General features: G+C 41.4%; 8 protein-coding genes across 10 annotated transcripts; 3 read left to right on the top strand and 5 right to left on the bottom strand.

Moving 5' to 3' along the window:
• Nucleotides 1-3586: 3586 nt before the first annotated feature.
• evla (Enah/Vasp-like a) lies at nt 3587-19521 on the top strand. Its single transcript, XM_069152273.1, is given in 15 exon segments — nt 3587-3778; nt 4523-4703; nt 10284-10341; nt 11251-11312; nt 12253-12827; nt 12829-13189; nt 15339-15438; nt 15440-15593; nt 15762-15877; nt 16057-16084; nt 16519-16561; nt 16703-16763; nt 16995-17052; nt 17174-17231; nt 17423-19521. Coding segments are annotated over 15 exon segments (2085 nt in total). The 3' UTR covers nt 17461-19521.
• Nucleotides 19522-19574: 53 nt separating this feature from the next.
• On the bottom strand, nt 19575-23860 carry degs2 (delta(4)-desaturase, sphingolipid 2). The gene is made up of 3 exons (XM_069152274.1): nt 23765-23860; nt 20454-21196; nt 19575-19818 (listed from the first exon to the last, which is right to left on the bottom strand). Exons 1-3 carry the CDS (start codon nt 23844-23846, stop codon nt 19675-19677), a joined length of 969 nt encoding a protein of 322 aa, XP_069008375.1. The 5' UTR covers nt 23847-23860; the 3' UTR covers nt 19575-19674.
• A 689-nt stretch (nt 23861-24549) lies between these two features.
• yy1a (YY1 transcription factor a) lies at nt 24550-28603 on the top strand. The gene is made up of 5 exons (XM_069152267.1): nt 24550-25170; nt 26560-26710; nt 27015-27075; nt 27218-27376; nt 27592-28603. Exons 1-5 carry the CDS (start codon nt 24675-24677, stop codon nt 27772-27774), a joined length of 1050 nt encoding a protein of 349 aa, XP_069008368.1. The 5' UTR covers nt 24550-24674; the 3' UTR covers nt 27775-28603.
• Nucleotides 28604-50384: 21781 nt separating this feature from the next.
• tpp1 (tripeptidyl peptidase I) lies at nt 50385-57704 on the bottom strand. The gene is made up of 13 exons (XM_069152264.1): nt 57618-57704; nt 57115-57189; nt 56224-56363; nt 55813-55963; nt 55244-55365; nt 54960-55129; nt 54624-54822; nt 54234-54422; nt 53568-53640; nt 52910-53030; nt 52577-52738; nt 51986-52111; nt 50385-51645 (listed from the first exon to the last, which is right to left on the bottom strand). The coding sequence occupies exons 1-13, from the start codon at nt 57626-57628 to the stop codon at nt 51505-51507; spliced, it is 1680 nt and encodes a 559-aa protein (XP_069008365.1). The 5' UTR covers nt 57629-57704; the 3' UTR covers nt 50385-51504.
• Nucleotides 57705-58551: 847 nt separating this feature from the next.
• On the bottom strand, nt 58552-66455 carry mis18bp1 (MIS18 binding protein 1). Its single transcript, XM_069152262.1, has 16 exons — nt 65661-66455; nt 65402-65539; nt 65023-65312; nt 64752-64825; nt 64467-64588; nt 64190-64280; nt 63932-64050; nt 63646-63806; nt 63490-63559; nt 62699-63407; nt 60776-60954; nt 60184-60323; nt 59949-60091; nt 59760-59847; nt 59244-59298; nt 58552-59029 (listed from the first exon to the last, which is right to left on the bottom strand). The coding sequence occupies exons 1-16, from the start codon at nt 66367-66369 to the stop codon at nt 58929-58931; spliced, it is 3189 nt and encodes a 1062-aa protein (XP_069008363.1). The 5' UTR covers nt 66370-66455; the 3' UTR covers nt 58552-58928.
• Nucleotides 66456-67002: 547 nt separating this feature from the next.
• On the top strand, nt 67003-75048 carry LOC138199946 (serine protease HTRA2, mitochondrial-like). 2 transcript variants are annotated; one of them, XM_069152266.1, is made up of 8 exons: nt 67003-67074; nt 70019-70223; nt 70350-70544; nt 72373-72405; nt 73309-73417; nt 73532-73601; nt 73712-73807; nt 74405-75048. In XM_069152266.1, exons 2-8 carry the CDS (start codon nt 70155-70157, stop codon nt 74568-74570), a joined length of 738 nt encoding a protein of 245 aa, XP_069008367.1. In that variant the 5' UTR covers nt 67003-67074; nt 70019-70154; the 3' UTR covers nt 74571-75048. The 2 variants fall into 2 exon arrangements, with proteins under 2 accessions (XP_069008367.1, XP_069008366.1); XM_069152265.1 differs by lacking the exon at nt 67003-67074 and adding an exon at nt 67081-67717.
• On the bottom strand, nt 75042-88318 carry hif1aa (hypoxia inducible factor 1 subunit alpha a). The gene is made up of 15 exons (XM_069152263.1): nt 87851-88318; nt 81359-81549; nt 80730-80881; nt 80448-80532; nt 79737-79846; nt 78731-78933; nt 78437-78543; nt 78114-78261; nt 77594-77952; nt 77310-77512; nt 77114-77224; nt 76739-76995; nt 76540-76639; nt 76401-76461; nt 75042-76309 (listed from the first exon to the last, which is right to left on the bottom strand). The coding sequence occupies exons 1-15, from the start codon at nt 87880-87882 to the stop codon at nt 76146-76148; spliced, it is 2283 nt and encodes a 760-aa protein (XP_069008364.1). The 5' UTR covers nt 87883-88318; the 3' UTR covers nt 75042-76145.
• Nucleotides 88319-91455: 3137 nt separating this feature from the next.
• prkcha (protein kinase C, eta, a) lies at nt 91456-110875 on the bottom strand. Of its 2 annotated transcripts, none has more exons than XM_069152260.1 (14): nt 110222-110875; nt 105833-105896; nt 103465-103618; nt 103333-103367; nt 103155-103237; nt 102322-102454; nt 102107-102240; nt 101868-101999; nt 100833-101006; nt 99205-99359; nt 96191-96329; nt 95347-95535; nt 92926-93072; nt 91456-92740 (listed from the first exon to the last, which is right to left on the bottom strand). In XM_069152260.1, the coding sequence occupies exons 1-14, from the start codon at nt 110570-110572 to the stop codon at nt 92591-92593; spliced, it is 2040 nt and encodes a 679-aa protein (XP_069008361.1). In that variant the 5' UTR covers nt 110573-110875; the 3' UTR covers nt 91456-92590. The 2 variants fall into 2 exon arrangements, with proteins under 2 accessions (XP_069008361.1, XP_069008362.1); XM_069152261.1 differs by having other exon boundaries at nt 102322-102451.
• Between the last annotated feature and the right edge of the window lie 308 nt (nt 110876-111183).

The following is a 111183-nucleotide window of genomic DNA, read 5'->3' as shown; positions in this document are numbered from 1 at the left end:
AGTTTGATTCATCACGTTACTTTAATGTCACTGATTGTGATTTTCAGCCATAGCTGACCTTTTTCAGATTATGCCCAATCGTCTGCTATCCGCTCACCACAAACACATAGTCACTCTGTTCTTCATCTCTCCTCTGCGTCATCTGACCCTTTTCTGGTCAGCAATCCAACGAGTAACTTATTCTTTTAATTTGGTCGAAGCTGCTGTGATGTGAAGCAGCTATCATGTGCCCTGTTGTGCCTTTTGTCCTCTTCGTCATGTGACCTACAGAGTCGACTGCATTCAGATACAAGATCACGCATAGGAGCATTTAGTGCACCGTCAGAGATGGTGGGAAGTCATTCTTTATTCAAGTGAGCTGAGCTTCTATGTGATGGTCTTGATTAAGTGATTATCCTCCTTCTTCACTTTACACGTCATGATGTGTTGATTGAGCAACACTCGGTATGAATAGGAGGTGTAGACGAGACACAAACTTTATTTCTGACTTCTTGAAGAGAACCGAAACCGTCGAGCTCGAGCCACTCCGTCCCTCTGCCCCAAACTGCTCCAGAAATAGGGCCTGTTTTTGTAAGAAGATCCATCGCAGGGATGCAGCCCTGCACCTCCCCTCCCTCCCTTCTTTCCTCCCCTCCTCCCCTCCCTTTCTTCTCCCAGTGAGACCCTGGTGGTCTGTTGGGTCTCAGAAGTGGAGAGAAGTGTCTGTTATGTGATTAGAGAGCGTGTAACTTATTTAGAGATTCAAGAAACATGATGTCTGTATTTATCCCTCATCGATTAGAATTTTGAATAGGAGCTTCGCAAGCTTATCGGAGGGGACTTTAGAATATAAGTGATGAAGCTGATGAATATTTTCCATTTAAAACGGAAGTATTTGTGCCTATTTTACATGAGGGGGAAGATTATGTTTGCATTCATGCTGAGGATGAATCTCTGCATCACAGCTGTCAAGATTTCCGATTTCATCTGGAGTGAATTGTTGCGGTTGGATTTGTCCTACATCTGAGAAACTTCATATTCACATCCGCTTGTATGAATTTCCCGTTTGATTTTGAAGTTCCTGTTTTTCCCTTGACGGAGGATATTTATTACGTAACCTTTTTTGTTCTCTCACTTTTGTCTTACTTTTACCAACTTGTGCCATCCAGACGTGTCACATGCTGATTTTGCTGCTGGTTAACTCGACAACAGTTGCGCAGTGGGGAGTGATGGATATTTGACAGAGGGAGGGAGGGGGGGCTGTAATCATGGGAGTAGTTGCTAAAATCCATCTGTCAAGCAAGCTTTAAAGGCTCCTCCCTTGGGAACAATGTGACGTGCTGTTCAGTTCAATACAAAGGCTTTCTAATACTTTTGCTCAAAATTAACCGTCTGTGTACATGGCTGTCATGTCAAACAGGTTTTTTTCACTTTCAGATTCTTACGATGAGAAGATGTTTGCAAGAACAGTGTCCATCCCTTCCCAAATCCGAGATAGGAAACATTTTATAGAATATTGCTGAGATGCTTGCTTTTGGGTGATGCCAGTATCTGCTGGGTGATTTGAGGCCGTTCAGACAACCGCGAGGGAACTACGAGAGGAGATGATGTCAGGAAGTAAAAGGATGCCAGCTGAGGCCGAACCATGTGTTAGAGGAGTCCGGGAGGGAAGGGGGGGGGGGGTATCAGGTATCACGCTGTCTTCCTCCTACAGAGCAGCACATCACTGTCGGAGGAGGAAGTCACATGTTGGCATTTCGATGTTGTTTATGCCCTCAGGCTCGTAGAAACAAGTCCCAGCTCCTGATAACCACAAAGAAAGGAAACCTCATGTATCTGCGTCTTTATGTAGCTCCTTAGTTTTCTGCCATTTCTATTGACAATATAAGTGTTTCTAAATTGTTAAGGGGAATAGCATCACACTGTATAATCTCAGTCACTTCAGCCTCCCTTTTCAATAGTAAAAGAACAATGCATCATACTTTAGGTTCATTTTACTTTTTATTTTGTGTTGTGCAGTATTATGATGCTGAGAAACCCTCTGAAAGAGGTATCATCCCAAGGTCTCAAATTGCATTCTTTTATAAAATGTGATGTAATAAATCATTTAAAAAGGTTGCAGATCACGACAAAATTAGATCAGGTAATTTCTTGCTTTTTCGTATACTAAATGATGAATTGGTAAAACAACAAAATAATCTGCAATCCTTTGTCAAATAATTGTATGTTGCAGCTGTGGGAATTTTTTTTTCATTTTTAATCTATTTGTGAATTTTTTTGGAGGCTGATTTTTCACCTGATGCCATTTGTTGTGCTGCAGTGACCGAATTATTTTGTTTTATTTCATATCATTTTAAATGAACTAAATAAATAAGATCAAATTGAACTGAGCTCTAATACCTCATCAGTCACTGAAGAACACTGCGCTTCAGTTTGCTTTTCTTGGCCTCACACCTTCAGCCTGTTAAAGTGAGTCTGGCTGCCAGAGAGTCGCTCTCTGAGGTGATGAAAGTAAAAATTAGTCGCTTCACCGGTTCACCAAGTTAACCTCACCTGCTCCCTGTCCACATCCCCTCTCCATCTGCTGCCGTTGCTGTTTCCATACTGAGGCAATTTTAACACCTTTGGGGACACGTGGTGCTCAAGTCATAACGGTAGTCGCACATAAAACATACGGCCCAACTTGTACAAAGAAGCTATGTCTCTTGAAACTGTTTCATTTGTGATGTGATTTGTGTGAACCACATAAGTCACAGGCCAAATGTGTCTTTTCAGTGAACTAAATCCCTGTTCAGCCCCGTGGTTGTGAACACCGTAATTGAATGCTTCCTGGTAGCCATGCGCTGTGACTTTCATCATCTTTTTATCCGAGCTGGAGACACGTTCACTGATCAAACACTTGTGTTTCTAACACAGCGTATCATTACCCGACGCACTGCGCACACCCTCCTGCACCGATGACTCTGAACGTTTCTCGATGCCACCACACCGCAGTAAAGGCCGCGAGGGAACGGGGAATTTTCCAGGGTTCAGTTTTTGGTTGAGATCTTGTTTATAGATTTCAAAAATGGCAACCCACCTTCAGCTCAGTGCACACAGGCTGTCAGTTTGCTTCAGTGGCAGCATGTTATTCCTAAAGTGGTAGCGTGTAGTGGTAGCTGCTGAGAGGTGTGGCTCCCCAGTGACCCCTCAGCTCACCAGGAAATTATACAGTGACTCTGTTTCATTGGTTTAATTTGATTGACCAACACTGACAGTATACAGACTGAAGCATCTGTATAATCTGATGTTTTCTGCTATTCAGTGAGCCAAAACCAAAACATCTGTTCCATTAGATTTCAAAGCTCATCGAGGCTTCTTCTACGATACTTTTTCAAAGGCTGAAGCATAATAGTGAGATTTGTACATCTATAATGTAACAGAAGCAGATATCTGTTGTTGGTAAATTTGAACACCAACAACCTTCCTATTTGTCCCAAAAAAAAAAAAAATCATGTTTTAGCTATCTGGCAAGATACATAAAAGAAAGAAATACTCCGTGTGAAAGTACACTGAACGCATGTCTACATTCCTGTACGCAGTGTCATGATATTTACCTGGACTCGTCATGTTCTCTCTTTCCTCTCCCAGTGAACAGAGTATCTGCCAGGCGCGGGCCTCAGTCATGGTCTACGACGACGCCAGTAAGAAGTGGGTGCCCATCAAGCCCGGGCAGCAGGGCTTCAGCCGCATCAACATCTACCACAACACTGCCAACAACACCTTCAGAGTGGTGGGCGTCAAACTGCAGGACCAGCAGGTGAGAGACGCGACGAAGCGATTGAGCAGCAACACACTTCTCCTGACGGGGGGGGATGTTTAGGTTTAATGCAATGTCAGCATTTAGTGCTGAGAAGTAAAAGCTCAGTGAACATATAGACCAAATACTTTGCAAATTTGCGATGTGCAAGCACAAGTTCTTGTTTTTATATTTTAAGGACATTTGATGGAGATCGCAAACCAAAATCTTTCTGAGTGAGAATTTCTTCTTGTAACAAAAAAATATGCTGTATATAGAGCAGAAATTAGTGTCTCTCCTTCTTCTGTGGTGGCTTAGGTCTTGTATGATGGTTCTAAAGTCTTAAAGAAAACTTGGGTCTTTTATCGAATATAAAACACAATGCTAATGCTCAGGATTTAGAGAGTACAAATCTTGATGTGACTCAAGTTATTTATCCTCAAAAAGAAAATGTAACGTCAAAAAATGTCACTTCAATGCCTTTTTTTTGGTCTATTTTTACTGCTGTTTTAACACTTCTTTGGTGTTATAGCAAGTTTTTGTGCTTGCAGAATAATTAAATGCCAGTTCTTATAGTGTCCTTTGATACATTGGTATGGTAGAAGTTTTAATCTCAGATTATGGAAAGTTTTAAACAATTTAAATCTCCATCCACGTCATCAGTAACGGCTGTCGAGGCGTATAAAGCTGCACCGTCCATTGAAGTGACAAGTCAGTCGATGTACAGTTTTAATTGGCTGCTTAATTTCCTTTCCTCCATCGAAGGTGGTGATCAACTACTCCATAGTGAAGGGCCTGAAATACAACCAGGCCACCCCGACCTTCCATCAGTGGCGTGACGCTCGGCAGGTCTATGGGCTGAACTTTGCCAGTAAGGAGGAGGCCACCACCTTCTCCAACGCCATGCTGTTCGCCCTCAATGTCCTCAGCTCCCCCGACAGTGGAGGTAAGCACCTTTATGGACTAAAGGTATTTTATTGTTATTTTAATACCTACTTTTGACCACTATTATATCTCACAGCTTCTTTTTATTATCACCGTTTTCTACAAAGCACAAAGCATTGTGTTTTATTTCTAGGCAGGCCGAGGATATTTTAAGACATTTTCTGAATGGTTCATTTCGATAAGAGATGACATTTTTGCAATTGTTACACCTGCTATGTTTTTCAGTGAAACCTCACAGGAATTTCGGGTCAAATTACTATCAGTTGTCGACAGCTGTCATCTATAATCAACTGAAATCAGTTTTTTTGTCTCAAAATAATGTCAGGTAACCACATCGATCCGCCTGATCCACGTAGGTTTCAGTTTGTTTGTTGTCTTTAAAATGTGTTTTTGCTCGTCATAACATGTTAAAAAGGATGCACACAGACAGCATGTTGAAGATACGATGCATTTAAACAGTACATTAATCAAAATAGATGAATACACTATTTCCACATTCAAAATCACTGCAATTTTCAAAGCCGATGAGATGTCACTGTTAAACTAAGCTCTACTACACCCTGCTGGTTCATAAAGTGTACTGCAGCTACACAGTTGATACTCAACCAAACAATAACAATATCAGGGGATAGTTGGTTGCTGACTAAAATGTGTCCTATAGGTAAGGATTTTTTTATTTATTTTTATTTTTAAGGAGTGGGGTATTTTCATTGCAGTGTACTACTTTCCAGCAGAAGTAAAAAACAAAAAAACAAAAAACAGAACAACTCTGCATATGTGGTTAAATGAGCAAATCTGTAATTTTTTTCAACAATGATAGATGATAGTGAAAAAAATTCTGTTGATACCCTGAACTGTGCTTGAGGCTAAATTCACACCTACTCCTGGTTTACTAAATAGCTTCTGACCGTCTCTGGTTACAAGCTACTTATAAGCTCTGCATGTGTGTGTGTGTGTGTGTGTGTGTGTGTGTGTGTGTGTGTGTGTGTGTGTGTGTGTGTGTGTGTGTGTGTGTGTGTACGAGAGAGAATATATCTGTGTGTGTTTAACTGCGGTGTCATCCCATACCATCTCATCCTTGTGACCCTCCTATTAGTGGCCAAAATATCCCGTGCGGTGCCTTAGTGTCGTACCCCATCTTGCTCACATGGCAGCTCTCCTTTTTTTGGGTGCATTTGGATGCGAGATCATCGGCCTGGTCATGCAAGGTGTGTTTGTGGGGAACCGTGGCTTACTTGCTTTAACTCCTCCCCTATGCTACTCCTCGTTGAAAGAAGTCGCACCGATCCCCCTGTATAGTCTGATCATTACTCGGCTGTGGAAGTAGGGAAATTAGGTTATTTTCCCACCATGCTCCTGACTCCGGAGATTTCACCTGGCATCCTGAGACAGGTTTCGTCGGCCATTATCGTCCTCAGTAAGTGTCGTGCTGTAGAAAAATAGATCCACCTTGCATGTATTCCATGACAACGGACTGCTCAGCAGATGGAGGGAAGTTGAGCAGTAACCATTTCCTTCAGTAACAGTTTGGGTGTGTAGGTGATTGTGCAGTAGAAATAAGTCATGAGTTACTTCTACTAAGCTTGAGTGTTTCCATTTTTTTTTCTACCTTATACTTCCTCTCAACTATATTTCATATTAAATATTGTACTTTTTATTCCTCTACTTTTACCTGACACCTGTAGTTACTTTTCAGATAAAACAAATGCATAAAAAAACAAACTCAGATAAGATAAATTAGCTCGTAACATAAACCAGTGGTTCAAAACCTTTGTGGCCTTTGAAAGTCTTACCAATAAAGCAGTGTTTGAGTTTTAGATGTCTTTGAGTTGTTAAAGATTTCACCTCTAAATGTCTCAGATGGACTCAGTTAAATAACGTTGTGGCTCATAATTTTATTCAATATTTTACATAGAAAGATAAGCACAGATTTGCTTTGTAGAACTTAGTTTCTTTCTTAACTTCTCCCCAGCGAGTCACTGACAGTTCCTCAGATTTATTTTGTCACCCATTAGAGGGGTCAGCTTCTTTTGGACTGGACCAACTTACCAAAGTGAATATAAAGAAGTTAAATATAGTTGTTAAAAGTAGCTTTGTCTTGACCAGTTACAACAATAAAATGCTACATATACTTTGGCAGATTGTGATTGCAGGAGTTTCTCTTGTAACGGGGTATTTTTTACATTGTTGTATTGGTACTTTTTAAAGGAGCAGTGTTTAGGATTCAGCCGCATCTAGTAGTGAGGCTGCAGATTGCAAACAACTGAACAAGTGACCTCTCGCATCACCTTCGCCTTCCAAGCGTGTAAGAGGAATTATGTTGGCCGTGAATCTCGTGGAAAATATGGGAGGCCCTTTGTAGAGCCGGTGTTTGGTTTGTCCCTTCTGGGCTGCTGTATAAACACGACAGTACAACATGGCAAGCTCTGCAGAATGGGACCTACTCCCTATGCACATATAAAGGGCTAATTGTAAGATAACAAAAACGCAACAATTCTTAGCTTCAGGTGACAGATGAAAACATAATTCTGAATATATTTAATATCATTTCTGACAATAGATCCTCCTGAACACACACGGGACCTTTTAAAGGATTTATTTAGATAAGTAAATTGCCGCTACTGGTTGCCTATGTAGTTAAATATTTAGACTGCTGCCAATCTGTGATCGCAATCTCAGCGCCTCCTTGATTTCAATGAAGAACACTATTAACAGGTGTCTCGAACGGCACACTGATAGAGACGTTGTCGTACACGTCAGGAAACGGGAAAGAGAGCCTGAAAAGACTTGTAGTAGAACACATCCATCCAGATCAGGAGATCTACCTTCACCGTTGTTATTTGTGATGAACTGATATCAGTTTCTACTTCAGTTGCTGAGACGGGTAAACCCAAGCTGGCAGCCTTGTTGTTTTTTTTCTAAAAGTACAAATCGGAGTCGGAGAAGACTTCAAGATAAGTCATTTTTAGCGAAGGTGGCAAATTGATCATGTCCATCTCCCTCCATGGCTGCTTTTCATCACCTTTTAATCATCTATGTGATTAAAGAAAGAATGACAGAGTACAGGAGGCACAATTTAATTTTCTTTGATTACATTAAGATAACCCCCCCCCCCCCCCCACACACACACACACACACACACACACACACACACACACACACACAAAAACACAAACACACACACACACACAAAAACACACACACACACACACACACACACACACACACACACACACACAAAAACACACACAAACACACACACACACCTTGGTCTTCTGGGCTCGGGAATAATGCTTACAAGTCTAATCAGGCCCTTTTTGTCCGCTGGGCTTCCTGTTCTTCCTTGACCTTCACCATGGCAACAGCCACAGACCATACATCATATCAGCAGTGGAAACGCACCACCCCCCCCCCCCCCCAACCACACACACACACACCCACACGGACACACATGCAGCGTAGTTAAGTGTCTCTTTGACATCTCCCTCTTTACTTTCTGCAGAAGGGTGGTGAAGGTTCGATATTGTGTTAATTGGGTTGTGTTCAAAGACTAAATCCCTCAAGTCTCCTAAAGAAAACATGCTGTAGTCGTTGGTACATGCAGTTCAAAGAGCCATTCTTCTGTCACCCGGCTACTCTCTCTTCCTATTCATTCAGATAAGAGCTCATATTATTAGCATTTCAGGTTTTCTAAATTAGGCCTGATCAAAGAAAAGAGCTTTTTACAGAGCTCCTCTCACAGAGACAGGGTGTGTTTCTTTGCTTTTGACCCTTTAAATATTTGCTCAACCCTCTGAATGTTTACTAAATTTAATGTGCAGCTCCCAGCAGAGCGGATAATTACCATTAGCTAACAAGCAGAGTTCAGTGGAGTGTCAGGGGTGGAAGGAGGCACGGCATCTTCAAGGCGTCGCTTCTTTATTGTGTGCTTTTTATTCTACGAGCACAACAACCAGGTCAGCTGTGGCACAATAAATCAACATTTGTCATTAGCGACAAACCAGCATGTAAAATGCTTATTCACGTACTACATTAATCACTACACACTGAGAGTTTGAGGGAGAAGTCATTTTTATATAAATAACCACACTTGTTAACCTGGACTTCTTTTAGTTTCACCTCTCATCTGAAAGTCCTCTTTAGTTCACTGTTTAGTTCAGCTCTGTTCAGGAGTGAAGAAGCCTTTCGGATGAGAGGCGAAACATCTTCAGGACAGTAAAAGAAGTCCAGTTGCCTTTGGATAAAACTTAGATGAAATCTCGAGTAAATAGATTACTTTTTGTTTGTTTTTCAGATATATCTGTACTGTTGTTTTATTCACCTGTAAAGCACAAAGTCAATTGCACTAACCCGTAAAAGATGTTCCATCAAATAAAGTTGAAAGGTTTTGATTTATTTACATTTCACACAACTAAATATTCAAGAAAGTAAGTAAAAGGTTTAAAGCAAAAGGACTCCCTTTTTTGTAAAAAAAAAAAAAAAAAAACGCTGACTAATCAAAACACAGAAGGTGCTGAGGAAAACCGCACATTGAATTAGGTTCAAAAAGGCCAAAACAGTTCAATGTTTTGACTTTATCACATGAAGTTAGAATCTGTGATCCACACTGAGCTTGTCACCGCTTGGCCCTGCCTCTTGTTGACTGCCCCCATCACCCCGCCCACCGCCCGCATGCTCCAGACGCAGCGAACAGAAATATCACCCATGGGTGATCTTGATGTCACAGTGGGCTTTGAGGTTTTAATGCCTGGTATTCTGGTGATATGTGATAAGCGTTCTTCCTGCTGCTCCTCGTTAATAGCCGCTCCAGTGGGGGAGGCGGGGAGGAGGAAGACTGCTGCAAAGTGCTAAACTGAGCTCATCACATGGCTGATGTTGATTATTCAACACCAGCTGTGGGCACGCAGCCCGTCCTGAGGTAACTTCATTAAACACTGCTGACGTAGTGAAAGATATGTTAACTTTTATAGGGAGGATTTTATGGCTCACCTGCGTCCAACTGAGTGCAATATGTTTTTGATTTAATTTGGGGACCCCATCACATTTGTGTGAAATTGTCCTGCCATGTTCCTAGGGTTCCTGTTTGCTCCCTTCTCTGAGGTTTACAGTTGAAATTCCTGTGGCGAGCAACATGTTGAGGAAATTACATTATAAACAGTTGCAGGCTCTCCAGGGCAAAGTCACAGTACCTCACATGATGCCTGCTGCTGTCCGTTTATCAAGCTTCTCTTCCTGCACTCACTATGGAGACTGTTTCATATGAGATTATTATTATTTTTAGGGCTTGTTCCCATATGGAAATGTCTCTCAAAGTTACTCTCACACGTGTTACATATCTGAGGACTGAAAGATGTGTTTGTTTCTGTCTCTGTGGTGCAGTCATAAATAGTTTTTTGGTTTGTAATGCAATAAAAGGTGATACTCTGCACCTCAGGGCAAATATTGTATCATTTATTTGATCTATCAAAAAGTAAAAAAGGTTTATACATAACAGATGTGGATTAATTGTGTGGATTGATACTTGTTTTGTTGTTTTTATGTGGTTGATTTTTATTTTTTTTTCACATTTTGTGTGTTTCAGGTCCGGTTGTTCAGCGCCAAAATGGGCCCTCTTCAGAAGAAAACGAAGCACAGAGGAGGTATGATTTCTAATAGGAGCACATGCAAAAGTATAAAAAGCAAGTGAAACAATGCATTTTAGGGCATTGAGACATTATAATTTAACAGGGTAAAAAATGTGACTGAAAGATATCACCATGAAAAATGTTATGTAATTCTACACTAATTATATGTTTTCTGAAATGTTATGTATAAATATGTAAATGAGGCTTTATCTATTCTAATATACACTGATTTGCATAACTATCCAGAACAGTATTCTGAAATTTGGATAAAGCCAGGGTCAATATACTTGTTTCATTTTGTTGAACTATTACAGTTAAAGGATTTGATAGAGAGGATTATGGGTACTGCTTTTTATCTCTCAGCCAGAAATCTCCACTTCAGTAGCCTGTACATACACCAAACTTTCCACTTGTATTCATAACTCTTTTCTGAAGGGTTTTACTGAAGGGTTTTGGTCATATATAAACCACAGCCTGATTTATATAACATTTTATAGATGCTAACTTGGTATATTTAGGAAAAATCCACAGATGTAAATACACAAAGTTCGATGCAATAAACAATCTAATGTGGAAGTTTTATTTTCTCTAGTCTGAAAGAAGACGTGTTATGAAAGTAAAAGAACCCAAAATCTAAAAATTGACTTGAGCGTGAACACAGTGGTTTTGCCTGCAGTGTCGATGTGTTCAATGATGTTGTTTTGCATATTTGTTTTACACATCTCTTGAAAACTTGACTGAACCCCTGACTCATCCCCGGGTCCGTTGGTTCCTGCTGAATATGTTCATAACCTTTAATGTTCTGATCATATAACCACTGATGATAGTGTTATAACCACAGCCAAGCCACACGAGTCCTGATTTATTCAAACAAACATTAAAAATTACCGCTTCCAAGAGCAGTGACATCCGTGCACTTGATAGGATGATGGAGCAACATCAGATGCAGGCGCACAAGGAGAGGGAGCGACGGACGTCAGGATCAGGTGAGGTTTAAACAAACACACCCACACCTGGCTATATAAACACAAATTCTCTCACACGCACTCTCTCGTGCGTGCACACAAACAAGCTGCTCCGGAGACCAAAAATGCATTAAAAGGAGCACATCATGTGCTCCTAGCTGCAAAAACATTGGAGACAAAATGTTCAAGAAGAAACCTCGCAGCGTACTCCAGCTGTCAATAAACAACTGTGTCTGCTTTGTTTTTTTGTCATTTTTAAATGAGGGGAGTTATCTGTATGGGTCGGGCAAAGCACGCTTTGTTTTCCCAAGGCAAACAGGTGGTTTCATCATTAATAAATACCAGACATTCCCTACCCTGATACATCAGGTTCCTGAAGGTAAACAGGCTTCCCCCAGTGTGGTTTGTGTTAGTGTTTCCCGTCTTAGTTTCAACCACAACTCCCCAGTCTTGTATGCCTTTATGCTTTTTTATCCATGCACACATATAAATGTTCAAGTCTGCCTTTAAATATACATACAGACTTAAACATCCTCCTTTGTCCCTGGTGTCACCGGCAATATCAGTACCTCCCTGTCCCTGCAACATGCTCTACTGCCATCTCTTTCTTCCAGCTACTGTTGGGGGGGAAATGCCATATGCTTTCTGATCATGGCTCAATCATGTTGCATTCTGCTGCTTGTTCTTTTTATGATATTTTGATTCTTTCTTATTTGCTATTGGCTTCTGTTTTTTGGACTGCTCCTGATTTTCTCATCTTTACTTGCTTGGTTGCTCAGTTGGTTGCTTTTCATTATTCTCACGTTTTTCTCTTTTCTGTTTTCCTTTGTTTGTTGCCCTCCTTCGTCCTCTTCTTCGTCTGCATCTCCTCTTCCTCTCTCTCTCTACCTCTCTCTCTCTCTCTCTCTCTCTCTCTCTCTCTCTCTCTCTCTCTCTGTCTTTCTCTCTTTGCCCGTCCCAGTCGTTTCCACTCTCCAATATAAAGTCTCCACCCACCCAGACACTCCTCCCGAGTACAGACAGTACAGAGCTAGCACACTGCCACCCTCCTACGTCCGCGTGGCCTCCTCCTCCTCTCCTCCCTCCTCCGCCTCCATCCCTCTCTCTCAGGAGAAAGAGGCGGGGGCTGCTAGGGACAAGGCCCAGCTCTCCTCCCAGCTCTCCACCTCGCTCGCCTCAGCCTTTTCCCCAGTCCAGGCAGGAGTGACCACCCAGGGCCGACAGGTCCGTCAGATCCCCCTGTCTCCTCCCACAGCAGCCCGCCACCTACTCCTGCAGCAACAGCAGCAGCAAGACATGATGCTCCCCCCTAAACATGGCACTTGGTCTGCCTCTCACTTGCAGCAAATGTACGCCCAGTACGCCCAGTTGCCCCCCTCCGCCTCCCCTCCAGTAATGATGGCCATGCCCGTGAAGCAGGTCTTGCCCCCGCAGCCTGTCATCCCGGTGGCCCACCCCCTCCCACCTGTAAGCACTAGGATGAAGCCCCCAGCTCTTGATCCTAGCGCCATGACGGGCCCTCACCACCAGTACCCCCCAGCACCAGCCCCACCCCCACCCTCACTCCAATGGCCAGCCCGACGACTCCTACTCTCCTCACTCGCACCATCTGCCACTCACTCCGCAGTACTGCGAGGCCGTCCCACTGCCTCCCCTGATAGGTCAGACAGCCCAAGGCCCCACCCCCAGCCACCCGCCCCAGTACCCATCCACCTTCCACCCTCAGCAGCATCAGCAGCAACAACAACAACAGCAGCAGCAGGTGTACCACCAACAGGCCCAGCCCCCCACCACCACTTCCACCTCCTCGCCCCCCTCTTACACTGCCATGTCTGACGGGGGCTCGCCCAAGAAGACCCCCTCCCCTGTCCCCCAGCCGGCCCCCATGGCCAGCAGCAGTAAGTATGAGGAGGAGAGAGGAGGAGGTAGTCTCTCAGCAGAGGGATGTTACATGTGTGTGAATGTGTATGTGTAGGATGGCTCATATGTGCAGGGGAGTGTAGTTTGACTCTAATGAACATGTTTGTCAAAAACACACAATACATCTGCACTTAAAGCCCATAAACACCCAGAGTCCACCTACTTTGGAGTTTTCCCTTACGTTGTCTGATCAGACCTCTTCTCAGGACTCTCAGGGCATGAACACTGCTTGATGTCTCACACCTCCAGGGTGAGACCCACAGTGCTGTGCAATCATTTTAGGCACTAAAAGTAAAGTGAGTATGTTTTAAAAAGTAATGACACGAGTAGTTTTGTTTTTGTTTTTTTTGGCAGCTTCATGCAAAGTGCAGACATTTTTTTGCCTGTTAAACCAGTTCTCCTCGCACAGTCTCCAGGCAGGTATGCTGTCCTAAACATCTTGCCACAGTTCGTCTGTGGATTTAGGTCGTCTCCGTTCCTCATATTATCCCTGACTGACTGAGATCAGGATTCTGTGCAGATCACACCATCTGCTGCAGGACTCCATCTTCTTCTTGTCACTGAAATTCCCCATGTCCCTGGCTCTAAGTTTGGGCTTGTTGTCGTGCTGTAGGACCAATCAGAGGCGTCCCTTATGGTATTGTATGATGCGACGTAGGAAATTAAGGGCAGCCAAATGCAAAAATGCTCCAAGAAATCTCGTTTAGCCCCTAAAAACTGTTGTCGAGGGGCAGAAATTGCCCACAAGATTGTAAATTATATTTACAATTATAGACCAGTATCCCAATCTAACGTAAAGGCATCATTTTATATAACTGACACTCATTCAAACAGCACTGTTAAACAACAACATCAAACTGCACACTACTTACAAATGTAACTCTGTTACAATATTGGGCAGAGACCAGACCACCTGCAGTGATGACGTTTTTAGTTTATCTATTACTTTATGCATAATGCTTATTAAAAGCTAAGGAAAGCATAAATTGTAGAATTGTCTCCTGCTTGCTCTCACACATGCAGATGGTATTCTGCACACAAGTATGATTGCAAACGTTTCTTTGGAACAGCGATGTCATCCTTTTGATTAACACACTGTATGAATGCATTTTCATCGGGACCCAGTTCACATTAAAAACAGTGACTTTATGCACTAATCAGGCTTCCTTGGACAGTCGGAACAAAAGTTGACCCTTAAATATTTTTTTAATTTCCCTACACTGGCGTGATGGATATAAATCTAAACCTTTAGGGTGACTAAAACGTTTGCACAGTACTTTTGGAGATCAGTTTTATTAAAAGCTCCAACCAACTTCAGCCTGATTAGATGTCAAATTAGCCAGACAAACTAACAAACCTCTGTAGGTGTGTAGAGACTTTAAAACAAATGACAGACTGTTTAAACAGTGTAGAGCTCATTACCTTTTTTTTTTTAATCAAGGGTTCTCCTATTTTAGCACAATGAACCTTTTGACATGAAGTTGTAGAAAAAGCAAAGGTGTCACTAATAGTACAAATAATGGGTCTATTTTATTTCCCACTGAGTCACAGCAGTGATACAACAATCTCAGGACCCTGAGTTTGAAATGGCTGCACAGAATTCAGACATCATTGATTATTATTCACACCAAAGCTTTTCCTTCTGCGACATGTCAAAATGTGTTCAGTAAAAACTGATGGCTGTGACTGTAAACCCGCAGGCACAGTGCAGGTAATCCTTACCTGTCAAATTCATCTCTGCGGGTGTTTCCCTTGCTGTGCTTGACTTTATCTAAGCCAGATATTAAATATGGTGGCTTTCTTTAAGTTTTACTAAACAGATGTGATGACCTAAGCATGTTTCAAGTCAATACCATTTGATTTCAATCTTGAATTGAATGGATTTTAACCAGTGGTTGCAGGAAAACTAAAAACACTAACTTTTAACCAATTTGCAAACTGTTCATCGTCAGTTAGTCTGCCAAATAACCAATAAACTCTCCTCATGAATAAGCAGTTGTTTGCTATACACTGAGAGTGTGTATGACACTATTCCTCAGACGGTCCTCAAACATCCTTCCAAAGGGGTAAAGACTAGAAATAAAACCCATGCAGCCATTAACCAAGCTCTAACTTTGCCCCTCCCAGGCCCTCCTGTTTCTGCAGGTCACCCATCGATGCTCTCTGTGGCGCCTCCTCCAGCTGCAATACCACCACCTATGGCTGGTCCTCCAGCCCCACCGCCACCACCCCGGTCCACCACCCCCAATGGCAGTGCCCCCACCCATGCCCCCTCCACTGCCCACAGGTGGAGGGCCTCCCGGGGGCCCGCCTGGGGCCCAACACCAACCCTCAGGACTGGCTGCAGCACTGGCTGGAGCCAAACTACGTAAAGTACATAGGGTGAGCTTCCCTGGTTGAGTGTCAGGAGGTATAGATCCAGTCTTTCTGGTTTCATGTTTGGTTTTTTGTGTGTGTGTGTTTTGGTGGCAGGGGTCCAGATAACCCCACAGCTAAAAAAAAAAAAAAAAATGTATCCAGAAGAAACCCAATTTATCATGTGTTCTTCAGGATGAGAGCAGCCCACCAGGGTCTAGTGGCAAAAGTGACTCCAACCGGTCTAGTGGTGGCAGTGGTGGTGGTGGGGAGGGACTGATGCAGGAAATGAATGCCTTACTAGCTCGCAGGTAAAACACCGACAAAAACACATCCTTCACCTTTTGTTTTCCTGGTTCCGCTTTACTAGCAGTAAATTATTATTTAGTTCCCTTCATGGTATTTATTCATTTTTCTGTAGTAGTTACTAAATAATCTGGACGTGAATCTCACTGGTGCTCGTGTCTTTACTCTCTCCTCTCTCTCTTAGACGAAAAGCTTCTGAGAAACCCGATGAAGTAAGTCTTGTGCCTTTATTGTCGAGAGTTCAATACGAAGATTGATACCAATCTCATGTCTGTCTGTTAGATAGGAGATGGTTAGTTGAGTTTAGCATACAGGCAGCGGGAAACAATAGGTTGTAGTTTTACAGGTGGGGCGTCGTGTTCTGGACTCTTTCCTAGTGGATTTAACAATTCGGTTTTTCTATTACAACTCAACAAACAAGCTATTATGTGTTATTTATTTGGTGACCTTTAAACCTAACTGACTATTGACAGTGGATTTATATTTGGTGCAGACATGAGTGGTATGAATCTTGGCTAAAAAATGTTGAACTAGTCCTTTTAAGGTGGTATTTGAAATACAACCCCTCTGAAAAACTTACAGTAAAGTTGATTGACCATAAAAAAAATAAAAAAATGTAAAGCATCCATTTCTGTCTCCCCTGCAGGATGACTCTAGCGGTCGGGGGCCAGGTCATCAGAACTCAACAGGTACAGACCAGCTTCCTCTCCAGAATATATTGTATAGCACAGCTGGTACATTAGTTCCATAAAATTACAGCTTTTAAGGTATACTCTTTGTCATAGCCAAGTTGTTTCATCGTATGCGATTTATTCTTTCCTCCTTTCTAGATGCTGTAAGGAAGCCATGGGAACGATCCAACTCTGCAGAAAAGTCCTCGCTGGTGTCCAGGTCTGCAGATAAGAGGAGGAGGAGTAAAGGGATTGTGGTCTTAATATGAAATAGATACCAATCTTCTAGCGTTAACCACAGGGATTTATGCAAAACTCTGTTGTAATAGTGCAAGCAATGAAATAGTGATTATAAGAAGAAGTCTAATTTGTTTAGACAAACAAGTCCCTTAAATATTTTGTCCCTTATATTCCACTGAAAACCATTTTTATTCATCTTTTTGCATTTCAGAGTGAGACCCATCGGCAGCACTAGTGAATCAGACACAGAATTTGACAGGATGAAACAGGTTGGTGTAATTCTCCAGCATGTTATATTATTTGAAGGATTTTATTGGTTTTATTCACCCTGTTAAATTGAAAAGAAACTCACAAGCAGGTCTTAATTGTTTGTATATTTTCGTTCTGCAGGAAATTTTGGATGAAGTTGTTCGTGAGTTGCATAAGGTGAAAGATGAAATCATTAATGGTAAGCAATGCAGTGCTTGTCAAGTTCACTGCAGTACCCAGTCGTGCAATATGTTTAATAGTTAATCTTTTCCACACACGAGGTTTTACAACTATCTGCCAATAAAATCTGTTTATTCTTAAATTCTACCATCAAAGCTTGCTGACATCATCAGTATGAACAAACATAAAGGCCTCGTTCTTTTCCTGCAGCCATCAGACAAGAAATCGGCAGAATCAGTACATCCTAATCCCATCTGAGTGTGCAGATGGAGGCGAAGGAGGAGAGCAACAGGAGGAGCTGGAAAGAGGATGGACATGCAGATGCACAGACACGAGGGCCGGGGAATGTTCTCTCAATGTTTCTGTGACCTCGCGATGCCACGATGCAAGTTGCAGAGATGTTGTGCCAACATTTAAGTCTGCTGGACAGCAAAGATGGAAGAAAGAAATGGAGATAAGAGATCAAGGATTATTGTAAAGGAGAAGCAGAGGAAACAGAAGGATGGATAAAGACAGACGGACGCACGGACGGACTGATAAACTCAAACAGAGGATGAAAAGTGAACTAAAAGACAAAGTGATGAATGGAGAGACATTTGTGCTGAGTTTGGTGTTGTGGTCCTCTCTGTGCACCTAGACTCAGTCAGCCCAGTGTTGCAACTCTTTGTTCTCTGTTCAGTCCAAGTCTTAAGAAGAAAATATTTTTGTTTTCTAAGTTTTTACTGTTTTATTATTTAAAAACTGTGGTGATGATGATGTTGATGACAATGAGTATTTTATTGATATTATAGAAGGACAAAGGAATCTTGCACACCATTTATGTCAGCCTTTTATATTTTTTATTATTTTTGTTTAGTTTATCTTGAACTATTTGATGAAAACAAGCACAATATGGGCATCATGGTGCTGCAGACTCACCTGCTGTGGACTGGCATATTGAAAAAAAACGGACTTTTTATGACCTTGCTCATACTGGTGTTGTATGTCTAATCTTTTCTCTCCAGAACTCATGAAAAGCATTCATGTTTAAACTACAATTAGCTGTTCAGTTCAATCTTTCCTCCTCATCCGAAGCATAACGCAAATGACCACGCATACAAACAGTCTGCTACAACTCCAGTGTGACCGAGGTACACCATTCTCTCTATATCCGTTCAGATGTGTGAGATCATTGAAACTTGGGGATCATTCACAAAACAGGCCGATAACTGTAAATGTGCCACCTGGTTTTACCTAGATATAAAACAATGTAGTATATTAGTCACCCTATGCTTTGTGAACCTCCCAAGTATGCATGAAACCCCCTCCGTCTCTATGAATTTGTTTTTCTTTATTTGGTCTAATAAAAAAAATAAAAAATAAAAAAACATAGAAACGGTGGTACATTTATTATAGTGGTTTGTTTCTATGAAGGTTCCCCTTTTCTATATATGGGATGTTGAACTTGATAATGGTAATAATGTGGGAAAAAAATAAAGGGGGTTGCAATGGCAATATGCAAATCTTACCTAGATAAGAATGTGCAGAAGGTGAATGGTAGGCCAATGTGATGGTAGCTAAATGTGTCTTTGCAGGAAGGATTTGGATGAATATCAGTTGTTGCATTCTATCCACTCTGTCCGCTCTCAACTACGTTCTGATTTAAAAGCTGAAAGTAAATTCATTCAAGCAAAAACAACACGTGTCAACCCTTTACGTTACATCCTGGTGTGTGTGTGTGTGTGTGTGTGTGTGTGTGTCGAGAGAGAGAGAGAGAGCAAGGGTCTCTTGAGTTTTGTTATGCGTTGGAAGGTCAAATGTTTTTACCTCAGTATTTTATTGATATTTAGGCATATTTTAATCATGTTTTGGGTAAAAGAAACGGTCACATCTGAGTCCCGCAAACCGTCAAGAAATGAACGCACTCAACCACACTCCTTTATAGCAGTTTCTGCTCATAAAGACTTTTTTAATATAATACATTCATTTAAATAGAAACATGAATCACAATCATGCGTATCAATTCACACAAACATGAAGTTGTACACACAATGAGTGGACAAAATAACAACCACTGTACAATATAGCAGCCCTGCCGTATGTATGCAATTGTAATATTTGTATTCAGAAGTGAGACGTGTTGATTTGCTGTTTGCGGTGTCTTGTGACCACTGGTCATCGATGCTAATCTTGTCTTTTTGTTCTGATTACAGTGTGCGATTCCAAAGTAAGGAAACCCATTTTCATGACCTGTCTGTATTTGAATTTGAAATGTGCACATTAATTTGCCATGTAGAAACCCTATGAGTAAAAGACTGGTTAGATGAGAACATGTTATTAAGTTTATGTACAGTGACCACATCACACTACGTGGAAAAAAACATTCAAACAAGAGAATATAATGACCTTTCATTGTGGTCGATAGATATTTCACAACTGAAATTCACATTACTGTTTAATGTAAAATATAATCAGTCAAAGATCTATCCCTGCTTACTTAACTTGTACTCCCGTTTGACTCTGGCGTAGGGCCCGATGCTGTCGTCAAACACAAAGTCCCATAATACTCGGATCCAGGATGTGTGCTGCGGCAAGCAATCATAATACTCTGCTGCGATCTGCTTCACCTGCCAAGAAGAAAACACAAAGGTGAGAATATAAGGGTAGTAAAAAAAAAAGAAAAAAACATTTTTTTAAAGGAATGTAAATCATCTATGTTGCAGATGTAAAGTGTCAGAAGCACCTCGGGGACTTTGTGTGGTCTAAAAGATAATCAAGGTCAAATACTGTTGAACAGGAGGATAACACTGTAACAGGCCTCATACTTTCTGTCAGATACTTTTACCTGATATGAATGTTGTAGTGAAGGACGACTTATTTTTATTCTAATGTTAAAAAAAACCCCAGTGTAACTGATTTTTCGACCCAAAGTTTCATTCGAATCATTGTGAACCATTGTATTTTACATCGGCTTTCTTCATGCTCTGCTTGTGCTGGAGAGGCAGCAGTTAATCAGTTACATAGCTTCTTCATTCATCTGATAAAAATGTAGTCGATAGTAAAAAAAATAAAAAAATAAAAAAAAAAAAAGTCGTTTTGTGTAGAACCTGAAAGACAGAAGAGGCCCATCTTATCTGCCCACGCCTCGTGGTGATGTAAGTGTAACTGTGTGTGTCATTCTCTACCACTAATAATACTCTTGGAAAAATGACGAGTCCAGAGTTTACCTTGGAAATGATTCATGATCCTAACACAGTCTCACCTGAGGTAGTTTGCTGCCAGGTATGCTGGGGAAGTCATGGTGCTCCATGTGGTACCCAACATTGAAGGTTATCCAGTTCAGTGGTCCATAGTAGGAATATGTCTCGTGTCCCTTCAGGAACATGTAATGCTCAGCTATGAAATGTCCAGAGATAGGATGCAGTCCCATGCACAAGATAGATCCTGCAATGAGGTAAACGATGGGCTTCAGGCCCCAGAAATAGTAGATGATTATGTCTACTGTGAACTGAACGACTGCATTCTGGATCTCCAGCTGACCCACTGGTTTAGGATTGACCATCAATGGGCGCAAAGCGTAGAAAAATGGCTGGAAGAAGAGCCAGAGGACCTTTCTGGCCGGGGTGCAGAAGAACCATCCTTCTAAGTCTGTAGGGATGTCCACATCCAGCTGGTCACCTCCCAGATACCGGTGGTGGTCGATGTGGTACTTCTTGAAGGAGGCCGAGTAAGGCAGCCCGATGGGCAGGTTGGCCCACATGGCGAACCAACGGTTCCACTTCGCCAGCTTGTTGCCGAAGGCCACATTGTGAGAGATGTCGTGAATAGCCAGAGTCAGGGAGTGGTTAATGCAGCCTCCAAAGCCGTAGGCCCAGAAGAAGATCCACTTCCAGGACAGGTTGTGGACCAGGTAGCAGGCCAGGAGCTGGGTGAGGACCATGCCGGATACCACCCACTTCAGCTGGGGGTCTGGACCCATTAAAGATTTAATCTGCGGATATTTGGCTGAGGAGAGAAGCAGGTCGAAGGAGGGATGGACAAAGATCAAGGCCAGAGATTAGGAGGTTGTAGAAAAGAAAGGAAGTGAGAGCAGAGGAGGATTCAAGGTTTAGAGGTGGGAAATAAAAAGCAGAGAAAAGCAAAGGAAACCAAATGAAAACAGGAAATAGTGGATTAATAGAAAGTGTGGAAAAGAGAAGAAGTTTTTCTTAGTTTTTAACTATTTATGTTGGATATTAAGAAAGTAATAAATCTGTCATGGACCCAGTAGAGGAAGTTGTTTACCAGGACTCACTCACTGTCATTTTCAAAAGCTTGATCTCAATTCATGACTTGCATCACAAGAGTGTGTATCCCAAAGAACACAGTCGAGCATGTTGTAACGTACTGCCCTTCTCTTGGGACGACCCCGCTGACAAAAATCATTTTTAATTGGCAGAGTTGTTGTTTTGCGGAGGGAAATTAAACGCAGGGAGAAAAAACTCACTGCTACAAAATGAACTATGATCGGTTCATTTTACTTTTTACAATATAATCTACTGTTACATTAGCCACGCTTTATGGCTACTATAGAGATTTGGTACAGGTAAGTCAAGGGAGGTTTTGCCAGGTGATAAAAACCCAGGATCACAGGTGAGGAAATAATCATAGCATGCAAAGTGCTGCAGGAGCATCTCGCGTCATGCACGTGACAATAAATGGATGTCACATGCAAATCTGGTCTGCTTTTTTGCTTTCAGCTCACTTGTGTACTGCCTCTATGCAAATTGTGCTCGCCTTGGTAACTAAAATGTTAAAGCCATAGGGATTTTCCTACATTTCGTAGGTGTCCTCTTAACTGGCCGAACCTGATTTATTTAGTTAATGTTTAGCCTGGAGGAATTCTCTACTGTTTCCTTACAGTCCTATTTAAAACAAGATATAGTTTCTTTTTTTATTCTATTGCATGGCAAACATGCCGCTGTCTCATTTCTCTTGTTCATAAAGCCATAGATCTTTAGGTGCTGGCAGGTGTAGCCCTCCCACAGGGCATAAAGTTAAACTGATAACCAAACACCATAAAAAAACACAGTTTGAAATGCTTAACACCTCCTTGCAGAACCCGCTGTTCAGCCCTGTCTTGTTCATCATTAGACAGTCAAGTCATTTCATCACCTCATTGTCATGTAATTTCTCGATATAAGGTTTCAGCCTCATGTTTCACTGCAAGAAAGATGCAAGATTTAAGAGGATGCTACAAGTCAAACCAAAAATTAAATCACACGTTGTTCTGGGGAAAAGCTTTTCTACAACTGTTGTTTGACCATTATGAATCATTTGTGGGAGCTCAAATGCTGCTGTCATGGCAAGCACATTTGTCCTTTTGACATGCAAGATAATATAAAGTTTATGGCCTGTCTGCAAACATGCCAAAGAACAAGTCATTCAATTCATAAAACCACTTGCCAATCAAAATATCCCACATGATCTAGTGAAGGGATGTGAAGCACAATGACACATCCTCCCAACTCTCATCTCAGGACAGCGTGGAGGATAATTAAAACAAAACTCTTTTATAATTTAGAGCTCCGTGGTGTCAAACGACCAGTCACCTTCCAGTTGCTTATTTCACAACAGAGCAGCCATGCGACAAAGCCAAGATCAAATAGACATCAACTAAAGCTAAACTGTTTTCGAATTACATGATGAATCAGATTAGTCAAGATGGCTATTTTGGGCACAGATTTTAAATTCTGAAATAATAAAAAATGAATAAATACAATACACAGTTTAGCGAGTTACACAGTTGTGAGTGAAGAAGATTATTTTCCATGGATCCTCCCTGACTCTCAAAACCTTTCTACTTACTTCTTGCATTGTGTCTGTGCTCGTCGTGAGCAGGCGATGTGTCTTGTTACCTAGCAAGCCCAGAGGCATTGTCATCTGCACCTGCTATCAATATGTTGTCTCATAAGTGAGAATAACATTTTTCAGAGAGGCAGATAGGTTTACATAAAAAAATAACTTATTGTCCTCTGTTAGATTTTTCAACCACAGTTAAATTCATATTCTGCTATTTAACATTGAGTCCTCTTTCCAAGAAAAAGTTATTTTTGCCAACAAAATGACATGAAAATACTGTAATATCAAAGTCTGGGTCAACTACGAGAGGAAGACGTGAGAAATACCCATAAATCTTAACATGAGTTGAAATTATGAATGAAATCATATTGTACTTTTGTTTTGGACATCATAAATTCCATGAGTTAGTATTTATATCTTTATCTTAAATATCTGCAGTTGTAAAGGGATTTTGGAATACAATTTCTATTTATAGCGTAAGAGATAATGAACGTTTCATCAATAAGAGAGAACCTTTTGTTTAGGTTTAGCGGCAGGCCGGTTTCTAGCTTCACCTGCATCCATTGTCGACTCCTTACTCGTTAGGCAACAGCAAGTAAACAGGTTTAACCGGCTAGATATAGTGTATAGTCAGTATACAAAAAACCAACTTTACCCCCAATCTAATGCCAAATGTACCTCTGAAACACTCCTGTGGGTAAACAACGCTCTTTATTTTCCATAATTTCTCACCCAAAATTTCTTTTCTTCTCCAAGTGTGTGGCTGGTCATTGTAGACCCATTCAAAGTCGCCTCTTCCACCTGTCTTCCCCATGGCTATCCTCTCTCCGTGTGAGGCTCTGCGGAGTTATGTGTCATCAAACCTTCACTGTATCGGGGCACACCCACGGGTACAGGTTGCAGGGTGAAGGTGTGATCGCAGGCCCCTCCCTCCCCTCCACCCCCCCTGGCTGAGGGAGGGACGAAGTTGTGCATAGGCTGCACAGTTTGCAGCCTTGCGGCATATGCTTTCTGATGTGTGGACAAACTTTGTTTCTCTGGAAGGAAAATGTTTTTGTTAAAAAAAAAAAAAAAAGAAAATAAATAGACAGTGGTGGAAGAACCTCCTTTATTTAGGCCTAAGTTTAAGTGTGTTGTCAGCAAAATTAGGTATTTAGACCTATATCACTTTTAAAGGAAAAATGGCAAGCATTCACTGGTTTAATTTTGCTACTCTTTTCTTGTATATAAGGTACCTATATCGTTGCACTTTTCACTTTTTTTGTGATATTTTATAAATCAAACAAATAATATATTTATTATTCATAAAAAAAAACAACACTAGTTTATTTAACTAACCTGCTTCTTCATGCACAAATAATTGTTTTTATTTTCTTCAATAAATAACTTATAAGATACGTAATTATACTGATGAGTTACAAACTTAAGGAATAAATTTACGCTGTAAAGTTATTTCCACATAGCTGGGCAGTTTGCTCCAAATCACGCGAGACTTCATAACTGGAGCGTTGTGGCAACGAGAGTACGTACGCTGGCGGAGAGTTGTTGTCGGAGAGGAGGAAGGTCTGAGAGTCGACAGTAAGGAAAGGCTTAAAAGAGTCCAAAAATACGGCTTCATAAGTGGGAGGAAATACCTGCATTCATGATGGCGTCGGGGGACACCCTGTACATAGAAACGGACGGGTCAGAAATGCCGGCCGAAATAGTGGAGTTGCACGAAATCGAAGTGGAGACCATCGAGACGACGGTCGTCGGAGACGACGGGGAGCACCAGCCGATGATCGCCTTACAGCCGCTGGACGACCCCGGCTCGATCCACCCGCACCAGGAGGTGATTCTGGTGCAGACGAGAGAGGAGGTGGTGGGCGAGGACGACTCCGAGCTGCACGCGGACGACGGCTTCGAGGACCAGATCCTGATCCCGGTGCCCGCCGCGGAGGAGGACTACATCGAACAGACTCTGGTCACCGTCGCCGGGAGAAGCTCGTCGACGGGCCGGATGAAGAAGGCTGGGAGCGGGAAGAGAGCCGGGAAAAAGAGCTACCTGAGCGGGGGAGAGATGGGCAGGAAGTGGGAGCAGAAGCAGGTCCAGATTAAGACTTTGGAGGGGGAGTTTTCAGTCACTATGTGGGCATCGGGTAAGTTCACAGTCCCGCGGGTTGAATTCCCGCAAGCCGGGTCCGCTCGCTTTGTTCTCGGCGTGTGCGCGTCGTGTCACCCGGGGGCCCGGTTGAGGCCTTTGTCCTCCGCTAAAAAGTAAGAACCGTTCCGCGACTCTGAGCCGCTTCGACCCCGTTTGAGATGTTTTTGTTTTTATGGGAAGCCATGTTTTTATGTGTCGATGGGCGCCGCCATATTTCCCCCGGTCTGGAAAGTATGGCGGCCCGAAAAAATGGCGTTTATTTGGCCGGCGAAGATGGCGGCGAGAGTGGGGGGCGAGTGCGGCTAGCTCCGCTAAGGCCGCTATGGCGCAGTTCAGCGAGAACCGCGGCGGTGGTGCCTTCAGGAACGCCTCGAACTTTACGCTACCGAGGTGGCTTCAGGCACACTTTCACGTGTTCGTGTCGTTAAAGAAGTGCTTCCTGCGTCCAAAATAATAAATTAATTTGTTTCATAGTGCTTTAATTATTATGAAATAATAATAGGGTTTACTAAATAATTGCTTTATCAAGTTTTACTGTAATTGTCGATGTAGAAATAAGTGGATATGTTAAAAACGTTCGTTCTTGAAGTTTGCAAACATTTCCAAATGTATTAATACTTCTTGTGTTATTAGCTCGTAATTAATTACTAGATCATAGTTTGTATGTTATTTTAAAACTGGCACTTTTTTCAAATCATCTGTATTCAATATACTTCACGTAAAAAAAAAAATCCAGTGTGACACATTTTGGTGGTTGTGCAAATTATGGGCTCCAAATACAGACTTTTATAGATTTCAGCTATTAACTACCTAATTGTCAGAGGTCTAATGTAAATGTATAGAAAACGGGTTTAGTTTATTAGGGCTGCCACTAATCATTATTTTCATTGTGGTTTAATCTGTCTGTTCTTTTCTCACTTATTTGGGATTAGAGTCTGAATATGGTGAAAACTGTCCACCAAAACTCAAGGTGAAGCCAAAAAATGTCTCATGTTGTCCCGACCAACACCCCTAATCAAAAGATACTCAGTTTATTATCATGGAGGACTAAAGAAATGTAAAAATATTCACATTTAAGAAGCCGGGGGTCTGATGATTTTAACATGTTGTTTTTTTTTAACTCTGAATAATTAATCAATTATATAAGAATAGTTGACATTTAATGTTGATTAATGGACTTATTGTTGCAGCTGTATAGGGTATACTGTGTTTGTGAAACTTTGACGAGCATGATTTTCTGCAAGTAATAAATTAGTGACTGTAGGGAGGTGGGAATGACTGACGTGATAAAGTTTTAGCTGAAAAATGTATTAAATTCTTTCCACACGTTCCGTTGCTGCTGTTAATATTGACTACTTTTAAAAACTGTCTCGCTCTCGTTCAGATGACAAGAAGGACATAGACCACGAGGAGCAAATCACGGGAGAAAACTCACCTCCAGATTATTCCGAATACATGACGGGGAAGAAACTTCCTCCTGGAGGCATCCCAGGCATCGACCTGTCAGACCCCAAACAGCTGGCAGAGTTTGCACGGTAAGTGGAAAGTGTTGGTTTTCACCCAGGCTTAACAATGGCAAACCAAATACAAATTTAAAAACAAAAAAAATTGTGTCTTTAACAAAAAGATAGTTAAAAGAAGCATCATTTAAAAACTGGTGCAAAAGTTAATGCAGTTAATTTGGTTTAATTTGACAGCGTTTCACACTCTGCTTTGTTTGTATGAAATACAGCAAAGAACATATGAGCATACTGGTTTTTGTCGTTGATGTTTATAAGCCCTTGTCTTATTTGTGAATGTCAACAGTTTATGATGTGACCAATTTTAATTCTGTTGCAGAATGAAGCCAAGAAAAGTAAAAGAGGACGATGCACCCAGGACGATAGCCTGTCCACATAAGGTAAGCTTCATTTTAACAGTGCTGTTAAAAAGATTGAGGTTAAATACGTCAACATTAGGTTGCATAGTCGTGTGTGTGTGTGTTTAACATTGCCTTCTGGGAGCATGCGGGTTCGCTTCACTGTGTTTCCCCTCCATCTCAGGGATGTACCAAGATGTTCAGGGACAACTCGGCGATGAGAAAACACTTGCACACCCACGGGCCTCGTGTGCATGTCTGCGCAGAGTGCGGCAAAGCCTTTGTGGAGAGTTCAAAACTCAAGAGGCATCAACTCGTACACACAGGAGAAAAACCTTTCCAGGTGAGTTTCTTCTCTTTCTGCATGTCTTACTTATTTTTCTGTCTTCTGGAGAAAGCTGCATATATTCAGATAGAAAGAAAAACGGTAGTAGATACTGAAATGTGCATTTGATTCAACTGGCTTTGCATCAGATCAGTTATGTGCAAACTTTGGTGTTTGTGATCTTGAACGCCGCCTGTTGAAAAATGATGTCACTTTGTCTCGCTCGTTTTCAGTGCACGTTCGAGGGCTGCGGCAAGCGGTTCTCTCTGGACTTTAACTTGCGCACACACGTGCGTATTCACACTGGAGACCGCCCGTATGTGTGTCCCTTCGACGGCTGCAACAAAAAATTCGCCCAGTCAACTAACCTGAAGTCTCACATCCTCACACACGCCAAAGCCAAAAACAACCAGTGAATCAGGCGAACGGCAACAACGTGAGCGTACACTGGAGGATTTGACCTGGATCTCCGCTCCTTGATGGACAAATGCTCCGTGGCTTGCTTTGTTGTGAGTTAAGAAGTCCCTTTGTATTGCCTCTAGACAGTGAAATTACCTTTTTGCGAACTTTTTGATACACGTGGAGGTTTGAACAATGGACTCGTCAGAACCGCCGACCCCACCCCACCCCACCCCCCCACCCCACTCAGGCCTCCAGCCGTACTTAGGCTCTACATGGATGGAACGATTTACGGTTTCTTCTTGTGAAGATGATAATTCATGGATCTGCGCCTAAAAACGTATTTATACCTTAACACAGCCAGTTAAAAAGTTTTTGCAATACCCATCAGATTTGCATTGGTCCTCAGCGATGACACCTTTTCAATTTTGTACTTTTCCCCAAGTGTGCATATTGTACACTGTTTGAAATAAGCTCTGTGGTAACGTATGTAGTAAGATTGTCCCTGTAGCACTTCCTGGAAGCGGTTACGCAGTTTGTTTTACCTCTGCCCCCCTTTTCTCCTTCATGTGAGTGTGTTTTGAGGTGAGGATTGGGTGGTCTTTGCATATTTTTCATTTTCTACAATGCAATATCAGAATCATGTAGATAATAGCCATGTGAGTTTTCAGTAGTGATCACTGATTAAAATGTTTTCTCCCCGTGCACTACCAACACAAAAGTGTAATTTTTTCCTAAAATGCTATTTATGTGTTATTTTTCAGCTTTTTTTTAGTAGCGGTGTCATTTGGAGACTAATCCTGGAGCTGCTTCAGATGTGGGAAATAATAAAGCAACTCAGGTCCCCACAGCATCCATGGTTATTTTACTTGTTTATGGGAAATTTGAAATTCAATCTTTTTTGAGAGGATAATATAGTGCTTTAAAGGTAGATTTTCTACTGAAGCTCAAAAACTTAAATGGTAACACAATGTTAATAGCTGTTTGGGGAAAGTACTGAACTTTATGGTAATATGAAAAAAAAGGAAGTGAAACATATTCTGGTTCGTTAAAGGCCCAATATTGTATACATTCAACTTTCCTTTGCTTTTTTACAGAATAAAAGGGGTGGGGGTGAAAGATAAACACTGTGAAAGACAAACAACAAAATTAAGATGACTAAAGAAAAGACTAAAATAACTGCAAAACAAAATTGAGACTGAACATTAAATTAAATTAAACTTGTAACGCAAGTGAGACAAAACTTAAAACTTTTTGGACGACATACAGTGGGTACAGAAAGTATTCAGACCCCTTTAAATTTTTCACTCTTTGTTTCATTGCAGCCATTTGCTAAAATCAAAAAAGTTCATTTTATTTCTCATTAATGTACACTCAGCACCCCATCTTGACAGAAAAAAACAGAAATGTAGAAATTTGTGCAAATTTATTAAAAAAGAAAAACTGAAATATCACATGGTCATAAGTATTCAGACCCTTTGCCAGACACTCATATTTAACTCACATGCTGTCCATTTCTTCTGATCCTCCTTGAGATGGTTCTACTCCTTCATTGGAGTCCAGCTGTGTTTAATCAAACTGATTGGACTTGATTAGGAAAGGCACACACCTGTCTATATAAGACCTTGCAGCTCACAGTGCATGTCAGAGCAAATGAGAATCATGAGGTCGAAGGAACTGTCCAAGGAGCTCAGAGACAGAATTGTGGCAAGGCACAGATCTGGCCAAGGTTACAAAATAATTTCTGCAGCACTCAAGGTTCCTAAGAGCACAGTGGCCTCCATAATCCTTAAATGGAAGAAGTTTGGGACGACCAGAACTCTTCCTGGACCTGAGCAATCGTGGGAGAAGAGCCTTGGCGAGAGAGGTAAAGAAGAACCCAAAGATCACTGTGGCTGAGCTCCAGAGATGCAGTAGGGAGATGGGAGAAAGCTCCACAAAGTCAACTATCACTGCAGCCCTCCACCAGTCGGGGCTTTATGGCAGAGTGGCCCGACGGAAGCCTCTCCTCAGTGCAAGACATATGAAAGCCTGCATAGAGTTTGCCAAAAAACACATGAAGGACTCCCAGACTATGAGAAATAAGATTCTCTGGTCTGATGAGACCAAGATTGAACTTTTTGGCGTTAATTCTAAGCGGTATGTGTGGAGAAAACCAGGCACTGCTCATCACCTGCCCAATACAATCCCAACAGTGAAACATGGTGGTGGCAGCATCATGCTATGTTTTTTTTTTTTTCAGCTGCAGGGACAGGACGACTGGTTGCAATTGAAGGAAAGATGAATGCGGCCAAGTACAGAGATATCCTGGAAGAAAACCTCTTCCAGAGTGCTCTGGACCTCAGACTGGGCCGAAGGTTCACCTTCCAACAAGACAATGACCCTAAGCACACAGCTAAAATAACAAAGGAGTGGCTTCAGAACAACTCTGTGACCATTCTTGACTGGCCCAGCCAGAGCCCTGACCTAAACCCAATTGAGCATCTCTGGAGAGACCTGAAAATGGCTGTCCACCAACGTTCACTATCCAACCTGACGGAACTGGAGAGGATCTGCAAGGAAGAATGGCAGAGGATCCCCAAATCCAGGTGTGAAAAGCTTGTTGCATCATTCCCAAGAAGACTCGTGGCTGTACGAGCTCAAAAGGTGCTTCTACTCAATACTGAGCAAAGGGTCTGAATACTTATGACCATGTGATATTTCAGTTTTTCTTTTTTAATAAATTTGCACAAATTTCTACATTTGTTTTTTTCTGTCAAGATAGGGTGCTGAGTGTACATTAATGAGAAATAAAATGAACTTTTTTGATTTTAACAAATGGCTGCAATGAAACAAAGAGTGAAACATTCAAAGGGGTCTGAATACTTTCCGTACCCACTGTATATAGTATGACCTTTTTTTTTTATAACTTTTTAGACGACATGAGTTAGACGTCCATATTATGGACAACAAACTTTACTTTTAGGTTATTAATTTTGCAGGAATATGCAAATTCCACGTGGAAAGTCTCAGGCGGGAATCAAATCTGACATCTTTAGACTGAGACTACAACGCTGACAACTGCACTATTGTGCTGCCTTCCATACTTGAAAGGTGACAAAAAAAAGTCATACGATAGCATGTCGCCCAAAATATGAATATGAAGTCCAAAATTGATAAAAAAATTCATGACGGTTTTTTTCAGCCAAATTTTTTTTAAATACTTAACACTTTAATATGTCGTGTAAAATATGAAGAATGAGTCGTACCGTAGTATGTCGTCCAAACCGTCGTACTATAGTATGACTTTTTCTTCGTCCCAAAAAAATCACAAAAAAGTCATACCGTAGTGACATTTTTTTTCGGCCAAAAAAATTAAAATTACTTAATACTTTAGTATGTTGTCTAAAATATGAAGAAAAAGTCATGCTGCAATGTCTCGTCCAAACCGTCATACTATAGTATGACTTGTTTTCAGCCAAAAAAATTAGAAGTACTTAATACTTTAGTATGTCGTCTAAAATATGATAAAAATGTCATACTATAGCATGTTGTCTAAAATATTATAAAAATGTCATACTATAGCATGTCGTCTAAAATATGATAAAAATGTCATACTATAGCATGTCGTCTAAAATATGATAAAAATGTCATACTATAGCATGTTGTCTAAAATATGATAAAAATGTCATACTTTAGCATGTTGTCTAAAATATTATAAAAATGTCATACTATAGCATGTCGTCTAAAATATGATAAAAATGTCATACTATAGCATGTCTAAAATATGATAAAAATTTTATACTATAGCGTGTCGTCTAAAATATTATAAAAATGTCATACTATAGCATGTCGTCCAAAATATGATAAAAATGTTATACTATAGCATGTCGTCCAAAATATGATAAAAATGTCATACTATAGCATGTCGTCCAAAATATTATAAAAATGTCATACTATAGTATGTCGTCTAAAATATGCCAAAAATGTCATACTATAGCATGTCGTCTAAAATATGCCAAAAATGTCATACTATAGCATGTCGTCTAAAATATGACAAAAATGTCATACTATAGCATGTCGTCCAAAATATGATAAAAATGTCATACTATAGCATGTCGTCTAAAATATGCCAAAAATGTCATACTATAGCATGTCGTCCAAAATATGATAAAAATGTCATACTATAGCATGTCGTCTAAAATATGCCAAAAATGTCATACTATAGCATGTCTAAAATATGACAAAAATATCATACTATAGCATGTCGTCTAAAATATGACAAAAATGTCATACTATAGCATGTCTAAAATATGATAAAAATTTTATACTATAGCGTGTCGTCTAAAATATTATAAAAATGTCATACTATAGCGTGTCGTCTAAAATATTATAAAAATGTCATACTATAGCATGTCGTCCAAAATATGATAAAAATGTCATACTATAGCATGTCGTCTAAAATATGCCAAAAATGTCATACTATAGCATGTCGTCTAAAATATGATAAAAATGTCATACTATAGCATGTCGTCTAAAATATGATAAAAATGTCATACTATAGCATGTCTAAAATATGATAAAAATTTTATACTATAGCGTGTCGTCTAAAATATTATAAAAATGTCATACTATAGCATGTCGTCCAAAATATGATAAAAATGTCATACTATGGCATGTCGTCCAAAATATGATAAAAATGTCATACTATAGCATGTCGTCTAAAATATTATAAAAATGTCATACTATAGCATGTCGTCTAAAATATGCCAAAAAAGTCATACTATAGCATGTCGTCTAAAATATTATAAAAATGTTATACTATAGCATGTCGTCTAAAATATTATAAAAATGTCATACTATGGCATGTCGTCTAAAATATGATAAAAATGTCATACTATGGCATGTCGTCTAAAATATGATAAAAATTTTATACTATAGCGTGTCGTCTAAAATATTATAAAAATGTCATACTATAGCATGTCGTCCAAAATATGATAAAAATGTCATACTATAGCATGTCGTCCAAAATATGATAAAAATGTCATACTATAGCATGTCGTCTAAAATATTATAAAAATGTCATACTATAGCATGTCGTCTAAAATATTATAAAAATGTTATACTATAGCATGTCGTCTAAAATATTATAAAAATGTTATACTATAGCATGTCGTCTAAAATATGCCAAAAAAGTCATACTATAGCATGTCGTCTAAAATATTATAAAAATGTCATACTATAGCATGTCGTCCAAAATATGATAAAAATGTTATACTATAGCATGTCGTCTAAAATATTATAAAAATGTCATACTATAGCATGTCGTCTAAAATATGCCAAAAAAGTCATACTATAGCATGTCGTCCAAAATATGCCAAAAATGTCATACTATAGCATGTCGTCTAAAATATTATAAAAATGTCATACTATAGCATGTCGTCCAAAATATGCCAAAAATGTCATTCTATAGCATGTCGTCCAAAATATGCCAAAAATGTCATACTATAGCATGTCGTCCAAAATATGATAAAAATGTCATACTTTAGCATGTCGTCTAAAATATGATAAAAATGTCATACTATAGCATGTCGTCCAAAATATGATAAAAATGTCATGCTATAGCATGTCGTCTAAAATATTATAAAAATGTCATACTATAGCATGTCGTCTAAAATATTATAAAAATGTCATTCTATAGCATGTCGTCTAAAATATGATAAAAATGTCATACTATAGCATGTCGTCCAAAATATGATAAAAATGTCATGCTATAGCATGTCGTCTAAAATATTATAAAAATATCATACTATAGCATGTCGTCTAAAATATTATAAAAATATCATACTATAGCATGTCGTCTAAAATATGCCAAAAATATCATACTATAGCATGTCGTCTAAAATATGACAAAAATGTCATACTATAGCATGTCGTCTAAAATATGACAAAAAAGTCATACTATAGCATGTCGTCTAAAATATGATAAAAATGTCGTACTATAGCATGTCGTCCAAAATATGACAAAAATGTCATGCTATAGCATGTCGTCTAAAATATGCCAAAAATGTCATACTATAGCATGTCGTCTAAAATATGACAAAAATGTCATACTATAGCATGTCGTCTAAAATATGCCAAAAATGTCATACTATAGCATGTCGTCTAAAATATGATAAAAATGTCATACTATAGCATGTCGTCCAAAATATGATAAAAATGTCATACTATAACATGTCGTCCCAAATATGCCAAAAATGTCATACTTTAGCATGTCGTCCAAAATATGATAAAAATGTCATACTATAGCATGTCGTCCAAAATATGATAAAAATGTCATACTATAGCATGTCGTCTAAAATATGACAAAAATGTCATACTATAGCATGTCGTCTAAAATATGCCAAAAATGTCATACTATAGCATGTCGTCTAAAATATGATAAAAATGTCATACTATAGCATGTCGTCCAAAATATGATAAAAATGTCATACTATAGCATGTCGTCCAAAATATGATAAAAATGTCATACTATAGCATGTCGTCCAAAATATGATAAAAATGTCATACTATAGCATGTCGTCTAAAATATTATAAAAATGTCATACTATAGCATGTCGTCCAAAATATGATAAAAATGTCATACTATAGCATGTCGTCCAAAATATGATAAAAATGTCATTCTATAGCATGTCGTCTAAAATATGATAAAAATGTCATACTATAGCATGTCGTCCAAAATATGATAAAAATGTCATACTATAGCATGTCGTCCAAAATATGATAAAAATGTCATACTATAGCATGTCGTCTAAAATATGATAAAAATGTCATACTATAGCATGTCGTCCAAAATATGATAAAAATGTCATACTATAGCATGTCGTCTAAAATATGATAAAAATGTCAAACTCCAGCATGTAGCATGGCACTTCACTATTTTGCTGCCTTTATTGCATGCTTGTCTGACTTATATGACTTTTAAACTTGTTAGGGAAGAGCGATCAACAGTGCAGTGGTTGTCACGGTTGCCTCCCAGTCAGAAGGTTCCTGGTTCGAGACTCGCTCTGGAAATGATGACATTAACATGCAAGACGGAAAGCCACGTCAAATGCAAGAATCGAACCTGGAACCTACTGACTGGAAGGCGACGACACTAACCACTCCACCACAGTACCTTCTTCCATAAAATGTTTAAAAGTCATATAAGTTATGTAAGTCAGACAAACATGCAATAAAGGCCACACAACTCTGCAGTCGCTAGTGTCGTCGTCTCACTATCAGGAAGTACTCGCTTCGATCAGGGGCTTGGAACTCTGTCTGTGGTGGATTGCATGTTCTTGCTTGAAGTGTGACTTTGTCACATTTACGACTATATGCATGATGTTTGATTTACATCATGGACTACATGCATGATAACATGCATAAGTTAGTCGTCCATGTTATGGATGACATATTTTAATTTACTTATTACTATGCAGGAACATGCAAATTCCACATAGAAAGTCCCAGGCCGGGATCGAACCGGGGACCTCGAGATTGTGAGACGACGACACTGACAACTGCACCATTGTGCTGCATGGCACAACTTCAACGGAAGTCATACTTGTAGCATGTCGTCCAAAATATGACCAAAAAGTCATACTATAGCATGTCGTCCAAAATGTGACAAAAAAGTCAAACTACAGCATGTCGTCCAAAATATGATGTCATACTTTGGCAACATGCTATAGTATGACTTTTTATCACATTTTGGACAACATTAAAGAAATATGATATACGTGCTATTTCTGACGACATGCTATAAGTATGACTTTCGTTAAAGTTATGGTAGCCAGCAGAGTGGCGCAACTGTCAGCATCGTTGTCTCGCAGTCCGAAGGTCATTGGTTCAATTCCAGCCTCTGACAGTCTATGTTGAATTTGCGTCTTTCTGCAAAACTAATAACTTAAAAGTCCAGTTTATCGTCCATAACATGGATGACTAACTTATACCTGTCGTCCATAATTTAAAACATTTCATTCAACAAGAATCCTCCACACACAAAGTTCCAGGCCCCCTGTCAGCGCTGGCTTGGAACTGCACCATTTTGCTGCCTTTATGGCATGCTTGCCTGACTTATATGACTTTTAAACTTGTTAGGGAAGAGCGATCAACAGTGCAGTGGTTGTCACGGTTGCCTCCCAGTCAGAAGGTTCCAGGTTCGAGACTCGCTCTGGAAATGATGACATTAACATGCAAGACGGAAAGTCACGTCAAATGCAAGAATCGAACCTGGAACCTTCTGACTGGAAGGCGACGACACTAACCACTCCACCACAGTACCTTCTTCCATAAAATGTTTAAAAGTCATATAAGTTATGTAAGTCAGACAAACATGCAATAAAGGCCACACAACTCTGCAGTCGCTAGTGTCGTCGTCTCACTATCAGGAAGTACTCGCTTCGATCAGGGGCTTGGAACTCTGTCTGTGGTGGATTGCATGTTCTTGCTTGAAGTGTGACTTTGTCACATTTACGACTATATGCATGATGTTTGATTTACATCATGGACTACATGCATGATAACATGCATAAGTTAGTCGTCCATGTTATGGATGACATATTTTAATTTACTTATTACTATGCAGGAACATGCAAATTCCACATAGAAAGTCCCAGGCCGGGATCGAACCGGGGACCTCGAGATTGTGAGACGACGACACTGACAACTGCACCATTGTGCTGCATGGCACAACTTCAACGGAAGTCATACTTGTAGCATGTCGTCCAAAATATGACCAAAAAGTCATACTATAGCATGTCGTCCAAAATGTGACAAAAAAGTCAAACTACAGCATGTCGTCCAAAATATGATGTCATACTTTGGGCAACATGCTATAGTATGACTTTTTATCACATTTTGGACAACATTAAAGAAATATGATATACGTGCTATTTCTGACGACATGCTATAAGTATGACTTTCGTTAAAGTTATGGTAGCCAGCAGAGTGGCGCAGCTGTCAGCATCGTTGTCTCGCAGTCCGAAGGTCATTGGTTCAATTCCAGCCTCTGACAGTCTATGTTGAATTTGCGTCTTTCTGCAAAACTAATAACTTAAAAGTCCAGTTTATCGTCCATAACATGGATGACTAACTTATACCTGTCGTCCATAATTTAAAACATTTCATTCAACAAGAATCCTCCACACACAAAGTTCCAGGCCCCCTGTCAGCGCTGGCTTGGAACTGCACCATTTTGCTGCCTTTATGGCATGCTTGCCTGACTTATATGACTTTTAAACTTGTTAGGGAAGAGCGATCAACAGTGCAGTGGTTGTCACGGTTGCCTCCCAGTCAGAAGGTTCCAGGTTCGAGACTCGCTCTGGAAATGATGACATTAACATGCAAGACGGAAAGTCACGTCAAATGCAAGAATCGAACCTGGAACCTACTGACTGGAAGGCGAAGACACTAACCACTCCACCACAGTACCTTCTTCCATAAAATGTTTAAAAGTCATATAAGTTATGTAAGTCAGACAAACATGCAATAAAGGCCACACAACTCTGCAGTCGCTAGTGTCGTCGTCTCACTATCAGGAAGTACTCGCTTCGATCAGGGGCTTGGAACTCTGTCTGTGGTGGATTGCATGTTCTTGCTTGAAGTGTGACTTTGTCACATTTACGACTATATGCATGATGTTTGATTTACATCATGGACTACATGCATGATAACATGCATAAGTTAGTCGTCCATGTTATGGATGACATATTTTAATTTACTTATTACTATGCAGGAACATGCAAATTCCACATCGAAAGTCCCAGGCCGGGATCGAACCGGGGACCTCGAGATTGTGAGACGACGACACTGACAACTGCACCATTGTGCTGCATGGCACAACTTCAACGGAAGTCATACTTGTAGCATGTCGTCCAAAATATGACCAAAAAGTCAAACTATAGCATGTCGTCCAAAATGTGACAAAAAAGTCAAACTACGGCATGTCGTCCAAAATATGATGTCATACTTTGGGCAACATGCTATAGTATGACTTTTTATCACATTTTGGACAACATTAAAGAAATATGATATACGTGCTATTTCTGACGACATGCTATAAGTATGACTTTCGTTAAAGTTATGGTAGCCAGCAGAGTGGCGCAGCTGTCAGCATCGTTGTCTCGCAGTCCGAAGGTCATTGGTTCAATTCCAGCCTCTGACAGTCTATGTTGAATTTGCGTCTTTCTGCAAAACTAATAACTTAAAAGTCCAGTTTATCGTCCATAACATGGATGACTAACTTATACCTGTCGTCCATAATTTAAAACATTTCATTCAACAAGAATCCTCCACACACAAAGTTCCAGGCCCCCTGTCAGCGCTGGCTTGGAACTGCACCATTTTGCTGCCTTTATGGCATGCTTGCCTGACTTATATGACTTTTAAACTTGTTAGGGAAGAGCGATCAACAGTGCAGTGGTTGTCACGGTTGCCTCCCAGTCAGAAGGTTCCAGGTTCGAGACTCGCTCTGGAAATGATGACATTAACATGCAAGACGGAAAGTCACGTCAAATGCAAGAATCGAACCTGGAACCTACTGACTGGAAGGCGAAGACACTAACCACTCCACCACAGTACCTTCTTCCATAAAATGTTTAAAAGTCATATAAGTTATGTAAGTCAGACAAACATGCAATAAAGGCCACACAACTCTGCAGTCGCTAGTGTCGTCGTCTCACTATCAGGAAGTACTCGCTTCGATCAGGGGCTTGGAACTCTGTCTGTGGTGGATTGCATGTTCTTGCTTGAAGTGTGACTTTGTCACATTTACGACTATATGCATGATGTTTGATTTACATCATGGACTACATGCATGATAACATGCATAAGTTAGTCGTCCATGTTATGGATGACATATTTTAATTTACTTATTACTATGCAGGAACATGCAAATTCCACATCGAAAGTCCCAGGCCGGGATCGAACCGGGGACCTCGAGATTGTGAGACGACGACACTGACAACTGCACCATTGTGCTGCATGGCACAACTTCAACGGAAGTCATACTTGTAGCATGTCGTCCAAAATATGACCAAAAAGTCAAACTATAGCATGTCGTCCAAAATGTGACAAAAAAGTCAAACTACGGCATGTCGTCCAAAATATGATGTCATACTTTGGGCAACATGCTATAGTATGACTTTTTATCACATTTTGGACAACATTAAAGAAATATGATATACGTGCTATTTCTGACGACATGCTATAAGTATGACTTTCGTTAAAGTTATGGTAGCCAGCAGAGTGGCGCAGCTGTCAGCATCGTTGTCTCGCAGTCCGAAGGTCATTGGTTCAATTCCAGCCTCTGACAGTCTATGTTGAATTTGTGTCTTTCTGCAAAACTAATAACTTAAAAGTCCAGTTTATCGTCCATAACGTGGATGACTAACTTATACCTGTCGTCCATAATTTAAAACATTTCATTCAACAAGAATCCTCCACACACAAAGTTCCAGGCCCCCTGTCAGCGCTGGCTTGGAACTGCACCATTTTGCTGCCTTTATGGCATGCTTGCCTGACTTATATGACTTTTAAACTTGTTAGGGAAGAGCGATCAACAGTGCAGTGGTTGTCACGGTTGCCTCCCAGTCAGAAGGTTCCAGGTTCGAGACTCGCTCTGGAAATGATGACATTAACATGCAAGACGGAAAGTCACGTCAAATGCAAGAATCGAACCTGGAACCTACTGACTGGAAGGCGAAGACACTAACCACTCCACCACAGTACCTTCTTCCATAAAATGTTTAAAAGTCATATAAGTTATGTAAGTCAGACAAACATGCAATAAAGGCCACACAACTCTGCAGTCGCTAGTGTCGTCGTCTCACTATCAGGAAGTACTCGCTTCGATCAGGGGCTTGGAACTCTGTCTGTGGTGGATTGCATGTTCTTGCTTGAAGTGTGACTTTGTCACATTTACGACTATATGCATGATGTTTGATTTACATCATGGACTACATGCATGATAACATGCATAAGTTAGTCGTCCATGTTATGGATGACATATTTTAATTTACTTATTACTATGCAGGAACATGCAAATTCCACATAGAAAGTCCCAGGCCGGGATCGAACCGGGGACCTCGAGATTGTGAGACGACGACACTGACAACTGCACCATTGTGCTGCATGGCACAACTTCAACGGAAGTCATACTTGTAGCATGTCGTCCAAAATATGACCAAAAAGTCATACTATAGCCTGTCGTCCAAAATGTGACAAAAAAGTCAAACTACAGCATGTCGTCCAAAATATGATGTCATACTTTGGGCAACATGCTATAGTATGACTTTTTATCACATTTTGGACAACATTAAAGAAATATGATATACGTGCTATTTCTGACGACATGCTATAAGTATGACTTTCGTTAAAGTTATGGTAGCCAGCAGAGTGGCGCAGCTGTCAGCATCTTTGTCTCGCAGTCCGAAGGTCATTGGTTCAATTCCAGCCTCTGACAGTCTATGTTGAATTTGCGTCTTTCTGCAAAACTAATAACTTAAAAGTCCAGTTTATCGTCCATAACGTGGATGACTAACTTATACCTGTCGTCCATAATTTAAAACATTTCATTCAACAAGAATCCTCCACACACAAAGTTCCAGGCCCCCTGTCAGCGCTGGCTTGGAACTGCACCATTTTGCTGCCTTTATGGCATGCTTGCCTGACTTATATGACTTTTAAACTTGTTAGGGAAGAGCGATCAACAGTGCAGTGGTTGTCACGGTTGCCTCCCAGTCAGAAGGTTCCTGGTTCGAGACTCGCTCTGGAAATGATGACATTAACATGCAAGACGGAAAGCCACGTCAAATGCAAGAATCGAACCTGGAACCTACTGACTGGAAGGCGAAGACACTAACCACTCCACCACAGTACCTTCTTCCATAAAATGTTTAAAAGTCATATAAGTTATGTAAGTCAGACAAACATGCAATAAAGGCCACACAACTCTGCAGTCGCTAGTGTCGTCGTCTCACTATCAGGAAGTACTCGCTTCGATCAGGGGCTTGGAACTCTGTCTGTGGTGGATTGCATGTTCTTGCTTGAAGTGTGACTTTGTCACATTTACGACTATATGCATGATGTTTGATTTACATCATGGACTACATGCATGATAACATGCATAAGTTAGTCGTCCATGTTATGGATGACATATTTTAATTTACTTATTACTATGCAGGAACATGCAAATTCCACATCGAAAGTCCCAGGCCGGGATCGAACCGGGGACCTCGAGATTGTGAGACGACGACACTGACAACTGCACCATTGTGCTGCATGGCACAACTTCAACGGAAGTCATACTTGTAGCATGTCGTCCAAAATATGACCAAAAAGTCAAACTATAGCATGTCGTCCAAAATGTGACAAAAAAGTCAAACTACGGCATGTCGTCCAAAATATGATGTCATACTTTGGGCAACATGCTATAGTATGACTTTTTATCACATTTTGGACAACATTAAAGAAATATGATATACGTGCTATTTCTGACGACATGCTATAAGTATGACTTTCGTTAAAGTTATGGTAGCCAGCAGAGTGGCGCAGCTGTCAGCATCGTTGTCTCGCAGTCCGAAGGTCATTGGTTCAATTCCAGCCTCTGACAGTCTATGTTGAATTTGTGTCTTTCTGCAAAACTAATAACTTAAAAGTCCAGTTTATCGTCCATAACGTGGATGACTAACTTATACCTGTCGTCCATAATTTAAAACATTTCATTCAACAAGAATCCTCCACACACAAAGTTCCAGGCCCCCTGTCAGCGCTGGCTTGGAACTGCACCATTTTGCTGCCTTTATGGCATGCTTGCCTGACTTATATGACTTTTAAACTTGTTAGGGAAGAGCGATCAACAGTGCAGTGGTTGTCACGGTTGCCTCCCAGTCAGAAGGTTCCAGGTTCGAGACTCGCTCTGGAAATGATGACATTAACATGCAAGACGGAAAGTCACGTCAAATGCAAGAATCGAACCTGGAACCTACTGACTGGAAGGCGAGGACACTAACCACTCCACCACAGTACCTTCTTCCATAAAATGTTTAAAAGTCATATAAGTTATGTAAGTCAGACAAACATGCAATAAAGGCCACACAACTCTGCAGTCGCTAGTGTCGTCGTCTCACTATCAGGAAGTACTCGCTTCGATCAGGGGCTTGGAACTCTGTCTGTGGTGGATTGCATGTTCTTGCTTGAAGTGTGACTTTGTCACATTTACGACTATATGCATGATGTTTGATTTACATCATGGACTACATGCATGATAACATGCATAAGTTAGTCGTCCATGTTATGGATGACATATTTTAATTTACTTATTACTATGCAGGAACATGCAAATTCCACATCGAAAGTCCCAGGCCGGGATCGAACCGGGGACCTCGAGATTGTGAGACGACGACACTGACAACTGCACCATTGTGCTGCATGGCACAACTTCAACGGAAGTCATACTTGTAGCATGTCGTCCAAAATATGACCAAAAAGTCAAACTATAGCATGTCGTCCAAAATGTGACAAAAAAGTCAAACTACGGCATGTCGTCCAAAATATGATGTCATACTTTGGGCAACATGCTATAGTATGACTTTTTATCACATTTTGGACAACATTAAAGAAATATGATATACGTGCTATTTCTGACGACATGCTATAAGTATGACTTTCGTTAAAGTTATGGTAGCCAGCAGAGTGGCGCAGCTGTCAGCATCGTTGTCTCGCAGTCCGAAGGTCATTGGTTCAATTCCAGCCTCTGACAGTCTATGTTGAATTTGTGTCTTTCTGCAAAACTAATAACTTAAAAGTCCAGTTTATCGTCCATAACGTGGATGACTAACTTATACCTGTCGTCCATAATTTAAAACATTTCATTCAACAAGAATCCTCCACACACAAAGTTCCAGGCCCCCTGTCAGCGCTGGCTTGGAACTGCACCATTTTGCTGCCTTTATGGCATGCTTGCCTGACTTATATGACTTTTAAACTTGTTAGGGAAGAGCGATCAACAGTGCAGTGGTTGTCACGGTTGCCTCCCAGTCAGAAGGTTCCAGGTTCGAGACTCGCTCTGGAAATGATGACATTAACATGCAAGACGGAAAGTCACGTCAAATGCAAGAATCGAACCTGGAACCTACTGACTGGAAGGCGAAGACACTAACCACTCCACCACAGTACCTTCTTCCATAAAATGTTTAAAAGTCATATAAGTTATGTAAGTCAGACAAACATGCAATAAAGGCCACACAACTCTGCAGTCGCTAGTGTCGTCGTCTCACTATCAGGAAGTACTCGCTTCGATCAGGGGCTTGGAACTCTGTCTGTGGTGGATTGCATGTTCTTGCTTGAAGTGTGACTTTGTCACATTTACGACTATATGCATGATGTTTGATTTACATCATGGACTACATGCATGATAACATGCATAAGTTAGTCGTCCATGTTATGGATGACATATTTTAATTTACTTATTACTATGCAGGAACATGCAAATTCCACATCGAAAGTCCCAGGCCGGGATCGAACCGGGGACCTCGAGATTGTGAGACGACGACACTGACAACTGCACCATTGTGCTGCATGGCACAACTTCAACGGAAGTCATACTTGTAGCATGTCGTCCAAAATATGACCAAAAAGTCAAACTATAGCATGTCGTCCAAAATGTGACAAAAAAGTCAAACTACGGCATGTCGTCCAAAATATGATGTCATACTTTGGGCAACATGCTATAGTATGACTTTTTATCACATTTTGGACAACATTAAAGAAATATGATATACGTGCTATTTCTGACGACATGCTATAAGTATGACTTTCGTTAAAGTTATGGTAGCCAGCAGAGTGGCGCAGCTGTCAGCATCGTTGTCTCGCAGTCCGAAGGTCATTGGTTCAATTCCAGCCTCTGACAGTCTATGTTGAATTTGTGTCTTTCTGCAAAACTAATAACTTAAAAGTCCAGTTTATCGTCCATAACGTGGATGACTAACTTATACCTGTCGTCCATAATTTAAAACATTTCATTCAACAAGAATCCTCCACACACAAAGTTCCAGGCCCCCTGTCAGCGCTGGCTTGGAACTGCACCATTTTGCTGCCTTTATTGCATGCTTGCCTGACTTATATGACTTTTAAACTTGTTAGGGAAGAGCGATCAACAGTGCAGTGGTTGTCACGGTTGCCTCCCAGTCAGAAGGTTCCAGGTTCGAGACTCGCTCTGGAAATGATGACATTAACATGCAAGACGGAAAGTCACGTCAAATGCAAGAATCGAACCTGGAACCTACTGACTGGAAGGCGACGACACTAACCACTCCACCACAGTACCTTCTTCCATAAAATGTTTAAAAGTCATATAAGTTATGTAAGTCAGACAAACATGCAATAAAGGCCACACAACTCTGCAGTCGCTAGTGTCGTCGTCTCACTATCAGGAAGTACTCGCTTCGATCAGGGGCTTGGAACTCTGTCTGTGGTGGATTGCATGTTCTTGCTTGAAGTGTGACTTTGTCACATTTACGACTATATGCATGATGTTTGATTTACATCATGGACTACATGCATGATAACATGCATAAGTTAGTCGTCCATGTTATGGATGACATATTTTAATTTACTTATTACTATGCAGGAACATGCAAATTCCACATAGAAAGTCCCAGGCCGGGATCGAACCGGGGACCTCGAGATTGTGAGACGACGACACTGACAACTGCACCATTGTGCTGCATGGCACAACTTCAACGGAAGTCATACTTGTAGCATGTCGTCCAAAATATGACCAAAAAGTCATACTATAGCCTGTCGTCCAAAATGTGACAAAAAAGTCAAACTACAGCATGTCGTCCAAAATATGATGTCATACTTTGGGCAACATGCTATAGTATGACTTTTTATCACATTTTGGACAACATTAAAGAAATATGATATACGTGCTATTTCTGACGACATGCTATAAGTATGACTTTCGTTAAAGTTATGGTAGCCAGCAGAGTGGCGCAGCTGTCAGCATCTTTGTCTCGCAGTCCGAAGGTCATTGGTTCAATTCCAGCCTCTGACAGTCTATGTTGAATTTGCGTCTTTCTGCAAAACTAATAACTTAAAAGTCCAGTTTATCGTCCATAACGTGGATGACTAACTTATACCTGTCGTCCATAATTTAAAACATTTCATTCAACAAGAATCCTCCACACACAAAGTTCCAGGCCCCCTGTCAGCGCTGGCTTGGAACTGCACCATTTTGCTGCCTTTATGGCATGCTTGCCTGACTTATATGACTTTTAAACTTGTTAGGGAAGAGCGATCAACAGTGCAGTGGTTGTCACGGTTGCCTCCCAGTCAGAAGGTTCCAGGTTCGAGACTCGCTCTGGAAATGATAACATTAACATGCAAGACGGAAAGTCACGTCAAATGCAAGAATCGAACCTGGAACCTACTGACTGGAAGGCGAAGACACTAACCACTCCACCACAGTACCTTCTTCCATAAAATGTTTAAAAGTCATATAAGTTATGTAAGTCAGACAAACATGCAATAAAGGCCACACAACTCTGCAGTCGCTAGTGTCGTCGTCTCACTATCAGGAAGTACTCGCTTCGATCAGGGGCTTGGAACTCTGTCTGTGGTGGATTGCATGTTCTTGCTTGAAGTGTGACTTTGTCACATTTACGACTATATGCATGATGTTTGATTTACATCATGGACTACATGCATGATAACATGCATAAGTTAGTCGTCCATGTTATGGATGACATATTTTAATTTACTTATTACTATGCAGGAACATGCAAATTCCACATAGAAAGTCCCAGGCCGGGATCGAACCGGGGACCTCGAGATTGTGAGACGACGACACTGACAACTGCACCATTGTGCTGCATGGCACAACTTCAACGGAAGTCATACTTGTAGCATGTCGTCCAAAATATGACCAAAAAGTCATACTATAGCATGTCGTCCAAAATGTGACAAAAAAGTCAAACTACAGCATGTCGTCCAAAATATGATGTCATACTTTGGGCAACATGCTATAGTATGACTTTTTATCACATTTTGGACAACATTAAAGAAATATGATATACGTGCTATTTCTGACGACATGCTATAAGTATGACTTTCGTTAAAGTTATGGTAGCCAGCAGAGTGGCGCAGCTGTCAGCATCGTTGTCTCGCAGTCCGAAGGTCATTGGTTCAATTCCAGCCTCTGACAGTCTATGTTGAATTTGCGTCTTTCTGCAAAACTAATAACTTAAAAGTCCAGTTTATCGTCCATAACATGGATGACTAACTTATACCTGTCGTCCATAATTTAAAACATTTCATTCAACAAGAATCCTCCACACACAAAGTTCCAGGCCCCCTGTCAGCGCTGGCTTGGAACTGCACCATTTTGCTGCCTTTATGGCATGCTTGCCTGACTTATATGACTTTTAAACTTGTTAGGGAAGAGCGATCAACAGTGCAGTGGTTGTCACGGTTGCCTCCCAGTCAGAAGGTTCCAGGTTCGAGACTCGCTCTGGAAATGATAACATTAACATGCAAGACGGAAAGTCACGTCAAATGCAAGAATCGAACCTGGAACCTACTGACTGGAAGGCGAAGACACTAACCACTCCACCACAGTACCTTCTTCCATAAAATGTTTAAAAGTCATATAAGTTATGTAAGTCAGACAAACATGCAATAAAGGCCACACAACTCTGCAGTCGCTAGTGTCGTCGTCTCACTATCAGGAAGTACTCGCTTCGATCAGGGGCTTGGAACTCTGTCTGTGGTGGATTGCATGTTCTTGCTTGAAGTGTGACTTTGTCACATTTACGACTATATGCATGATGTTTGATTTACATCATGGACTACATGCATGATAACATGCATAAGTTAGTCGTCCATGTTATGGATGACATATTTTAATTTGCTTATTACTATGCAGGAACATGCAAATTCCACATCGAAAGTCCCAGGCCGGGATCGAACCGGGGACCTCGAGATTGTGAGACGACGACACTGACAACTGCACCATTGTGCTGCATGGCACAACTTCAACGGAAGTCATACTTGTAGCATGTCGTCCAAAATATGACCAAAAAGTCAAACTATAGCATGTCGTCCAAAATGTGACAAAAAAGTCAAACTACGGCATGTCGTCCAAAATATGATGTCATACTTTGGGCAACATGCTATAGTATGACTTTTTATCACATTTTGGACAACATTAAAGAAATATGATATACGTGCTATTTCTGACGACATGCTATAAGTATGACTTTCGTTAAAGTTATGGTAGCCAGCAGAGTGGCGCAGCTGTCAGCATCGTTGTCTCGCAGTCCGAAGGTCATTGGTTCAATTCCAGCCTCTGACAGTCTATGTTGAATTTGTGTCTTTCTGCAAAACTAATAACTTAAAAGTCCAGTTTATCGTCCATAACGTGGATGACTAACTTATACCTGTCGTCCATAATTTAAAACATTTCATTCAACAAGAATCCTCCACACACAAAGTTCCAGGCCCCCTGTCAGCGCTGGCTTGGAACTGCACCATTTTGCTGCCTTTATTGCATGCTTGCCTGACTTATATGACTTTTAAACTTGTTAGGGAAGAGCGATCAACAGTGCAGTGGTTGTCACGGTTGCCTCCCAGTCAGAAGGTTCCAGGTTCGAGACTCGCTCTGGAAATGATGACATTAACATGCAAGACGGAAAGTCACGTCAAATGCAAGAATCGAACCTGGAACCTACTGACTGGAAGGCGACGACACTAACCACTCCACCACAGTACCTTCTTCCATAAAATGTTTAAAAGTCATATAAGTTATGTAAGTCAGACAAACATGCAATAAAGGCCACACAACTCTGCAGTCGCTAGTGTCGTCGTCTCACTATCAGGAAGTACTCGCTTCGATCAGGGGCTTGGAACTCTGTCTGTGGTGGATTGCATGTTCTTGCTTGAAGTGTGACTTTGTCACATTTACGACTATATGCATGATGTTTGATTTACATCATGGACTACATGCATGATAACATGCATAAGTTAGTCGTCCATGTTATGGATGACATATTTTAATTTACTTATTACTATGCAGGAACATGCAAATTCCACATCGAAAGTCCCAGGCCGGGATCGAACCGGGGACCTCGAGATTGTGAGACGACGACACTGACAACTGCACCATTGTGCTGCATGGCACAACTTCAACGGAAGTCATACTTGTAGCATGTCGTCCAAAATATGACCAAAAAGTCATACTATAGCCTGTCGTCCAAAATGTGACAAAAAAGTCAAACTACAGCATGTCGTCCAAAATATGATGTCATACTTTGGGCAACATGCTATAGTATGACTTTTTATCACATTTTGGACAACATTAAAGAAATATGATATACGTGCTATTTCTGACGACATGCTATAAGTATGACTTTCGTTAAAGTTATGGTAGCCAGCAGAGTGGCGCAGCTGTCAGCATCTTTGTCTCGCAGTCCGAAGGTCATTGGTTCAATTCCAGCCTCTGACAGTCTATGTTGAATTTGCGTCTTTCTGCAAAACTAATAACTTAAAAGTCCAGTTTATCGTCCATAACGTGGATGACTAACTTATACCTGTCGTCCATAATTTAAAACATTTCATTCAACAAGAATCCTCCACACACAAAGTTCCAGGCCCCCTGTCAGCGCTGGCTTGGAACTGCACCATTTTGCTGCCTTTATGGCATGCTTGCCTGACTTATATGACTTTTAAACTTGTTAGGGAAGAGCGATCAACAGTGCAGTGGTTGTCACGGTTGCCTCCCAGTCAGAAGGTTCCAGGTTCGAGACTCGCTCTGGAAATGATGACATTAACATGCAAGACGGAAAGCCACGTCAAATGCAAGAATCGAACCTGGAACCTACTGACTGGAAGGCGACGACACTAACCACTCCACCACAGTACCTTCTTCCATAAAATGTTTAAAAGTCATATAAGTTATGTAAGTCAGACAAACATGCAATAAAGGCCACACAACTCTGCAGTCGCTAGTGTCGTCGTCTCACTATCAGGAAGTACTCGCTTCGATCAGGGGCTTGGAACTCTGTCTGTGGTGGATTGCATGTTCTTGCTTGAAGTGTGACTTTGTCACATTTACGACTATATGCATGATGTTTGATTTACATCATGGACTACATGCATGATAACATGCATAAGTTAGTCGTCCATGTTATGGATGACATATTTTAATTTACTTATTACTATGCAGGAACATGCAAATTCCACATAGAAAGTCCCAGGCCGGGATCGAACCGGGGACCTCGAGATTGTGAGACGACGACACTGACAACTGCACCATTGTGCTGCATGGCATAACTTCAACGGAAGTCATACTTGTAGCATGTCGTCCAAAATATGACCAAAAAGTCATACTATAGCATGTCGTCCAAAATATGACCAAAAAGTCATACTATGGCATGTCGTCCGAAATATGATAAAAATGTCATAGTATAACTTTTTTTCGGCCAAAAAAATTTAAAATACTTAAGACTTTAGTATGTCGTAGAAAATATGAAGAAAAAGTCATGCTGTAATGTTTCGTCCAAACCGTCATACTATAGTATGACTTTTTTTCGGATAAAAAAATTGAAAGTACTTAATACTTTAGTATGTCGTAGAAAATATGAAGACAAAGTCATGCTGTAATGTTTCGTCCAAACTCTCATAATATAGTATGACTTTTTCTTCATCCCAAAAAAAATCACAAAAAAGTCACTATAGTATTACATTTTTTTTCGGCCAAATTTTTTTTTAAATACTTAAGACTTTAGTATGTCATAGAAAATATGAAGAAAAAGTTCAGCCGTAGTGTTTCGTCCACAACGTCATACTATAATATGACTTTTTCTTCGTCCCAAAAAAAAATCACAAAAAAGTCATACTGTAGTATGACTTTTTTTCTGCCAAAAAATTTTTTAAGTAGCATGTCGTCCAAAATATGCCTAAAAAGTCAAACTATAGCATGTCGTCTAAAGTTAAGTTTTTTTTTTTACACTGAAAACCACTAAATTATCTTGGGATAAAGGATATCAGGACTGCAAATAAAGCACCAAAAATTTTACAATTTGGGACCTTTCTTCAGCGTGCTGCATATACACAGTTGACAATTGTATATTAGGTTCAGAGTTATCTCTTGCAGCTGTAACAGTGAATTATCCATTTCTTTTCTTTGCGTGACAGCAATGACAGTGGGGGAAAGGCCAGAATTTGCATTGGAAATAAAAACTTTCAGTCTAATGCAATCTGTTTGAAGAGATACTCTTAGCTCACTTTTATAATCTACATGTTACTAGTTTTAACTCTTAGGTCTTTTGGAGTAACCCCAGTATAATTTCAGCTAACACTTATCATCAGTGATGACTGATTTGCTAATTATATCAAGTTGAATTATTTGGTATTTAAAATACTAAAATAGTTGAAATTTCTTTTTTTTTTTTAAGATGGGACCTCAAATAACTGTTAGTTCTGCTTTGAGAAAATGGCATGTTTTTGCAATTGTCAAATTAGCCAGCAGTTTTCTGGTATTTTCTTTTGCACCACATATCACTCCTTAAACATCTGGTAGATCTTTAAAAAACAAACTGCAGCATCCAGGTACACTCTTAAACTTTATTATATTTCAAATCACACATCCAGCATTAATTCACAGAAAAAAAAGACAGCGCATAAAGTCTTTCTCAAATTAAATACATCTGATTTGTTGACTTACATAATCAAAAACATAAAAACAAGTGCAACAATGCTGGTGGGTAGAATTGCTGACTAATTTTGAACCCACATTACAGTGCATTTTCTTAGTTCGTAGGCGCAGAGCAAACAGCGACAAACCAAAGTGAAAGTCAAGTAAAAAAGGTCCTGTCAATCATCCGCCACATAAACTATGTTCCCATTTTATTACAAATACATTGACATGTTTAAAATTGCATGCAGATATTTGTCATTAAAAGATACTATGACTGGTACCTAGTATATCCCTGCAGAGTAGTATGGCAAAATAGACTTAACAGTCTCACAGTTAAACTCTAAATTTCTTTGATCTGGTGAAATCACTGCATCTAACAGTAGAGTTCCGAGTGACATATAACATGGTCTTAAGAATTATTTTTTTTAAGTATTAGTGTACATCTAAGAGGTGAGTCGAGTGTGTATTTCAGCATTTTTTTATGGTTCAAATATTTCAGTTTTGCATAGCAGTGCATCCACATCTCCCATTGCTGTGTATCTAGAGGCATGAATTTGAAGCATAGGAATCCTGTTAATACCCTACCTGTGTGTGTGTGTGTGTGTGTGTGTGTGTGTGTGTGTGTGTGTGTGTGTGTGTGTGTGTGTGCACCAGAGATTCATAGAGAAATCTGGGTCAGTTAAAATGCAGTGAACAGCAGAAACAGGCAACTGCAGTGGAGCATTAAAAATCCAAAAGTATCACTATCCCTGACCTAAAAATATTTGAACAGCTTTACACCATAAAAAAAATTACACTATTTTAGAGGTGATCCGTTTATCCTTACATGAATAGAAGTGAGGATGCGTGATAAAAAACATTCTTTGACATGGAAAATAATGTTTCGACCTTGAACATAATGTCTGAATAAAACAAACAGGAAATAATGTAGAGCGTAACCATTCCACCGTCCTGCCTTTGGCACCTGGTTAAGAGTTTGGATGTGTGTGAGACAACTGCTGGTTTGAGTTTAACTCGTTGTAGCTGTTCACTCAGCTAGAAGGGCAGCCAGCAGTGCAGGGTAGTTTGGTGTCCCCCAGCCTGTTACAGGGTCCCATGATGGTGCAGCACAGAAACCCTTACCTTGAACCGTCTCATCCAAACAACTCAGGTGGCATCCTTCGGTTACCTGGAGACAAGAATGCATGGCAATTAGGACCAAAACCATGACTTCAAAATGTTTTGCAAAAGGGTTCACATAATGACCGCCTATGAACAGTATGGAAGGAACCAAAAACTTTTTTCATACAAAATACTACAAAGGCAGTCATTTCAATTGGATTCTTCAAGAAGGAATTATGGTCATTAACCAGATTCCTCGGGCTTACGTTGTGCAAGTATGTAAATAAAAAGGATTTACAAACAAGTAAATAAGTATGACCATTTGAAAATTTCAACATAAATCAAGTCTTTGTGGAGCTTTAAGGAACCAGTGAAAGAGCGAATTCTTTAGCACGGTAATAACTTACATCAAATAGAGCCTGTCCTTTGAGCTTATAGAGGCGGGGGTTGAGGAAGCCCAGGACAGGCAGGCCCTTCAGCAAACGTTGGCCATTGATGAGGGAAAGCATGCCTCCGACAACAGGGGTGGACGCCTGAAGGGGTGAGCAACACATGAGGGATGTGATTAGCCGCAAGGAACAACTGATGAAATATAACTAAACTGTTGCAAATGCTCCTTGAACACTGTAAAAGCGACAAATGTGGCCACTCTTGTGCCGCTACCTGTCAATACAAACATTTGTTCTGCTAATTTGCTAAACTCTGGTCCTCACAATGACATTACAATAATATTTTGCACCAACTGCGACAGAAGCTAAATTGCACAGCTGTTTGGATTTTTTTTTTTTTTTTTTTTTTTTTTTAACATGGTGGATGAAGAACCTGCCCTTTTTGGACTTTTACTCACGTTCCCACGAGAACTGCGATTAAAAGCACAACCTGTTTGGAGCCATACTGACTTGTTCATTGGATCAACTCCTGGAACAATATGCCCAGAGACTATTTCTATAGTCTATAGAATGTACGCTTCTTTTTTCTGATGTGTGTATGTATTTTACCGAAGTCCCGGACACCCAGGGGACCGGCACTCTGTTGGTGACCACCCAGTAATTATCAGACAGGGCAGCCATGTCAGGGTAGGCCCTGCCGCTGGTATTGAAGTATGACTGAGGGGGGAGGGTTGCTGCTACAGTCTTCAGATACCCCTCCACTGCACTGGCCTGTGGGAACACAAACACACTGCATAAATAGCGCTGTCCGCATAGACTGGCATCAGGTTGGGAAAAACAGATATTATATTTATATTTTGAGAGGGATCATAATTCAATGCCCCAACTCAGGACAACTAAAAGCTGCATGGCACAGAGCTGATGATCTGATATTATTATTACCTGGTAGTCAGGCATCTTGAAAACGTTGCTGAAGCCTCCTCCACTGATGTAATCTGAAACTTCATACGTGACCTTAAATGGGTTCTTGAATGAAGTTCCTCCTACTGTGGTCACGTACGGGCTGCGAACAAGGAACAGTTTCAACTTTTTAACTCTGCTCAAGTGTGCTTTAGGACAACCTGTCTGTGGCACAGACATTGAAAAAAAACAAAAAAACTTAGATTTCTTTATAGAATATAATTTCAACAATTTAAGACATGGTTACCAGAGATTTTTCAATGCAGCTGAAAATCTGTCAAGTGGAACTGAACATTTTCATTGGTCACACTGGTGTGCCACACTTTTCGCAGGTCCATCTGATTGTATTGCTTGTTTGTGCTGCGATTTCAATTAAGAAAATATATTTATCTGCACCTCCACTCCTGTCAACAATCATTTACATACCGTGTTAAGAAATTACCAATGTGTTTGGGAACTGACAAAAAGAGTAACAATTAAAATGTAACGTGATGTAACGTAAAGGCGCAACTGCAAATTTTGGGTGAATGTAGATTATGCCCTGATGCATCTGAAATAAAGTCGGGCGCACCGATGCCGCCAATAAAAAAAAAGTTAGTCTGAATGATGAGTTTACTTCCAGAAATGAAAGATGTTTTACCTCGAGGCAGGAAAGCTGGGTCTGAAGGTGTTTTGTTCTTTACCCAAATGTTTGCATCCAGCACCGCTGTCACCTGAACATGATACAAGATTGGTAGGTTATAAAAGGATATAACAGGTATTCATGCAGCATATTTTACTGACATCTGGCAGCCTTTCAAGTATTGTTGTGAGCTACGGATAAAGCTGCAGGACAAAAGGTATCTTAGACACGCGTGTACCAGCGTTGCCATGCAATCATGGGTGTTTTAATTCAAAACAATAGTGTTGTATTCATGTTTCAAGTGAGATATTGATCCACCAGTAACAATAGAGTAAAGTAAAATTGTCAGCTGACGTGTTGCCGAGGAGACCACAGCTGTCTCATTTTTGTTACATGATCAGCTCTCTCTCACTTCTACAGAAATTTGAGCTGTCAGTTCCCCATTTTGTATCCAAAACCACCGAGAAGAGGAATTTCTTGATTAGAAACTAAACCCGAAACAAGAGGTCGCAGTCACGGTCTTCAAAGTTAACCGGCTGAAGCTGTCCACAAAAAAGGCTTTGTTAGCTCATCAACAGCCGTATTTTGCTGATGACATGAATTAGGTGTTTGCCTTTGGTCTTGAATGTCTCTGTGTGAGTATACACTGAGTAAGAATTCTGCACATCTTTCCCTGTTACTGACCGGAAGCAAAGAGCAAAGAGATTCCCCTGACGCCGGCCTTCATGAACTCCGTGTTGATGCGCATCATGTAGGCCGTGGACAGGCTGTCTTCATCGTCTCCGTAGCTGATGGTGTGAACCCACGGCAGGTCAGACATGTTGCTGAGCAAAACCATCCACTGGAGGAAGGGCTCCTGGGACTCATGACGACCTGCACGGTAATGGGGAGATGATATATGTGTGTGTGTGTGTGTGTGTGTGTGAAAAAGGTCAGAAGGGCAACATTTATTTGGATTAATTTACAAATTAGGCAATCCTTTGGTGCGTTTATGATTTCCTCTAATTAATCTAAAAATAAAAGATGTGAGACAAACACATGCGTGCATAAATATGCACTGCTAAAGCCTCAGACCTGGATTGGTGAAGACCCATGTGGAAATGTTTGCCCCTGTGCTCATGATGTACTCCACATCCAGACTGGCCTCCAGACCGGCCTTTCCTCCTCCCTGGGTGCCAACAACTCGATAGACCTGAGACAGATGCTTGAAGCTCCCGCCAAACATGTTCATGAACTCAGCCAAGTCGGCAGGGTGGTAGTACTGCTCCAAGAACTAAAAAGAGAGAACAGCTATCTTCAATAAAAAAAAGAACACAGGGTTGGAGTCAGATTAAAGTATTAGCGCTCATGCGGATAAGTCTAACAGCAACATTCAATGGTTCACAGACTGTCCGTGTGAGTGGATCATACTTGAGCTACAGCCTGGCTGTTGTTCTGAGTGGATCCCACATCGGTTGCTGTCAGATTGTAGCGGGCCCTCAGGATGGCAGGAGTCACTCCGAGGTGCAGCCCCGCCTTAGACGGCTGCGGCTTCTTATCGAGGTCCTGCCCTTTAGGCGGGAGACGATGAAGCCCTCCAACTGTGGAAGCACAAAATAAATTTAAAAAAATAAACAGTAAACATCCAGCAATGTTAAACCAGATCTCAACCAAAATGGAAAGCAATTATAGATAGCTAAGAAAATGGTGCTCACCGAAGTCAAGGTGTTGGTGAACATCATCATGAACGGAGTACGGGGCTGAAGATCTCACGAAAGACTGGCCGTCTCGGACGTAGCGGTAGAACCTACTTCCTGGAAGTAGCGTCTCTGCAACCCTTAATACACAAAACAAAAAAATGACCACAGCTTAAAGATCTACAAATCCACTCCCACATCATTAACATTCAGACAAAGTGTGTGTTGAAAAAAAACAAATTGGCTTTTATACCACACTGATATACTGTAAGTCCAAGTCAGTGAAATTACATTTGATAACAAACTGCTATCAAGGTTTGGGCTTCTTGGGTGAGATGCTATTTTTTATTAGATCTCAACAACCTTGACCTGGATTTATGAATTTCAATAGCCCACAGCTCAACGTCAGATTTCTTCCAATAACTACAGAAAGAGGAACTGTCTCATGAGATTGCAAGAGTGACCTTTTCGCAAGATTTAACTTGTTCAGGAACTCGAGCAGAAAATGTAAAGTTTGTGCCTTAACTGTGTCAAGAGCAAGTGAGTTGAGTAAGCAGAACAAATATTGCCAAAAAAGATTCGCTTACTCTGCAGTCACGGTGCACTGTAAAAAGTCCTGAGTACGAACAGTCAGGCAGTTTGTAATCCCGTGACTCTGCAGCCAGTGACGCACCACCTTCTGGGTGAGTTCAGACGGACGCAAGAGAGACGCTACTTCCTCCAGGCTCAGATGTTTACCTGTGGAGGAGGAAACAACAAGCCTCATGTCATTCTGCAGTCAAGGCGAAGGTCAAAGTTGAGGAAAGATTTTGCCTCGTCTTATCAGAGAAGTGTCAGAGCAGTTTAGCTCGGATTCCCTGTGATGAGGTTCACATTATGAAGGACAGAAGAAGAAATACATGGATGCACAAATCCCGCTGAGCATCAAAGCTAAACAACTGTATGCATGTTTATGCGGATGCTCAAACACAGCCAGCAGTTACCAGACAGGGTCCTACCATACTGAGCCGAGTCCGGGTCCGACACCAGTCTGAGTGTTTCCTCCAGCAGGTGGACATTCTGCTGCTTCAGCGCAAAGGTCAGTTCCAGCTCCTCGGTAGGACCAACCCGACCTACACGAGTCCAGTCATGTGGTATCCTGATGAACGAGGTCAAGCATTTCATGATCGTCTAATAAACAAGTGAACTGAATGTTTCAAGAGTAAAATGACCAGTTTGAACCAGTCCCTTGTTAACGTCTGCCAAAATTATTCAGTCATGCTGTTCATGTGATCAAAAGACCAAAACTGTTCAAAGGAGCTGCAACAATTACTTAATTAATCTATTCATCAGATCAAAATGTAATTCAAAATGAATTAAACAAAACTAAAACTCCCAGAGTACAGCTTCTTAAATATGAGTATTTTCTGCTTCCCTTAGTCTTTTTCCATGAAAATAAACTCAATACTTTCAGTGTGGACGGTTGGTCGGGACAAAACGAGACCGTTTAGGTGGCACGTCGGCTTTGGGAAACACTGGGAGACATTTTTATACCATTTTCTGACTTTAAAGACCAAACAATCGATTAATAAAGAAAATAATCATTGCAGCCCTGGTGCTCATCATAGTAAAATTTCAACTTGACTCTCCTTATTAACCGAATGCATAAATAAAGGGCCATACACAAAGTATGGAGGCTGAGCAACGATAACAGTCGTAAATCACATCACAGGTTTCCATGCAGTCTCCTTCCAACCATACGGCTGTGTATTACTGAACAAGGCAATAAGGCTCGACTTTAAAAAAATAATAATAATTACAAAACAGTTTTCAAGGAGGAAAGAGATAATTATTGTTTGTCTAAAGACAAGGAGATAAGAAAGCAGCCTTAAAAGTTTAGGTTTGCTCACAAGACATCTTGGTCATATTCCAAATATCCACTCCAGACCAACGAACTGAATAACAAGGGGATGGAAAAGACCAGTCTGTTGGAGAGAAACACAAATAATAAGCTTTCATTGAATAAGACTTGCAGAGAAAGAAATTAAACACAAACCAACGCGGAAGTTTGATCAAAAACACATAAATTTTTTTTGTTTTGTTTCAGGGTCATAGCGAAAATATGTAGTCTCAAATGTGACTTAGCCAAGCAAGTTAAATCTCATTTAAAACGCATTTTATGGCACGCAGATACAAATCCAACCTTTCGCTCGCTCTGCACGTATTCCCAGCTGCTTTAACGTCACGTGATCACGTGAACCTGCTCGAGGTCATCGCAAACGTTACAAAAACAACACGACGGGCGCTGCAGCACCAGCCGCGTTACAGCAGTTAACGTTATCGGACTCCTTTTCGCCCGGTTTAAAAAAAAACCACAACAACAAACAGCTGTGAACTTATTTGCATCACTCACGGTGAGTTCATGTCGTCCTCGGCTGCTGGTGTCTCAAACTCAGCTCTGGTGTTTGGTGAGCAGGCTGTTCGAGGCGCAGCGAGTCACGTGACGTGTTTTCACGTGATCAGTGACGAGGTTTTTTTATTTTTGTAAACCTCGATGCTTGAACACGTGTTTATTAAGGCGTTTTGCTATTGCCAGTACATTCCACTACCTTTTTTTTTTATTATTATTTTTTTTTTTTAATCTATTTATACTTTTAATGTTGTTTCCATTGCACGTAAACGGACACAAAATACAAGATGGGTCATTTATATTCAGATTATATTGAGGTTGTCACATTCAAACGGGACACTTAAGTCCCTCCAGCTGGAGGAAGTCATGGCCCAGAATAAACAATCGCAGCCTGTGGATAAGATATGCTTCAGAAACAGGGCGTTTTAACGTGAAGGTGTTGTCATAAGTAAAAGCATCAATTCAGAAATTCAAAAAATACTTCATTACAAGTAAAAATCCTGCATGAAAAATCCTACTTTAGAAAAAGTAAATAAGTATCGGATCTAATCTTTGATTTATTTGCTGAAATAAAATGAGAAGTTAAGAAGGATAAATCACTATTTGATCGATTGATTGCTGCAGTCAGTGAGGATCTGATCGATCACGTTGATAAAAAAATATATTTAACCTGACAACTCTGATTCTTTTGTGTTTGTTGGTTTTTGTGGTGAAAAGTTTTTGTCTGATACGAGCCGGCAATAGAAGTAAAAAAAAAAGTTTGGAAATCACTGGTTTCATCTGAATGTCTTTGCAAAACAAAATTTTCCATTTGCAGAACTTTAACGGTTCTTAAAAGTAAATCACACATTTCCAAATGGCGTTACAAACCCAAAAGGTCATGAATAACCTCTTTGTTGTTCTTTCTCATCTCACAACACAAACAAATAAACCATAATTAAGAACTGAAAAAAAGATTTATTAAAAGGATCATTAAAACTGACTCCCAGAAGGACTTTAAACAAAACATATTTACAGAGATGTACAGGAAGACAACAGCACAAGTTTAGTGGTTCTTTAAAAAACGGTTTTTAAATTCAATCTGCCAGAATTATGTCAAAATATACACAAAGCAATACAGATTAGGTTTTAACGCTCAAACTCTCTTGCTCTGGCAAATGTGTTGACGAGGGGAAGAAATTTGCAACAGCAGTATTATTGTTCACATTTAATGACTTAAACAAGCATATCTCTCCTCTGTTCTACAGATTTTGATTCAAGTGAATGATTTCATGTTTTTTATTAAACGATATGATGAGTCAGCTCCAACTTCAATCAGTCGTTGTCTGTGAAGTAGAAATCTTCTTCCTCTTCGCTATCAGACAGCGCGCCATCGTTTCCTGGGAACATCTCCCAAACGACAAAACTGTCCTTTTCTAGTGACAAAGAAAAGAATTAATGAGACATAGACGAAGAGATGTAAAACTATGTTGAGATATTTTTGGGTACTTTACACCACAAAAATGTGTTCTTTTGGAAAACATGGGACCTTTAATAGCAGTAAGTGTCAATGACAAATTTGATTTGCTGTATTTTAAAGTGTTTGTGTTATTCTGTGTAAACTAATAGTACGTTCCTCCGGACACTTACCTGCGTTACCACATCTTCTCATTGTTCGTTTAACTGTAGGAGTCGGTGTGAAACTCTGAAAGAAACACAAGAGGAAGGTGTTGTTTTTTTTTTACAAGAATAATAATAACGTGTGCCTTAAGATGGAGCTGAGCGATGTGGACCAAATGAAATATTGTGATATTTTAGGACAAATAGCATGATAATGAGATTGCGACAATATCGTGGGGATGACTCTTGGTGCTTTCACAAAATATTTACACAATGAGATTTTTGATAAATAGTCATCAGTAATATGGATATAATAACTGAGTGGGTAAAAGGACAAACATGATCAGCTACAGGAGTCTGGTGAGTAAAGAAATTGACATTACTGTACTTTAAAAACCAGGAGGACAACATTAATGCCATATCAGAATATTATGATATCCAAAATCTCATATCACGATATTGATAAAGTATCGATATTGTGCCCTGCCCTCCTTTAAGGTCACAAGAATATCAGAAATGAAATGGAAAAATGAAAAGAGGTTGTACCTTTGAAGAACGCGAGCACTTGTGGACACTAAACTGATTTTTTTTCATCCTCTTCTGCAGTTGATAGACGTACTTGTCGCCATTGTTCCTTTGAAATCAAGAAAGGAAAAAAAAAAAAGAAAGAGAGAGGATAGTTGTTTTCTGCAAACAACTATTACAAGTTAAAATGCAAAAGTCAGCCTTATTTACCCGTTTGGGGAGCCCATCATGCCTGGAGTGATTAACAAACAATGAGGACTCTTCACTTCAGGGAAACACGTGGAAGATGGAGTCAGAGGTTCCAGGTCCGGCAGAGCAACGTCGTGATCATCACTTGGGCACGAGAAGGGGATCTGTACATTGAGACGGATATACAGTCGGTCATAATCCATAGTTTTAGACGCCTCGTAAAAACCTTTGCGGAACACTAAAACCAAAAACAAACCTCAACCCGTTTATTCTGCATGTACGCTGAGCTGAAAGCATCATCGACGTCTTCTCGGGGCTTGGCCTCCAGGAACTGACGCACCTGCTGCTTCCTCCTCAAGGTTCCCACCCGGGCAGATATCATAGGAAGACCTGCAACTAGACACACAGTAGATTCAGAGTTAGTCAAATCTAATCTGAAAAAAAATATTTTGTTTGAGAAAATTCAGTTCATTTTGTTGAACAATAGAAACATTTGAGGACATTACTATGTGATTATTAAAATAATCAATTCAATTGTATTTATATAGTGACAAGATCACAACACAAGTTATTTCAGAGCACCTAACATAGTAAAGTCATTACAACATTATAGAGAGGAACCCAGCAATTCCCAAGTGAGTGACAGTGGGGAAAAAAAACAAAACTCCTTTTTCCTGGAAAAACTAAGTTATGATTTCAGACTTCATTATATCTTTATAAAAATTCATCTAGCTCCTTCTCATTGTTAAATTTATGGATTAAACCTTTCAACATTATCATTACACCCAAATGAACCTCTTATCTTAATGAACAATCTGCATCCCAACAGCGACCTTTTTTTTCTTTACCTGGAGCTTTGTGTGCTTCTGCTGTTGCCTTTTGGGGTTTTCGGGCTTTTTTAGCAGAAGTCTGTGAAGCACCCAAAGACGTGTGCTGATTGTAGCACTCCTCTGCAGAACGTGTTCCCACCGTCCTCGCTACCTTCGCCCAGTAACCTGCCATGTGCTGAGGATAGTATGACACAGCCCTGGAAAACAGAAACACGTGTAGATACACCCACCGATGAGCAATGTGGTTAAAACACAGAAATATGTTCTCCTAATTCTGCATCAGGCTACAGTGGGTACGGAAAGTATTCAGACCCCTTTACATTGTTCACTCTTTGTTTCATTGCAGCCATTTGCTAAAATCAAAAAAGTTCATTTTATTTCTCATTAATGTACACTCAGCACCCCATCTTGACAGAAAAAAACAGAAATGTAGAAATTTGTGCAAATTTATTAAAAAACAAAAACTGAAATATCACATGGTCATAAGTATTCAGACCCTTTGCTCAGTTTTGAGTAGAAGCACCTTTTGAGCGAGTACAGCCATGAGTCTTCTTGGGAATGATGCAACAAGCTTTTCACACCTGGATTTGGGGATCCTCTGCCATTCTTCCTTGCAGATCCTCTCCAGTTCCGTCAGGTTGGATGGTGAACGTTGGTGGACGGCCATTTTCAGGTCTCTCCAGAGATGCTCAATTGGGTTTAGGTCAGGGCTCTGGCTGGGCCAGTCAAGAATGGTCACAGAGTTGTTCCGAAGCCACTCCTTTGTTATTTTAGCTGTGTGCTTAGGGTCATTGTCTTGTTGGAAGGTGAACCTTCGGCCCAGTCTGAGGTCCAGAACACTCTGGAAGAGGTTTTCTTCCAGGATATCTCTGTACTTGGCCGCATTCATCTTTCCTTCAATTGCAACCAGTCGTCCTATCCCTGCAGCTGAAAAACACCCCCATAGCATGATGCTGCCACCACCATGTTTCACTGTTGGGATTGTATTGGGCAGGTGATGAGCAGTGCCTGGTTTTCTCCACACATACCGCTTAGAATTAACACCAAAAAGTTCAATCTTGGTCTCATCAGACCAGAGAATCTTATTTCTCATAGTCTGGGAGTCCTTCATGTGTTTTTTGGCAAACTCTATGCGGGCTTTCATATGTCTTGCACTGAGGAGAGACTTCCGTCGGGCCACTCTGCCATAAAGCCCCGACTGGTGGAGGGCTGCAGTGATAGTTGACTTTGTGGAACTTTCTCCCATCTCCCTACTGCATCTCTGGAGCTCAGCCACAGTGATCTTTAGGTTCTTCTTTACCTCTCTCACCAAGGCTCTTCTCCCACGATTGCTCAGTTTGGCTGGACGGCCAGGTCTAGGAAGAGTTCTGGTCGTCCCAAACTTCTTCCATTTAAGGATTATGGAGGCCACTGTGCTCTTAGGAACCTTGAGTGCTGCAGAAATTATTTTGTAACCTTGGCCAGATCTGTGCCTTGCCACAATTCTGTCTCTGAGCTCCTTGGACAGTTCCTTCGACCTCATGATTCTCATTTGCTCTGACATGCACTGTGAGCTGTAAGGTCTTATATAGACAGGTGTGTGCCTTTCCTAATCAAGTCCAATCAGTTTGATTAAACACAGCTGGACTCCAATGAAGGAGTAGAACCATCTCAAGGAGGATCAGAAGAAATGGACAGCATGTGAGTTAAATATGAGTGTCTGGCAAAGGGTCTGAATACTTATGACCATGTGATATTTCAGTTTTTCTTTTTTAATAAATTTGCACAAATTTCTACATTTCTGTCAAGATGGGGTGCTGAGTGTACATTAATGAGAAATAAAATGAACTTTTTTGATTTTAGCAAATGGCTGCAATGAAACAAAGAGTGAAAAATGTAAAGGGGTCTGAATACTTTCCGTACCCACTGTATTTTGTCATCCTGGGCGAACACCAAACTTACTGTTGTAGCCTCAAAAGCTCTTCCTCAGCCCATCGGTCTTCATCTTCCTCTTGCACAGTAAATGCGTTGCCTTTGTTTGCCTTGTGTTTCTGGTTGGAGTTTGTGGATTTGGGGGAAGGCTTTGTAAGTGGTGAAGTTTTGGCAGATTTGCTTGGTTTAGGTTTTGCTTGTGTTTGTATCTTATCGATATTGTTTGTTCCTCTGGGGCTCCTCCTCAGTCCTTTCCTGCTCTCCTCTGGTGACTGCTTTAACTTGTGAGGAACCTTCCTGCCTTCCTTACTGTACACTCGCTTCTTCTTCTTAAAGGAAAACTGCTCTGATGTTTTCTCATTAACTGGAGGAGATTCTGGGGAATTTGAGACCGTCTGTTTTCTCTTTGATTCTCTTGCTGACTTTGTGACAGTCCTGTTGATGCTCTTTGTCTGTTTCTCCGAGCTCTGTGTTGAAGACTTTTCGGGTTCACTTTGCTTTGGTGGGACAGCGTCCACATACAAGGCTCTCTCTGTAGCTGGACACCTCCGGCTGGACCTTGTTGTTCTATGGGACCACTCTTCGGGGCTGCGAAGTGTCTCCACAGGAGGATGAAGTGAATTAGAGGTCTTCTCGTCGGTTTTAGCGCTGGCTTTGGTACATTTCGTGAGTGCAGCCTTGACCTGCCTCAGTGGTCCGGATGCCTTTTTGTCGCCGGCTGATTTACTTTGCTTCCGGCCTGGGAACACAGAAAACAGTTGTGTCATGTAGCTCTGACTTTTCTCAAAGCGCTGAAACTAAAGCTGCACAGGCATCGTTACCGTCACTGCAGGGCAGACACGCACGGATGGGTTTCCGTGATGTCCTTGCAGATTCTGTTTTAGTCCCCTCCTGGAAAACATACATAATAAATTAACCAGAAAGATCGAAAAACAGGCGCTTCGTCATACTTTGTAACTCGTGGGAGTCCAGCTTACAGGGGTGTACGTGGAGGTCGCATAACATTCGTGGATGGTAACATTCATGTCAGCGTCTAGGATGACTCGGCCTCCTTTCCAATACTCCAAAGGTGGTTTGATCACCCGACCACTTCGAGACACTTTACTACTGAAGGAGGCGGCGGAGCGACAGGAATCAGCTGCAGAAAAAAAACCCACACACGACAGCAAATGTATTAGTTTGGCTGAACCAATTTTGAATTCACATTTTAATAAATGCCCTGCAATGGCTTACAAACGTCTTGAGTGTTTCTGTTGCACTCACGTGTCTGCATGGACTTTTTCTTGTTGCTTTTCACAGACTGGTTGATGGTTGATGCTGACTTTGGTTTCGCTGTGTTGCCTCTCCCTTCGTTCTTCCACTCTGTTCCTCTGCTCGGGTCACTAGAGCAAACAAAAACTCAACTCTTTAAAAAAAAGAAGACAAAACTTCACCTCATGCTTCAATTAGTCAACTTCCTCCAGCAAAAACCACAACAATCTTTTGTACATAAGAACATGGGTGTGAAATTAGTATTCTTACTTTCTTGACTCCGACAGAAACTTCTCATAAAGCTCCTTCCAGCTTGGAGGAAAACCCTTCGCAAACTTTTTCAAAAGCCACATGGGAAAGCCTGAAGGCCAAAGTGAGAGGTACAAAAAAATGATATTACACGCAGGTAAATATTCAAAATCTGCATCTCCAGACAGCTTAGTTGTTTTATGTGCTGTTAAGTTCTTTGTGGCAAAGTGTAACTGTCACTAAGGAAAAGATCTGCCCGATAAATACTGCAATGTGATTAAGTGCTGAACAGGCTCACCAGAGGCACCGTGCACGTTCATCTTCCCCTCCAAAATGTAGACTTTGCCGGTGACCGTCTTCAGCACGGAGTTAGAAATCCGGTCTGCAATGATGTTACTATTCCACCCTATGTTGTCTTCCCTGAGTGGAGAAGACGAGTTAAATGCATTTGTGTTCACAGTCCTACAAATCTGGAATGGAGCGCGAAGATGTCCAACTCATCAAGCGGTAATCACCCAGAAAGTAGGCGCCGATAAACTTTTTCACTACATTGTGTAATTGTGATGTTTTCAGACACACTTACCTGTGGATTCCCTCAACAAACAGGCCCATACGGTTCTTCCTCAGGAACCACCTTCTGAGATAAATCACACTCTCCTGACGAAGGAGAAAACAAAAGCAATTAGACAAAAAAACAAAACAAATCCTGTCTAAGAAAAGAGAAAACATAAATAACTTCTATTTCCCATCTGTCTGCAAATCCAAACTTCCAGTCCACAATGTACCTCCCCCTTCTTGTTAATTCCCACTTTGATCAAAGATGTTTGTTTTTTTTAAAGTTAGTTTCGACTCACTTTTGGGAATTTTGCTTGGCTGGGCTGATTGTTGCGCTTGAACACAGTCTCCCGTTTCTTAGGTATGGAGATCTGTGGAGAGTTGAGCACGAGCGGGTCTTGGAGCAAAACAGGTCTCGGCGGCACAGCGGGGATCCGGGCATCCTCGGAGGGATCCGTGTCCGACTGGCTACCAGGTGTTCCCCCTCCGTCCAGGTTCATAGAAACTACACTTTCTGGAGGATTTTGAAAGGTGATGTCTCTCGTCTCACCCACAGAGCGAGCTGCGTCTCGGGACTGATGGATATTACCTGTGAACGAAGGTGTTTTGCTGTCAACAAAAACATAGAAAAACTAAACTGTCTGCTTGTGCTCTCCTCAGGTTTCACAATACACTCACCTGCATTAAAGAGCTCCCTGGTGCAGTTGTTTACTTTCTGAGCTTTCTGCTGCTCCCTTGTGCTTTCTCTCAGCTTCATGTAAGCAAACATCTTAGCCGGGGACATCAGAAGACAGCTTTCTGTAATAACTTGGCAGCCTGTTCAAAAACAGATAAAAAAAAAAAAACTATTGAGAAGCATCAGTAAACTTCTTTCTCTTATGATACCGCAGGGAGAGAGAAATACATTTTAAAAAAAAAGCAGCAATGAATATCTCACGTTTCTCTGTGGTGGGTGATGGGAACACGACCTCACGGATCCCCTGTGATTGGTCAGCAGAAGCAGATGTTTTCTTTCGTTGTGGCTGACCTCTGTTTCCGGAGCCGACACCCTCCAGGCGGCGGCTGACTTTGTCGAAATCCAGCTGCTCCCATTTCCTCTTCCTCAACCTCTTCTCCACGGGGGAAAACACGCCGGCTGCAGACGCGGGTTTGTCGCGGTCGCGTCCCCCCGGCCGGGTCTTCACCGGAGTCCCCGAGTCTCCGATCCGAGCCGGTCCCTCGCGGATCGGATCTCCCCGAAGCGGAAAGCGGGACTGCGACACGGCCGTCGACTCCAGGAAAGCTCCCTCTCTCCGTCCGAATCCGCTGTCCGACACCGCGGACGCGTCCTCCGAAGACGTCCAGCGGATGTCCGAATATGAACACTCGAGGTCTTTTGGAGGACTGGACGAGGGCGAAAGAGTCGAAGCCTGCGCTTCACGGAACCTCCGAGTCTCTCCGAGCTCCTCGGTTGTTTTCTTCCTGGGCGACTTGAACTCCGCTCCGGGTTTCTCTCTCGCGTCACGCAGCGGATCCCTTCTGGAGAAAACTCCGTCCTTTGCGCACATCGTCTCCATCTGCAGTTTGGATTTTAGCTGAGAAAATATCTTCGCGGGAGATTGAAACCGCGTTGTCGTGCGTGGTGAGAAATCATAACACGACGCCATGGCTTTCGGAGGAACGGTTAACAAATGCTAGCGGCTAGCGGCTAGCCCACGGATTTCAAATTTCCCATCGCTGCCGCCTTGTGACGTGTTTCCACAACAAATACGTCACTTCCTATTTTTTTTATTATTATTATTTTTTTTTTATTCTTCCTTGTCGTTCGCGTAGACAGATAATATTTCCATAAAACCGTACTGTTATTTAAAAAAAAAAAAAAATGTCCTCATTATATTCATTATAACATTTCTGCTGAATTTTCACGACTATACAGAGATGTGCTGTTTGGTTTTTATGATGGCAGCAGATCAGAACAAAAACAGTACCACACATATACAGTCTATGATATTACAGCATTTTTTTTTAATTATTATTATTATTATTATTATTATTTACACATTCTCAAAAGTACATCCAATGACAGAAAACCTTTTGTTTATATAATTCATGTAACCCAAGTATTGTATTCTTCTATTGTTCAGATTTGCAAAAAAAAAATTATTTTCTAAAGATATTTATAAAGATATAAAGATATATACATATATCTTTATATCTTTATATCTTTATATATGTATTGGTATATGTATTTATGTATATATCCTGTAGGTGGCAGTAATTGGTGCAGTTGTGTCTACTTTACGAAGAGGATGGAGCTCACTGCGCAGGCGCAAACTGCCTCACACTTCCGGGGCAAGGTTGTCGCTTCCTTGGTAGGTTTTTGTCTTTCTGACAGGTGTAGTTAACATTTCTTTAACAATACTATCCTTCAAATTTTACTGTAGACGGTGCGACTGTTAGAATCGGTACCGAATACTGTTCGTACTGAGCATAAATCTGGACTTTTAAGTGTTGTTCGACTTTTCCACGAACTCCTCGACCGACGTGATGCAACATGGCAGCGACAGCCGCCAATGTGTGTTTTCTGTCGGCATTAAGGACTACTCGGTGTCGGAGCCGCGGGCTGACCTCTCCGGCGGAAAGGACAGCGAGCCGGGTGTCCTCTGTTGGGACATGTCACTACAGAAGGGCGGAGGGGAACACGGGCCTGGACAGGAGAGGTCCCGCTGGGGACAGGAGGAGAGACCGGGGCGGAGGCGGAGGCGGCGGCGGCTCGTCGCGTCCTCTGCTCGGGTCGGTGTCTGTGGGTTTGGGGCTCTGCGGCGCGGCGCTTCTGGACAGAGACGACAAAGGGAATAAAAGAGTGTCGGTGTCTCGGTTTCTTGACCGCCTTCTGCCCTCAGCTCGGTGCGCTTCTCCTTTTAAACCCGACAGCCCTCGGTTTAAATACAACTTTATTGCGGATGTGGTCGAAAAATCGACGCCGGCCGTCGTGTACATTGAAATCGTGGGCAGGTGAGTTGGCTGGAGTAGTGTCATAAATATTTCATGACGAGGAAAAGTTCCGCATTAAAGAGATTACTCAGTATCAGCAGCGAAATGTAGATAAAGTACCAGTTTGGTCCCCTTTGATTGACATAACTAACATCAGATCTCGTGGCTTGCTGGAGATTTAGCTCGTTTGACCTACTTTATGTCCAGTTTTCCAAACAAGGAGAGCAGATACAGTGGGTACGGAAAGTATTCAGACCCCTTTACATTGTTCACTCTTTGTTTCATTGCAGCCATTTGCTAAAATCAAAAAAGCTCATTTTATTTCTCATTAATGTACACTCAGCACCCCATCTTGACAGAAAAAAAACAGAAATGTAGAAATTTGTGCAAATTTATTAAAAAAAGAAAAACTGAAATATCACATGGTCATAAGTATTCAGACCCTTTGCTCAGTATTGAGTAGAAGCACCTTTTGAGCTAGTACAGCCATGAGTCTTCTTGGGAATGATGCAACAAGCTTTTCACACCTGGATTTGGGGATCCTCTGCCATTCTTCCTTGCAGATCCTCTCCAGTTCCATCAGGTTGGATGGTGAACGTTGGTGGACAGCCATTTTCAGGTCTCTCCAGAGATGCTCAATTGGGTTTAGGTCAGGGCTCTGGCTGGGCCAGTCAAGAATGGTCACAGAGTTGTCCCGAAGCCACTCCTTTGTTATTTTAGCTGTGTGCTTCGGGTCATTGTCTTGTTGGAAGGTGAACCTTCGGCCCAGTCTGAGGTCCAGAGCACTCTGGAAGAGGTTTTCTTCCAGGATATCTCTGTACTTGGCCGCATTCATCTTTCCTTCAATTGCAACCGGTCGTCCTGTCCCTGCAGCTGAAAAACACCCCCATAGCATGATGCTGCCACCACCATGTTTCACTGTTGGGATTGTATTGGGCAGGTGATGAGCAGTGCCTGGTTTTCTCCACACATACCGCTTAGAATTAACGCCAAAAAGTTCAATCTTGGTCTCATCAGACCAGAGAATCTTATTTCTCATAGTCTGGGAGTCCTTCATGTGTTTTTTGGCAAACTCTATGCGGGCTTTCATATGTCTTGCACTGAGGAGAGGCTTCCGTCGGGCCACTCTGCCATAAAGCCCCGACTGGTGGAGGGCTGCAGTGATAGTTGACTTTGTGGAACTTTCTCCCATCTCCCTACTGCATCTCTGGAGCTCAGCCACAGTGATCTTTGGGTTCTTCTTTACCTCTCTCACCAAGGCTCTTCTCCCACGATTGCTCAGTTTGGCTGGACGGCCAGGTCCAGGAAGAGTTCTGGTCGTCCCAAACTTCTTCCATTTAAGGATTATGGAGGCCACTGTGCTCTTAGGAACCTTGAGTGCTGCAGAAATTATTTTGTAACCTTGGCCAGATCTGTGCCTTGCCACAATTCTGTCTCTGAGCTCCTTGGACAGTTCCTTTGACCTCATGATTCTCATTTGCTCTGACATGCACTGTGAGCTGTAAGGTCTTATATAGACAGGTGTGTGCCTTTCCTAATCAAGTCCAATCAGTTTGATTAAACACAGCTGGACTCCAATGAAGGAGTAGAACCATCTCAAGGAGGATCAGAAGAAATGGACAGCATGTGAGTTAATCACAGCAAAGGGTCTGAATACTTATGACCATGTGATATTTCAGTTTTTCTTTTTTAATAAATTTGCACAAATTTCTACATTTCTGTTTTTTTTCTGTCAAGATGGGGTGCTGAGTGTACATTAATGAGAAATAAAATGAACTTTTTTGATTTTAGCAAATGGCTGCAATGAAACAAAGAGTGAAAAATGTAAAGGGGTCTGAATACTTTCTGTACCCACTGTAAATGTGAGGCGAAGTCAGATGATCACTGGGTAAAGAAAGAAGAAAAAGTTCTGACACACAAGACCGCTTTCCAATGTTCCCCATACAACATTAGGGAGATGATTATAAATAACAGGATCACAAAACAGGTTGTCAATATTATAATATTTGTTTAAATTGATAATCAACTCATTCAGGACTCGATAGTCTTTTTTTATTTTTTGTAAGTAATGAGAATTAGTCGATAACCAGACTGAAATTTCCAACCATTGGTTTGTGATGCGGTGATTAACTTGGACTTTGTTTGTGATTATGAGAGTATTCTCGACTAAAGTACAAAATCAAACAACTGAAGCTGATTGTTGTCTAGATGAAGTTGCCTGCTTGTCAAAAATCACGTTTCTTTTTTTTCCACTTAAGGTTAAAAAAAACAAAATGATGCCCGTCTCTCGCGGGCTTAATGACTGATTTTACTGTTTTACAGACACCCGTTCTCAGGAAGAGAAATCCCAGTGTCAAATGGTTCCGGTTTTATTATCAGCAGTGACGGTCTCATCGTCACCAACGCCCACGTGGTGGCCAACAAGAGGGGCGTCCGTGTGAAGCTCACCAATGGCGAGATGTACCACGCCACCGTGCAGGATGTTGATCCTGCGGCAGACATCGCCACCATCAAAATCAATGCAAAGGTGAGGAACAAAGTGGACTCATCTCTCCTCCGGTGGAAGAACTAAAGGCTAAACAGAGACGAGTTCAAATAGGAAGCTGTGATCTACTGCTGAACTGCTCTTCGTCTCCTATTTCCACCGACTCAGAATCCTTTACCAACACTCACACTCGGCAAGTCCTCGGATATTCGACAAGGGGAGTTTGTGGTTGCCATGGGAAGCCCGTTCGCTTTAAGGAATACGATCACATCAGGGATCGTCAGCTCAGTCCAGAGAGGCAGTAAGGAGCTGGGCCTGTCCAACTCCAACATGGAGTACATTCAGACAGATGCAGCCATTGATGTGAGTACTTTGCAATAATGCTTTTGTGTGTGTGTGTGTGTGTATGTGCTCCTTACAGTGGGTACGGAAAGTATTCAGACCCCTTTACATGTTTCACTCTTTGTTTCATTGCAGCCATTTGCTAAAATCAAAAAAGTTCATTTTATTTCTCATTAATGTACACTCAGCACCCCATCTTGACAGAAAAAAACAGAAATGTAGAAATTTGTGCAAATTTATTAAAAAAAGAAAAACTGAAATATCACATGGTCATAAGTATTCAGACCCTTTGCTCAGTATTGAGTAGAAGCACCTTTTGAGCTAGTACAGCCATGAGTCTTCTTGGGAATGATGCAACAAGCTTTTCACACCTGGATTTGGGGATCCTCTGCCATTCTTCCTTGCAGATCCTCTCCAGTTCCGCCAGGTTGGATGGTGAACGTTGGTGGACAGCCATTTTCAGGTCTCTCCAGAGATGCTCAATTGGGTTTAGGTCAGGGCTCTGGCTGGGCCAGTCAAGAATGGTCACAGAGTTGTTCCGAAGCCACTCCTTTGTTATTTTAGCTGTGTGCTTCGGGTCATTGTCTTGTTGGAAGGTGAACCTTCGGCCCAGTTTGAGGTCCAGAGCACTCTGGAAGACGTTTTCTTCCAGGATATCTCTGTACTTGGCCGCATTCATCTTTCCTTCAATTGCAACCAGTCGTCCTGTCCCTGCAGCTGAAAAAAAAAAAAAACATAGCATGATGCTGTCACCACCATGTTTCACTTTTGGGATTGTATTGGGCAGGTGATGAGCAGTGCCTGGTTTTCTCCACACATACCGCTTAGAATTAACGCCAAAAAGTTCAATCTTGGTCTCATCAGACCAGAGAATCTTATTTCTCATAGTCTGGGAGTCCTTCATGTGTTTTTTGTCAAACTCTATGCGGGCTTTCATATGTCTTGCACTGAGGAGAGGCTTCCGTCGGGCCACTCTGCCATAAAGCCCCGACTGGTGGAGGGCTGCAGTGATAGTTGACTTTGTGGAACTTTCTCCCATCTCCCTACTGCATCTCTGGAGCTCAGCCACAGTGATCTTTGGGTTCTTCTTTACCTCTCTCGCCAAGGCTCTTCTCCCACGATTGCTCAGTTTGGCTGGACGGCCAGGTCTAGGAAGAGTTCTGGTCGTCCCAAACTTCTTCCATTTAAGGATTATGGAGGCCACTGTGCTCTTAGGAACCTTGAGTGCTGCAGAAATTATTTTGTAACCTTGGCCAGATCTGTGCCTTGCCACAATTCTGTCTCTGAGCTCCTTGGACAGTTCCTTTGACCTCATGATTCTCATTTGCTCTGACATGCACTGTGAGCTGTAAGGTCTTATATAGACAGGTGTGTGCCTTTCCTAATCAAGTCCAATCAGTTTGATTAAACACAGCTGGACTCCAATGAAGGAGTAGAACCATCTCAAGGAGGATCAGAAGAAATGGACAGCATGTGAGTTAAATATGAGTGTCTGGCAAAGGGTCTGAATACTTATGACCATGTGATATTTCAGTTTTTCTTTTTTAATAAATTTGCACAAATTTCTACATTTGTTTTTTTCTGTCAAGATGGGGTGCTGAGTGTACATTAATGAGAAATAAAATGAACTTTTTTGATTTTAGAAAATGGCTGCAATGAAACAAAGAGTGAAACATTTAAAGGGGTCTGAATACTTTCCGTACCCACTGAAAGGAGCAGGAATATTTATAAATTTGTATGGGTGTAATAATGTATCAGGAAAATATAGTGCAAAGGATTACTCGTGACTCAAAAAATGTCGAACATGTAATATAGTTTCTTGACATCACGTGACGGATTTGTTTTGCAGTTTGGAAACTCCGGAGGTCCCCTGATTAATTTGGTGAGTCCCAGTTTAAGCGTCTTATCACATTCAGTCACGTTTCTATACAGTACTGTACAGTGTCAGGATAAAGTAGGTGGCATTAAGTGGTCATAAAATGGGATCTGATCTTCAGTTTAAACAAACGGGTGCTTAAGCTCACTGCACAAACAATTAGAATATTTAAAATTTAGACTGAACACACCCATTAAACACTCAGTGTGTAATAACTGCCCAAAACTGCTGTGGCAGCAAAAGCCTCAAACCAGCAGATCAGACCTGCACAGCATTCAGGAAGAAGTTCTTCCTCACATACCGGCTTGCAGCTCGGTGATATTCGCAGGATGTCTGGTGTGAACGGCTCACTTGAAGTCTCACTGCACAGCAGCTCTTTGTACTTTTTTTTTTTATTGTGTAGTTGTTGCATTTTGATTTTTTTGGGGGGGGGAGGTTATTGTTCTACTTGAGATTCAGCTGACTTGACAGCAAGAAAACACAAGCAAATTCATTTTACCTTTGATGATGGAAAACGACACGATGATTTGTGTATTTTTAGTTTAAAAAAAAAAGTCTTTAGATGAAAATGAGCCAGTAGCTAAATCTGGTACAGAGCATCTCCTCTCTGTTTGAGATGAATGTATTCTGGACATGGTCCCTACTATAAATAAACTTGTACATTGTAAGATCATATTTTAAGACACATTTTTTCACACAAAAAAAAAAGTGTTCACTTACTTTTTTCTTGCCACTGTAAATTCGATATTTGTATATGAAAGCGTGGGCAAAATGGGACACGTGACAAAAGATTTTATTGACTCAGTTTGAATTTACAGGACTTTAGCAGCCAATATTGTTGCGCAACACCGTGCTTGGTGGGATCTCATACCTCTCCCTATCTCAATGCCTTTTCTCTTCTCTCATTAGGATGGCGACGTCATCGGTATAAACACCATGAAGGTCACGGCGGGGATCTCCTTCGCGATTCCCTCCGATCGCCTGAGACTTTTTCTTGCTGAAGCGGCGAACAAAAAGAGTAAGAGCAGGCCACAAATCCAAAGGTTCACATGAAATCCTCTGTGGCGCTTTCACACATTTATATAAAAGATGAGTGACATTAATCAGACTCGGTTTCTCCTCCTTCTCGAAGGTTCTTGGTTTCAGGAGTCAGAGACGAAGCGGCGGTACATCGGTGTTATGATGCTGACGCTCACGCAGAGGTAAATGCTTCACCATCAGAAATGTTAGCAGTGAAGAAAGTGAAGTGCAGTTACAGTTGTGGTCCACTGTCATGTCTAAAACCAGGCGGGTTTCTATTTTGTCTCTTCAGCATCATTGCCGAGTTAAAGTTGAGAGAACCGTCCTTTCCAGACGTGACACACGGCATCCTGATTCACAAAGTTATCACGGGTTCCCCAGCCGACAGGTGAGAACAGCTGCAGTAGCTGCTGACGTTGTAAAAATACCATCATGTACTTCCCATAGAACTCAGGCGATGTCTTTTACCTTGCTGTACATGTATTAAAGTGTTTTTAATCAGGATTCAGAGACATACAGGGCTTCTATGCAACCTTTGTAGAACACAGTGCGGGATGTTTGCCACAGTAACATGATTTCGCTCCATGATATTTACAAAAGTGCATTTGGGCCATTGTGGGATACTTTGAAAAACAAATTATGGAGCTGAGGAATGGAGGGTAATAATCCCCCAAAAATTATTAATATTTGGAGATTCATAAATTAACCACTTTAATCTCAGAGAATTTCCAAATTCAAGACTATTAAACTAATACTGGGGGGAGAGCAAGAATATCTTAAATGATTGTTTTGAGAAAGTTCTTTTATATTAGAGGTATTGGATCATTATAGTCAAGTCAGCTAACACATCCACAGTCAAATGTAAGAATGATCCAAAATGCAGATTAATATTATTATAATTGTAACTTGAATGTTTGATTGAGATAAATCCTGGCATTCAAAAATGACGCATTCAGCCAGTTAATTTTCTGCACGTGTTTTTCAGAGCTGGCATGTTACCTGGAGACATCGTGGTGGAGATTAACGGGGTGAAGGTGAACTCCTCGGAGGAGATCTATCAGGCCGTCCGCAGCAGCGACAACATCACCATGATGGTGCAGAGGGGACACCAGCGGGTTCGAATGCAAATAACTCCTGAGTGCACAGAGTAAAACTAACCACGCTATTTAATTTGCTATAACTTCATGGTGGCATGACGGACAGATGACCAGTTAACCGTGAAAGCGAGCGGTGACTTTGGTCAAATGAAAATCTGTTCGCAGTCGATAAAACACCTGACGAAGAAGAGTTCTGATTATGTTTTTGCGTTTTGTTGAAATGTCCGCTTCAAGTCGAGGTACAACTAAGACGTCAGTGGAGCGATCTTCTCTCTGTGGCTTTTAGCTGTTAACTATTCAGTCATTTGAATCTGTTTGAATCAAAAAAAAAAAAAAAAAATCTGCCAATCCTCAAATACATACATGGAAAATGAGTTTGGGATTTATTCCTGCATTTCTATGATTTTCACCTAAAAAAAAAAAAATACCTTGATTATTGCTGAAATAAGCAGAACTAGGCTGTCATGTAATGTTTTGTTTCTACAGCCCCCAAAAATGTGATTTGGAAAATAAAAGTTAATGCCATCGAAAACAGTGCACTTTATTAAAGCCAATTTATGTTAGACAGCAAAAAGAAGCACGAGAGACCCAACACTATGGCAAGATCAATGGCATTAAACTGACTACCATTAAGTGAGCAAAGAAGTTTTGACAAGTCACAAACGTTACTATGACGACCATGATTACACGAGTAAAATAGGAATTGATGAGATCCGACTTTTTGAAACTGTCTGCTTTGAGTTTGATGTCACACACAGTAGAGCCCAAAAACAGGAATTCACTTTATGAGGGAGAAAAATGCCAATCCTGCATGATGAGAAATAAACGAGTAAAAGAGGTTTCTCTCAGAGCCGTGAAGCCACACTGAGTAAATGGCAATTTCCCTGGTATATGTACAGTAACACACACTTACAGTAAAGTAATAAAGTGACATGTACTGGACTGCTACACAATTAAAATGTACTCAAAGACTGATCGCTATTAAACCGAGATAACATTCAAACCACCTTCGGTTTAAACAATATGTTCATACTTCTGGACTAAAGACGTCTTGTTAGGTACGAGTACTACAACATACAAGTATGGGAGGAAAAATAAAATTGTTCAAATCCCATTAAAACTACTTTAAAAAGGCTTATATATATTGCTGGTAATATTTTTCTTTTTAAGAAAATATAAATTGTGCGACTGAAGCTTACAATACACTGCTGGCAGTAGCGCCAGGTTCTGTGGTGACCTGCTGGAAAAGGGGTCATCTGTCGAGGCGCTGTGTGCTGAGAGACTCCCCGGAAGAGAGAGAGAGAGAGAGGGAGAGAGAGATAGAGAGAGAGAGGAAAAAAAAGAAAAAGACAAAAAGACAACTGGACATCTCATGCCTGAATCCCTGGCACCAAAACCCAGACGCTGCTATGGTGTTTGTCACGGTGGAATGCTGCAAATATCACATGATGTGCACAAACAGCAGCCGAACTCTAATCAAAACTCATACAGATACATAAATAAGGGGCGGTGGGGTGGGGGTGGGAGGTTGGGGGCGGGGGGCGTTCTTGGGGAGGGATGGGGTGGCAATGTGAGGGGACAAACTGTAGTGTCCAGTCTAGTCCAGCAGTGAGCAGGCTAAGCGTTGACTCAGTTGACGTGGTCCAGAGCACACAGCAGCTCCTCCCCCTGCAGCAAGTACTGACGACCCTGTAAGGGGGCGTTCACCTCGCAGTCGTAGCGGGTGAGCTGCGGCAGGGAGAAGAGGGAACCGGTGTCCTCGGAGGTGCTGCCGAGCAGCCGACTCGCCAAATCTAAGATTAAAAACAGATGCAGAGTTACGACTCTCCTGATGTTTAGTTTCATGCGACAGCATCGTATTCACCAGAGATGTAGTTTCCTCACCTGAAGGCAGTAGAAGGATGGTCCTGGTTGTCCCGGACTCCGACGCCTTCACCTTTTTGCCCTTAACAAGTACAGATGGTCAAACTCGCATCTGTAAAAGTGAAGATCTACAAACCGTGTTCGGATGCTGAGGACCTACCTGTCCAATGATCTCTTTTAGGTCGCACAGTTTTCTTTTGCGCTGTGCGTTCTGAGCTGCCAGCGTCCTGAGTGAGACGTCTTTGTTCAACTGTGGAGCGCTGCGGGACAGAAACACCGCCACTTAGCCAACCCTCCTAAAAAGGCGAATCTAAATTTGATCAGTCAAGGAGAAGATGAAGCACATCGGAGACTCTCACCTGTTCACGGCGATGGTGGCAGGATGAGGGGCATTCACGGGCTCGGCCGGTGCCGGGGAAGCTGCGCTGCTGCTTGGCGCGCTGAAGGGGGAGCTGGGAAAGCTGTCCACGTCCTGTGTCATGTGGACTGGAGAACATTCCATGGATTTGACTGGTTCACAAGACAGAGGCTCCTCTGGGGTCAGGCTGCGCAGCTGAAAGTCATCGTCCATGGGGATGTAGGGAGCCAACATCTCCAGATCCAAGTCTTCCATCGTCTAAAGGAAAGATAAAAGGGTCAAAGTAAATCACGAGTCAGGTAACTGGTCGGTATCAGATTGATTATGAACTCGATTTGAATACAGTAAGATGTGCAGAATCACCCGGCGTTATTACCTGCGTGTTGAAGAGGGTTTTGGGCTCTGTATCAATGGCAAACAGCTTCTCCACAGATTCTAGTTTAAAATCGGAGTTCATTTCCGAATCCATGGGGAAACAAAAGTCCACCTGAAGAGGAGGAGTCAAAGGTCAATCTCTATTCAGTAGATAGTACTAAGGGGACAAAAACAAGATGATAATAAGTCGGTGTTACCTCTGGGGGACTGTGGCTGGTGGTTGCGGTGGACGGGGCTGGAGCGTAGCTCTCTGATTTGGCTTCCTCAGAGGCGGTGTTGGAGGCGTGGAGAGGCTCGCTGGGCGGCAGAGGTGAAAGAGGCAGAATCAGCTTTTCACTGGTGGAGGGCAGCATTACGTCATTATAGAGTGGTGCATCCTTCGGCAGCTGGATCTCTGAATCTGGACCAGAAGATCGAAGAAGGTCAGAGTGGTTTCAGATATCAGGATATAAACTCCCGAGTTGTGTGCGAGGCCACGTACCAGGGCAGCTGAAGTCCAGAGAGATGATGGTGTCTCCAGCAGCCGGGGCCAGCAGCGTGAGGGCCTCGGGCTCTTCCTTTAGCTGATCGTACAGGCTAACCAGCGGCTGGGCATCCACCACGTGGGTAAAGAGTTTGATCACATCCAGCTCGGGTACCTTCTCCTCCTCCTCTTCCTCCAACTCCTCCAACTCCTCCTCCTCCTCTTTCTCTTCCTCCTCCTCCGTCTGCATGGCTGGAGTCACGTCGGGCTGGCTGCTCTCGACTGCGACCTTTTCTTCCTCCCGTTTCTCCTCCTTCACCGGCTTCACGTCCTCGGTCTGCTCCAGAGACAGGATCAGTTTCTCCTCCTGGATGCCACTGTACCAACGGAGAAACACAGAGTTATGCAGCTGTACAATTATTCAACTTTTTTGTTTGTTTGTTTGCAATGAATGACTCTGCTTGTTTGCTTTACTCAATAAAAATAAACTGGCAAATACAAGAGTCTCTTCTTAAAACAGTGACTATTTAAAGATTACCTGAGCACAAAGTTGACACAGACAACACACTGTGGCTGGGAGTTCTTGTTGTTGTAGATGACGGTGGCCTGCGTTTCCACCCATACAAAGCCTCCTCTCTTGGCCAACATCCGGTACTGGCCTGTGCTGACCTGGCCCTTTGCAAACACTAAAAGCAACGCAAATAAAACAGACGGGGAAGAAATTATTCATTTAGACATGTGTTTAACCAGATGGGCAGCAACAACAACAACAACAACAAAAAATGCACAGCTGAAGTTGGTTCTAGATTTCCACAAGTTTCACTTTAAGTTCCACACACTGTATTTTTGTTTTATGCTTACAGTTTTGGTGAGTCTTGGTAAGATGGTCCGAGTCAAGAGCATGATAGTACTCGTACACAGAACGATTCAACAGTTCCTCTGGATCATAACCCATGAGCTCAGTGATCCTGGACACAAAAAAAAACAACAACATAAATTGTCTTTAGATAAAGCTTCTGTAGTACCTGTAACGAGCACTAGGTGGCTCTGTGTAACTACTCTTGCACAAGCTCGGCAATGATGAAAACAACAACACAGGTAGTTTAAGGAACTGAATGTTTGATATACAACGTTCACTCAGACGGACAAACTAACCTCTCGTCACAATACGTGAACTTCATGTCCATTGTGTGGCGGCTGAGAAAGGTCTTGGTGTCCAGAGGGACCTCGATGTTGGAGGGGTGTGGGATGGGGTCACAGATCAACACCAGGTACGGGACGGGTGGCTCCTTGTGCCCGTTGGTAGTCTGCTCAGTTTGGCGGTCATAAACACGGACATGACCTGAGCACTGAAGCACCTACGGGGAGACGACAGGAAGACACGCGGTTGTAATCACTACAGGATAGAGAGCTGCTCAAGTAGCAGGCGGGTAATTATCAGATTGAGTGGCTTAAACCGACAAATATGTATTGACACATTCAAACAACTGCATCATTCAGTGTTCTGGGCTTCTGGCTTGCTGCTGGGATATTGTGACTATTAGGGCTGCAGCAGCAACTGTGAGATGGTGTGACGGTTACAGGAGGTAATTCTGTTGGACCGAAGTCAAAGATATTTCTTTCTGCTCCACATGTTTCCATTTAGTAAAGCATGATGTTTAAAAGGAAATGCCGCATGCAAAACACAACAAGTAAAGTCCTTTGAGCCAGATTATATCATTTTACTTTGTAGATACAAACTAGTTTTTGAATACTTTTTAAAAAAAAAATTATTTTCACTAATCATCGCATACAAAAACCCTGAAATTATACTAGAATTATAACTACTATTAGCTAGTTGGTGATCTGGTGGAGTTAAGAGTGGGGAAGTTCGATGACCTCAATGACTGTCATCCTGTGGCTCCATTATTTCCACCACTGCAGCTGCACTGAGGTATGACCTGCTCCACAAATTCAAAGGAGACCAATCGCAAAATTTTCAAAAGGTTAGTAGTCAAATTAAAAGCATAATGTGGGCGCTATTTTCATCTCGGGGTTCATTAAAACGCTTTTCCATAAAATTCTACCCAGCAGCTGTTGACAACCCGAGACAAACAACCGTGCACGGGAACAAATGACAACATTTTCAGTCCACGTCTTCTCTGATTCCACAGCAGCTTACCTTCCACGTGGCGGACTTGACGTTGACGGTGCGTCCCCTGCTCGTGAGAGTGCATTTCATTCGGAGAAAGAAGCTTCGCTCTCGATTTGGCCCTTTGACTTTCTTGGAGCCTGAAATCACAAAAGGAAGATAAGGAGCCGCAGTTTAAAAAAAAAAAAAAAAAAGGTGTCATTTCGATGGTGACGTTAACATTCACAACTGCCTTCATTTCATGTTTTAATTTGATTTCAACTGCGAACGGTTCAGAGGACACATTGAGCCGTTAAGCATTTGCTCTGTGGTGAGCTACAGAAAGTGAAATAAAGGAAGTGGCCACAAATAAAAGAGCATTTTAGAAAACTTTATTTCAATTAAAAAAAATTCTGCTGAGAATGATACAAAATAACCTAAACCCGTAGTAAATGGTGTACAAAAGTAGATACTAACCACTGCCACAAAGAAAAGCTGTCGTGTAATGTGCAAGTAAAAGAGAAAATGTCTCAATGATAAATGAAGGCTCACTTAAATCCAAAAACCAGCCAACTAGAATCCTTTTGACCCCGAGACTGAAGAAGCGAAACTGTAACTTGTTCTGACAGCCTCCCAGTATAAATCTGCCAGCTCGGAGAGACATGGACTCCCTGCTGATCGCTGCACTGGCAGGTCTAACAGAGTGCCTGTCTGTGTGTCTGTCTGTCTCTATTATAGGTCTTGTACTGTGACACAGCTCACCTGTTCTGTGGACCAGCATTTCCCGCAGCTCCTCCTGGTCACAGGGATGTATGAAGTCAAACACACTTTGTCCAGTCAGGTCAAACTGCAGCACAGAGAGCGAGAGAGAAAACTTTGTGTCACTTAAGTGTCAAACACTTTACATCTATATATCAATAGCAGCAGAGAAACCTACTTTCTGAAATATGAACGTAAACACGGTAATCCCTCGGCCTTAAATTTTGTGCCTCTGACTCCTTCCCTAATTAATGTGACGCTCTTTGCAGGTCAAATCAGACCAACCTGTGCCAGCCCGAGACACTTGTTGACATTCTCGGTGAGATAGATCATATCTCCGTCTTCAGACAGCACCATGAGAAAACCCTCCAGCGCCTTTAGATAGGAGTTGTTTAGCTGGTCGTCGAGCTCCGTTTCCTCCGCTGCCATTGGCTCGTCTAGAGTGGGGAGGTGGGGGGGGCAATGAGAGAGAAAAGAAGGTAAGTTTAGTTTAAAAAATAAATAAATCAGGCACAGAACATCAACGATCCCTCCCTGTTTGCATGAGAGGACGTTGTAGCCACAGGTGTATCTGCAAAGCGATCTATATCTGAATGTGTCCAAGTGGATTTTTTTCAGAGCAGCTGATTCAGTGTTTCGGTTTGTTTTGTCACTTATTCATCTCAAAGTGAGCTCACTCTTCCTCTCGCTGCTTCCAAGGTGTCCTTTCTTTTGAATACGATAACTTCCTCCAAGTAAATCAAATTTAATATTTAAAATCGGAACACTTGACCGAAACCTTCTGAAGCCGTTTCTAAAATAACGATAGCTGCACATAATTATCACTGCAACTATAGTAAACAAACACACGGATGGGTTTGTGTATGTGACACCAGGCTGAACTCTTGTCCAGTAGAAGAGCTACAGATACTGACCAGTGTTCAGCAGTTTTCTCAGGCGTAGGTAGCTGATGGTGAGCCTCATGATGGAGGCCTTGTCCAGGCTGGAGCTGACAGTGTGGGGCAGTGGCAGCTCCTGCGCCAGCTCGTAGAAAACCTCCGACTCCTTCCCACGCCGGCATCGTGCTGCATCCCTCGACTTCTCCTTCCTCCGCTCCGAGCTCACCCTGCGAGGGACACGTGGTGGGTCAGCCACAGCTCGGCCACATTCTGGGGTCGTTACGTACACAACAAGAGCTGACATCCCTCCTTCCCGACTCCAGCGTGTCTACGGAGTCGGGTCAGCCTCTGGCCCGTCACCGGAGAAGGCTGCAGCAGCCGGAGTCCGCAACAAGCAAAGCTGGCCAAAGCTGGCGTCTGGACCGCCGGCAGACTCATTTACATACATGGCTTTCTTATTGGCTGCTGACCAAACGCAACGGAATCCGCCCACTCAAAGTGATTGGCCGGGAGGATGGGCATAGATTCCCCCGTCTGTCTCCTGGTGCAGGCCAAGCTACAGAGCGACACCAATCATCATGACATTTACGAGCCTGGCTCAACAGATCTACGGAGACAAGGGATGATAATACACACAAACACAGGTTGAGTGACCTTTTCCTCGACCAGGACTAACAAACTGCCCTAGTTTCTGTTGTTTTACCCTCATAACCCTTATAACTGCTCAGACTAGCTCCACTTTCAATACAGCATTTATCCAAGGCCTGGCTGATGGAGCAAATGTTAACATAATAAATATCTTTTATATGAGCCTTTAAAGGACACAATGATTTGTACAAGTCACTTTAAAAATAATTCAATTCACTGATTTTAATCAAATGAGAACGCCTTGTATTTTATTCTACTAAATCATCATAGTTGTCAGCCTGACTGCTGCGTCATCCTTCTCCCAAACTACACCTCTTAACCCCAAATGCATTTAGATGCCACTGGAGCAGCATGACAATAAAATGGATGACCAAAAGTTCAAAAGCCTTTGGCTATGAAATCGACACCGAATTTAAATAGATTTTTTTTTTTTTTAATGCACTTAGGCTGCAGCCCAGCGTTGTTATGGGCTCTCCGACAAGAAAAATAGAGCAGCTCACTAAAATTAGCCCCAAACACCTGACAGAGTTTGAGGACAGCTTTCGTTCCATTAATCAAACGTAATGTGCAAACCACTTCACAACTAACGTTATCAGTCTTCTGGAGTAAAATGATTTAATCTGTGACTCTGGGGAAATCACAAACCAGGTCCTGATCTAAGTCTGAAGTGTTTTTTATCGTATAAACCCCGGAGAATATCTCGAGAATCAGGTGCAGCCGCTTCACACATCACGGGAGATAGTCCATGTCAGACGCACTCTCACTACAGAAAGTACTTTTGGTTTTGGTGGTTTTCTGCATCGAGCGTGCAACGCTGCATGAGAGAAACATTGTCAGCGCACCCACTCGCTCATTTGCTGGGAATTCTCCGAACAATGACCTGCCTCTATTCAAACATGGGCTCAATGGGACATCACACTGCGGGCGAGCGGGCCGGGTGAAGTCCGTTTAATGTCCGACCGGTACAGATGTTTGAGTTCTCGCATGCAGCTCCTCCAAGTACGTCTACATAAGTTCAGGCTTGCAATGCATGTGTGAATGTGATAAGAAAAACACACGGGTTTGCGTGCAGACAACAGCCAGATAGCTCCCGACAGAGCTGTGCCAAAGAAACCAAACACTAACATTTTTCAATGCTAGGAACTTCAAAATAACAAATAAAAAGCAACAACGCCCAAACAAACCACAAGGATCTCTGTCCTTGCTCATCTCATCCCCGTCTGTCGAACGACGCCTCTAGAGACAAACTATTTGTAGTAGATATTTGGAGGCGCATAAACCAAAACTCCTCCTGTCACAGATGTGTATATGTATTGTCGTATAAACAAGCTTTGAGGCAGTCTATAGCTGCAGCCACATGAAAAAACACGTCCAGTTTGTCCTGTCAACACAAGGGACAAATATTTACATGGTCTCCTGTGAACGCTGCAGGACATCGGCAGAATATCTGGGCGTCATCAAAGCTGATCGTGGCGCCAACACATTTTCTTTGTTTCACTTCTCAGGTTCGGCTTCAAATGTAACACAATAATGAAATCCAGGCTCCATTTAAGACATCCCGATTTATCATTACAAGACGGGGGAAGTCCTCTCCGAGTGAGTCTGATGATCAAATGAAAGTTGGTGACGCCTTCAGAAATTTGTATATTCCCGCATAAATATAAAGATGATAAGTACAAGCCAGTATACAAATTGTGTTCCTCCACAGTAGCTGCATCCTGCTCTATCACACCTCTTCATGCAAATCCTGTTCAGATGAAGCTCAATATAACCACAATGAATAAACAGTGCAGTGTCAGAGCCGCTGTTTATTACTACAATAAAAACCTAATACAATACTAATGTCCTGTTCTCAGATTCAGAGGGGAAGTATTAAACCCATCTAAACTTACAGTTTATGAACGGCAGCAGATGATGTTGAAACGTTCTCAGTTGAGCTTTAAAAAATAAAGTCCAGTGACACAACTGCCTAAAGCCTCCATCTACTTTTGTACTTCTCTGTTCCATTCACCAGTGATACCAAATCATGAAAAGTATATTTTTGTTCCTATTTGTTGATCCGTCGGCACCGAAACCTAAAAGAGAAAATAAAGCAGCTCTCTCTCACCAGGAACTATTGACAACAAAACCATTCGCTTCATGTTAAAACAAAGGCCAGCAGAGAGGTCACCATTACATAACACCATTAATGCACATGCTCGTGCATGCCTGGTTGACCTCTGCTTGACCTCTGCTTGAAACGCCTCACCGCAAACATCCAATTTGCAGTTTCGTTCGCCTTGATTAAACCTGTTTTGTGAATGGGTGCTATGATGTAAACAAAGTTGTTGACAGACTTGAGATCGAGGTCAAAAAAAAAAAAAAAAAAAAAAAAAAAAAAAAAAGTTCACCATGAAAATCCACCTGAACGATGCTCCCACAGTTTGATTGTGTATTTTGTTACTAGGGGCTGACCTGTTTCACGAGAAAAGCGTTCTTACTATCTGTCGGCCGTATTTAGTGTGACGGTAAACACGGTGTCATCCGTTACATAATCCAGTAATCCAACGGGGGGAGAAAAGCAAAGCCAGACTGAAAATAAACCCCTTTTACAGTCAAATGAATCTCTGTCGGGTAATCTGCTGCATGATGTGACGTTTTTTGGAAATAGCAGGAGGGTTCTCCTCGAGATTCCTCTGTATGAAGAGGTTACTGATATATTTAGCATATTTTAGGGGATGAAAAAAAAAATCAATACTATGTCCAAAAAACACAATACATTATTGATCATCTAAATAATAAACGCTCAGTGAAAACTGAATGAACTGTCTGCTGGTTGCTTTAATATAATTTTGTTTATATTCTATTTACTCGCTAAAAACTGTCATTTTTCATTGAAATCTGCTTAGTTTTCTTTATCTAATCTGCATTCATTTATATTGTGGAAAAAAGTTTTTTCAATTGGTCCCATAATGACACCGAGAGAACCTCGTGGATTTCAAACATCAACCTCTAACTGATCAAACATTTTACTTCCTTCAGCTTATCCCGTGTTGCCATTTACAAAGCTTCGTATGTGGCATGTGTTTTGTTAAAAAAAAGGGATTTTGCAGAAGCTGAACTATTCTTTTCATTTCCATATGAAAGCAAGACAGCAGTGACAAATATATTCAACAAAATTCTTGGATGTAAAAGATGTTCAAGGCATAAGGTGTGAAGGTACTTCCTTCCTTCCTTCCTTGCATTGTTTATAAGACACAATGTGAAACCTATTATGACAGTACAATATTTATCAGCAAATAAATAGGGCAAAAAATGATTTCAATATGCAGATAATTGTGGGAATATATTTAGGATTTGACAACTTTACCTAGAAGCCAGAAGAGGCTTTCTGATGTGGCGTTCTTAGAAGTGTTTTTTTTTTTTTAAGCGAAGAACATTTGTGCTTTACAATCAATCAGGCCTCATTATTACAATTTAAAAGACTTACATTGCTTATTTATCTTTATACCAACACTTTCAAAAGCTCTCTGTGCATGTGGTTACACACAGCAACATCCTACCTTGATCAGCTAACAATACAAACCACAGAACAGGGATTTGGGTGTTGCGTAACAGCAAGCCTTTAGTAAAAGTATTGCTTTAGTTTTCAATCACATGACATAAAACCAATAATACATACCTAAGCTCCGTACTAACAAGTAACCCGATTCTCTTTTCTACTTGAATGCCTCGGGGGAACTCACAATTTGCCAGCGAATCGCTGCACACAGTTGGCCCCTCCTATTGACGTCATGTCCCGGTGATTAAGAGATGAGACACATGTAATACCGAGAAACCTCACAGAGTCCAGGCAAAACTCCATCAAACCAGACTGCACCAGTCCAGATTTTTTTTTGGGGAGATAAAACTGATCACGTATTTCTTGAAACCAAACTGGATCTAGACTTATACGGAGTGAAGACTCTGAGGCAGCTGAAGGAAGTCACTTCTCTGTATGACTTTTCCTTAGAAAAGATCAGCCCTCATTTTCTCTAGAATTTCATTCACAGCAAATTTGAATACTCTTTTTTTTTTTTTTTTTTTTGCTCTTTTACCCACCTCTTTCATGACTCTGACAACCACCTGCCAATCACTTTGATGACCGTGTCTTTTGTTCATCTCAGGACTGACTACGTTTATTCTTTTTGGTTTTGCGCCTCGCTGTTGCCATTACGACCACCTTTTCCCGTTATTTGGAGCTTTTTCAGGGGACACGAGTTCCCAAACCGTAACCAGGAGTGACATGTGGCATAATCTTCGAGTTTTGCACACCAACTCATCACCCGTTACCAAATTTACAGCATCTAACGATGATATGCTGGTGAAGAGTCTGTGCATGTAGGTTAACCTATTCTACACTCAATACTCACTGAAGCATGTCAATACAATCCACGACGGTCAGCTGCATATTACATTTAGTGCAGGCAGTCCAGCTTAATTCGTTTTATTAAACAATAGCTCGTCCTTATACAATCAAACAAAGCACCAAATTCTATAATGCATTATGTTAATATATTGACTGTATGTGATTACGTTTGTTTTTTTATATCCAAATATGTAATTGGTAACGCGTGATAGGCATATCTCAGTTGTTTTGTTTTTTTAAAATACATTTTAAGCACTAAAGGAACAATCAGAAGACTAATCTTGAAAATAATGTTCAGCTTCAGCTCTTGCTGTTGGCTCTAATCCCTCAAACATCGGTCTACTAATTTTACCAGGTGAACAAGCCAAACGGTCCTGGAACTTCTGGTGTCCCGTAGCACGATGTGGGAAGTGTTGGACTGGAAAATTAAAAAAAAAAAAAAAGCACAGCGTCCCATACTTCAATGACCAAATATCAATGTTTCATTGGATAAATAACTTTGTCAGGCATCATCTCGGTCACGTTTTCTTTGACAGCGTTGGTCTTGTCTAGTAGATAAAACAGATGTTGATGCTTCGGGGACAAAATTTGTAGTTGGGGGGGAAAAAAAACCCGCAATATTTTCCCAATAAATGTTTCAGTATATCACAAAATGTTTTAAATATCACAATAACCGCCTCATCACTACATTTCCCAGCACTTCTTTTCTAAATGTTGTTTGGCCTCTCTCAAAACATAATTGGCAGCAACTAAACAAAAGAAATTTCAGCTGATGATTAAAGTTAATCGTCTTGGTGAAAAGGAAAAAAAAAAAAACTAAGTAAGCTTTTGGATTAATCCCCCCCCAGACACCCAAACGAAGGCTAACTTCACTAAAAACAAACCTAAATATTTCAACAGTAACCGCACACCACGATGCTCACATGAGCTCTGGCCCGGTTGGCACTTCCCGTCCAAAACAGTCCACCGGCAGTGAAACCCCACGAACAAGGACATCTACCGAAGAGGTGAAGGTTCATTCACAGCAAACGATTTCATCCACGACGTGTCAACAACAACAACAACAACAACAACAAAAAACAACGTTAAGGGGAAAAACCGATTTAAACGCAGATTTGATGGAAAAAAAAAAAGAAGAAAAAAAAGATCAAAATCCGGCTGCCACCTCCATCAGTGGATAGATAAAATATATTTAAAAGATAAATAAATAAACAATTTAAAAATCAATATCTTGCGGTTTTGCTCCACGTCTGCTAGCGAGCTAAGCGAGCTAAGCGAGTGTTAGCCACTTGCTAACGACAAGCAAAACACACTCGTGTCGAAGAAACACACCAAAAAAAAATAATAATAATTAAAAATAAAAAACAAACCCGAGCAGGACATAAAAAGGAGGGGAGGTCATAATCAAAAAAGTAAAAGACCGAAAGCGTCCTTCTGTAAAACAAAACCGAGGTGGCCTCGGTACGTAGCGTGAGCTTAGCATCGGACGTTACCTTTTCTTTTCGGGTACAATTCCTGCGTCCATGTCAGGACCAGAGACCAGAGGTTGAGTCTCCCTGTCGGTGTCGAGCTGTATCCGGGTCCCGTCGAGAAATGGACCAAATCCCCCCCACCGCGATTCTTTTATTTTTATTTTATTTTATTTTTGCGCCGATTTTTTTTTTTTTTTTTAATCCACCAACTTCTTCAGCTTGAATTTCATCCGACTTCCCACCGGGTGTGTTTCTGTGTTTCTTCCGACGACGAAATCAAACTCTCGACCACTTAAAAGACGGAAGAGGAGGAGGAGGAGGAGGTGTTGGAGGAGGAGGTGGAGGAGGGGGTGGTGGTGGTGGGGGGGGGGGGGGGACACCTTCCGTGTCCTCTTCTCTCAGAAAGAGTGGCTTGCCACGCAGGAGACGGACAATGTTGCACCGTAAAGGGTCCCCTGACTCCTCCCGCTGGCTCCTCCCGCCTCCTCCTCCTCCCGCTGACTCCTCCCGCTGACTCCGCTCCGGTCCACCGCGGGCACGCGCAATCACGTGCTTCCTTTTTTTTTTTTTTTTCCACTGAGCACGCGCGAAAGGAAACCTGAACGTTTTCGTTTACAAAATGAAAAATTGATGTCATTTTCGACTGAAGTTACACTTTCAAAAACACGCAGGCTGCTGTTACATCTGTGTACAAGTCATTTCCCTCCCTGTGCACTCTGTTCTGCATAACACAGACAAGTATGGAGGTTTGCAAGAGCTCCGGGGTGCTTTGATGATTAAGACTTTGAACAGGGATAAACGCTGTCCCGTGTCTTCCTATTACCTTGGGTGCAAATTAGTCCTCCTCAAATAACAAATCCAAACTTTCTTTTACATGACACGCGTGCATTATCGATGATGTCTCTGCTTTCCCTCCAGCGTCAAATAGTAACAAATAAAACCCTCCCACTGCATCCTATACAAAATTTATATTGTATTATTGTGTGAGAACTTTTTGCATTATAGAAAGAAAATGTGTAAATTTAGTAGCTAGATTCTTAGAGTAGATGAATGAATGATAATTTCGTAAAACACATGTAATAATATTAAATCAATCTTCGTGGAATTTGTCATTGTTAAAAAAATACTGTCGGTTCATACCCACGTGTTAAAAAACAATTACAAAATATGTATACAGTGTTATTACATGCAAAGCAGGGGGAGTTAATGAGCTAGCTGTTAGAATATAATTATCAGAAAGGAGGCGAGCTCAACATATTTGAATAATTCCTCGTGCTCAGTGCAGAAAGCGTGCACGCGGGGATTTCAGATCCAGAATCCACTGGCTTGAAAATAGTTTTGGTAACTTTCCTACTCTGGTTTGAAGCACTGTGTCCAGTTAGGCCCCTCCTCTCTTCCTCACCACTGAGGATTTGTATGTGCAGTTATTCATGTCCTCTATGATTCTGTGATTCAGCCCTTAGTTTGGTGGAAAAACCTATATTTTTTTTTCCTTTAACCTTCCAAATCACATGAAAATGAACTCCCAAATAGATTTCCTCTTTGCTATACTTCATTATGATACTTACTGAGCACACACTGTCACATCTGGTCAGAACAATCAAGAAAAGGCTTGACTGTCATTTCCCGGAGCTGTTGGGTGGGTGACAACAACTGCTCACTGTGTGACAGAGTTGAACTCGTACTTGAGGTTTTACATTTATTTGTTTTCGGGGAGACACGTCTCACTTAAATTACTTCACAGTCCGAAACGATGACATTACTGAAACTGACTTGAGGCAAAAAGTTGATCAGCTTTGAGCCTCTTAAATCCTGAAGTAATAATAACCGAGTATAAAAAAATACCTATTACTATTAGGACTATAAACCAGAAAGAGCAAAGGAAATCAGAGAGCACCACAGCACACTCTACTGCAAAGAACCGATCTAGATTTTACACATACTGTATACTAGCTGTGCTTCAACAACAGTAACTGTGCAGACAGGTTGTTTTTTTATTGCCCGTCTTGTTAATGATGGGCCTTGTGATGGACTGGCAACCTGCCCAGGGTGTAAGTCAGCTGGGATAGGCCCCGGGCCCCTCCAGGTGACCCTGTACAGGATAAAGCAGGGATTACATAATGGGTGACTGATTGTGCCCATGTTAAACACCGGTGTCAACAGTGATTGGTAGGATACTGTAAATATTGATTGGCTGAATCATATAATGTTTATTTATTTAGTCATTCTGATTAACTTTATGATGTCTGGAAATTCACTGCTCGCCACACCATATTTTTGCACACGGTGCTGCCACATGTTGCATCCCAGACCCTGCCAGTTACCTACGAGATTAGCATTTTATAACATTGGTGTAGTGTGTAGAAAAGGTGAACACCTGCTCGTTCGTATTGTGGCGCAACCTGTTCTTACATCTGAAATTTCCATGAAAACACATTGAAGGCATTGTGCTGTGTTAAAACATCATTAGGACAGCTTTGAAAGGAAATATCGCAATGCATAAGAAAGATTGCACTGCCATTGTAATCATGGACAGTTTGATTAGAATCTGCACACTGAGTCGATGTCTTAATCACTGCAAGCAAAAATATAGATCGATATAGATTTCTGCAGGGCAGTACTTAGGTGATGTCTGTGTGGAGTCCTTTTCATTATCTGTTGCTGCTTTTGGGGGTTATCAATCAAACAGGCCGGACAGCAGGGTCAAACACTGATTTGATCTAGCAGTGCGGAGACACTGCTCGCAGCCATCAGGAGCTCTCAGTAATGAAAGTTTCAGACAAGGCTCCTAAATCTCCCCTTTCATTCAGACTTTACCAGCCAAACAGGGGCACATCAGTGGGCAAGCAAAAACTCAATCTTTGTATACCTCACGGACCATTGTTGTCAGGGAAAGCTTAAAGTAGATTAGTCATCAGCTGTTATGCCCCTGAGATAAATGTACTCCTAAATATTGACTTGAAATTCAGTTTAAAGTGAGGCAAAAAGGGGAAGAGATTAATGGCACTATTGGCACACACCACAAGCTCAGTCCTGTTTTTTGTATGTAAACATGACTTTGCATGGGCAGAAATGCTCTATATTTTGTGATGGCAATTCAAGTTGAGAATATCGAGGTGTTTTTGTACCTTAAGCTGCCACTTTACAGTATTTAGAGGCCGACTCCTCCACAGGACACAGAGCTGAAGAGATAAACTGATGTGGAGCTTGATGACTTCCTCCTTCACACTAGCAGGAAGAGTCTCTCCTGAAAGGTCAGGTTTGTTCTCCACAGGTTCAGCCACAAGAGATTCGTCCCATTGAAAGTTTCTTTCTTTGTTTTGTTTCATTTGTTGTTTATAGTTTCAGTTTATATTGCTCATGCTTCTCAGAGTTAAAAAAAAAAAAAAAGCACAATTCTTTTGCTCTTGTGTTTTTCTGTCTGTCAAAGGTGACATAATGACGTGGTGTGGTTTCCTGTTTATTCTCTTCTGGTTCGCAATGATAAAATGCACAACCAACGACCCACGCTAGATAATCAGCCCGTGTGAAAGTCCTCTCTCTGTCTACCTTCTTGTCGTTTCGGTTTTATGTTCTTGCAAAAAGAGTGAATACATATTCATTAACTTTCTGTTATTTGGATGTTTGAAAATACCCCCTTGTGAGTTTCTGTTACCATGGCAATCTGCTCAGGGATTTAAAGGCTGATTGTTGAGAGAAAGAGAGAGTGGCTAAGAAGAGAGAATAAGACCGAGTGATTACTGTTGAGCAATCTAAAAAACACCAATGCTCATTTAATTGTGGTGATTGCCAAACACCATACAAGCATTGCTCTTCACTTCAGGTAACTGTGTGATGAAATCTACAAACTTTGGGATTTTCACAGCAAGCATGACTCAACGCATTGTTTTTACGTCAGATGAAATGTTGCATCATCCTCAAAATGCCTGGCTGATCAGTTTACAAGGAGTCATTGAGATGAATGCCAAGTGTGTTATAGGGTGTGACCCATAAATAAATAATACATATGACATATCATCTAAAACTAAATCCAGTAACTCAGACAAATCCTCGCTGAAAAACAACAACAAAACATAAAAATGTTAACCTTTACCCTAATTAATTTTTTTTTTTAAATTTGCATTAGGTGTACTGATTTTTTTCAAGCTGCATTTAAGTTGCACTCTTTTATTTTGAAAGTAGATGGACTCTACTCTCATTTAGCTAGAGTGTGTGGGTTTGTGTGTATTTGTATTTTTCCAGAGCAGAGTCACATCACTGAGAAACTATTTAAACTGCTCACACTTCTTCCAGGATTTAACTGGCACTTAGACTTTTCTGGGAATCTTTGGCAGGCTCAGTTAAAACTGACTCTTCATTCTGCCACTCTCTCTCTCGGCAGAGCAGGAGCAAAAAATTAAAAACACAAACCATGCCATTTTTCTCCAAAAAGGCTTTTTCATTGAAAGTACACGGAAAAAAACTCATTTCAACAAAGCAACATATCAAATATGTCCTGTCCATATAGACACATCCATGAATGTGTCAATGAAGCCATATCACGATCAGAACTAAATGTTATTCAAAACCTGGTCACAGGCCACTTTCTCTCGACTTACACGAGTGCCTGAGAGTTCAGCTGCAGCCACGACACTCCTTGTCATGCTTGTGTTTGGCTGACTCGATGGCAAATTTGCACGTTCATATCTGTAGGGAATCTGGCAGTGTCACACTGTGCATAGCCCTGTGACAGAGTGGGACAACGGAGCTGGGAGGAGACTCTTAGCTCTCCAGCAGTTCAGGTGAAGTGAAGGAAAAGTTCTGAAACTCCTCCTGGTGGATGGATAGGATGACAGGGTCGTCAATAGGTGTGAGGGTGGGCTCTTCTTGAGTAAAATCCGGGTCAAAGTTGTTGACATCCTCTGGTGTTTTCTAATAAAGAAAAAAATGTATAATAAATAAGAAGAATAAAGAACTATTCAACAACATTTTAGCAAAAAGCCCAGTCACAGCCACAAGGTCAGACAAAGTCAAACACTTCATAATGTCTGGCGAGTACCTTCATTATCATTTATACACACTCTCGTGCCATTAAAAATGTCATCCATGTGACTTACAATCCTGGGCTTGAAGGGGGGCTCTATTTCTCTACGATTTAGTTTCTCCCAATCGATGGCAGTGAAGAAGGCGTGGCTGGTCACAGCGCTCTCTCCGCCCTCTGAGGCCACGCAGCCCAGACGTCGCGCTGGGTTTTTGGTTAAGAACTGTGGGAGGCAAAAGATGGATGAATTCACAAACACTGAAATAACAAATACAAAAAGAAAGAAGAATTAATTTTGAATTAATGACATGAAAGGCACAATTTAAGTGGACTGTTGGAGAGAGTGGATTTCAGCTGATTATTTATTTATGATCAGTACAAAGTCAGGAAATATGATGCATTTTATTCAACCAGATCAGACTTGATATTTTTGGTGGAATGCCAAACTGGACTTGAGCCAGGAGCTCATCCAGTCAATCCCCACCTCCCAACTCAAATAACAAAGCCCACATCCTTGTTTGTGTCTGCCACCTACTGTGGTTTTTTTTTTCAGTTGGACACAGTTCAAGTACGTTCAGTAAACTGAAACTGAGGTGTCCTAACAATAGTGCTGAACTCCTACAGTGTTTCTGACACTGGATTCTTGGTTGGGTGTTTGATGCCTCAAAGAGCGGCCCAAAACAACAACAACAACAACAACAACAACGACAAAAACTAAAAATCAAAAACTTGAACTTGCCTCTGGGAGGAAACTGGAAAAACAACACAAATGTGTTTTGGAAAACTCTGTCTTGGTTGCAGAGTCTCCTCAGGGTCAGCGTGGACATTCAGACCACAACAAACTTAAAAGGCCGTTTCTCCACAGTGACAGTTGTCAGACTAACCTGAAGTCATTGGAAAGATTAATATGTCTTGTCATAGCAGCTCCAAACACTATTAAATACACCAGACTTGCTCTAAACAACACTGCATCCCTCAGCAAAACTAAGCTTACAGAGAATGAGGAAGCAGCTGTGTTGGAATTACAGGACCTGATTTTCCCCATAAGTGACAAAGATCGTTAAAAAAAAGAATTTGCAGGTGTAACCATAATTTAGATTTTTTTTTTCAATTAATAGAAAAACACTTAATGAAATTAAAGTGAAATTATCTGTGGATTAGACAGACTAGTAGGGGTCAATCAGTTCAGGAGCCTACAAACCGCAAAATTTAAGAAAAAATATTCCACTGGAGCTGATGCCATCTTTCCAGGGCTACACGTCAGCTGTGCCATCCTCACAACCAGACCTGCCATGTCAGCATTAGTGCATTATAAAAACCATTTTCCAATACACTGGCAGAAAAGAAACAGTGTTTCAGCTGAAATCTTTAGCCAATTACAGTGGTAAGCTGACAAAATCAATTCACCACTGAACACATTCATAACACATCAAAGACATGTTGGTTTCAGCTTCTGAAATGTAAGCGGCTATTTTACAACAATTATAAATTTTACTTTTGAACTGTGGGTTGGACAAAACAGAGACATGTTTTATGGACACATGTGGAACTGATTCATTAAAAATTGACAGTGAAAATAATTGTTTGTTTCAGCCCTCTTTAATACATTCAATTGATTATCAGCGCCCTAGTGTTTATAGAGCATATTTATTGAAACCATTAATAAATCAATTTTTCATTATTAAATTAATTATTCTCAACAAACTGGCAACATTTCTGTAGACATCCTCCAAAAAACCTGAACATCCTGACAACTGAGCTCATGAACTTGGTCACAAGAACAAGGAGGAGATTGCAGAGGATCAACCTTCAGTAAAAATAGTGCAGCAGCATTCAAATCCACTCACACCGATACGTAACCTGTGACACGGGTTCGGTGCTTCCTCAAGCATGTAGGAATAACAACAGGGATACGAGGAGAGCAGTGTGCAAAGAGAGGAGGAATGGAGGGAGGAGGCCGTTGTATTTATAGCTTGTGTGCTGTGAACCATGCCTTAATATAGTTATGTAAAAGACCCAGGCCAAACAGCTGGCTGGTAAGCTGTATAGGTCTGCCAGTCACTCTGCAGTCTCAATGTCAGTCAGTCTGAATGAAAGCAATTAACACTCGGATCACAGAAATTCAGAACCGAGCCGCTTCAACCTTCGATATCCTAGCACAACATGCTGCAGGATTGGGATATCCTATCCAGGAATACAAGGGATTAGTCCGTTAGTAAATGTTTACACCTTATCTGTATTCCTCCACCATGTTGGTCACAGATCTATTCACAAATTGATTTCCTTTATCGTTTGTCCAGTTAAAAAAAAAAAGAAGAAGCTTAACAGACATTTCCTGTAATTGCGTAATGTGAGCAGAGTCCAACAGATTTGATCTGAGGGGAGTAAAGATAGTTGCCAGCCAGACCTGGCTTTCTTCCAACTTCATTATATCATGAAATTTTTATAGCTGACGAACGACAATCTGTGAATATAAAATGAATAGAGGCAGACTCACAGCTTTGAGTATATTAACTGCCTCCGTGCTGAGCCAAGACGCATAAATAATCTCTTCATTGAGGATGGATTCAAAGAGGTCATCTTCATTTTCAGCCTCGAAGGGGGCGTGTCCTGACAGCATCTCATACAGCAGCACCCCGAGCGCCCACCAATCAACAGAGGGCCCATACGGCAGCTCCTGTAGGATCTGTGGAAACATGTCACAGTATACAAATACAGTTAACTATTACAACTCAAAGAGCATTACGGAGTCCCAACAGCAAACTTTAAACCATGAGGTGTAGTGAGTGGGTGTGTTGGATTAGTGTGCTGCCAGTGAGGCTGCACTGAGGAGTAACTGTTGAGGACAGCAAAGAGGCCTTTCATAAATCCAGACACAGTCTTGGTTGGAAAAAAAAAATCTCTTGAACATGAGGAATCAGACCATCTTAATCCCTCATTATGAAAACCAAGCATGTCTCTGAATGTGCATTCAGATGAGGGATCAGAGTTTGTCAAGTCAACAGTGGCGTTCACAGGCTGACCTCACAGGTGTGCTGCCTTCCAGTGAGTCAGTCTGTGAAGGGACGTGACCGCAATATTTGTTTTTAGTGAGGTGGTGTGATGGAGGGAGGATGGGAATGAACTCAGAGAACCTGCTGGAAGCTGAAAACGATGAATTTTAGTCCTTGGTGGTTATATTGAAAAAAAAAAGGAAATATATAAAGAGCATAACAAAACTTTTGAAAATGTCCTCCCGTATTAGAAATATAGTGGTGAAGGATCTGTAAATTATTGTTATAGTTATTTTGTGTGCCAACTGCGTGTTTTTCGGTTGTGTTAGTTTGAGGGTAGAAACTGACCTCGGGGGCGATGTAATCCGGCGTCCCACAGAAGGTTGTTGTGGTCGCGCCATCAAGTATGGCCTCCTTGCACATGCCAAAATCTGCCAGCTTACAGTGGCCGTCTTTGTCAAGAAGGACATTGTCCAATTTTAGATCCCTGAAAGGCAAGATAAACAGAAAAAAAACAAAGATAAGATATTTGCTTTGTGTATAAGTGTGTATAAGTGGAAAAATAGTCGAGAATCGGCAACCAAACTCCAACTGAAACCATCAGCTGCTAAAATGTCCATTTGTGCTCAGACTCCAGTAGCACACTGTCAGTGACATCTCTAATTATTTCTGATGAAAGTAGAAATTTGTGGTGGGGACAAAGAGAAAGTCCTCTGAGGTCAGTGAGGCTTTGGTAGCAGAGGGAGACACTAACAGACAACTCCCTGACCGAAGAGGAAGCCAAGAAAAGTCAGAAGTCATCATCATTCAGAGGACCCCTCCAGCTGGCAAGAAGGAAAAAAATGCTCTGATGTCAACTTTTATTCTGCTTAAAGGAACGAATAAAATTTGAAAAAAATGCTCTATTTCTATTTGTCTTTTTATTGTCTTTAAAGAAAAACAAACTGGATGTGGCCACCCGTACTGGAGGCAAGCAAAGTAAGAGGCGCATTTGCAGTGCATAGGATTTAGTGGCATATAGTGAAAACAACTGAATAGCCCCTTCCAAGCATGTAAGAAAATCAAAAGTCACAAAAAAAGGCCCTGAAGGCCCTCTGGAGCCAGTCTTTAGTTCGTCCCTTCTGGGCTGCTGTAGAAACATGGCAGTGCAAAATGGCCCGTGCCGTGGAAGAGGATCACTCCCTAAGTAGATGTAAAGGTGGATGATGGTATGTTGTGTGTGTTTGTGAACTGACTTAAAAGGAATTTTTATTTTTTTAATTTTAAATATAATCAACCCTCCCTTAATGGAGCCAGCAGAAATTAATCGCGAGTTACTTTATCTTATTAGATTTCACTCCTTATTTAAGTTAATAGATGGACAATAATAACATTGTGTGTTGGAGGTTTAGTTGTTCTGATAAATGACTATGTTGGCAGAAATTGTTTTGCATTTCGGACTCATTAATAATATGCAGACAAAACAGTGGTGACAGTAAGTCTTAAGAATGAGTGGAATAAAAGATCAAATATGTTGTAATATCAGTAGAGGCATCTCTCCCATTGGTGACTGTGCATGTGAATGCCTCCATAACCAAACACTGGAGCACCTCTTGCTCTCTGTTCATGTCAGCTGGTGCGCTGTCATCTGACAGTGATTAAACTTGCTGAACGTGAGCTCTGGAGTTAAGCTCTAATCTGAGATCAGGTGACCCAGTTTCAGACCAAGGTCACTTCACAGAGATGGCCTAAAGCTGGACAGAAGACACACAGCCTGTGATGCTACATTACATTACAGTCTTTAGGCAAATTTTGTACAACTTTAAAGCAAGTGATTTTGTTATTTCCTATTTTTATCAACAACAAAAAAAGGATCCCGAGTGATTTTCATTAAAAAAAAAAAAAGGATAACAAACAGAAATACAAAAAGGCTGAAAAGGATACAGTCTGACTGCTGACCAAGCACTGGTTTGGTTGGATTAATCTGGTTTTCTCTTTTCTACCCTAAACTGATTGTGTAACACTGACTCATATCCTCATAGTACACGTCCTTCACAGCATAATGAACAGGCCAAAGGAGAGCAGCTCTGATGCTCACACAGCATCCAGCCAAAGAGCGCCCAGACTACAGCATGTAGGAGCATGATGCAAATTACCAACGAATAACTCTGAACTCCTTCATCCACCAACATCATCACACTTGAAAGACAAGTCTGACTTAGACTTTGAACCTCCTCACAGGCAAAGTGGTGTTCACAGTAACAAAGCTGCTGCAGCGTTGGCACCACTGATGCACAAAACAACTGACTGGGGAAAAGATATGAGTTGCACAAATATGAACATTTCCAAAGAAGCAAAGAGGAAGTATGACGCACAGAATGAGGTGTTGTTTTTTTTTTTTTACAACGGTTAGAGGTTAAACGCACATCTTGATAAACTATCTCAATCTTCAGAAATCCATATGCGTCAATTTAGGATAATATAAATATTTGTAATATTCTGTTCCCTTCACATGGCTTGTTCTCTGTGCTGGTGGTAGGGAATAAGAAAACAAAAAAGCAAAAAAAAAAAAATCAACATTACAACATCCCACTTCTCTGGCTCAGACTCAAATAAGCTTCACAAAGTGTTTATTTCAGGGTAATTGTCCTGGATTACATGACATGATACAGTGTTAACCCCCCCACCCCCCAATACACACACACACACTTAATTGGCTCTCCTCACTAAATCTATTAATTGTTAAAGTTAGCCAGTGTGGGTTCAGACTGTGAAATTGAACCTTCAGGCATCTAAAAAGCCTTATAACAAGACTTCTGTTTGAGGACGACTGCAGCCGTAAATATGGACCTGGTTTGGCCACAACTGAGCAGCTTGGAAGACTTACCTGAAGCTAAAAGAGCCAGGCTTAGATAACTAGTCAGGTCATGAGAAGACATGCATATTACACAACAGAGCGACTGGGGCAGTGGGAGCTCTCGTCTTCTCACACTGGCCTGATGTGCAAGATCGTTATTTTAGTTGTAGCTTGCCAACTGTGTGTGGCCTTTTAAGCTGACACTCATGCTATGTGGTGCATGCTGGCACAAGGGACACGGACCACTAAATATAACTTTACTGTTAGTTCACATGATGCCCCTCTTCCCTATCATCATCACTGGCAAGGAGCCAGCTGCTCTGCCAGAAGACAATTTGAAAAGGGTCTCAAAGGATAGACTCAAAATATCTGAGGCTGAGAAAAGAGCAACACCATAAAAAGAAAACAAAAAAATCTGTATACATTTTTTTTTTCCTGATTCATCTGATCAATTCATATTTTTTTCCTGTGTTCTACTGTCTGTGGCACCTGATCTTTGATTGTAGTACGTGTGTCGGGTTCAAACCTGTAAATGATGCCTTTGTCGTGCAGGAACATGAGAGCGGAGGTGATCTCCGCTGTGTAGAAACATGCTCTGGCCTCTTCAAACTTCCTGGACTTCTGGATGTGGAACATGAGATCACCGCCATTCACAAACTCCATCACGAAGAAGAGACGGTCCTGCCATATGAAGTAGGAGATGACATTTACACGTGTGCACGCAAACCCCACAGGCCTCATGGGAGTTCCCATGTTATTAAGCAGTCCAAGAACTTGTGACCATGAACATACTGAGATTGCTTCAAGGATGTTACATGGCTGCCGCTCATAAATCTCAAAGGGCTGTGTGATGGATTCCTGTGCAACCAACCACAGTTTAAAGCTCGCAAAAAAACTCAGGAAAATAGTGATCAAACTCATAAATCTTTCTTTCTCATTACAGGCTGTGGTCAATAGGTGATCTGGAAGATGTGAGCCTGGGGAAAATAGAGGACATGATTTACAGATATGCCCATAAAGCCTCCTGAAGTGATCAGGACATTCAGGCACAGCTGACTCTGTTTAACTTTTCTTTGGTTGAGAGAGGTCTGTTTTTTCTCCCAGCGGTTACATGCATAATATCTCAGAAGGTTGTGCTGCACAGGCCGAGTAGGCAACTCTCTGTGTGTGTGGTCCAGCAGGACAACGGAACCAATCTAGACTCCACACTGGAGCAGTTTCCTCGTCGTACATTTCTACTGTCTCACAAAGCAACAAAAATCTAGAACACTAACTTTTGAGTTCAGACGTACAAATCAGGATTTGTTGAAGGAACGTGGTGCACTGTTTGTTGTTTGTTGAGAAATGTCTCTGTTTGGACATTCAAATAATCATCGACTCCATTTCCTGGATCGGCCCCTTTCAAAGTTTCGTCATATTAATTTAGTTTTCTTACAACCTACAGGAACTTAATGAGCAGTCAACAGTTCAATTACGCAAGAACACAAAATGAGGTGTGCTGGTGGGACCAGAAATATTCTGTGATTGTGTGTGTGTGGGTTGTTGAGGGGAACTGTGTTATTGTGACACTTCACTCAGTCCCACTATATTTTGATCTGAAGTTAAGTATGGCAGTGGCGGTTCAGTCAGCTAAAGCAGATTAGAAGAGTCCTGTCTCAGCAGAAAAGAGCAGCTCTGACAGCCCAGCTTCATTCACTCTCTTCCAGCTGGTCACTCATGCATAAGACTGGTAAACTGCTGCCACCTTCTGACCAACAGATGTAACATGGAAGACTAAAGCAATAGTGAGCACAAAACATAAGAGCACAGATTGAATGTGTGGCAGATTCATGGGTTCATTGGATGGATTTGTGTTTTTGAAGTGGTCCCAGCATTGAAGATTTTTTTCTTTTTTACATTTTTAAAATCCCGTAACAAAAACACAAGTATTGGCATGGCAGATCACCACTAGGGGGCAGTGAAATACTGTTCTGGGAAATTTTTAACCAATCATGGAATGCATTTATGGGAAAGCAAAGCCGTAAGAATGAAAATGCTAATATACGAAAAAATGTATGGTTCTTGTAAGAAAGATGTAGGTGTGATTCAGCAGAGGGACACAATTACATTCAAATGCATTGAACTGAAACACAGTGTATGCATGTGTATACTAACCGGTGTCTGGAAGCAGCAGAACAACTGTGTGAGGTAGGGGTGGCAGCGAGCCAGTGACAGCACCCGCTTCTCTGTCATGGTGCAATCAACATCATCATCCTGCAAAATGATGTCCTTCTTCAACACCTTGACCGCAAAAACCCGGTCTCTGCCGTTAAGCCTCGCCAGCATCACCTGCAGATACAACAGGCCCACAGCACCGTTACAGTAGCAGGAAAAAGGATGCAAACCTTTAAGAATTCTTTATTTTACAACATTGATTGGTCGTAACATGTGATTTACTTCAATTGTAATTTTTATCGAACACAGTCAATAACAATCACAATGCTGCTGTCCAACATGCAGGAGGAATTCTGGAACACATCGTTGTGTTGTCTGGTGGGGTGAACACAGCGTCTTTTTTTTTTTTTTACCCATCGCGTAGTGCTTTGGGTTCAAATTGCAAAAAAAAAATCAACCTTAGTTTTATTCATCCATAAAACATTGTCCCATTAGCAATGCGGACTGTCAAGGTGCTTGTTGCAAACTTCAGGAAAGAAGTCTCATTCCTAGGATTGTTTTTTACCATTCGTAATGAGGACCGTTCTCCATTGTGCTTAACCCAGTGGGGTTTGCATACTTTTTCCAATCTACAATGTGAATGCTTTGAATAAAGCATGCAATATGGACAACAACAATGCAATGATTTCTGTGTTATTGGTTAAAATCTGTTATGTTTGTTCATTTTTGTAACTTGGATGAAAATCTGATCATGAATGCAGAAAAGTTCAAGGGTTCCACTTAATTTCTTCTTGACAATTCACAGCTTTTCCTCATGCCAGTCTCACCTTTATACTTTTTTGTCTTCATGTGACTTTGAACTACTTTCAAGTGATTTTGAACTACTTTCAAGTAAAATGTTATATTGGTTGATAAATTCGCACAATGTTTTTGAACGCAGCTGCCAAATAGAGTGTATTCTACACTCTTCCTTATTCTTCACTTAGGTCATCATTACACAGAGCAATTCCTTTTATCCCCTCTTGTTATTCCCACCTTGCCAAAGCTGCCCTTGCCAAGCACTTGAAGGAATGTGAAGTCTGAAATTCCCAGCCGAGGGACCTGCAGCTGGGAGCCTGTGCTCTCCCTCCTTTCAGAGGGTGAGCTCTTCTGGTCCGAACATTTATCCTGTCAGTGCAAAAAAAAAAAAAAAAAAAGGGGGTTACCTGATTATAGTCACATTCATGTAGAATTCACAATCATTTGACCCATTCTGGAAATCAAAGCATTTGTACCACTGGGTTTCGTATGGAAAGTCCTCCAGCCTGCAAACCCATCTCTGCAAGCTTGTTGGCCAGTTCCACACTGTTCACCCCACAGTTAGGAGCGACGTTGCCTTTGCAGCGAATGTGAACGTTCATTTTGCAGACTGAAAAGTGAAAACCACATTCAATAACAGACAAGTTCCAGATCTTGATTTTGGGGCACATTTTTCTGACATGGCTCTTACTTTTACAGTGCAGCCCCTGTCTGACTATTCCCCACAGCAGTGAGCCGCAGTGGTCACAGAAGGTGGGCGACTTGTAGTTGTGGATGTTGAACTTGTGAGGTATGTTGATGCTGAAGCCTTGATTTACGGGCTGCTGAGAGAGGACACACAGAGAACACATACCGTAAACAAACCTCGATGTGCTGTGCCAGTCTGTTCAACAATGCATGTCATTATTCTAACTTTAAACTGCCAGGGAGTTGGTTCCTATTTTAGTCATAGCGGCTTTGTTTCTGTTCGTTGCTACATTTGCTTCGTTCAGAGTTTCCCAAGGAAGAGAAACTTGTGATGTTCATCAAAATATAGTAACGAAGAGCAAAACGGTCACGTTCAACTGCTAAAATAAGCACGGGTGCAATTATAGAAACATAAAAGTGTGTGACAGACATGAGTGGAAAAGTAAAGTGTGGTACAGTGTTCTGGCTCAGTGACCAGCTCAGACAAAACACAGAAACAGGAAGCTCTACAGTCTTCTGATCACTGCAGGTGCTAGAGGTAGGTGTGCGTGTGTGTGTGTGTGTGTGTGTGTGTGTGTGTGTGTGTGTGTGTGTGTGTGAATGCGTTGGAGGGGGCAGCTATTTCTTCCACATCCTGTATTACTAAAAAAAAAAAAAGCTGCTTAAATAAAATATGGTGCGAGTGCTAGAAACCTTTGGACACACTGATTACTTCGTTATTGATCAAGTTTTCTGTAAAGACAAGAAATCCTGCTGCTGTAACAGTAAAGCGATGCTGTTACAGGAGGACTATTATGATGTGGATGAAAGTGTAATAGGTGATCAAACTGTTGTTACCTGTTCTTTTGCTGGTTTCTTCATGCGTGGACACACAGTCACGACCTGCTTGTGGCATCTTTTGTGAACTACACAGGTACACACTGAGAAAAAGAGACATTCAGTGTCCAACTACTCCTGTCTGTATGTTGAAAAACATGTGGAGAAAGGCAAGAAAGAGAAAATAAGGTGTGCTCACCTTGACACTGGTAACCCTGCTTTCCAAAAACGCCCCTGTAACAACAGACAGAGACACACTCAGATCCAGTTTACAGTCCACACAGATGCATGCAGGCTCCAGTGATTTGTCCTTGACTCTCCACTTTCTCACCAGATGAACTCTTTGCAGTGAAAACAGAAGGTGGGCTGACGGAGGAAAGTGGACATGAACTTGTGTCCATTAACCTGGTGGATCCTGCGTTTCACGGCCCCCTGCCGCTTCCTTGTGAACTGCTTGTAGGTTTTCCCTTTAATGATGGCATCATCTGGTAACGAGAGCAAAATATAAATCAATAGAGACGATGTGTGCCTGTCAAGTAGTCATAGCGCCACACACTGACCCAATACCTCCTTAAAGTAAAGGTTTCAAAATACATTCAAATTGACTTATTATATTGTGGGATTTCCTTTCCTGGCTATAGGTAGTCTTTTTAGACTTGTATGTGAAGTGGATAACTCATTCTGACAAAAATCCAGCTCTATGTAGATTTCAGTTCTGGGTTAAGTTTTACGACCCTGAACGTTACTGTTCTGGTTTGTTTTCGGCCACAGCATGCAGCTCTTTTCCGCTACAAATACCCTCTAAATGTCCATTGTACACTACCTGCTCAGCACAAAGCGGTCATCTGATAAAGTTAGTGACTAGCTGCTGAAGAAAATTGGGGCATTTAGCAGCCAGAGACAGACATTTTCAACAGGAGTTGGTACAGAGCTCCAAATGGAGGCCTATATTTTGTCTTTGTTATTTCTTTTAATACTCCGTGATTTTTCCGTCACTAAAAGGTCAGAACATTGTGAAAAATGTCAGTCACAGTTTCCCAGAACAACGCGTGGCATCTTCAAATTGCTTGTTTTGTCCAACCAACAGACCAAAAGTAGTCAATTTTAAATGATGTAAAATAGTCAAAAGCAGCAAATCGTTGAATGTGAGAAGCTTGAACATGCACGTTTGGCAGTTTTGCTTGACAAATGAATGAATGAATTCACCAACAAACCGATGATAAAAATTGTTGCCATATTTAAATTAAAACCATTAATTGAGCCAGTACTGCTCCAATTCTACCCAAAATATGTTTAGATACAGCGGCCCAACATTTCTTGTCTGACAGAATCCTAACAAAGGATTTTCCATCCCTAAATAAAGTAACATAATATAATTTCTCAATCTTTTCCGTATCATCCAGCTTTAACTGTGGCATGTCAGAAAGATCCAAAACTTTGTTAAATTAAGTTTTGTATCTTTTAAATTGATCAATTCCTCTCGATCATACAGGACAAACAAGAAGACTTGTGGAACAACAGACTAAAGAATAAAAGTTTTGAGAGATAATATTGTGTAAGTTTGTATGTGATGCTTCCCCTTTGTGCACATATGCATGGTGTAACTGTATGTTTCAGCTCTCGAGTTGTGTGATGCTATTTGGGACATAAAAACCACACGTGTTACGGAAACTTGCTGAGCCCACAGCAAGCCCCTGCAAACATCAGCTGTGGTGGTATGAAGAGGGGGCTTATAGTCACTGCAAGACCTTTATTATATGCACAACTACTCCAGCTTTATTTGTTGCGTTGATTTTTCTTTCAAACATTGGACATTACAGAAGTTATATTATTGTGACAGTATGAACATAGTGTGTTATCATTTAGCAAAGTTAGACTTTACAAATGAATGAATCCAAGGAATCTTTTTGGATTTGGTTTTACTTGAATATTCATTTAAACATGAATTTGATCATATATGTAATGTTGCAGACATTTGCCACATGATGATACACTGTATATCAGTGTCAAAATATATTTTATTAATATCATGATAATGATTCCACCCACACTGCCCAGCTCTATTACTAACAGCATGAGCTTGCGGTTTCTATCACTGTATGTTCTGCGGCTGTTGGGAGCACCTGACAGGATCAAATATGAAAAGGAAATATTGGAAGAGTCTTTGTTTCAAAGTGTATAAGAGTAGTGCAACGGATTAGAACAACGTAGCATGCAGGTCATTGTAAAGGTAACCAAACTTCACTTTAAACAGACCTCTGTGGACGCGTCCAGCTCGTCACATTAAAAGGCTTCATGTCATTGGTTAAAGGATCCTCTATGTACTGTATGTTAGCCCGTCAGTGCTGACATGAATAAAGCAAAAACTATTTTTCCTCGAAACAGATTAGCTCCATGGAGCATACCTGACACATACCAGCCTATTGAGACAGCCAAGAGTCCACATTTACATATCCATGCATGCACATCTATTTTCAAAGCCACTGCTATTACAGCAACACAGGAATTTCTAATGACTCGCGGATAGTATACGGGAAACAGACGGCTGAGTTTCACCGACGAAAAAAAGAAAAGGTAGTGAGTATGAGTTGGTGTAAATAGCTGCTGTTGTTGAGGAGTGTGAAGGAGAGGTGCCGAGTCAATATTTGCATGTGAGGAGGAACACTGGGCTGAATTTCAATCCAGTGCAGCAGTCATACCATCAGTGAAGGATCCAGTGAGCGTAATGAGAACATAGACTTTGCCGTCCGGCTCCAAGTCCATCTGCAGACACAAAAACACAACGCACAATTATTTCTGTTCACTCAAATAACAAAACCAAAACCAAAATTCATTCTTAGAAAAAATTTGAATCAAATCAAAATTAAAGATATGAAAAATGCATATTAAACAAAAAGTGACTCCCCCTAAAAAGTTACCAGAAATATGTTACATTTGAGGGTTTTGAAAGTATATTTGAAACTTGGAGTTGTTTGGTTAAAATGTGCTTTCGTTTCAGTGATGATGCTGTGTGACATTTGAGCTTCTTTGCTACACTGAGGACGCAGCTATATGACGACGTATTTTTGCATTCCTCAGTGTACATAATGTCGAAGGAATCTGGACACCGTGGCAAAGACGGGAAACCAGGTGCAGCAGGTTGGGCTGGTTTGCAGAGGTTGCTGTGACCTAATAATCAGCTGTGACTTCTCTTTTAAACATAATCACCTACATACAGAAGAGGGTATCTTTGAAGGTGGACAGTGACAGGCAGAGCAAGACATTTCCTGCAGCAACCGCTGAGTGGAAACTTAAGTCAATGTATGCTTAAACTAAGACCTGTTTATCTTCCATACACCCCTTCCTGGAAAATCTTGACAGCCAATCAAATGCTTAAATACAAAGTAAAAGACGTCAAGTAAACTGTGACAACACAGTCAACACACTTTAGTGTAAAAATCTCATTTCAAGGAGATCATTTCAAAGATCTCTGCATTTGTTTTCAGTTACCTGCTCATATCCCGTTTCTACTGTCTAGACGGCAAGTTTGACATACCTTTGCTATTTACACACTTTCTTACTTTAGACAAGGAACTACAAAGCTGCAGCGCATAAATAGATTTCTGAAATTTCTCTCTCATCTGTTGAAACAGCTCAACTGGAGAGGGAGTCGCTGGAGAGCGATTGGTTGTTGTTTAAATCTATCTTTGAGTTACTATCCCTCCGCTACAGCTCGGCAAAGGAATTTGTGATTAAAAAGACTTGACTTTACATTTCTAATTATATAATTTAAAAAAAAGAACTAATACTGTGACCAATAACTCTTTATGTCTAGTGAGCGTTGCTTTGAGACCGATCTGAAGAAATGTGGACTCACGATGGAGCAGAACTGATCTAAAATAGATGTATGCAATGGAAGCTTGATGATGTTGGTGAAAAGCAGAACATGTATTGCTGTATCACAGAGGAAGACGTTTCTTTCCGTCTTTCTTTTTTAGAATCACAGGCAGGTGACGGGGCCCTTTTTCCAGTCGAGCATGCAGTATACGAGACCTTAGTGGAAAATGATAAAGGGCCACATTTAACCCACTTTCAGTTTCATCTGAGTAACCACTCCACTAACACAGACCCACAGATAATTCAACATGGATGAGAGTTAACTTAATATAGAATAAATAGCTGCTAAATAATTGAGTAGCAATTGAAAAATGTTGTATGTTCTATGTTGTGTTAGCATGTGGGAGGCAAAGGAAATGGCCTTTCTGTCTAAATGTCATGTGTTGAATGTCTCATACCCGAGATGATGTCAGCCCTGAGAATAAAACACTTAAGGTTCAAAGCAGTAGTTGAGTAACTTCCTGAGAAACTTTGTTTAAGTTGTGCTTATGTTGCTTAAGCATGTTGTGGCCGGTGAACTGTACTTCTCTGTGGTCTGCTGGGGGAGCAGCATTGGAGCCGGAGACACCAACAGACTTAACAAACTGGTTCAGAAGGCCGGCTCCATCGTCGGCTGCAAACTGGACAGCCTGGAAAAGGTGGTGGAGAGGAGGACGCTGAACAAACTATTATCCATATTGGATAATCCTGACCACCCTCTCCACCACCTGCTGCAAGGACAGAGGAGCACTTTCTCTAAAAGATTCCTCCAGCTCCGCTGTCACAAGGACAGATACAGGAGATCATTCCTGCCCACCGCTATCAGACTATACGATAACTCATCCATCACACAACAATGACACCTTTGCACTGCTGTTTTGTTTTAATTCATTGCACTGTTGTTTAGTTTAGTTTATTTGATATTAATTTATTTCATTTTATTGTATAGAATGTGCATTTTTTATTTTTTTATTTTATTATATTCAATATTTTTGCCCTGTATATGCTGCTGGAACATACAAATTTCCCTCTTTGAAAGTATATATCTATCTATCTCTCTATTTTATAGTCCACTAAACAGCAACAGAAAAGACATCCAACGTTTTGTGAATGGAGCGGAAGGAGTTTACTTCTCGGAGAGGGGTGGACACACTGACAAAAAGGTAAGAGAGAGCATCTGGATGAGAGGCAACAGAGAGGGAGTCTTATAGCAGAGAGCCCTTGAGCAGTGATCAGGTGGTGGGAACACTGCGGTAAACAGCAGCGTGGGCGTGTGGAGGCTTGCGTCTTCATGAAAGAAACCAGGCCAGCACATCTTCTGCACAACAAAGCACAAAAACCTCTTCACAGTTCAGATCGAGCCGATAATAACTTGAAGTGAGAAAGCCAACTTCACTAACCAATTGCTTCTTGTAAAACTGCAGGCCAAGCTGCACTTTCATACCACTTCCCCTTAATGCCTGGGGTCTTGTGAAAATGTGTTCAAAGCTGTCGTGAATGATATTTGTTGCCTCAGGTTTTCTCAATTGATCTGGCACTCAGCCGGCTCAAAAGTACACAGAAGTACATTGAGGAGTCTTTCTCATGCCTGCACAAAATGAACTAGTTTACTAATTATTGCTTCATAGAATCTGCAGGGAGTGACTGCAATGAAGTGGTGTAAGTATTTATTGAAAAAAAGAAATGTTATAAGAGACTTGGCAAGAGAAAGTGACAACTAGTAAGTTGTGGTGTTTAAGTTACATATTCATTTCTACAAAACTGTACTAATATAATTTGTGGTATTGCGGCATTTGTTTGTAAACTGCTGTTTCATTTTATTGGTCTTAGATTACTGCCAACTCAATTGTTGTGTACTTTTTGACATAGACATAACATTCAGACAAATTGTACTTTGAACAAATGTGACCTGACAGACAAGTAACAATACTGGTTGGAGGATGTGTAAACACCTGCGGTGGCTTACAGTCCTGGAGGGATGAAAGTAAGTCACAGGAGGGAAACTCCAGATTGAAGGGGCAGTTTATGTTTGTGTCTGGAGTGAGACGAACCTGGTACTTTACATAAAGCTGCAATAAGATCAACTTTTTTCATTCACTTGTTCAAATGTGCATGAACACTGTCAAAACGTTAACATTTACAAAGACTACGAGTTGCTTCACATCTCAATCAACCAAGTGTGAGCAACTTGGAAATCTGGAAACTTGCGTTATAATAATTGGACCATAATAGGTCATAAGGGTACAGCAGGCTGAACTCGTTGCAGGCGTGGGCAGCGTGTTAGCCTGTGCACCAAGTGTTCACGAGTAAAATTAACACCTCTTCACAGCAGTGGCATGTTTGGTTTCACACCATGTTTGCTCTTTATCACAGCAACTGCCTCCAAGCCAGCGTTCCGGTCCAGCGCATGCCTGAACCATGCAGATGTGACGGTGTCATGCTTCAGAAAAACCTGCGCACCGACACCGGTTTGATCTCCTCTCACTGAGCAGCAGGGATGTTTAGTGTGTCTGTGCCGACAAGATAGTGTTTACAGGCAGAACAACAGAAAGCTACTCGCAGGGAGACGTCTGGTGAACATCACTCCGAGCTTCGTGACATGTTTTGTTTCATGAAAATACAGTACAGGTGGAAACGGTCTCAGAGAAACTACAATACTGCTGTGAAGGGAAGAGAGTGTTGCTCCTTAGGGAATCTACACCTTTTTCCAATTCTGACTTTTTTTGATGTTGACTATTTTAATCTAAACCTATTTATAGGAACTACATTTTTAGTTGCAGTGTTGGCTCCCCTACAAAATAGTGTTTAGTGGAGCAATTGCACTTATAAAATGTCGTTTTGAAATTAAAACATATTAGTGTGGATGTAGCCAAAGTCTGGGTCGATTTGGGGTGTCTTTGGTTCCGAGTTGAGCCACGTTGCTTGGACTCTGGTATTGAACCCACTTGTAAGTCTAAGTGTACCATTTCAATGCACGTGATGCAATAATAATTCACCTCATAAATCATGACATACTGCTTTACCCTGCATGATATACACACCCATTAATGATAATAAGTATCTGTGGTTTTGTGGTATTGCTCAGCCCAATTCTCATGTCATGCGTAATGAGGTGGGGATGGATGAACCTGCGCCCGGCAGTAAAGTTGTGCCCCATGGCGGCCGGAATTGTTATTCCGGCCATGTTTACGCATGAAGGTTGGAAACATATTGACATGATAGTTTTTACTCACCCAGCCCTCAAACGTCTCCCCTGTGTTGGAGGTTTTGATGAGGTTATCGAACTGAATGGTGCAGTTGGCCACAAAGTCATCATATCCGATTGGAGTGTCGTGGAAAACGGCCAGCTCTATTTGTTTCCCGTTGTTCACGTTGAGGCAGAACTCCTCGTTGTAAGTGGGCATGTTGGTTTTCTGTTTGGTGTGAGTCTGTCCTATTTTGTAGTCGTCCACCTTCACAACCATGTAGGGGTCCAGAGCTGGAGGAGCTTTGTTGAAGATGACAGAGTGGCGGAGGGAGAACTTTGTTGGTTTAAGGTCCACCGCCTCGCCGATCCGGACCTTCAGATATCCATTAAACTTCATTTTAACCGAGCCTATTTACGCGACAATAATAAAAAAATTTAAAAAATAAAAAATAATAATAATAATAATTCACAAGAATCCAAAAAGTAAAAACAAGATGCCTAAAAAGGCATTCACGTCCACTTCATATCAACACCGACCAAAGTAGTGCTGTGAGAAAATCCTAGTTTACAGTCTCTCCGGTTTTCACTCCTGTACCCGTTGACCTCGCGCCTCTGTCTCCGTACACGCACTTACAGTCAGCGCCCAAAATGCTGAACACTCTCGCTCTGAACCTGTTTCAAAAAGTTTCAGTAAATAGGAAACCACAACATGTCATGCAGAGGAGGAGACGCAAGTTCCGCATAACTTGTCGCGCAGCGCGCAGCCGTGCGCGCACACACACACACACACACACACACAACACTTGATAAACACACCAACTCGCGCACACGCACGCACAAAACCTAGCAGCAAAATCTGCAGTTGTTGTTTAGAGAGAGGAGTATGGCACTACACTAACCATAATGCATTGCTCTGTTCATTGTAGGCGTTGTGGCGGCTCACCTGTCATGGGTGAGAAAATAGCGCTCTCTGGTGGCTGATACAGTAAACTACACGATAAGTCTAAC

This window comes from Embiotoca jacksoni, unplaced genomic scaffold (assembly GCF_022577435.1).
Source record: "Embiotoca jacksoni isolate LCO1_2020_lvr unplaced genomic scaffold, fEmbJac1.0.p SCAF_18, whole genome shotgun sequence".
NCBI classification, from domain to species: domain Eukaryota; kingdom Metazoa; phylum Chordata; class Actinopteri; family Embiotocidae; genus Embiotoca; species Embiotoca jacksoni.
Note: the sequence above shows the minus strand (reverse complement) of the source record. Positions and strands in the feature narration are given on the sequence as shown.

Coding starts and splice junctions, on each gene's coding strand:
- degs2 (XM_069152274.1), bottom strand. CDS start 23,846: ATGGGGAAGACAGGTGGAAGAGGCGACTTTGAATGGGTCTACAATGAC. Junction 21,197..23,764: donor GAGAAGAAAAGAAATTTTGG/GTGAGAAATTAT, acceptor TTCTCTCCTCAG/CCAAATATCCGCAGATTAAA. Junction 19,819..20,453: donor CTGGCAGCAAACTACCTCAG/GTGAGACTGTGT, acceptor TCTTCTTGGCAG/GTGAAGCAGATCGCAGCAGA.
- hif1aa (XM_069152263.1), bottom strand. CDS start 87,882: ATGGACGCAGGAATTGTACCCGAAAAGAAAAG. Junction 78,262..78,436: donor TACCAAGACTCACCAAAACT/GTAAGCATAAAA, acceptor CGTTGCTTTTAG/TGTTTGCAAAGGGCCAGGTC. Junction 76,640..76,738: donor GCCACCATCGCCGTGAACAG/GTGAGAGTCTCC, acceptor TCTGTCCCGCAG/CGCTCCACAGTTGAACAAAG.
- tpp1 (XM_069152264.1), bottom strand. Junction 55,964..56,223: donor CCCGGACTCGGCTCAGTATG/GTAGGACCCTGT, acceptor CCTCCTCCACAG/GTAAACATCTGAGCCTGGAG. Junction 54,423..54,623: donor ATGGGTCTTCACCAATCCAG/GTCTGAGGCTTT, acceptor ATTACCGTGCAG/GTCGTCATGAGTCCCAGGAG.
- mis18bp1 (XM_069152262.1), bottom strand. CDS start 66,369: ATGGCGTCGTGTTATGATTTCTCACCACGCACGACAACGCGGTTTCAA. Junction 65,313..65,401: donor CAGGGAGCTCTTTAATGCAG/GTGAGTGTATTG, acceptor CTTCGTTCACAG/GTAATATCCATCAGTCCCGA. Junction 64,281..64,466: donor GAACGTGCACGGTGCCTCTG/GTGAGCCTGTTC, acceptor TTTGGCCTTCAG/GCTTTCCCATGTGGCTTTTG.
- yy1a (XM_069152267.1), top strand. CDS start 24,675: ATGATGGCGTCGGGGGACACCCTGTACATAGAAACGGACGGGTCAGAA. Junction 27,076..27,217: donor CGATAGCCTGTCCACATAAG/GTAAGCTTCATT, acceptor CCTCCATCTCAG/GGATGTACCAAGATGTTCAG. Junction 27,377..27,591: donor CAGGAGAAAAACCTTTCCAG/GTGAGTTTCTTC, acceptor GCTCGTTTTCAG/TGCACGTTCGAGGGCTGCGG.
- prkcha (XM_069152260.1), bottom strand. CDS start 110,572: ATGAAGTTTAATGGATATCTGAAGGTCCGGATCGGCGAGGCGGTGGAC. Junction 103,619..105,832: donor CACTGGATCCTTCACTGATG/GTATGACTGCTG, acceptor TCTCGTTACCAG/ATGATGCCATCATTAAAGGG. Junction 103,238..103,332: donor GCAGGGTTACCAGTGTCAAG/GTGAGCACACCT, acceptor TCTTTTTCTCAG/TGTGTACCTGTGTAGTTCAC.
- LOC138199946 (XM_069152265.1), top strand. CDS start 67,257: ATGGCAGCGACAGCCGCCAATGTGTGTTTTCTGTCGGCATTAAGGACT. Junction 70,224..70,349: donor CCATCAAAATCAATGCAAAG/GTGAGGAACAAA, acceptor CCACCGACTCAG/AATCCTTTACCAACACTCAC. Junction 73,602..73,711: donor ATGCTGACGCTCACGCAGAG/GTAAATGCTTCA, acceptor TTGTCTCTTCAG/CATCATTGCCGAGTTAAAGT.